General features: G+C 32.2%; 10 protein-coding genes and 1 long non-coding RNA gene across 13 annotated transcripts; 6 read left to right on the top strand and 5 right to left on the bottom strand.

Moving 5' to 3' along the window:
* Positions 1-5,969: 5,969 nt before the first annotated feature.
* On the bottom strand, positions 5,970-9,714 carry LOC133291017 (G-box-binding factor 4-like). The gene is made up of 4 exons (XM_061489189.1): positions 8,971-9,714; positions 8,783-8,854; positions 7,870-7,899; positions 5,970-6,522 (listed from the first exon to the last, which is right to left on the bottom strand). The coding sequence occupies exons 1-4, from the start codon at positions 9,595-9,597 to the stop codon at positions 6,442-6,444; spliced, it is 810 nt and encodes a 269-aa protein (XP_061345173.1). The 5' UTR covers positions 9,598-9,714; the 3' UTR covers positions 5,970-6,441.
* Positions 9,715-16,594: 6,880 nt separating this feature from the next.
* Positions 16,595-29,756, top strand: LOC133290979 (UPF0496 protein At1g20180-like). The gene is made up of 3 exons (XM_061489138.1): positions 16,595-16,808; positions 26,376-27,382; positions 29,634-29,756. The coding sequence occupies exons 1-3, from the start codon at positions 16,595-16,597 to the stop codon at positions 29,754-29,756; spliced, it is 1,344 nt and encodes a 447-aa protein (XP_061345122.1).
* LOC133290970 (sterol 3-beta-glucosyltransferase UGT80B1) lies at positions 29,643-40,224 on the top strand. Its single transcript, XM_061489129.1, has 14 exons — positions 29,643-30,345; positions 31,435-31,583; positions 32,092-32,331; positions 33,074-33,185; positions 33,888-34,058; positions 35,181-35,244; positions 35,485-35,542; positions 35,654-35,831; positions 36,365-36,495; positions 37,874-37,976; positions 38,845-38,921; positions 39,185-39,232; positions 39,378-39,527; positions 39,752-40,224. Exons 1-14 carry the CDS (start codon positions 30,129-30,131, stop codon positions 39,953-39,955), a joined length of 1,902 nt encoding a protein of 633 aa, XP_061345113.1. The 5' UTR covers positions 29,643-30,128; the 3' UTR covers positions 39,956-40,224.
* A 1,583-nt stretch (positions 40,225-41,807) lies between these two features.
* LOC133291015 (protein PHLOEM UNLOADING MODULATOR) lies at positions 41,808-44,913 on the top strand. Its single transcript, XM_061489186.1, has 4 exons — positions 41,808-42,170; positions 43,102-43,496; positions 44,016-44,209; positions 44,324-44,913. The coding sequence occupies exons 1-4, from the start codon at positions 41,872-41,874 to the stop codon at positions 44,720-44,722; spliced, it is 1,287 nt and encodes a 428-aa protein (XP_061345170.1). The 5' UTR covers positions 41,808-41,871; the 3' UTR covers positions 44,723-44,913.
* A 936-nt stretch (positions 44,914-45,849) lies between these two features.
* On the top strand, positions 45,850-48,909 carry LOC133291030 (thioredoxin Y1, chloroplastic). 2 transcript variants are annotated; one of them, XM_061489209.1, is made up of 6 exons: positions 45,850-46,069; positions 46,198-46,414; positions 47,114-47,202; positions 47,353-47,530; positions 48,363-48,433; positions 48,570-48,909. In XM_061489209.1, the coding sequence occupies exons 2-5, from the start codon at positions 46,226-46,228 to the stop codon at positions 48,426-48,428; spliced, it is 522 nt and encodes a 173-aa protein (XP_061345193.1). In that variant the 5' UTR covers positions 45,850-46,069; positions 46,198-46,225; the 3' UTR covers positions 48,429-48,433; positions 48,570-48,909. The 2 variants fall into 2 exon arrangements, with proteins under 2 accessions (XP_061345193.1, XP_061345194.1); XM_061489210.1 differs by lacking the exon at positions 45,850-46,069 and having other exon boundaries at positions 46,079-46,414.
* A 694-nt stretch (positions 48,910-49,603) lies between these two features.
* On the bottom strand, positions 49,604-52,253 carry LOC133291011 (small ribosomal subunit protein uS13z/uS13y/uS13x-like). The gene is made up of 4 exons (XM_061489181.1): positions 52,196-52,253; positions 51,785-51,945; positions 51,467-51,655; positions 49,604-49,815 (listed from the first exon to the last, which is right to left on the bottom strand). The coding sequence occupies exons 1-4, from the start codon at positions 52,196-52,198 to the stop codon at positions 49,710-49,712; spliced, it is 459 nt and encodes a 152-aa protein (XP_061345165.1). The 5' UTR covers positions 52,199-52,253; the 3' UTR covers positions 49,604-49,709.
* A 9,973-nt stretch (positions 52,254-62,226) lies between these two features.
* On the top strand, positions 62,227-63,806 carry LOC133291001 (uncharacterized). Its single transcript, XM_061489163.1, has 2 exons — positions 62,227-62,934; positions 63,428-63,806. The coding sequence occupies exons 1-2, from the start codon at positions 62,362-62,364 to the stop codon at positions 63,611-63,613; spliced, it is 759 nt and encodes a 252-aa protein (XP_061345147.1). The 5' UTR covers positions 62,227-62,361; the 3' UTR covers positions 63,614-63,806.
* Positions 63,807-67,123: 3,317 nt separating this feature from the next.
* LOC133291047 (uncharacterized) lies at positions 67,124-67,979 on the top strand. The gene is made up of 2 exons (XM_061489227.1): positions 67,124-67,403; positions 67,495-67,979. The coding sequence occupies exons 1-2, from the start codon at positions 67,256-67,258 to the stop codon at positions 67,977-67,979; spliced, it is 633 nt and encodes a 210-aa protein (XP_061345211.1). The 5' UTR covers positions 67,124-67,255.
* A 3,480-nt stretch (positions 67,980-71,459) lies between these two features.
* LOC133291024 (protein BYPASS1-LIKE) lies at positions 71,460-73,506 on the bottom strand. Its single transcript, XM_061489197.1, has one exon. The coding sequence runs from the start codon at positions 73,040-73,042 to the stop codon at positions 71,840-71,842; it is 1,203 nt and encodes a 400-aa protein (XP_061345181.1). The 5' UTR covers positions 73,043-73,506; the 3' UTR covers positions 71,460-71,839.
* A 6,656-nt stretch (positions 73,507-80,162) lies between these two features.
* On the bottom strand, positions 80,163-86,537 carry LOC133291033 (uncharacterized). Its single transcript, XR_009748761.1, has 3 exons — positions 86,426-86,537; positions 84,797-85,067; positions 80,163-82,310 (listed from the first exon to the last, which is right to left on the bottom strand). It is a non-coding gene; the product is annotated as an uncharacterized LOC133291033 (long non-coding RNA).
* A 9,792-nt stretch (positions 86,538-96,329) lies between these two features.
* LOC133290996 (tubby-like F-box protein 8) lies at positions 96,330-100,293 on the bottom strand. 2 transcript variants are annotated; one of them, XM_061489157.1, is made up of 6 exons: positions 100,158-100,286; positions 99,547-99,683; positions 98,682-99,152; positions 98,462-98,549; positions 97,560-97,692; positions 96,330-97,334 (listed from the first exon to the last, which is right to left on the bottom strand). In XM_061489157.1, exons 3-6 carry the CDS (start codon positions 99,027-99,029, stop codon positions 96,578-96,580), a joined length of 1,326 nt encoding a protein of 441 aa, XP_061345141.1. In that variant the 5' UTR covers positions 99,030-99,152; positions 99,547-99,683; positions 100,158-100,286; the 3' UTR covers positions 96,330-96,577. The 2 variants fall into 2 exon arrangements, with proteins under 2 accessions (XP_061345141.1, XP_061345142.1); XM_061489158.1 differs by lacking the exon at positions 99,547-99,683 and having other exon boundaries at positions 100,158-100,293.
* Positions 100,294-118,982: the final 18,689 nt, after the last annotated feature.

Below are 118,982 nucleotides of genomic sequence, written 5' to 3'. Positions count from 1 at the left end.
CCACTTAGCAGAAGTTGGGTATGGAAATTTTTCTAAAAATTCTAAGAAAGTGGTGTGGGACAATATTTTTTTTCAACTTTTGGTACGAAAAAATTGAAAATATTTTTAAAAATATTTTTTTTTTCATTATTTCTGTTTTAACTACAGAATCTTAAACGAAAATATCATTTGATATATGGTATTTTTATTTTTCTATAGCATTAATTAACACAATATTTTCAGAAAAATTTTAGACCTACCGAATATTTTTTTATAATTTATTCGGGAAAAATAATTTTTTACTATATTCTCGAAAATAATTTTTTACCGATAAAAAGAATATTTCTTTTACCAAACGTTTCTTAAAAGACACAAAACTTTCCTAAAACTTGTATGCTAACAAGTGTATTTTAATATGACTCCTAAAGGAAAGAAGAAAAAAATCATGAAGAGAAAAATAAAAGAGCTTACCTGGTATTTTTATTTTGGGAAATATTATATTTACAAATTTTTTATTTATAAACTACACTATATTTGATCGATAATACTCTACTCAAGAGTATATTACCGGTCAGAAATAATATAGTTTGTAAGTTTGTAAAAAAAATTTGTCAATATTATCTTACTCTTTTATTTTATATAAATGACGTCCTTTTTTCGGTCAGATATAAATTAATTCTTGGATTACAATAATGCAATTTTTAATTTTTAATTTTATTTCTTTGCGGGGGTTCATATTTAAATTGTTGACAACACTTTTTTGACATGATGTACCGATAATTCAAAAATCTTGACTTATCGTGTTCAATATTTCTTCACATTTTGACACTCTCCGACATTTTAACACATGTTGCAGAGACTCAGAAAAGGATTTAAAATTTGCGTTGCATTTTTAGTTCAAACTATTAGATTAGTTGGATTACGATTACTATTTTATCGAGTTTAATATCTTATGTTTCTTTGCAAAATTAACGAATATTATAAGTTTGTCTTTATTTTTTGTTAAATTATTAAATATTAAATATAATATTTTATAATTTATATTATATAAATTAAAAATATTATTTAATATCAAAATATGTCCACGTGTTAAAGTTTAGTATTTTTAAAAAATAACGTTTCGAAATATTATATCATACTATATCTCGTATACCTTATTGATATCAATGCAACATCGTTTTTCCGTACTACATAAAATTTATATGAAGGTATCACCCGCTGATACGATCGATGTATGGTCAGCTCATATAATTCTCTTCAATCCAGAATACTTTTTTTATCGATACATGTGATTTCATTTCAATTAAAAAGCTAACGGCAAAAGGAAGACCCACATACGACAATTAGTTGGAGAATGAAACGACAAATACAATATTGAATCGATATGCAGGTCATGTAAAGTAACATGCTTTACATTCTTTATCTTCCATCAGTCTTAAACACTTCATTATTGACTTTCTTTTTCTTTTCCAGGGAGAAAACTTAAAACATGACTTCCTTTTTTTTTTTTTTTCCTTTAAACTTTTGTTTGCATAAGATTTATCATGATTTGAATTCGTTTTTGTTTAGATAATCGATCCTCAGCCCATGAGATTTAATAGAGTTGCAACACTACTTAAACTGCAACTATTAACGAAGTTTGAAAGAATTAGAAAATTAGACTATTCCTAAGTATTTCCTTGCTTCAGTTTCTTACAAATTTTAAGATAATAATTTTGCTATAATTTCAAATGTGGCGCAACTTGATTTTTCTTCAAATCTAACAACCCCTCTAAATTGAATAATAAAACTCAACTCCATGGTTCGAAGTGTGAGTATTAAACTTTTATTTTAGTTAAAAATGGATTAAGAGTATATCATATAAGCAAAATGACTCGTAAACATAATATTTTAAGGTTTTGAATTGAGATGTATTCAAACTCACTTATTGTGATAGGGTTGTCGCTTTTCCAATTTGATGGTAGTTATCCCTTACCATGGGCTCTTCCTCTAACTCAATAATAATATTAGAGTCAATGGTTATTTAATCTGTTAACTGAATATTTGGATATGATAATTAGTGTTTAGGTTTGATGGGTTATCCAAACTCATATGATTACTCGAAGAAGGTTTTTGTTGAGGGAAAGAATATAAGTAATTAAGGCCCACATTACTTAAAAATAGTTCGGTGAGAACTCAATAATTAATACCTAAAAATTTTGGGTTAATATATAATATCTGAACCCACTTATATTTATGAGTTTGTCATTTGATCGATTTGATGGTAGTTATGGACTCCCATTGATCGAGAGGTGGACCGACGTTGTTACTTGTGTCTGCACATGCAGACACAAAAATTTGAGAATTTTTTTTTTTTAAGGGATGAGTGATTTAGGTCAAGTAAAAAAAAAATTTAGAAAGATTGAAATGAAAAAATTAAACATAGGCCGAACCCAACTCAACCAACTCATATAATTAAAAGCTTAAACCTTATCTCATTGCTTTGTCTCTTCTTCTTCTTTTGAAACATAAATCTTATTAGCTCCAAACCTTAATAGACATCAATGATTCTTGAAATTCAATCTTCATCAAGTGGAGGAGAATTAAGCAGGATTTTTCACATTTTTTTGTGAAGCAAAAGTGGCAAACTTTGGATCTAATAGACATTGACAGAGGTAGATTTTTGATCAGTTAACCCCTACAATTAATACATTTAAAATTTTTTTTTAAAAAAATCTTCGGAAGTGCTGTCCCCGAACCCTCACCTTTAAGTATGCACACGTAAAAAAAATTCTAAATCCCCACTGATTGATCCAACAGTGAACTCCAAAGTCCTAAACATAAATGTAAGATTAATTTTTAGCCTCCAGAGACATAATATTAGTATTTAACCTTTACACTTGGTGATTAATTTTATTGCTGTAGAATGGTACAATCCTATGGAAGGAGGGGCAGACAGATATAAAGCTCGATGTCTTCCCCTTAGACAGCAGCTCTGCTCTCATTTATTAGACTCAACATGTGGTCCGACTAATGGATAACGAAACCACAAGATCGAAAACGACAAAGAGAACGCATCATATTTTTTTTGTCTTTTGTCTCTCACTTCTCAAGAGCTCTCAATTTATATAAACATTAATATTTAATATTCAGTTTTCTAGAAGGAAAGGGGAATATGGAAATTCAAAAAATAAAAATACATAATAGGAAAACAATAAATTACCCGTAACAAAAAAAACACTAATAGGAGTGTTTGGCACTGCAGAAATTTTGTATGTCTTAGAATCATGATTTTCAGAAATATGATAAGAAAATAAATTTTTTGAGAATGTTATCAAAAAACTGTTTGGTAAGTCAAAATATTACAACAAAAATATTATTAAAAAATTATGTGAATTTTTTTTGAAAAAATCCAGAATATCACCCTCCTCATGGTATTTTCTTGTATAGCATTTTGGTTCAAAAAGCTTCAAAAAAGAGTTTTCCAGAGAATTTGATTGTTTTTGAAAAATATTAACAATCCTTATACCAAACGTGGATAACTAAAATTATCAATGTCAATCTCTTGAGAATTCAAAAAAAAATAAAAAATTGTACCAAACGCCCTCCAAGGGAGGTTTGGTAGTACAAGGGAAAAAATTTAGACTTATGGGAAAATTACATTGACAATCTTATATTCTCACGTTTGGTATAAGGAAGAGAAATTTTTTTCCTACGAATCTGTTATGAACAAAATAAATAAAAATGGGAATTTAGTTTTGTTGAGGAAGTCTGACCTCTTGCACAGAGTATTTTTTTCCAAATAATTTTTCTGATGATCTTTATTCAAATACTTTAAGATTTAAATAGATAATACAAGACAACCTTAAAAATAACTACCCACTAACACAAGATATGCTCAACTAATAACTATGACCTATCCTTTAGGAAAGTTGAAATTCAAATAACTACCCACTACTTAAACAACCCAAAAATTCAGAAAATAATAAACATAAAAATCATAACATTCTCTCCCCCTATAAATAACACATGTCCTCAAGAATAAATTCAACGTCAAGTAATTGAATCATATTCAATATTCGTCTTTCCATCACTTTCGTCCATCATCACTTTGATCGTAAATAACTTCTTGCAACGATGACCACGAGCAAAAACCTTGTTGCAACGAAAACAAAGCCCCTTTCGTCTTCTATTAGAAATTTCCTCAAAAGTCAATCATCGAATTGGATTAGTGTCATTTTTTTTCTTGCCATGATTGGTTAGGGCTATGGAACCTGCTAGTTTAGCATTAAAATTGTTCGCTGAATGATCTCCTCTTTGTCTTGTTAGCGTAGCCACCAAGACGTTCAACCGATTGGAAAATGGGTTGAACATCTCCTTGAATTGCTCCGAAGACTGGACCATGTCTTCCAATTTCTAAACGTGTTTGTTTATACCTGAACTTTGTACCAATTGTTACGAATAATAAAAATGAGAATTTATCTTTATTGAAGAAGCTTGACCTCTTGCAGTACTTTTTTTTCAAAGAATTCTTCTGATGATTTTTATTCAAATACTTCAAGGTTTAAATAGATAATACAAGACAACCTTAAAAATAACTATCCATTAACACTAGATAGGCTCCACTAATTACTATGACCTATCCTTTAGGAAAGTTGAAATTCAAATAACTATCCACTATTTAAACAACTCAACAATTTAGAAAATAATAAAATAAAAAACCGTAACAGAATCTTACTTTCTCGGGATTTTGGTTTACACACGATATTTCCAATCCAAATTACCATCGATAAGGTAGTATTTTAGAAATCTCACACTGTGGGAAAATGGACACATATCTCTCGGACAAAAATACCTTTGTTAAATCCTTTCTCTCTATGACTGTTCTTTGGCGCGGTGAGTATAGGAAAATAGAGAATGGATATTCTCACTATCAAAAATTCACTACCTATCTAATCATCATTAGATTAACATTTTCTCTTTCTTCAATTTTTTTTTAACATTCTCTCTTTGATCCAATGGTGATGTAATGAATAATAAGTTAGTAGTAAAAAATTTTGGTAATTAAAATATCCTCACTCAGAAAAATAATAGCAGAAACAACAAAATACCAAATGTGGAAGTTGCACTTGCCATTCTATTCTATCCACCAAGATCCAAGCCCAAGGTAATAATATCATAAATACATACATACATATAACAAAGAGGGATCGATAACAAAACAAAAGATCCTTCAAAAATTCCGACTCCGATCTATGAACATTGCAGGGAAGCAGCAGGAGCAAATACACATCTGTTTTTCTAAAATTGAAAAATCATCGTAGTTCTGGGTTTTTGGTAGTAGGTGAGGTGGTGCAAAAACGATGGCTTTCATCTGTTTACTCTCTCTCTTGTCTTTTGTTTTCTTTCTCTAATTCTTTGCTAATTCTTATTCTATGCTCCGTGGCACAAAACGCTGCTTTTGGTTAAGACCAAAACTTTGCAATTTCTAGGTAATGTTTTATCTTTCTTTCTTTCTGGGTCTTGGATTGCGTGAATTTTAGAATTCTCAAATCTTGTTTCCGTTTTGGTTTTCAATTCGAGGTTGGGTTTGAGAAAGCAGAGTTTTTGGGATTTGGATCTTGAGATTGGGAATTGTTGGCGATGAAATTAGGAATTGTTTGGGTGTGTTTTCCAGCAAATTTGTCCTCAATTTTTTGGAAATTCCGTTAATTTTGTAAAATAACTCACATTTTCAACAATATTTTACAATCAACCAAACATAACATCAAAAAAATTAACTCAATATTTTTAAAAATATTTTGAATCTTTTTAAAAATATTTTAAATATTTTGACTTACCAAACAATTTTTTAATAACATTCCAAAAAATTTATTTTCTCACCATATTCACGAAAATGGTAATTCCATGATTAAAAAAATATTTCTCCCCTAACAAACACTACCTAGTTGATGTTGTCATAGAAGACCCGGATTGTAAGTCTGAATTACCAACGCCTCCCCACACATCAGTAATTATCTTCCATAATTTCAAGACTAAAACGCATCCGACAGATCATATAAACAATTTCTATACACTTTTTCTCTAAATAAATGTCTGTCTAAACCATGACTATATTATATACTCGACTAAAAATCCCTTTTGCTCTCTACTGGTAATACACATACATATATGCATTCTGCACAGGGGAGAGACCAGGATTCCTACTTTGCATCTAAACTACACCGCCCAACCTAATACTTCTTGCTTTAATCTCCTAAGAATAAGCAAAAAAAATGTTTCTTAAAGTAATAAGGAATTTTCTTTTGCGACTCGGGTTCCAATTCCTTGTATCTCTTCATATCATTAACCACGATGCCCCTTGAGAATAACGGTTAGATTGAGAACTTTAAGAGATGATGATTAATTTGCTCATATTATTATTTCCCCAACTACATCATTGGCGGATCTTCAGTCCCCTCCCACACCACTAGCAAATTTGATCTACCACTCCATGGAGCGAATCCTGCGGAGTAAACGTGGCGGCCTTCGCTTCTCCTCAATAGGGATTACTTTTTCCATAAGCTGCACAAAAAACAACCAGATCAGTTGTGATACTATTACTTTCTATAGCTAACATCTATTCTATAAATCCACATTTTTTAAAGTGATAGGCTGATAGCAAAAAATTCAATGCTGACAAGCTTCATGATACAGAAAAACTTGCTTGAGAATATCATAGTGGCAAAATATATTTTTTTCATCTCTCTTAAATCATTCTGTATGAGAATTGAGAAAACTTGCCTAACTCTTGATATTCCATATCATATACAAGCAACCTTCATGGACCACTAACCCTGCTCTTTTCAGTGGTGACATGAAAGAGGAAATTTCAAGAATAAATAAAACATATGTGAATGCATGATTAATTACCAGCCATGTCTTAATAGCAACAAATCTAGAAGAAGTATTTACTTAATACATATTCCACCAATAGCAAGTAATCTTCGGAAATAGTATTGTTAGATATCAACCATAGAGCAAAGTAGAAATGAAAATGTATGTTTGTATTGAGTATATTGGAATAAACGAGGAAACAGTACAGAAACTGACTTTTGAGAGGTCAGCTCTCGCAATCAGCAAGATGATACCCAAACTATTTCCACAAACAACCTACCTTCCACTGTGATTCCCCCCTCTTTACTATGACATCAGAACAGAATCCCCCAACCTCATCCACCCAAAAAATTGATTCCAACAGAGTTCCTACCACCCACTCTTTCTTCACACGTTTCTGCACCCTCTCGGGTGCTGGATTGTCTGCATCACACCCATCTTTTCTAACATACACCTGAGTTATAGTTGGCCTATCGATACTTCCCCCATTCAGTCGCACCTTGTCCTGGTGGAAATGAGGAAACTGGTTTTGCATCTCTGGCTGCATACAGCTCCCAAGTGTTCTCACAAGCATGAAGGTTTGAGGCACTGAATCAAGACTTCCAATTTGCCTACCTTTGAGTAACTGGTGTCCAGCAACGAAGCCACAGACGTGTGAAGAAAGAGGAAGTGGTAGGAATTCTGTTAGAATCATTTTTTTTTAATTTTTGGGGAGGGGGGGGGGGGGGGGTGGATTCTGTTGCTGATGTCATAATAAAGAGGGGAGAATCACAGTGGAAGGTAAGTTGTTAGTCGAATTAGTTGGGGTAGCACTTGATGATTGGGAGACAGCTGACCTCTCAAAAGTCAGTTTCTGTACTGTTTCTTCATTTGTTCCACTATACTCAACACAAACATAGATTTACATTTTCATTTCCTTTTTGCCGTGGTTATACCTAACAAATATCAACTTGGAAAGAATTTCTTCCAAGTAATATGTTAATAGACGGTCATAAAATTTTTTACCAAAAGATCAACACAAACCAAAATCAGTACCTGCTTGTACCTCTCCTTTTTCCTCTCAGCCTGCACAATAATATGTTCTGTAAGGGCTCGAGAAAAAAAAAAAGCATAATAAAATCTAAATATGGAAAAAGCAGAAGGGCTCCAAGTGCATGAGACAGACAAAATTTGAACTTGTATTACATCACATGGCACACTCAAACCCTTTATGCCCCACAATTGGGCTTGTTCATTCCAAAACCTGGGTCATTTGCAATTCAAAATGCTCAAAGTAACATGCCAAATTTAAAAATGCTAGCAATAAAAAAGCACAGTCCACTGTGTTGAAAGAAAAATATAGGAAGTTCATACCTCAGACATGGATAGAAGATTTAGAGATTGAATTCTTTGAGGGAGTGATAGACATATTTCCCATCCCAAAAAAGGCTTTCTTACTTGGTAGAGTGTGGATCTAATACTATTACTTGAAGAAAGGTTTCAATAATGCAAGGATGGCTGTGATTGAATGAGAATAACATTGTAAAGTGTAAACCCATTAAAAATGACAGCATTAAAAAGAAGACTTGCAAACTTGTTTGTTAAAAGAAAGCCCAGCAATGCATTCCCAGATATTCACGGATTGAAGAAGCCCAACAAGGCCACTAGGCCAGGCCAAAGAATCAACTAATGACCAGCTAAACGGCACAATGAAAGGTTATCTAAGAGAAGTACTAACTTAACTTACATCTCCATGTTACCAAGGACCCAGATTCATTTGACTGAAAGTTGCGACTCTCACAACACAACAAAGCATGAAGCACATGAAAATTGAAAAATCAGCACACAGAGGAATGGTTTAAGTTCAACACAACTCAAGACTTATTGTCTTGTGTCATAATTACATAAAAGAGCAGGAGAACATTGTCTAAGTCGTATTGAAAGTGTGCGAAGGACACAAGTACATCACCTTTTCCTTCTCCAGCTTGTCATTTTCCTCCTCCAGTTTCACCGCCAAGGACTCCAATTCAACTTGGTAAGCCTGAAATTCACAACCAACAAAACAAAACAAATAAACAGTCAAAAACCCACATCACCAAAAAATGCCCATATATTTCCAATTGTCACAACACACACACACACAAATAACATAGATACCTGCTTGCGTTCCCTAGACCTGGCCGCAGATTCTCTGTTCTTGATCATCCTCCTCTGCCTCTGCTGCGCAGCCTTATCCAACTGCTCCGAAACGGAACGCCCCCTCTTCCCCCTCCCTCCACCACCACCGCCACCACCACTTTCAACCACCTCCATCCCATTCCCGAACCCAATCACTGACCCTTCAACGCTCTCCAATCCCTGAAACGGCGTCGTCGGAAGAGGATCGAATGCAAACACGCTGCCACCACTTAACCTCTCGGTGAGGGGCATTGGCATCTTCACCTCATCACCATCGTCGTCGTCGACGGCGCCGGCCTTGGCGAGGAAATCCTCGAGGGTCATCATCTCATCGGGGGCCTCCTCCTTACACTCCCTCCGCTCGCCGGCGACAATCTCCCGCCACACATCGTCGACGGTTTTGGGAGCGGCGGAGGATCCGGCGTCGACGAGGGAGATTTGGGCGTCGATGAGGGTGGAATCGGCGGCGTCACGTAAAATGGCGTGGTCCGGCATGGGCATAGGCATGGGGATGAAATTGGTGGTTGTGAATTGGGGTTTGGAGGAAGGAGAAGAGGAATTCCTTGAATTGGAAGACGCCATCAGCTTCGATGACGCCAATGCCATCAATCAAAATTTCTCTCTTAGGGTTCTTGTTATTGGGATTTGGGAGTGAGACAGACTGAACATACACACCCAATGCCTTGTTGCCTACTGCCTAGTGTAAAATCATTTGGGACTAATGTTTCTCAACATACATGTACCGAAGATGGAACACTGATCATCTTGTCACGCTTAAAAATAATTTATTAAATTGTTATGTCAACCATAAATTTTATCAAAATGTCACGCGACATATTTCGTTACACTGTGTAGCGAATTATGCTTAGATTATGTCTGCTTGACACGTGTCATTTTTTGCTGACTGTGCATCCTGACATGACATGACATATTTAACGTGTTATTTTTTGCTGACTGTGCATCATGACATGGCATATTTTGCTACACTGTGTAGCGAATTATATGCAAACATATTTCACTACACAGTGTAGCGAAATATGCTACGTGGTATTTTGGCAAAATTTACTGTTAGCGTGGCAGTCTGATAAATTTTTTTGTCGAGTGTGACAAAATGGTCACTCTTCCTAAAAAAGGGTCGTGCAAAATGGAGAGAGAGAAAAAAATGTGTATCATTTTAAGAATATAAAGTTGTTCATTTCATTTTAAGTAAGAGAAAGAAATAAATCAAGGATACCAAAATATATATATATATATATATATCATGAAAGAGAAAATGGGTGAAAAAAGTTTTAAATACGTGTGTCTTACCTTTTTGTAAAAGTAAAAGTATATAACATGTATTATTTAAGATGACACGTCTTTTTTTCAAAAAAAACAGACACCGTAGAATATAAAATTATTTTCTAAAAACATATTAATCCCTTATTAGTATTTTATTTTTTCATCAATACCCACTAATCATTTCCTCCTATAAATATATCTTTTATGTTTATCATTTTAATAAGTGAAGAAAACATTCATTATAGGTATAAAAAAAATCATTATAGGAATCTGGAAAATTCATTTCGGCTCCAATTTTTACATGTAATTGTTGGAAAAAAATGTGTTATTTTAAAGGATATAAAGTTGTATCATGAGAGAGAGTGGACAAAAAAATGTCTGGGTCCAATCTCTTTGTAAAAGTAAAATAGCACAAATTATGTCATCTAAAAGGATAAACACTTTTTACTTAATTATTTTATACACATGTTATAATATGACTATCATTATTACGTATTGTTAGGTATTATTATATGTATTTATGATTATAATTTTTAATTTGGTTTATTATTTCTTATGTTGTATGAGATAAATTTATTTTCTCACACATATAAAAATATGTGGGTCTTATATTTTTCTTTCTCTCTCTTCTCCTCATATAGGCCTCACTCACATATTTTTATGTGTGTATCGTAGATAAATTTATCTCTTATAACATGAAAATTATTAAACCATTTTCTTTCTTTCTTTTTTGTTGGTAAAGCAGAGGGCCTAAGCCCACCAAAGAAATAAAAACAAATAAACCAAAAATAATAACTACTGAACAACTAATGTACGAGGTCTACCCAGAGCAACAAAGTTAGCCAGGAACAACAGTTGAATTCCATAATGAGGCTCTGCGCTAACGACATAATCTAAATTCTCATTATTATCTAAGATGAATAATTTATTTTATAATTACATAGTTTGAATACTTTTGTTACCAAGTTATTTTTTTAAAATATTGTAGTTAGATTATTTTATAAATAATAAAAAAATATGTAATTCTTAACTGTATAATTCTGATGTGAACTAACTCACAAAGGTTTGGGATCATATGAGAATATTGTAAGGGACGTCTTACTTGACTTTGAGCTCGGTCACTTAAAACCTATCATATATGCAGAACCCACAGAGTTTTAGACTTTAGTAGTTTCAGTTAAATATTACACATTCTTTTATAAGTTTATTAGTCCTGATATTATTTTCTTGATATGAACATATTTAAGAGAATTATATTTTTTGTTATTGTGGCTGGGACCGGTTATAGTTAAGAAAATCTCAACATTACGAGATTCATCTCAGAATAATTTTTTATGCTAACTTTTTCATAAGGGAACCATGTCAAGTGTTTTTATGATAGAGATGGATGAGGGATGATGTTATTATCCATTGACGAAGAAAAAATTGAATTTCATATTATGGTTGGAACACGAGGAGTAACTGTTATATTTTACTTAAATCGCATAGAAACAGTCCATTTTAATATGGGCGATTAATAGAACTATAACTTGTATTCCTACTTTATGTAATAAATAAATAAAAGTTGGGAGTAGGATTAAATATGTGAATAGTTGGTGTGTTAGTATTTTGGATCGAAAATAGATGTACTTGATGGATTTTTTCATGTATAATTAAGTATGATGAATGCACTATTAGTTTCTCTTATAATTTAAATGGTGTGGAATATTGTTCTACATAGGATGTTACATTATATAAAAAAGTAAACATTATTATCCTTCCTTTCTTTTTGGATTAATATATATATATATATTTATTTATTTTTTTTCCTTTTCGCTTTCTTAGTGTTATTTCCAAGTATTTTCTTACTTGGAGATTCAATTATCAAGTATTATTGATTAGTATATTTTACCTTATATTAAAATTATAATTTTAACCAAATCATGAATAAATTACTATACCAAGATAATGTTATATGTGCAAGCACCGGAAGCCAGTTTACAATTTGCTCATAAAAATGAAGTCATATGTATGCCTGCAATAATCAGAATTCAGTTTACAATTTGCTCATAAAAATGCAAACCATTTACACTCAAAACCCCAAGCCAAATTTCTAAGAGTGTCTTAGATCTTGTGTAACAGTAAATATCAGATATTTAGATCAGTTAAAATAAAAGAAAGGGGAAACTGAGAACGCTGCATAATTGATTCAGTATCAATCACACAACATAAAATACCAGGAGTTCCTAATGATAAAATCTGACACACGAGACAAGACCCTCTAAATTTTACAATTGAACACAGAAACAGAAAAGCTGATAAAGAACACTAAACAACAAAAATATCAGCACTTAGTATATAATTATTTTTCCACTTATAATGATAAAGAAACTAAAATATTCAAATACATGCACTCAAATTCTCGTATTTCAACAAGCTCACTACCACAAGCAACCAGTGGCCCTGGTGAGACATCATGATGTTGGGCAGGGCCTACTTTAAGATGAGATGGAGTGTCAGACCCTGCAGAAGAGCGACCAAAGAAAACGGAGGAAGCGCACCTGCTGGAGAGGCGGTTCTTTGCTGAAGCCAGCTGGAGCTCGTGATCAGATTCTTGGTCTACCAATTGGTACTGGTTCCACGGAAAAACTCTCATGGATTTATCATCATTCCCCTGACCCAATAAGAGAAGGGTAAAGTGGTAAAGCCATTATTATATTTTGAAGCTGAAGAATAGAAGATTCCTCCTCCTTCTACAGCCAATAGCATCAGTTCTGCTCAAGGGATGATGATCTTGGGTTTCAACAGCCATAATTTCTGACCATGGATCAAGGGAAGTCCCATCAATTGCTTTGGAATAGGAACCCATGCTTTCTCACGTTCAAGCTTCGTTCAATGGCGTTCAGTTTCAAAATGATGCCTGGCGAGAACTTTTTGTAAATATGCACCGTGCTTCACGGTTAGGAAGAGGTTTGTTATTTCGATTAAAAAGAAAAGAAAAAGGCCCAAATTATATGGTGTTGAAGTGAAAGGGAAAGAAACGCTGAATTGCTATGGAACTCGTTGGCAATACTCATTGCACCCTTTGTGCTCTGAAGAAAGCGAATTTGGGGAAGAATAAGAAAGAACCTCCAAATTAGACAGAAGTGAGAGAGCGAAGCGTGAACTTAAAAATTTTGCAGTGGAAAAGGGTTTAAAGTTTTTTTTTCAATTATTTTTTTCAATAGTTTTCGACGGAATTCATTTTCCGTTGAAAATGTCACAAAAATATTTTTTTTTTATTTAGTTTTTTTCAAAAGTTTTCGATGAAATTTAAATTTCGTCGAAAAGCTCACAAATATATATATATATATATTTTTTTTTTCAAAAGTTTTCGACGGAATTTAAATTCCGTCGAAAAGCCCACAAATATAATTTATTTTTTATTTATTTTTTTAATAGGTTTTTACGGAATTTATTTTTCGTCAAAAAGCCCATAAATATAATTTCTTTTTCTTTTATTCTTTTTAAAAAAATTTGACGGAATTTATTTTTCGTTGAAAAGTTCATAAATATAATTTTTTTTTCATTTATTTTTTTCAAAAAATTTCGACGGAATTCATTTTCCGTCTAAAAGCCCATAAATATAATTTCTTTTTCATATATTTTTTTCAAAAAAATTCGACAGAATTTATTTTCCGTCGAAAAGTCCACAAATATAATTTCTTTTTCATTTATGTTTTGAAAAGTTTTCGACGGAATTTATATTGCGTCGAAAAGACCACAAATATAATTTATTTTTCATTTATGTTTTTGAAAAGTTTTCGACGGAATTTATTTTCCGTCGAAAAGGCCACAAATATAATTTTTTTTTCATTTTTTTTGAAAAGTTTTCGACGGAATTCATTTTCCGTCGAAAAGGCCACAAATATAATTTCTTTTTCATTTAATTTTTTGAAAAGTTTTCGACGAAATCAGTTTTTCGTCGTAAACTTTCGACGGAATTTAAATTCCGTCGAAAAATTTACGACCGAATACATTTTTTGTCAAAAACTTTTGACAGAATCAGTTTTCCGTCAAAAATTATGTCAGTAATTTCAACGAAATTTTTTTCGTTGAAAAATTCCGTATATAGTAAAGACTTTTCTAGTAGTGGATTTGCAAGATAATCGGCTACCATGTTTCCTTCCCTATACGTATGGCTAAGCTTAGCTGACCATTGTCTCTGCAGCATGTGACTGATCTGGTTTATTAGCAGGACAGTTGGGTGAGACTTCTCGCAGCCTTTGTAAATGAGGTTGATAGCAACCTGTGAGTATCCTTCAATCCAAAGTTTTTTTATCCCAAAATTTCAGGCTACTTGGACACCATTCATAAAACCCCAAACTTCCGCACTCAAAGATAAACTGGTTCCCAAGTTTCTGTTGAATCCTACAATCCACCTACCAGTCGCGTCTCTAATAACTCCTCCGCAACTAGAGTAATCACCTCATTCGCTACTTGAGCTCCATATTAATTTTAACCCAACTATCAGGGGGAAACTGCCAGCATATAAATTTGTTTACTCTCCCCTTACTGCCAGCTCCATAACTACCAATCCGCATCGATGCTCCCTTGTAATTAGAAATGAAAACTTTATCTTCTCTGATTAAAATCTGCAGTTGAAAACAAGATCATTCCAGCCATCTTCTCTGAGTAAGCACCTCCTATGCTACTTGAGCCATCGACACTCCATAACTTCCCGGTTAAGGTTTTTTTTGGTTGAAGACAAGATCATTCCTAGCCTTCCATATCAACCAGATAAGGACACCAAAGAACTGGTTCCAGTCCCAATGAATATCAAAAATTGTGGATGAGTTGAGGTTCAGGTAATCTAGTCCTGTAGTTGGGCTCAAAAAATGAAAGTTGTAAGTCTTGACTAATTAAAAGGTTCCAAATTTCTCTGCTCTAGTTGCACTCCCTCAGGACATGTAATAGATCTTCCGGAACAAGGTTGCAATGGGGACATGTAATACAGGAAATTAAGTTTATTTGAGCCACATTTGTCAACAGGAAGTTTCCTAAGGCTTTCCAGAAAAAAGCTTAATTCAAGCGGGACCCTTCCATCTCCAAGGACTTAGATTCCTCGCCACCCCTTGAACTAACGTTGTTTCTTCCAAAGAATAATATGCAGATTTCACAGAGAAGAGACCATCACTAGTCAACGCCCAAGTCACCAAATCTCCTCCATTCTCCACCATATATTTTATTACTCTTTCTTTTTACCATATAAGTTCAAATTGCTTTATGTATGTGTGTATGTGTGTGAAAAAATAATTCGTCATGTGACTTGATACAAGATTTTGTCTGATAAAAAAATTATAACTATATATTTGGGAAGTACAGTTATAATATTAAAATTAATTTTTTTTTAGAAATTTAATTATGTACACTGGGGAATATTTAATTATAATACTGAAGTTATTTTTTTCTCTTTCCTACGTCCGTTGACAAGTCTTTTAAAAGTTAATGAGGAAAGAAAAAAGTTTTTTAATATTACAACTATGTATTGCCCGTAGTACATAGTTAAATTTTTGATGAGAGAAAAAGAATAACTTTAATATTATAACTATATATTAGAGATAAAATTATCTCTAGTTACCCCAAAATGTTGTTTGGGGTTAAGAGAAAAAAATAATAATGAGAAAAACTAATATAGGCCCAGAATAAATTTGAATTACAAAAATGTATTCCTCCAAATCTCAAAACGATGTTATTTTGAGGTCACTAGAGATTGCTGGAGAAACATTAAATCATATATATATATATATATATATATATATATATATATATATGAGTTTAGTATTTCTCGTTTTAAAAATGATATTATTTTAAAATTTGGGGGAAAATATAGAGAATTTTGAAAGAAAAAAAATCATATTGCAAAAAGATAACTAATTCTCAAACCTCTTAATGTAATTTAGTAACTAGAAATGAGCTTCCTAAAAGAACTTCTTCCCTTTTTCACTCTTAATGTCACCATCAATTAATTTTTCAACATAATATAAATTAAAATTTTGGATATCCATTCAGTTAATATTGGGACTTCAATCAAGATCTCCATTTTATCTTTTAAGTCTTAAATCTAAAGTAAAAATTCAAAACATGCCACCAAAGATGCTAAGGGTGTGCATGACAACCATTCTATTTCCTAGCACTGTTTCTGAAAAGAAACAATTCTTTTTTATTTCTGTGCCATGGAACAGTTTCTGAGAAAAAAATGTGTTTGATAAAATGTTCTATTTTTATTCCGAGAATAAGAATTGTGTTTGATAACACAACAAATAATATAATAAAAAATAATTCTAATTAAATATAAAAAACTATGGATCATCACTTTACTTTCCACATGGTGTGGTTGTGGTGGCGGTGGCGGCGACGGTACGGTATTGGTGGCAACAATGACGTGGTGAAGATAGTGGTGGTGGTTGTGACGATACTGGATGCGACGATGGCGGTGGTAATGGTGGCGACGACGGTGATAGTAGTGGGGATGGTGGTGATCGAGGTGACGGCAATGATTGCGACAATAGTAGTAGGTATGGTGGTTGGTGGCGACAATAATGGTAGCAGTGGCATGGTGGTGGTGGTTGTGAAGGCATCATGGTGGTGGTGGTGGCAGTGACGGTAGTAGGTGACAGTGGTGGTGGCGGTAGTGGTGACAATGGCGTGGTGGTGGTAGTGGCGGGGGTGGTGTAATGGTGGTGATGGTGGTTGTGGTGACGGTAATGGCTGTGACAATTGTGGTGGTGGTTGGTGGCGGCGGCGGCGACGATGGCGGTGGTGACGGTAGTGGCTGTGACAATAATAGTGGTGATTGGTGACGTGGTGGTGATAGTAGTGGTGGCGTCGTGGTGGTGGTAGTGATGGCGATGAGGGTGGTGGCAGTGGCGTGTGATGGGATGGTGGCGGTGACGGCGGCAATGGTTGCGGTGATGGTGGTGGTGGTTGATGGCGATAGTGACGGTGATAGTGGTGGTGGTGGTGGTGGTGGTGGTGGCGACGGTAGTTGTGGTGGTGATAGGTGGAGGTGGTGGTGGCACCGTGGTGGTGACGATGACATCAGTGGTACGATGGTGGAGAGTGATTGAGAGAGATAAGTGTTTCTCATTTTATGTCTGGAAACAAAAAAGCAGAAATTTTGTGATTCTTTTTTTTTTGTTCCCCAGCATAAAAATTAAACCGGTTCATCCCCGGAACAAAAAAATAACCGATTTTTCCAAATGAGTTTCTTATCCATTTCTGTTCTCGGGAACAGAAATTAAAAAAGAATTGATTCTGGGAAGGTTGTCATGCACACCCTAAGCCTGCGCATGACAATCATTCTATTTCCTGGCACTGTTTCTGAAAAGAAATGATTCTTTTTTATTTCTGTGCCTCGAAACAATTATGAGAATCATAATTACGTTTGTTAATATATTTTATTTTTGTTCGAAGAATCAGAATTACGTTTGATAACATTTTTTTCTTTTTCTGTTTTTTTTCTTTCTGTCTTCGTCTTCTTCTTTCAAATTAAAAATCCTATGAAGAATGGATTTAAAATTTGTGAGCTATAAAAAATCATTCTTCTTTCCGTCTGTCTTCGTCTTTCTGTCTTTATGTTTTCATTGGATTTAAAATCATTCTTCTTTCTGTCTTCGTCTTCTTCTTCTTTATTTTTCTTTTTATTTTTGTTCTATAATGGATTTAAAATTTGTGAGCTATAAAAAATAAAAATCCTATGAAGATGGACTGCACTTTTCCAGATCCAAGGTCGAGCTCCCTCCAGATCCAAGGTCGAGCTATAAAATAATTCACTATATTAAATTATTTTTATTTCAACAGACTGCACTTTTCAACGGACTGCAATATAATAAGATGAATAAATTTGTTTTAGACGTGTAATCCTTCAAGAACCCTAACCCCAATTTCAAAAATCCCAAAATTTGCAACTTCTGTGTGAAGGGAGGGATTTGTCGTCCCATGATATGGTTGAAAGCAGTGATGGTTTGGTGTTGGTGTGTGAGCGGGTACAGAGTCGTACGAGTGTGAGAGAAAATTGATTCTCTTTTTGTGGCCGGAAATAGAGAAGCAGAATTTTTTTTTATTTTTTTTTGTTCCCCAGCACAAAAATAAAATCGGTTCATCCCGGGAACAAAAAAATAAACTGGTTTTATCAAACGCAATTCTCATCCTTTTTTGTTCCCGAGAACAAAAATTAAAAAAAAACTCATTCCGGAAAGGTTGTCATGCACACCCTAAGAGTTACAAAGAAAAAAACTACTCTTAAAATTTTGCATGTATCAATCTATGGTTTTATTATTCTCCTTCAACATAAGATATGTATCTTATGTTGTAGAGATAAAATGGGTGAGTCCCACCATTATAAAAAAAAGAAAAAAAAAAGGAAAAAGTGAGGTGCGAAAATCGAAGTGAGAGAGTAGGAGAGAAATATTCTTATGTAAAAGGAGAGTAATATTTCCCATCAATCTATTAGCAAAACAAAATATAATTTTTCAAAATGGAGAATGGAGCAAAATGATTTGTTGGTTGAAAAATATCGTTACTAAATAGTAGATACTAAGAGATTTACCTAGTAGTTTTTAAAGATACCTTAAAATGAATTATTCAAAAAAAAAAGGGAAAAATATTTCTGCAGTTATTGCAGATAAGTTATCTGCATTTATTCCCAAAATGACATCGTTTTGGTATTAAAATCTTTAAATATTATAAATATAAATACTATTATAACTCTGAAATAAATTAAAATTACAAAAATATCATGATTTCCGCTCCAAAACGACGTCGTATTGGGCTTACTGCAGATAATTTATCTGCATTAACTGCAGAAAAAGTGAACCCAAAAAAAAACCATCACATTTAATATTTTTACGTAGTTAAACGTTTTCTATTAGTTAATAAATTATTCAACGAAATTGATTCAAAATGAAATTTATATTTTTGGTTTTTTTTAAATAAAATAATTTAAATTTAATTTAATTGATAAAAAAATCATTTTTATATTTGAAATTCATTGAAGATGATTTAATTTTTTTTATATTAATAATTTGCTTACTTTAAAAAAATTATATTAATTTTGTTGTTGTTTGACTTTTAAAGTTATTTTTAGAAAAAAAATTTAAATGAATTTTTTCTTTTATTTTTAAAAATAATTCTTATAAATTATATTGAAAAATAGTCTTCAAAATGTTAAAAAATAAATAAAATTTTTCCCTTTTTTATAATTATTATTACCATATATTTTTTTTAAAATAATTATTTTTTAGCTCCCTAAGGTGATGTATGACCCGTTCCATTATTATTTTAGTTTCATTTAATATGACATGGACTAAACAATATTTATTGACAAAAATTAACGGTTAGTATTTGGTGTCAAAAAGTTTAACACAAATACCAAAGAATCCTATCCCTATATCTATATATATATATATATATATATATATATATATATATATATATATATATATATAAGGGTTTAGTATTTTTCACGTCACTGGAGATAAAGTTATCTCCAATTATTCCAAAACGTCCACTACTAAAAAATGCATTTTTTTCGACGGAAAAATTCCGTCAAAAATGGTTAAAATTCCGTCGAAAATGTCATTTTCGACGGAATTTTCGACGGAAATTAAGCCGTCGAGTATCTCTTCGTTGCTAACAAATTTTCGACGGAATTAGAGATTCCGTCGAAAATTTTTGATCGAAAATCATTGAAATTCCGTCGAAAATTCCATCGAAAGAGAAAACAAATTTAATGATAAAGATAAGAATTACAAAAAAATATTCCTCCAAACCTTAAAACGACATTGCTTTAGGGTTAGTGGAGATAACATGAGTTTGGGGGAAAATATTGAGAATTTTGAAAAAAATTCATATGGCAAAAAAATAACTAATTCTCAAACCTCTTAATATAGTTTAGTAAGTAGGAACGAACTTCCTAAAAGAAATTATTCTCTTTGTCAATCTTAATGTCACCATCAATTAATTTTTTGAACTTAAGGAATTAAAATTTTGGATATCCATTCAGCTAATATTGGGACTTCAATCGATATCTCTATTTTATCTTTTAAGTCTTAAATCTATAGTAAAAATTCAAAACATGCCACCAGGCACCAACAACGATGCTAAGAGTTACAAAGAAAAAAATTACCCTTAAAATTTAGCATGTATCAATATATTAGTAAAGGAATTGGTGTTTGTACTTTTAAAGGATATAAAATTGTGTTATTTTAGTGAGATAAAGTGATATACAATGAAAATCATAGAGGAAAAATGACCGATTTTTTAATTTAAATTTTAAATAAAAAACACTAATTTTAACTAAAATAATCTTCCTTTTAAAAGAATATATATTTTTTCATTAGCAAAACAGAATATAATTATTCAAAGGAAAAAATGTTTCTGCAGTTACTGCAGAAAAGTTATCTACATTTATTTTCAAAACGACGTCGTTTTGGAATTGAAATCTTAAAAAATTATAAATATAAAGATTATTATAACTCTGAAATAAATTAAAATTACAAAAACATCATAATTCCTGCCCCAAAACGAGGTCATATTGAACTTATTGCAGATAACTTATCTGCATTAATTGCAGAAAAACAAACCCTTGTTCAAAATGGAGAATGATTTGTTGGTTGAAAGACATCGCTACACAATATAAGAGATTTACCTAGTAGTTTCTAGTTTCTAAAGACACCTTAAAATAAATTATTCAAAAAGAAAAGGGTCAAATCTAATATTTTTATGTAGTTAACAGTTTTCTATTAATTAATAAAGTATTCAATGAAATTGATTCAAAATGAAATATATATTTTTGGTATATTTTAAAAAATTAATTAATTTAAATTTAATTTAATTAAATTGACCTAAAAATCATTTTGCTTACTTTAAAAAAAATTTTTTTTTTTGTTGTTTGATTTTTAAAATTATTTCCAGAACAATTTTATCAAATAACTTTTTCTTTTATTTTTAAAAGTGATTCTTATAAACTATTTTAAAAATAGTTTTAAATTAAAAAATAAACCAAACATGTACCTTTTATTATTATTATTATTTAAAAAAATAGAATGATTTTTTTAGCCCCCTAAGCGGATGTAGGACCCATTCCATTATTATTTTAGTTACATTTCTTAGGCCACAATCGCTCGTTCTGTGGCTTCTTTTCTGTCCTGTCACTAAAATGGCAACCACCACTGCAAATTCATATAAGTCATTTTTCTTCTGCAGTTTACTTGATTGCTTCAGTCTCAATGATTATTGCATTGACCCATTCAATTGAAAGCAAAGTTACCCCTTTACCTAGCATGAGTATGCAAAGTACGAAGAAACTAGTGATTAGATATGACACAATAATATTAGTAGTGTATACATTATAGTGCAATGGGCTGGGTTAATCAATGGGTTAGATAAAATTACTCAATTAATATTTTCTTGTACCATTAGAGAACAATTACAATTTTTATGAATGTGCTTAAACTTTTTATATTATACATTTTGTTGATGATAGTTAAAGCTTAATTTCCTGGTAAGATCAATTTGAATAATTGCCAAACTTAATATTTTTTTATTTCTTCACTTTTTAAAGTGCTCAGCTCATGGACAAGTATTGTAGTAAAACGAGAAACTTGACGAAAATACTACGTAATTACAACTAGACAAAATAAAAATAAAAATTGATGCAGTTATTGTCAGCCCAACCAATGAAAATGATGTTACAAAAGAGAAAGAGCCACGCATGTGGATGTGGATAAGGATGCTACACATTTGACACATGGAAAACGAATGGATATTCCAAGCGCATTGAATTAGATATACCGAAAACCCCCCATCACAAATTGACCTCTTCACGAATAAGCAAATCTCAACCCCAGTATGATGCACGTACGTGTAAAGTATTACTCTTCATCAATTTTTTTTATCGAAATGTCACGTGAATAGTCTTATTTTCCAATTTGTCATGGGGGCAAGTTCGCTATCTGGTGTAGCGAACTCGATTTGCTGACGTGTCACATTTCTAGTGAATAACAAGTATCAAATTAAAAAAAAAAAGGTTTGAAGGTCGCTACATAGGGTAAACCAAGTTCGCTACCCCGTGTAGCGAACTTGGTGTCCACTAGAAACGTGACACGTCAGCAAATCGCGTTCTCTACACCGGGTAGCGAACTTGCCCCCGTGGCAGATTGAGAAATAAGACTGTTTGCGTGACATTCATGTAAAAAAATTGATGAACAGTGACATTTTGGTCACTGTTCCCGCATATGTTACGTACACATATTTTTTTAACAAAATAAAGGATTTGAGTTCAAGAACCTACTTCAAACATGCAAATAGGTGTATACAAACAATTCTTCTCTTTTTATTATCTTTATTCAAATATTTCAAGATTTAAATAAATATTACAAAAACAACTTTAAAAAATTGAAATTGAAATAATCATTCACTATTTAAACAGCCCAACAATTCAAAAAGCAATAAAATAATAAAAATAGTAAACCCATACTTGCTTAGGATGCCCTACGAGTGTAAATGAATTAGGTTGGCCTACATAGGTCTATGTCCTAGCCTATATTAGATTAAACTTGACCTATTACAAATAGTCAAATAGAACATGCCTATGCTTTTTAAAAAAATATTTAAAAAGTAGGTCATAAGCTTTTTTGTACATGTCGAATTTATAAGTCTATAGGCCGACCTATGTCATATTATTTATTTTAAATAAAATAAATAAAATTATTATTTTAATAATTTTGAATAATAAAGTAATATTATTTAGTTAATTTTTTTATCATGGAATATTTAATAAGTTTAAATAGGCTAACAGACTTAGGCCAAGATTGTTATTTTATAAATATAGATCAGAGCATACTTATAATTTGGGCTTATACAGGCTAATAGACCAGGTCAGATCGTATATTTTTTTACACAGCTTAACCTATTTAAGTTTAAGTATAGCCCAATTTAACTTATTTACAACGCCCCAAAAGGATGCTTCTAGTTCTATATAATATATATGCATGGCTCACTCTCATGTCGTTTTCTGGTGAGATGGTGAGTTGCCTCCTTGTACGTATAGTGGCACAACACGACCGTGTGATGCGCATATTTTCTTTCTGTTGTCTTATTTTCTATCTCATTTTCTTCTTTTGTTGAAGAAGTTTGACCCAAAACAGAAAGAAAAGAAAATTTTGTACGTGGGTTTAATTTGATATATATTTTGGCAACATTAATGAAACTCTAATCGGTCGTTTTTCTAAATACATTAAAAATTGAATAAAACAATAATTTTGTCTCATTAAAAATCAATTGTTATAGAAAAATATTGTATTCAATTAAGAATGTATAAGAGGATAAATTTCATGCAAAAATAAAATGTTTATGATCTTGTTTTGATATCTGTATTTGCCCTCAATAAATGATTGACAAGTTTTTTTTTTTTTTTTTTTTTTCAATTAGTGATGTAAAGACAGGATATTGGATTTCACTTCCATAATGAAAGAAATGATTAATGGGAAAAGAAAGAGTACTTCAATTATGTAACCCACCACAATGATTAACGGAAAAAAATAGGTTTCCATTATTAAAGTTTCTTAGAGCAGGAAAAAAAGAAAAGAAAAAATATCATGAATTCCCAAATTAAGGAAAAAGCAAGAAGCTTAATTTCATTTAAAAAGGTAGCTTGACATTAATCCCTAGCTATAGCAATATTTGGCTACGTTAGCATAGAATATATTTCAGAATGACAAGATCTCAAGTAACATAATAACATTCTTTCTGTTACTTTTCCATTTTGAGAATGTTGACAATTGACACCTACTCGGCCACGTAGGTAAGACTTGTCGGTTTCTCAAATATAGGTTTATGCTTGCATAACGTGACTCATACTATTTTTACGCGTGTCTTTGTGGATTGTTTCAATTGGCGAATGCGTGACAACATCATATGATTGCCCTCAGTAACGACAATGATTATGAGATGATCAATTCAGAAAAGGGAGATTCAAACTTAAAAGGAATATACCATTGATTGAATATGATGTGATTAATGATGATAATGATAAGTTACTGAACTATCAATTTAATTAAGATTTTTCGTGTCGAAGCCATATGTATATGGACGAACACATGCGCATGCATAATAATAAGAAAATAAACAGATTGTTTGTGAGGTTTGAAAACTCTACTGTTCAGCAATAGAGTTTGAGGAGCAAAATTAACGTGCTCATCAAATTTAATATGAGAAGAGAGAGAAAAAAGAGGGAAACCATTGAATTAATTTCCGAGTTTGAGGCAGAGATTTGCCAAGAGATGTGGCATGCATCAATCAAGAGGGAGACCTTATAATTTTAGGTTCCTTCTCATTTATAGATAGAACAAATCCCAAACATAAACAGATATTTTTACAAAATGATGCGTGCTGTATATATCAATATTAATGCTCATGTAAATATAAGTGCAATCACTATTGTGAATTGTTATTTTTAATTTAATGTTACGGCAGGAAGATATTATGTCCTATATGAAATTCATAGCACTATAGCAATGCACATTTGTTTAGATTGTAATAACAAATCTAATTGATTCACATATAAGGAACTAGGAAGGGTATAATGACAATTTAATCCACATAAAAGTTTTATGGATTTAGTGTGTGTTCTTTTAATTTTTTACTCTATGCATTCCTGGTAGTACATAGTTATAACATGAAAAATTATTATTTTTTTTCATTTTTCACGTTAGTTGATATAACCGAGGAGAGAGAATTTTTTTCCCCATGTTATAACTATACATAGAGTAAAAAAACTAAAAGAACACAACTTGTATCCTTTTAAATGAGAAATAGTTTTCCCAAGTTTTATATATGTTACTTCCTTAGAAGAAGTATCGATCTCAGCATACATGATACATGCACCATGTAGGTTAGCATTGGTGTAAGCTTGCAAAATTATGTAAGTACTAATGAGGACACGACATAAAAAGAATGAAGGGAGCAAATTAAACGAGTCTACTTGATGCAATTGAGTTCTCAGCAGAAAAGGAATCTCTAGCAATTTTAGCCATAAAGCTTGCAAATAATTTGGAAAAGCGATTATGATCTCTACCTCTTGTAGATGAGATTATAGGATTAATTATATCATAGAGAAAGCTTAATTTTGAATCTTTGTAACCGTGAGAGGTTTTATAAGCAAACATGTATCAAATAACAGACTACGTAGCTTGTAGGAAGTTGATTAGCCTTATTATATGTATGGATAACCATTATTTATTAAAAGGGACTACAATTATTTGAGCTCTTGAAATTACGTTATTACTTGGCCTCTCTCTTTCTTTTTCTTTCTTTTTGGATAAACCATATAGGTAACCTCTACCGAAGACAATTCTGTTCGGAGTTGATTTAGCATTAAGGCTTTAAATCCCTCGATGGCTATATCTCCTTCTAAGTGATTAAGAACCAAGTTTGTTCATATAATATTAGTTCCCTTCTTAGCTTTTGCATCATCAAGTTTGCTCATAAGATAAACCAAGATGTTGGCAAAATTAAAAGCTTGGAAGGACAGACAAGGAGGTATGTTCTTATGACTTCATCTTTTTTCATTTGGCTATTATCTTCTCAATACATGCAGATCTAGGCAACTTGATATATTGGTATCAGGTAGCCCCGTTTATTTTGTCATAACAGCGAAAAAAATGAAGGAATTTTTGATAAGATTAACTGTCTGGTATCTTGTTTAGGTAAGGAAAACGAGTCCTAACTCCTAATTATTTGTTTATGACTAACAGAAAATTTCCTAGTAGCACCAAAATGGAAACAGATAGCCTTTGCGCTAGATCAAAATATTTCTGTTTTTTGTAATCAGTACGGTCTTTAAAAGCAAAAGATGACATCGTTTTCAGAAGTAAATTGATTTTGCCTATTTCGAAGTCCAAACCATGTTTATGCTGATCGATTTAATGTCCTGAACTGGTTAGTATTTGTACCTTGAATCATATAGTTTTTAACAATTCTTATCTTATTAGTACCATGCTCCATGCCATTTTATTCAGAAATTAGTTTCTTTATCACATTCTATTTAACATTTTAAGTGACATATTATATTTTCTTTTTAGATGTGAAGGAACGTAGGGATGCCCCAAAAAGCATCAACTTCCATGAGGAGTACTACAGGGCATTAAGAACAAGATCCTATGCTGATTTCTTCAATAAAGCTCAATCACTTTCAAACCAGCCTTCCATTTATTATAACCATAATAAATTTTCAGAAATCCTCCTTGAACCTGACCAAGAAACTATACCTTCCATTATTGATTCAGCAACCCTTTCAAAGACACCAGAACTCAAAAACCTTATGCTGAGTTACTTTGACATTAGTGCTGAAGCTTCACACATTTGCAGTCATCTTCTCAAAAGCATAAAACAGGTTCACTCTAATTATCAGTTCATTCAAAGAGCACTAGACATTATGGATGGTGACTCATCAGAAAATTTTGAGCTAATAATCTTTGAGCTCAACTCATTCATCTTCTCAAATAACCCCTTGTCAAACCTTAAAAAAAATGATTTCAACTTCAAGCTCATCAATGATAAGCACTCATCAGTATTGCACCATCTGAAGTCAATGAGAAAAAAGGTGGGAAGGAAAATTAAGCTAACAAAGTATTTGAAGAAGACATCTGGGATTTGTGTCACAGCATGTTGTGGCATAGTAGCAGTCACAGTCATAGTTATAGCAGCACATACTCTAGTAGCATTAATCATGGGGTCAGCAATTCTCAACTTCCCATTTAAGCATCTTAAGAAGAAGCTTCAAAGCTATAAAATTTCAGGAAGTGGGTCTCTTAGTGAAGTTTATGATCAGCTTGATATAGCAGCCAAGGGAACTTATATATTGAATCGAGACTTTGATACAATGAGTAGACTCATAGCTCGGCTTCATGATGAAATTGAGCATAACAGGGCAATGGTGCAATTCTGTTTGGACAGGAAAGAAGACAAATTCTCTTTGCAAATAGTGAAGGAGCTTAAGAAAAGTGATGTTGGGATCAGGAAACAAGTGGAAGAACTTGAAGAGCATGTGTACTTGTGCCTTGTAACAATAAACCGGGCAAGGGCATTGGTCATCAAAGAAATGAAAAGATCATGTACATAATTAGAGTTAGGAAGGTAGACATGTAAATATGAACCTCGTACAGATTAAGATTGTTTTGTGTAATATGATTATAGATTAGTATTTTTTTTTTAGTTTTATAATTTATCATTTAACCTCCTATGATTTTAAACTTGTCATTTTGGCCCATCATGCTTAAATAATTTATCATTTAATTCCATGTGATTTTAAATTTTCTCTTGCACTCATTGTAGTTATAAAATAAATCACTTAGACTCTTTGTGGTCTTATATATACATAATTTTTTTTATTTTTCTCAAATTTTATATTATATTATTATCATATTATAAATCATATTTTTTTGAGACAAATAAATGCTCACATATAAATTATTATTATTTATCCTTTTATTATTAAATTTTTCTGTTACAAATTATATAAAATGAATTTTCAATACTAATTTAAAATTTTACTTAAATTAAATTTTAATTATTTATTTTATTTTATTGTTTAATATATTATATAATATGAAAACTATACATTTAATTATCACCCAAATATAGTGATACGAATAAACCATTAACCAACACTATTAAAATCACCACCTTTTTCTCTTCAAAGCTAAAAGTGTAGGATTTGGATCCATTTTGGAAAAATGGACAAATCTTTAAGGGGCCATTGCTTATACGGCCAGCTTGGCCCTGGTCCCGTTAGTGCATTAAAGCTTATTAACTTTATGTTTTGTAGTTTTATTTTATTTTTGTGATGGATAATTCAAGAATTTTACAGTACTCACTCATTTATTATTATTTTTTCAATTAATAATAATAAATTATTTTATTAATTTTACAGCTTAATTTAATATATTGTTAAATTGAAATTTTTTAATGGATAATAAGCTAATATATTGTTAATTTTAGTATATTTTTTATGGATTTAATTTATACAACTTTCTACACTAGTTTTTTTTTCGTGTCTTGAGAATTAATCTCAGACTAAAAAAATATGGAAACACTTGAGAAATCAAATTCAAATAAAAAAATATATGAAATACATAGTATAAAAATGCAATTGTTAAAATAATAAATGTAACAACATATAATAATTAATACAAGTTTAAAACAAGAGTTTAATTAGTATGCTGTGTTCATATAAAAAAAATATACTTGTTATCAAAAAAAAAAAAAAAAAAAATACAAATTGTTATTAATATAGTTTAATGAATTATCATATTTTAAAATAAAAATAATAAATAATAATTTTTTGAAATATTAATAAGTATTATTATATGACCAACATATATTAACTAAACTCTTAAATAAATTGCAGCAAGAAACCCAACGACTATAATTCAATTGATAATATAAGTTGAGTAAGTGGGGAGAAAATTAAATTAAAATTTTCATCAAATATATCTTTGATGATCTTTAAGACTTGAGGCCAACTTACCTCTGAAGATAATTACGAGGCCGACTCGCCTAAAACAATAATACCATTACTATTATTATCCGTTGTTTTTTCTTTATAAGCTATGATTATTTATTTATTTTTTTGGATGAAATAAGCTATGAATTATGATTACTCCACCAGGTGTAACTTGCAGAGTGACACGTGAATCTCGAGATACAGCATGAGATATTAGTGGCTCCATCATCATCATTATCATTATTAATTTACTATGCAATCCTGTAATAATAATATTGTCTGCAGTTTAATGGTGTAGCCTTGGAGATTGGATGTTGCAATTTCAGCCGACAAAGCTGTCATCACAAATTGCATTGTAACAGTTTGCGTCCAAAAAATGCATATTTTTCAATACCACATTTTGTGTTATTATTTTATGATTTTTTTTTTTTTTTTTTTTTTTAACTCTGAGAATTTCTTACTATAGTTAAAAGTCAAAACAACTATAGAGAACCTTCATCTCTAGTCAAGTAGACTTTCACTTTACCTTGTTTCAAACGGCCACGTTCCATCCGTGTAATATTTATAAAAATATAAATGATATAAATTTAATTCTTTTAATAATTATAATAATTTAATTTATTAACTTTATAGATCATGAAAAAAATATAAATTAATGTTACTTATCTTTTTCAAGAAGAAAAGAAATGCAAATTCATCCTTTCATTTCATGACAAAAAAAATGCATGTTTCCTTTTATATGTATGAAAAATTAACAGCGGTGGTAAAAATGTCACCCTGTTGCACCGTACGCGATTCTATTGGGTTTTTGTAACTCAATTTTGTTATGTTTCAGACAGGGAAGAAAATCTTGTCCAAAGCAACTACCGTTTCAGACAGTGAAGAAAATCTTGAATTACTTCTTCTTCTTGTGACCAACGTGAACTACACCTTGATTCTTGAATTGAGTTTGGGTTAGAGTTGAAAAAAAGGTTTGAACTTTATGCTTACCAAACGTTCTTTGTGCTTGAATGACTGGTGGGTGGGTGGTTGTTCTTGTTGGTCAATTATATTTAGTTACTAAAGCTTTGGATCATTAAATTTTTGTGATGGTCTTTCAAGGCCCACTTACCATGTGTTTCTGGGTACTTGCGCATATTAGAAAAGTTGAAGGGAATTGCAACTGTTCAGAATCAGATTCCCAAGAACTGTTGTTATTCAAGTCATTCTGAGCTTGCGGATGATTGGGGTTTCTTCTCATTTTTGTGTTCAGATTGTGTTTGTCTATCTATTGTTTGCAAATGTTTCCCAATTAATGGATTGCTGAGAATTGAAAGTTCTGATTCTGGGGATGGGTAGTAATGGGATTGAATATCTGTCCAGAGAAGTATTAGAAGTAGGTTTTGATAGTCAAAAAATAGAGAAAGATCTCAGGAAAATGGATGATGATGAGTTACTGACAGTGGACATCAAGTCTCATGATGAAAAGATTGATTTAAATTCTTCTAAGGATGCTGAGGATTGGATAGGAAATTCGGGACAGAAGTCATCACCTTCTCGGCAAAGAGGTTTGTGCTCATTAGCTCTATCTAAGTCAGTTTCTTCTGTAAGTTTGTTTAGCAGTTGATGACTGTGAAATAGGCATTGCTGTTGTTGTATTGTACTATGTTAATAATGGTGTCTTCAGTAAGTTAAGTAAGTCATTAGGTTCTGTTGTTATCTGATGAATGCTTTATTGATTAAACTTTAGCAATTAATAATTGTGATTTTTGAGAATAAAAACTGAGAAGTAAGAACAGTATACGTTGTTGAAAGGCCAGTTTTGCAGTTAAGTTTACTCTAAATCTCTGATCTCTAGGTTTTATTGCTGTTGTGTACAGTGCAAGAGTAAGGTGGATTAAGAACTAAAACCTTATTGTGTGTCATAGCATAGTCACTAATAACTTCAAATAGTTTTTTTTTTCTTTTTCTTTTTTCTCTTTTGCGCCCGGGGCTTATTTTGCTCAGGGATTTAACTTGAAAGTGGAGTAGTGTCTGATATTGAGAGGAGCCCACATGAAGAGAAACATAGGTTAAAAAGTGGAGAAGGGAAAAATAATCAAAGGGGTAAGGAGGATTCAGGGTGGAAGTGCCCCCTTCTGGCCCCTCCCTAGCTCCACCTCTGACATTTGGAACTTTATCACTCTAGAAGATTCTTCTGGACTTAGTTACCTTGTCCTCTCTAGTGAGAAAGGAAGATATGAAGAATCATATGAAGCTAATAAATATGCCCCAGGTCTATAGGATTAATGCCAAAATTTAGAGAAAAAGAAATGTTGCTACATTGAACCTCTTCTTCGAAAGCCCTTATTCATTTAACGCTGCTTTGTTGAGTCTAAGTTACTTGCCTTTGTGCTTATCCAAATAGGCACTTTCATTTTTACAAAGTATACAGTTTTCATTGTCTGAGGTTCAGAAATTTTAATCTAAAAGCCAAATTTCATCGAAACTATTTCAACCTCGATAGCTTTATTTCCTTTTAGAATTAATTAATTGTGTTCTCAACTCCTACCTTGGTTAAATGCTATTGGTCTTGTTCCCATTGACTGTTGTTTCTAACTTGCTTCTGTTGAAAGATTAATTTGATATCTTTTGTATGTTGAATTCTTTTCGTGAAGGTTTGGAACATTGCATCACAGCACCTGTTGGAACTGAGAGAAACCCACTTATAGCTGACCAGGAGGTTATACTTTATAGATCAATAACAGAGAAAAGGGGGTCCTCAAGGCATGACCTAATATTGGACAGGCTGTCAGAGCAACAAAAGGTATATGCAAGTGTTATTGTATGTGGATGATCTTAAATTTCAAACTTTTGCTTGTGTATTTTCATTCTAATTGGAGTGAGTTATACCCAGAATCCAGATATTAATATATGTTTGGCTGTTATGTTTATTCTTGTATGAAAGATGAAAATGTGGGACAATGCTATTTGTTCTTATGTGTATTGGACATATTCATGTTGAAGTGCTGCCTTGTCATTTTGTTTATTGAGGGTGATGTGGCCTAGTATTTGTATCTATATATGCAAATACTTGATATCTAATATCTTCATCTTGTTTCCCTTCCCTGCCCATAATGAAGTATTTAGAGCTTCTTTACTTCTGAAGAATAACCTTTATATCTTTTGGTTCTTGACATGTTGATGGGTTATTTGAAAAACGTGGTTATGCTGTGCCTTTGTAGCTTTGGCATTGTGGTCTGTATTTGTGATTCATGCATTAGACTTTCCAAATTATTTGCATGTTCACAACACTTTCTTGTTTTGCTTCTCAGCGACAACTGATTGCTAACCTAGTGAAGATACAAAATGATGGGACTGTTGAAGTTGATCTAGAAAAGAGTGCATCTGTTGCTGCAGAATTATTAGAGCTCCAATCTTTTGAAGAGTCAACAGTGAGTGGAAGTCTTATTTCTGAATCTAAAAATTCAGTTCCACGGTTACAAATTGTCATACTTGTTGTTGGAACTAGAGGCGACGTACAACCTTTTCTGGCCATTGCAAAGAGACTTCAGGCATGTTTAAATATTTCATTCAGTTCATCTTGGTGCACATGAGAATTGTTTGATTAAATCGTTGTGATTTTTGTTATTGCTTATTTGCTTGTCTTATGGTGTAGATCTCCCTAATATCTTCATATGTAATTTGCTGTGTACGAGTTAATTTTCCCTAATTAATGGAATCTACTACGTGAACTTGTTTTGAGGTCATAATTTTAGTTATGTTCAATGGTAACATTCATTCCACATTGCTTATCATCTGCACTCTGTTCCTTAAATTAGCGTATCAGGGTTACAAGTTTCTTCTTCTTTCTACTGATAAGGCTACAAGACACCATGCTTATAAAATTAAAGTGAATAAAATTGTTAACTTGTGCTTTACTTTAATATTAGGCTTACATGAGAAATTAGGATAACTTTTTCACATCATATATAGATTTCCTTTTATTTGCTTAGTTCTGAAAAAGCTTTTTACTGTTTGTAATGTATTGGTATCTTGATAGTTTGTCATTGGTGATATAAGTTTCTAATTTTTGGCAAGGACTTATTCTGGTTGTGTGTATTTTTTAGTTAGCTTTATTTGTTTATGTTGAAAATCCATAGGCTTGTCCTAATTGTCTGATTGCTGTCACAAGATTTGTACTGCTGATCTATTTGAAAAAGGATGCAAAGTATTGATTTTAACTACTATTAATGAATTTTATATCCTAGAAGTCAGTTTTGTCGAATTCATATATGAAATAATATTTACTTGCAGGAGTATGGTCATCATGTTAGGCTGGCAACTCATGCTAATTTTGACACATTTGTAAAGTCAGCTGGTGTAGATTTCTATCCTCTGGGTGGTGATCCCCGTGTGTTGGCAGGATGTAAGAGGTTCCTTTGTAATACTTTCATTAATATTTAATAATTCATATTTCAGTCTACTTTTACTTTGTGCTTAACTTGACTAAAGACCCTCTTTTAGCTCCTTTGTATTGGTTCACCTATTAAATTTGGTGTTTGGATCAGAAAATATGCTGGAAGGCACTGATATCTCATGGTGCTCAAATATACTTAATTTCTCCTACTGATTTCTGAAAAGGCCAACTTAAAGATTTTAGGGAAAATTATATAAAACCACCTTCTACTTTCAATTGGAACAATTAACCCTCTTGTATTATTATATTCCAACAATTAACCATATTTACTAATTTTCAGACAAAAATACCCTTATCCCGAACCCACCACCACTAGTTGTGTATATGGAGCAGCTACTCTTAACTTGCTCTCTTTAAAGTGTTAAGCACCCAAACAATTGTTAGTCTGGAGCCAACCTAATGCATTAGCCAATTATTCTTCTAACATGGGAAATGTAGTGTTTTGGTCAATTTGGTGAATAGAAACTTGTTGCCACTGCGAAAGAGCAGCTGGTGATAGGAACTGATTATATCAGCTTTAGAATTATGATTGATTCTAAACATGCTGAAACAATCCTTTATTTTTTTTTGTAGATTTAATAATATTCCATTTTCTCTCCTTTTCATTATATATATTATACTGATATACTAAATGAGTTATTTCAATAATAGATATGGCAAGGAATAAAGGTTTGATCCCTTCTGGTCCCGCTGATATATCTATGCAAATGAAGCAGCTGAAGGCCATCATTGATTCCCTTCTTCCGGCATGCACAGCACCCGATTTGGAAACCGGTGTTCCTTTCAGAGCTCAGGCTATTATTGCCAATCCTCCTGCGTATGGTGAGTGGTTAGAAGATTATTGTATTGTGTATTTCTTCTTTCATACCTTTCTTATGATTGATTTTTTTTTTAATGATTAATTTCAAATAGTTCTTTTATTGTAACGTGATAATAATATCACATGCTTTGCAAGTATGACATTTGATGGTTCTATCATTAACCCTATGACTACTCTATAGTACTTGTGGAGTTGTTAGAGATATATAAAAGTCATTAATGTAGCCTCACCCACTAGCTTAAGCTTTTGAGTTGAATTGGTTCTTTACATAGTATCAGAGCCTCACCCACTCAACAATATACATGTTTTTGAAATAGTAATGGCATATTACCATACCTGTTCAAAGGGTTTACCTTCACATTTGAGTCAGACTTGTCTAGTTGATATTGACAGCATTTTGCACATGTACACACAATTAATTTTTCAATGCTTATAAACATTAATTTGGGATTGGGCTTATATCCTTTGATCAGGAGCATAAACTGTTAAAGTAGAAAATAAAGAAAAATTAAGATATTTCAAGTGATCAATTTGGCTATAGACTGATGGATAAATTATTATCCAGTGCATGAAAATAATTGCTGTTTTATCTTCATCTTATGCTTTATATTGTAATACATATTAGAGATAAATAGAAGTAAAGAGAAGTAGAGTTTACAACAAATAAGTGAAAAGGAAAATGGAGTAAATGTATGAGTCAATATGCAGATCATTAGCTTTTCAGTTTTTTTTTTTTTTTTTTTTTAATTTTTAATTTTTAAATACCCTTTGCATATATATTGCACTCATTTATATTAAACAGAAAGTGTTAACCATGTACTAGAAAAGGAAAAAGGGGAAATTGGGACCCCAAGAGTAACTACGAACTTTGAAATATGAAATTCAGGGGGCTTTCACATTGAAATTTCAAAGCATGAAAAATAATGGATTCTTTTTCCCTAGAATCTGTTTCCGGAATTCATAAGAACATTATTGAATGCAGCTTTTTTTTTTAATGAAAAAAATATTTCCATTTTAGAAGAGTATTTTTGTTTGTTTATTGCATAATTGTTTGTAAATTTGCCTCAGATTTGTTTTTTTAGAATAGAATAGATAGAATTATATCTTGTGATTCTGGCTTGCAGGACATGCGCATGTTGCTGAAGCCCTTGGGGTGCCCCTTCACATCTTCTTCACAATGCCATGGACGTGAGTTCAAATTGTTATAACAGTTGTGTAACTTTTTATATGTTAGGAAGATAAGGTTTCATAACAAGATATGAGTAATGTTCTAATTCTTGAATTGTAATATTCTTATAGTACAGAAATGCTTTAAAAATAAAAATAGTCAAATAGTCAGATAAATGCTACATTCTTTTTATCATCCCTTCTTCAGTGCTTTTTTTAAATCCTTTTTGAGGTCACTTACATATTTTTTTCAATATGCAGGCCAACGTATGAGTTCCCCCACCCTTTGGCACGTGTTCCTCAAAGTGCTGGTTATTGGGTATGTACTTTGCGGAAACAATATTTTATAATCTGATGTTGATAATTTTGTATATAATTGCTGGACTGCCTTAGCAACAAACCTGTTTCAATATTTCCTCGCTGTCTCCAGTTGTCTTACATAATTGTGGATCTACTAACATGGTGGGGAATGCGAGGAATTATCAATGACTTCAGGAAAAGCAAATTGAAGCTTGCTCCTATTGCATATTTTAGTATGTACCGCGGATCAATATCTCATTTACCAACTGGCTATATGTGGAGTCCTCATGTTGTTCCGAAACCAAGTGGTATGGACAAGGATGCAATCATTAGTTACATCATCTGATGTCCTTATTTTACTTCTTTTCAAATGAGTAATCATTTTATCATTTAAGCCAATGAAGTAGGAGATAAATTCAGTAGTTGTTACTGTCTGGAACAGGCTCAGATGCACAGTAACTGTTGAGTTGGATGTATTTGTGAGTATATAACATTATCTGCTGATTAAATAATTAAATGGATTTTATCAAATTAATATATAATTTAATCAAGGAAGGCTTTGTTCAGATCAGATTCCACTCAACTCTTTAAGTTGTTTAAGCTTAAAGAGAGTTCATATGTATTATGCTTGAAGTGCAGCAAGCTTTTTGTGTTGATGATATCACTATTTGTTACTGTTAGATATATAAGATCATTTGTAGTCCTTCACTTAACAGCTTTAAGTGTTTAGAAGAATTGATCCTTGACAGTAAATAGTAGCCACCTTACATGCTTGGTAGACAAGTTTTGCTTAGAGTCTCAAATGTGTTAGTAAAACTAATGACATTTAACTAATTTGCAGACTGGGGCCCTTTAGTTGATGTTGTTGGTTACTGTTTCTTGAGCCTTGCATCAAAGTATCAACCCCGAGAAGATTTTGTCCGATGGATTCAAAATGGACCTCCTCCTTTATATTTTGGGTTTGGAAGCATGGTATGGCTATTTCACTTAAACTACAAATAATTTTTTTTATGAAATTATCTCTGATTAGAATTTTTTCTATAAATTTAATTTTTCTGTTTGGATTTTATGGATTTCATTGCCACTTATAACCTTAGAGTTGATTACATTCTTGGAGGATCAAGCCTTTATTTCAAGCAAATGAAGCATGATGAGATTTTGCATGCAAGATTTTATAGGTTGCTTTTCCCTTTAAAGACCTGGCACATATGATGCCTGAGAATGGTGCAATGTATTTTTGTCCATTGTATGTTTGGACTTTGGATTGTAATACAAGTTTAATTTCACTCTTTCATCTCAATGACTGCTCGATTATTCATCATATAAACTGCAATCAATCATACTTTGGGAAGAGCAAAGGTTACTCAAATTTCCCAATATTCATATTCAATAGAGGCTGAATTCTGGGGTTTTTCACCCTTTTGCCCCTTATTAATTAATTAATAACTATTTTGCCCCTGATTCGAAACTATCTACCAATCTGCCCCTCTTTAATCGACTACCTTGCATTTTTAGTCGATTAAATGGTCAAAACAGGCAAAAATGGCTGTTGGGAGATTTAATCGACTAAATCTCCCTATTTAATCGACTAAATCTCCCAATAGACAACGAAGGAAAACAAGTCAGTACGATTTTTTAATCGATTAAGTAGGGAGATTTAGTCGATTAAATCTCCCAACAACCATTTAGTCGATTAAAAATTCAAGTTAGTCGATTAAAAAGGGACAAATTGGTAGTTTCGAATCAGGGGCAAAATGGTTATTAATTAATTAATGAGGGGCAAAATGGTCAAATAGCCCTGAATTCTGTAATCCCTAAGATAATCTGCCTTATAGGTAACTCAAATAACCATAATTCTACTAAGACAAACAACCTAAACTTGTAACTCAAGAAACCCTAATCTAGAATAGGATTTAAAGTTCTAATCAAGCCTACTGATAAGATATCTCAAGATCCTAATAACCAAATCCTATTCTCAAATTATTGATAGTTAATCCCTAAATCCCCAATAATCCCCTGTTTCTCTTGTTGAAGCAAACTTGTCCTTGATCTTTGAATTTGCATTGGATTAATTTTGTTTTTCTTTCATTGAGATTAATTTATTTGTTGTGTATAGCAAATATGAGAGTACTTATGATGATCAGGATCATTCTTAACTAGTTCATGCACAGATGTGACTACGATCAAGATAATTTCCTTCAGAAGTATTTTTATGACCATTATTAAATTGTGGTAATCTATGATTGTGCACGATTGGCATACTTTTTGTAAGCCTTGACACTATTGGCAATTTTTTAAAAATGAATTTTTGAAGTCCTCTAAATGAAGATGTTGTGTTTTACTATGTTAGCCTCTTGAAGATCCTAAAAGAACAACAGATGTTATATTGGAGGCACTAAAGGATACAGAACAACGGGGAATTATTGACCGGGGCTGGGGCAATCTAGGGAATCGTAAGTATTCTATTTTAAGTTTTTGCACCCATTTGTTTCCTTTTTTTTTTTTGTCAAATACCCATTGCTGCTGAAAAAGTTATAACTTGGTTTCATGTTCTGTTATTTGTTTGTGTGTCAATGTTAATGAATGAGTGAAATATGTATTGTTTATTACGGGGGTTTGACCTTATGACCTCGCCCAAACCCCTCACCAATAGCCCGCTTTTAGTGGCTTTGTGTTTTCTTAGTTCTGATTAGTTTTTATGAATTCGCATACAAGAATGTACCAGACAAATTTACATTTGATAATTATGTCATTAATTTTCTCATTCTGCTATGTCATGCTCTTTTGTTCTTTGAATATTTCAGCTTCTATTCATATACCGTTAGAGAAATATAAAAACTATTAATGTGGCCTCACCTAATAGCTTAAGCTTTTGAATTGAATTGTTCTTTTATATAATATTAGAGCCTTTGTGACTAAGTGATCCAATGGGCTTAATGTGAGGGGGCGTGTTACATAAATATAAAAACCATTAATGTGGCTTGACCTAACAAATTAAGCTTTTAGGTTGAAATGGTTGTTTTACATATGCCTTAACGCCAACCCTATTAAATATGTTTTCTATATGTTGTGTCAGTGCATGCCTGTAAAATCTTCCTTGTTATCACTTGCTAATAAATTACATTCTTTAACATCATCAAAATTTTTTTCCGTTAATAACTCGATTTAGTGAAATTATCTGTTGAATCTTCTGAATTTTGATGATCTTGAAGAATTGATAAACCTTTTTCATAACATGTCTTATGGTATGCATTGAAAAAATTATACGTTTTGATCTATGCATTTTAGGTAATTGACATTAGTTTCACTTGCATTATGTAGTGGAAGAAGTTTCTGACAATGTTTTCCTTCTGGAGGAATGCCCTCATGATTGGCTTTTTCCTCAATGTTCTGCTGTGGTGAGTTTCAATACATGTTTTCTTGTGGGTTTATTTGGGAAAGAAAGAAATTGCTTTGGAATGTGTCAGAGTGGTTTACGTGTTGCTAGTTTAAGCCTTTTTGGCTTTGATTCTTTCTTTCCTAATATCACGACCCAAACTTTAGTTGTGAGAAGTTCTTCCAAGAGAAAGCTAAGAGAAAGAGGGGCAAGGGGTTTGGCGTGGAATGTCCACTCAGATCTGAGCATGAAATAACTGGAAGATATTTTGGCACAAAATTGCAGGTGCATCATGGTGGAGCTGGAACCACGGCTACAGGATTAAAAGCTGGGGTAATTAATGTTCAATAGTATCTTCTCTAAGTTAAATTCTTTTCCATAATCCAAGGATTCGTAATGACATGACTCTGGTGCTTATAAAAATAATGAATTTATTGCTGCTGCTTTTTTTTCCTAATATGAATACCATAACTTGCAGTGTCCAACAACCATAGTTCCATTCTTTGGAGATCAGTTCTTTTGGGGAGATAGAATACATCAGAAAGAGTTGGGACCAGCCCCAATTCCAATATCTCAACTCAGTGTTGAGAATTTATCAAATGCCATAAAATTTATGCTCCAGCCAGAGGTAAACTTAAATTCTATTCATCCCTCTATTTAGATATCCCCTTCCTACCATCCTCTCTTATATATCACAAGAATGAAGATATTAAATTTGTAGTTATCAAAGGCCTTACTCATTCAATCCAGGCCTGCTTTTTTGATTCCTTCTGTATACTTATAATCATAATGATATGTAATATGGTTTAGCCAAAAATTATATTGACAGTTAATGGGATTGTAAATCGTCAGGTGAAATCTCGAGCAATGGAAATAGCAAAGTTGATTGAGAATGAAGACGGTGTTGCTGCTGCAGTTGATGCATTTCATCGCCATCTGCCCGATGAGCTACCACTGCCAACTCCATCTCCAGTGGAGGAGGACAACCCAAGTCCTTTGCAGTGGTTTTTTCTCCAACTTGCACAGTGGTGCTGTGTGCCTTGTGGTGGTGTGTAGAGTAGGTTTTTGGTTTTATAGGAGCCTTCCATATTTTCAGAATGGTAGCATAGTGTTTTGCTTTGGTATTTCATTCATTCTGTCATCTCTCTTATGTGAGGGTTTGACTAACATTAAGATTTTTTTACCCCCACCTTTGTATAGGAGGTTCTGTCATTTGTGATAGATTTAGAGTTGAGGGGTCTTGTGTTATAAAAAGAGCTGGGTAACATCAGTCATATGTGTATGTGTTTGTATTTGATAGCTGATGATATCATAAAAGAATTTTGTGTAGCTTGAGGTTCAAATTGCTTTCTTATTTTTTGTCTCATCTCTCCTATTAATTCATCTTGGTTTTTAAATGGGTGGGAGATATTCTCTGTTTCATAGATATGAAGTTCACATTACTGATCCTTGTGTTTGAATTATGACCCCAAAAGAAAGGTAAACTATGGCAGGGTGATTTACCATATTATTGGTTAGAGAAATATAATATAAAACCATTCAAAATTCATTACTTATTAACTTAAGTTTTTGGATTAAAATAAGGGTTATATATTTCTTCTGTCACTGCAGAGAAGAAAAAGTGCAGCAACACTTATTTTCATCAGGATATGCGTCCGGATCCTGATGTATTTTTTTTTTTTTAGGTCAGGATACGACCCCGTATCCTAGTATTAATAATTTGCTGCAACTTTTCTCATCAGCAGCGAAAGGAGAAGCGACAACCCTTGAAATAATTCTTTAGATTATATTTCAGAGTTTCACTTTGGCTTGAACATTCTGTCATGTTTTGTTTTTTAATCGACAGCATTGCCTGAACATTTAGTATTAAATTAATGCTTCTAATACCTATATCTTCCCATTGCTCCGGTTGCTGTCAAATTGCTGTCAGAATCGTCCCCCTAGGTCCTCAGTTATCACGCTGCAAAGACATTTTCATGCTTTCATGTTTAAGGTTTATTTTTAAATAGGTCAATAAAATAATATTTTTTAATTACATTTTCTAAATGTCAGATTTATAATTTAACCTATATTATATTAACAGTTTAGGTCGACCTGAAAAAGTCCAAAGCTTAGCATGTGACATTTTATTTGATTGCCTTTTACCTCAACAAAATTTATAGTCCATATCAACTTACATAAATATTTTTTCTTTTAATTTTTTTTTATATACTGATTTGACTATTTATTGCATATTTTCTGGAAGCTGATGTTGCTATGAAATACATTAAATCATTATGTTTTTCTGGTGTCAAGTAATAAAAGTAAGAATTTTTTTTTGTCTTTATGGAAATTGTAATTTAAGCTGGAAATTAATAAACCTGAAGATTAACATATCAGATTGTGATATCTTATAATCACAAGTAACACGAAAAAAAAACAACCAATTTCTTGACACAATACTCAAATGTTGTTTTTCTTGTTCTTCAAAATTGCTGATGTGAAAAAATCATTGTAATTGTATATTGAGTTTTCTTTTTAGTGAAAAAATGTTTGGAATAAAAAAATCGTGGCTATTGAAAACTAATGATTTTAGGGAAAAGTTTAAAAATGTATGGTATGTACTTTAGAATCACTTAGCTCTAATCTTTCTTTTTTATCACTTATCTTCATGTTAATTTTTTACTATTCTCATGAATGAAATGAAAAGGTTAACTCAGTTTTTAACCATGATGAAAAAAAAATCACATAAAGGTAAACAACAACAAAATTAATGGATAATAATTATAAATAAAACCGAGGATTTTTAAATTGTTTTTCGTTAAAATTAATTGGAAATTTTTTTTCTCAATAACGGGTAAGAAACACTAAACCCATACTTAACATGGCATTAAAATTATTGTTATTACCGCATTCTACTTGGAATTGTGAAAACCCAACTAACTCCACTTTCAACTTCAACTCTCACTCTAAGATTCTCTTAAGTAGCAGACATGCGGTGGCCGGCGCAGCCGGCGAAGAACGTCGGCTTGGGCGTCGCCGCCATGTCATACGTGGCCATCGACTACCTTCGCCACCTGTCCCCGGCGTGGCACTCGCGGCTGCAACCGGTGCTCTGGTCCCTCCTCGCCCTCACGGCCGTGGCTCGCGTCCCCTCCTACCGGCACTGGTCTGCGGAGTTCCGCGCGGTGGTTCCCTTCGTCGCCTCCATGCTCTTCATGCTTGCCGCTCTCCTCTTCGAAGCCCTCTCCGTTCGCTTCGTCACCGCGGTGCTCGGCCTTGACTGGCACCGGTAACTGTCACCCGAATCAACTTCGTTTCCTTGTTTCTTCTTCTGTTGTTCTGTTTGTTGTGATGTGCGGATCAATATTGTTTCTTATCCTTTTCTTTAGTTCAATCTCGTGATTTTTTTTATTGATCTGAACGAAATTCTGGGAAGCGGATCTTGTTGGAAATGTAGGTTCTTAAGGCGAATCTTGAGCGAGAAAATGAACTATGTTGCTTCTTTGATTTCGAATTATTATTTTTTGGTCATAATTTCTGTGAGGAAATCTGAGCTATTGGATTCGATTAGCACAGTATGTAATAATTCACTTCCTTTAGTTCTCTGAGCTAGTATTTGTTTCTATTTTTTGAATATTTGGTTTTGGATGAGGACTTTTTGAAGTTCTAGATCTGAGCTATTGGATTTGATGGTTGTTTTGGCTGCTTGGATCCACACTGCCAGAATAAACAGAGTTCAAGTATTATTAGCATGATAAGAGTTATAGAAGCGCTTAAATAATCCCATGATATAGAATGGCTGGTGGAGGATACTTCCTGAATTCTCTCTTTGGTTAAAATTGGAATTATCATATTTATGTTCGTGGAGAACTATCTGAAAAACCTGATAGCCCGTTTGTTATATTGTGACTTTAAAATTGAAATGGTCAAAGCTAATCTTTTTTTTTGTGCACATGTTTTAACTAGTGTATAATTACTGCTTGTTACTATCTGTAATATTTTCTTATAACTATGGTTTGCTTCGGCTTATTTGACATAAACCAAACTAAAAAACTGCTACTGTACTTTTTTGGTATACAATGGTGGTATTGAGGTTTGAACTCATAACCTCATGCGAACTACCCAAGCCCTCACCACTAGCCCACTCCTAGTGGCTTAAAACCTGCTCTTGTATTTTCTATTTGAAAGATGAAAACTTGTTTACTTATTTTTTTTGGCAGTAATACACCTCCTCTTCCAGACACTGGTCAATGGTTGCTCCTGGCATTAAATGAGAAACTTCCTAGTGCAATTGTTGAGATATTAAGAGCTCGTATTATTGGATTGCACCATTTCTTGATGTTGTTTATGATGCTGGCATTCTCTGTGCTATTTGATTCCGTAAGAGCTCCAGGCCTCGGACTAGGTGCCAGATACATGTTTACCATGGCAATTGGCCGCCTTCTTCGTGCCATTACTTTTGCATCTACAATTCTGCCATCAGCCCGTCCTTGGTGTGCCAATTCTCGGTTCAGAGTTCCAGCATATCCTCATCATTGGGCTCAGAAATATTATGTTCCCTATGCTTCAGATCATAATACTATCAGCCAGTTGATAAATCTAGATAATGCTTATGGTATGCAGAATATTATTTTGCTGGGTGCTAGTCTTTGCTCATATTAAGTTTTGTTATCAGACTTTATACTGTTTTATTCTGGGGTTGCTTATATTTTGGCCCATAATATTGACAAATTTATTGGACTTGGTAGTGCTCATTAAAAGATCCACTTGAATTTTTTTTTTTTTTTTTTTTCATAAACATTGTTGGCCAGAGAGTAAATTTGAATTGAAGCTGAAAAATATTAGGTTTTGAACACTGGAATTATTTGCATCCACTTGTGGTTTCTCTGGTGTGGTTTTATTAAGAAATCGGATCATGAAATTCTATGTGATTATATGAATTTTAGATTCTATAATTTCATGTATCATCCGTAAATTTAATGTTGAAAGTTTTTAATGATTTGGATCTATAAGCTGGATAATAAATATGTGTATCATTAATCCCTTCCTCTACCTCTATAAGAACCTGTTCACCTTTACTGATATTTTGTTTGTGCGAGAAGGTCCTGCAAATTAACATACTCTTCTTTCTTAGTTGACATTGGAAAACCGGTTGGTGACTACCAGCCATCTTGGGGTTCGATGAGCTTTCTAACTGATTTTCTGCGACCCACTGCCTCCGAAGGACCTTCATGGTACAGTCTGTTAAAGAAAGCTGGAGGTGGCTGTAATGACCTCCTATACAGTGGCCACATGCTTGTTGCTGTACTCACGGCTATGGCTTGGACAGTAAGATTTGAAGTTCATTGCAAACTGCATTGTCTTATCATCTTGTGGTGTTTTGCATTTGATTTTAAAGTAGGAGCTTAATTCTTGACATTTCAATCTTAAAAATGGTTGCAGGAAGCCTATGGAGGTTTCAGTTCCGCTCTTGTATGGCTTCTTGTAATTCACAGTGCCCAAAGAGAAATACGAGAACGCCATCATTACTCTGTAGACTGCATTGTAGCCATCTATGTGGGAATCCTCCTCTGGAAGATGACGGGTTTTATCTGGTCACAAGTTACATCTAGAGATAATAGGAGGCTAACTAAGCTTGAGAAGATTCAAAGTAGACTAAACCAAGCTGCAAAGGACTCAGACATTGATGAAGTGAGGGAGCTTCTCAAAGAGATTGAGTTAAGCAGTGAAGAGAGCAAGAATCCGACTACAATTAAATATGCACGGTTGTTTCGTTGTGCCACTATTGTCTTTGCACTCACCATCGTTGTTCTGGCTTTCATATTGACAAGTGATGGATGATCTTCATGTGACCTGAATTTTTTACAATGCCACACGTGGTTTTAAACTGTTTGTTTGTATTTTTCACGTATTCTGGTGCTATCAGGAGTAGTTTTGGAGTCTTCTAAATACAATTAATGTACATCACGAATTGAGGCTAACTGTGAATCTTTTGTATGAATTTTATGATAAAAAAGAAATCACGGATGAAAAATGGAAACTGCAATATGACATGAGCATGCCAATGTGCACAACGTGTCTAGATTTTCTTGTCTATACCTTTGTGCTTGGGAAGGAAAATTATGTGTTGGTGGTGCAGAGAGGTAAGGGTGCTTCTAATCTAACTGGGAAATAAAAAAATTCTTATATATATATATATATATATACAGGGGAGGGTTCTTTTGACTCCAGAGTAAGACTTTTAAGTCTTACTCACAATCTCAGCCGTTGATGGACGGAAATCAACAGTTGTCATTAATAGTGTAATTAATAATTAATTAATTAATATAACTTCCTAAATTATAACCGTTGGATGGAGAGTAAGACTTATAAGTCTCACTCTAGAGTCAAATGATCTCTCTCCATATATATATATATATATATATGAAATTTTTAGGTTAATTTATTATTTCTATTTATTTGATGATGTTTCTGTTATAATTTTTAGATTAATTTGCTGTTAATTGAGTCTTGAAATGAAGAATAAAATTCTTTATTTTTTTTAAGAAAAAAGTGGATGGCTAAAGATTTATTAGGCTAAATCCAACCAAACTGATGGACAATGATTTGGTTCTCCAATCAAAACTAAATCGATAAATTCTCAACCTTAAAAAGTAAATAAATTTCCTCCGTCCGTGCAGAAGATATAGCTCCTTGTACATTTTTTGGGGACTATTTGATCCAGAATTTAAATCTTTTACTTCACGTGGTGGATCTTATTAATGACAAGGCTCCTCCAAAAATTTTGAAATCCTTTAGACCTCCCTCACCCCATCTTCAAGCAGAAGCTGAGTTTTTTTCTTTTTTTTGCCACCATGGGGACCATGCTCCTAATGTGCCAAAATAAGTGATTCACAGCACAGTTTGAGGGTTTGGCCTTCATAATTACGATGCATAATGGTGACTCTTGCGTTCTTTGACAAGGAGGAGTTCCAAAGTTGTATGAGTTAGGATTACACTACACATGACATGTTTGGATTTTGAAATATTTCCTTTTTTACATTAAATGAATTAAAAGACCTATAATATAATATTCAATGACAAGTGGAAAATATTTATAATTATTATTTATTAATTTAAAAATTTATAAAAGTCGAAGGAGAAGCAAGGGCTTCCGTTCCAGGCTTCAGAGTCAGAGCATCGCAGTTGGTTGGAAAAATCCGTTCTTACTTGATAGTTTTCTTTTCTTCGCCTCTTTTTTTATTTTATTTTTTTCACATTTAAGATATTTTCTTAAACAGATATTTAGCTTTCCCTTATTCTGATTATCCAAACAGAGCCTATCTACTCGTTCGCATCGTTCCCATGGCAGTCTCCGTTTCTGCGTCCTCCGTGATTCCTTCTTTGAATTCCGAACGCTCCACACTTTTGGGAGCTGCATCTGCATCTTCTTCCACGAAGCCATCCTCGCTGCAATTTCTGGTTCGTACTCGCCTTTTTGGGATTGGAACTGCACGCGTTCCCGCTTCCTCGCGTCCTCGAATCCTTCCTCTGGTAACCAATACCACACTTTCTGGTTTCATTTTCTATACCGATTGGATTGTTCAGTGGACTAGGACCTGCTTTCTTCTGCGTTTACTCAATTATGGAAGACCCTATCATTGTTCTACTTTTATTTTATTATTATTATTATTATTGTTATTATTATTAAGTGGTGGTTGTTAGTGGAATATGGAGCCTATTGGAAAATTCGAGTTGTAGATTAAGCTTTTTTCCATTGCTAGCGTCATCTTGGAACCGTTTGCTTTTGAAATATATGAGTTTATAGATTGAGCTCCATTTGGATTCATTTCTTTGTTTGGAGAGTAATATCAAAAAGACCCAAATTTACGTTAACTAGAAAGTTACCGTTCTGCATAAGGAAAGTAGTGTCTTACTTGTTGCATTCCCAGATGTTTGGGTTAGCTCATTATGAGAATGAGATGGCCAGTCTTTCATTCCATCTCCGACTAATGCTTTGACTTGTTATTTCCCTCATTTCTGGATCATATTATCCATTTAATACCGTGGAGGTATGGACTGTATTGGTTTCATGCCCCCTTAATCACCAGAATTTACAGTTGTTCTAAAATGCGTTAAATATTCATGCTTGCAAAGTGTACTTTTGTGCTTCTGCATTTGGTGTGGCGGGGAGTTTCAACTTTTATAGACAGTTAAAGACTGACCACCATTTTCAAATATTATTTTCTGTAGGTTCAAGCAAAGAAACAAACCTTTTCCTCCTTTGATGATTTGCTTGCTAATTCTGAAATGCCTGTATTGGTTGACTTCTATGCAACATGGTAACTTTCTCCTTCTATGCTTTCTCTTTTCTCCTTAACTGCATATTGGGTGTTAAGCCAGTTTGTGTTTGCTGATAATATTTGAGGTTAAAAGTGTTCTAACTATTTATATCGTAACATCTAATGAGTAATCCGAGGCCTGGTTTACAGGTGTGGTCCTTGTCAATTCATGGTTCCCATACTCGATGAAGTAAGCACACGGCTTAAAGATAGGATACAGGTTGTGAAGATTGATACTGAGAAGTATCCCAGCATTGCTGACAAATACAAAATTGAGGCATTGCCAACTTTCATCATGTTTAAGGATGGAAAACCCTATGATCGCTTTGTAAGTTAGATTATATTTCCTTTTACCTGAATTCTGCCTTTCTTGCATCTGATGGTTAACTATGTCTCGCACTTTATAATGAATGGAAGCCTCATCAAGCCTTTGTTTGGCCTAAAATTACTTGACGTGGCATTTAATTTTGAATCATGAAACTGAATTTGATGCTTTCTATTCATAATTGTATTTGCATTAGCAGTGTTGCAATATTCTTAGGACTAACCGTGCTTCTCAATTTTGTTCAAAATTTCATGTTGCATTTATAAATATTTAGTTTTCATGGAAAGCTTGGTACATGAAAAATTGTGATGTAAAGATCACGGACCATCATAATACTGCATTTGATTGCTAAGCCGATAAGGAGTAGAAATCATTTTGGCCACTTGTTGGGGATTGCATCAACTTAGCTCTTGTTGACAACAATTTGTAGAGGACTTTCATGTAGAGGAACCATCTTGTTCTTAATTTTATTAAAACTTGATTTTTGTACTTTCACCTTTTATAGTCACTATGGCTTGTTTGATTTGTGCATAATGAAAATGAGGTTGCTTTGATTAGAATGTAAAGAACCTAATTGGTGCATCAATTAAAGGTTTTTAAAATACTGACTTTTGTCTTTGGTCAACAGCATAAGATTGTGTCATCATCATATTTAAATAAGTGAAGGTATATATAGCTGACATGGTCTGTTGTTAGGTAGTTTGCTGCCTTTTCTTTTATGTTAAAACAATACAAGGATGTTCATTGTTATATCTCAACAACTAACTTCTCCGTATTCTTAACAAATATCTTCATTTTCTAAGTAAGAAATATTTTTGGTCTTTATGATTTTCAGGAGGGAGCATTGAATGCAGATCAGCTCATTGAGCGCATAGAAACGGGTCTCAAAGTTAAGCAATAACCCCAGTAAGTCTTTATTGTTACCCTACTAATGAATTTCCATTGTATTAAAGATACTTGCTTAAGGACATTTTTATGTGACTTGTCTATCTCCGCAACAATCCATGTCCTCTAAATTCCTTATTATTATAACCTTTTTCAGCTATAATGAAGACACAAAGAGGCTTAGCTATTGGAATGTTGGATCCCATATATGATCGGATTGGAGGATCACCCCGTTGATTCAACTTCATTCAAACCTTTTCTAGGATTGTTATTACTGTGTCTCCAATATCTAAGACCCAGTCCTACACAAATTTGATTATTTATTGAACAGTGGCATTTTTTAAATTAACTAGTAAACCTAGTTATGTTTGTGAGTTCCTCAGTGTTTTAATTTTTGTCTCACTTCCCGACTCCATCCACTCGATCTATATTTTACTTTCTGAGGTTTAGAAACACACTGCAAGTGTACGGAGGTTAAAATTGGTTTCTTGTTTACTAAGCACTGATTGAATCGTATGGGAAAAGGATTAACTAGTGCATGGTTGGCGACACACACTGCAAGTGTACGGAGGTTAAACTTGGTTTCTTGTTTACTAAGCACTGATTGAATCGTATGGGAAAAGGATTAACTAGTGCATGGTTGGCGACAACATACGGTCAAATTCCCCAAGATGGCAAACATGATTCTGCCCATAATCAATGCATTGCCTAACATGAGCACTTGTTATTATTAAGGTTTGTGTCATGCATAGTTAGAAGCATGAGCAACAGATGCACTTTCCAGTGTCGTTCTGTGTAGCTCAGTGTGTTGACTATGGTGCTGACAGAAAGATCAGTCAAGCTACCTCAACAACGTTTGCAAGTTATAAGAGGTTTCGCAGACTCGAGCAAAATTTATATAAAAGGTTTCTTTTGTTGTCAATGTTCTCTTTTCATCTTTATTCACTGAAAAAATATGTTTCTTCTAAGACAGATTTCCGGTAATGAAGAGTTGTCTTATGATTCCAAGCTTTATTACCTCTAATTCGGCAGTCCAACAAGGAAAAAAAAATGAAAATTAAACCACTTGCATGATATTTGGTCATATTGAGGGAAATCAATATAGCCTCCAACACAAATTGGACCACTAAAGCATAAGATTTGGAAGTAAAAAATTCCTATCAATTAGCCCGTCCACAAAACACATTCAAATACAACAAAATCCAAATGCATTCTAAAAAAAAAAAAGGTTTATCCAAACAATATATCTCATTCTTCAAAAACAGAGAAAGGAAAAAAAGAGATAGGAAATGTGAACTCAGCGCTTCTTAGATACACCAACAGTTTTACCCCTACGACCAGTAGTCTTGGTATGCTGGCCACGTACACGAAGACCCCAGTAATGTCTCAAACCTCGGTGGTTCCTGCATGGAAGTTACCAATGTTAGGTTGCAAATTATGTTTCACTAGCCAAAATCCTGTTTACAACATTTGTCCAAAATCAAGGTCCATAGATGGTTCCTCTGATCCAGGAAACTGAGGCTTTGTTAATGTTGTCATTTTGACTCTCCCTTATTTGAGATCACATTCACGAAAGAAATAAAAGGTGAAGAATTAGCTTTCCATAGAGCCCATTAAAAATTGCACTATTTGCAATCCTTCCCTCATGGGAAAGATGGGGAGGGAAAAAAAAAGTTCCTGTAGTTCTAATATTTTTCCCCGCTTTACAAATTATATAAAATTTTTAGCAAAACTAATTTTATTAAATGATGGGTAATAAAGTAATTTAACATTTGTTTACATATATTTCTATCCCCTTTTTTAGTTCCTGTTTGGATCCTCTTATTTTTAGCTTCTTTTCTCCTTATAAGTGGAAGTTAGGCCAAATGGATTTTAAGAAAAGTTCTTATATTGAAAAACTCTCTTTTTTATAATGAAGAAAAAAGCCAAAAACTCTTCCTAGGAGCTTTTTTTTTAAGCTCTTATAAGCTTTTTTTAAATTGTGTGCTTTTTTTGAAATGAAGAGCCGCATAGATACAGAGAGAGACTTTTCTTGAAATATGTGTTTTTAAGTAACTTATAAGTAAATTTTTTTTAGCTTTAACTTATAAGTAACTTCTAACTTAAAAAAGAGAGTATTCAAACAGACTCTTAGTAGAACCAAGAGGTATCACTTTTTAACCTTATGTCCTTTTCAGTTTTATTTTTAAAATGCATCAAACATAGAATAGAACCGGTTCCATATCTTGTTGTACAACACATTTATCTTTCTATTGGATGGTACCAAACAAGGGAATGATGACTCCTTTACTTTTCTCTTCTTTTCTTTTATTTTCAATCCTTTTCATTTCGTTTCCTTTCTTCAATGATACCAAACAAACCCTAAGATGCAGACAGAGTGCTGAAGGCATACTAACATCAGGCCCAACGCACAACACTAGCTAAATAACATATCAACAGTTAATTAATACCTTTCCATTGTTTTTACAATCTTTTCAGCAATACAAGTTTTAATTTCTCTGTCTTCAAGCAGAATCTACTCCTAATGACTATCCATTTCACTAAAACTACGTTTTGCAAAAAGTACAGAAGAGAGAATAAAGTTCCATATATTTAATTTCAAACATATCATTTAATACCTTTGCAGCTCATACGACAAATTTTGTATCTGATTACTGACAGCATGACTCTAAAAACTCCTATATATATAAATAAGCTACCCATGCCATATTATGCAATTCTCCTTAAACAAAAGATCTGTTTGAACAGCTGGGCGGCAATGGATTGTTTTACTTACATGGATCTCTTGGTTGTCATTTGGAAACAGTTCCAATATAAGTGTATGCAAAAGTTCTTAAATTCTTCAGAAAATGTAGAGAGAAAGCGGAGACATTCAGTATATTCAATATACTTGGATCAATTAGTGTGTTAGGATCAACGGGCAAAAATTGTTAAGATGAATCACAAGATCACATACACTTTGTAAGATGCAGAAAACAGCTTGATTTGCACAAAACAATCTCAACATTAAACATATTTTTTCCATAAAAATCTACAATCCAAAATGTTAATCACCTGATTTTCTTGAGTCTCTCCAAGTCATCCCTCAACTTCATGTCCAGTGCATTTGACACCACTTGAGAGTATTTGCCATCCTTGTAATCCTTCTTCCTGTTCAAAAACCAGTCAGGTATCTTGAATTGCCGAGGGTTTGCAACCACTGTCATCAGATTATCCAACTCAGCAGCACTCAATTCACCAGCTCTGCCAATCAAAACCCATTTCAATACAAAACATGAAAAAAATCAAATCCAAGTGAATCATAGCATTCTTATTTAACAATAATCAAAGATAACTGGCAATGAGAAAAGAATGGCAATGAAAGTAAAAAACCTTTTGTTCATATCAACATCAGCCTTCTTGCAGACAATATTAGCAAATCGCCTGCCAATACCTTTGATTGAGGTAAGAGCGAACATTATATTCTGCTTCCCATCTACGTTTGTGTTCAGAACACGAAGTATGTGCTGGAACTCCTCATTTGCCACCAGAGACTATAAACCCCCCATTACCAAAAAATCAAACACACAATCAATACACCATATGTAATTATAAACAAGACACGGGTCAGTTTCGAAATTCTTGACATCAAATCACAAGCTACAAAATTTTAATAAAGTTCACATTTTTATGATCATTCGAACAAAAAACTCAAAACTTTGAAACACCAACAACATATAACCCACGTATGAATACAATCAGGGAAAGAAAGAAGGAAGAGAGGGAAACAGCACAACAAAGTACCATGTTGAATGCGGGGATTCTGAAAACTGATGCGGCTCTCAGCAGATGGGCACGGCTCCTAGGCTAAAACCTCGTAGTATCAGAACAGGGTTTCTTTATTTCTACGGGAGTTAATCACGGGCTGGGCTTGGGCTTATTCATGGGCCTGACCCGCCCAACAAATGAATGACTTTTTTTTTTGTGTGTATGTCCTTCAAGTTTTGGAGTTCATGTGTTGCATTGTTGAGTTTGGACCTTATTACTACGTGGTTTCGACTTTTGACCCATGGGCTTCGGTCATATGACATTGATGATTACTTGATTACCAACATATGTCTTGTTTGGACCTTATTTTATAAAACATCCCTTTATGTTGCTAATCATTAATATTTAGTGATAAATTTCACTTAGTAATTAGACGTGTAGCTGATATTAATCACTTTTCTTAATATAATGTAAACAACTTAGCAAAGAACAAAAAAATCAATGTTACTTTATAATATGACCTTATCGATATATGATAAAAGAGCTTAACAGCTTTTTCAAATAAAAAGTTTAATTAGGATGTTAAGTTAATGTAAGGACGTTTTACACTGATAGTTGTTGATATTTTGAAGCATTATTATTTCTTATTATCCTATTATATCAATAGCTAAAATAAAAATAATAAATAAATATATGTTAAAATATTAATAAAAAATAACAAAAATGTGTGGTAACCATGTATATCTATTAATTCTTAAATTTAATAATGTAACAAAATAAAACTCAAGATGAAAAAATAGCTTAAATTAACTTCAAAACGATAGGGATATTCGATTATGATGAGTCACACATTGGTTAGTAATGGATTAAATGAAGTGTATATAAGTGGGGGACCCATGAACCCAATGTCTTAAGGTTTTGGGTTGAGATATGGTGTCCAATACACTTGCTAATGTTGGGCTAGCTTAACCTATTGGCGGTTGTCTTTCGCAATAGGCTCCCCTTGGACCCGCCTAACAGTAGAGCATATAAATCGTTGTTGAGATATTCAAGTGTGATGAGTCTCACATTCGTTGGTAATGGGCTAACCTTAAGGTTTAGCTCATTGGTGGTAGTCTCACCGCCATGGGCTTTTTCTAGACCCGCCCGACAGTGGTATCAGAACCGAGTTGGGCTCAGGCTAGCCTGGTGTTTGGCTAGAGGCAGGTGAAGTACTTTGGGCTTGGGTACTCAGTTGATACCAATGGTATATTTCACCCTTAAGGGGGAGATTGTTGGAATATTCAAGTGTGATGAGTCTCACATTGGTTGATAATGAGCTAAGTGAAGTGCATATAAATGCATGGACCCATGAACCTAATGCCTTAAGGTTTTGGATTAAGATGTGATGTCAGACCCACTTGATATAGTTGGTCTATCTTAGCCCATTGGTGGTGGTGGTCCCCTGCCATGGGCTCCCATTAACTCGCCTAAAAGTGGTATCAGAGTCGGGTTGAGCTCAGAGTAACCTATTGTTTGGCTAGAGGAAGGTGAAGTGCTTTGGACTTGGGTACTCGGTTGAGGGAGAGCATACCAATGTTGTGTTTCACACTTGAAGGAGAGATTGTTTGAATATTCAAGTGTGATGAGTCTTACATTGGTTGGTAATGGATTAAGTGAAATGCATATAAGTGGATGGACTCATGGATCTAATGTCTTAAGATTTTGGATTAAGATGTAGTGTTAGATCCACTTGATATAGTTGGTCTAGCTTAGTCCATTGGTGGTGGTCACCCGCCATGGGCTCCCCCTAACTTGCCTGAAAAATTGATATGTTTCCCCTAACCCGATTACTTAGACCCAAAGTACTTAACATGTTTCCTAGCCAAATACACCTGGCTTGCCCGATCCCAACCCAACTATGATACTACTATCAGGCGAATCCAGAAAAAATCTGTGGCGAAGGGACCACTACCAATACACTAAGGAGCCGTTTGGTTGAGGAGAAATTTTATGAATGATAAGGAAATGTTATTACTAGGAAAATGGTTGGGAAGTGAGTTTGGTAGGAAAATATAAAAAAAGTTGTTTGGTTGAAAAAAAAATTAGAAATTTTATGAATGATAAGGAAATGTTATTACTAGGAAAATGGTTGGGAAGTGAGTTTGGTAGGAAAATATAAAAAAAGTTGTTTGGTTGAAAAAAAATTTACCAGACAAATTAAGTATCTTTTATAAAATATATGTTTGGCTTTAGGTAAAGTATAGATGGGAAAAAAAGTTACTATTACTAAAATAACCTTGTTTTTAAAAATAACCAAGTCCGATCTCTGTTCTTGAGCCTTTTTTTTAACTGAAAGCTGTGAACTTCACTCAGCACAAATGCTGCTAGTGTAGAAGGTAAATGGGAGGCACAACTTTTAGTCTTAAATATTGACAATGAGATCCCTATCGAATTGTGTTTTTCTCATGATTTAGGAGTGCTAAAACTTTACTATATACAGTTTCAGGAACCAACATGATCATATGCTCAAGCTCATAAAGTGTTCATCGTGGCTACTCAAGGAAGCACCATCCTGCAGATACAGATAGAGAGTTGTGTGATTCAGCTTGTTCAGCATCAACTTTGGAGGGTATGCTCGTCATCTAACTCTTGCCCAATGTGACCATTTAGGTAGCTAAGATGCAATACCACATATCAAGGGGGGATATTTGGCTAGCTTTCTTAATCAGATAGACATGCAAATTGTTTTGGTGGCATAATGATTTAGGTAAACATATAAAGAAAACGTTTAAACCAAACAAAGGCACCAAATAATCCCACTTCTCAAATTTCCATCTATCTCATCACGATCCTCCAACTAAATACACCCTAAGTACTTTGAATTTCCAACAAAAACAATATGTTAGAGAACAAAAAAAAAAAACAATATACAGCTAAATAATAAAAGTTCAATTTACAAAAAAAAAAATAATAATAAAAGTTCCGCGGGTGGGACAAGGAGGGCGAGGGACCACACGCTACACCCACGGGATTGTAATTACTTATTAAAGTTCATTTTGGTACGAAGTTTTTAATATGTATTTGCAGATGAAAATTAAATGATTAAAGTTTTAAACGGAAATGCCTTTGTAAATTTAATAATTTTTCCACTCTCGTCTTTTTGAATAGAAAACAAATGAAAAAAGAGGAATATTTTTTTTTTACATATTATATTATATATTTGTATACTTTTTCTCATTAAATGGTACCTTAGAAAGAAAAAAAAAACTCTTTTATTTCTTTATTTTATACATATTTATTATAAAAAATAACTCTTCATATATGTTTTCCTTTCTCTGTACGCTACAAAACAATTAGTGAGACGTGACATGAATGAGGCAGAAAGGTGAGTGAGTCCTTGTTATTTCCACAGAACATTGCCGTTGATGTCAAGTTGTTATTACATTGGTTCAATTTTTATTGGGTAAAGTGTATGTCATTTTAAAGGATGTAAAGTTGTGTCATTTTAAGAGAGAGAAAGAGATAGATAAAGGAGGAGAGAGAGTTGACAAAAAAATTAAAGGTGTGGGTCTCACCTCTTTGTGAGAGTGAAAAAATATAAGTTGTGTCATTTAAAAAGATAAACACGTTTCTCATTTTTATTTTCCCCCTATAATAATGACATTTTATAGTGGCTTGGAATTTAAATCCACGTTTCTTTTAACAATAATACACTACTAAAAAAAATTGATGTATTACTTAATAACGTGATTCAATTCACAAATTGACTTTTATAATGATGAATTTGTGTACGATTCGAATCTCATTGAAAGAATTTATAGATAAAGTCATGTCATTAAGAATTTAAGAGTGCATTTGAATTTTTTTAATTTCTCAAAAGTTACTATTTATAATTAATTTTTTTTTTTTAAGTTTATAATTCTAAAAAGTATTTTTGTAATTATAAAACACATACAAATTAGACCTAAATATTATCTAATGATTAATTCGACACTTAAAAATTAGGATAACACATTGTAAGGAAGAAGAAAAGTGCTTATTATGTTAATCATGTAATTCATTATTATGTTTATTTCTTATCTGTATATGTTATAAATTCTTTTATTATAAATCAAATTTATAATTTAGTTAGAAATATAAGCAAAACGGTGTAATTGAAATTTAAAAACTCTTGTATTCAATTTTTTGATACTAATTATATTTTTAACGTGATTGACTAGAAAGTGGTCCATATAATATAATAGGCAAAGCATAACACGTAGTGTGATACAGGAGTATTGTCCTACACTAAATAATAATTTCTTCCACAATCAATCCACATTATGATAATAGACTACCATAATATCTATTTCTCTCACTCCTTTTGAGTGGTCGATTAATATACGTGGCGACATGACGTGGCTCCATATAGGCCATGGCCCCCGGTCTTACTCTTACCATAATCAATCAATTCACAACCATATACCAAATATCACAAATACGTGTAACACTCGCGTATGCCAAAGCTTCTTTCAAATCCAACACATTTTCACCCTCTCTCTACTTTTTTTTTTATTTTTTTATTTTAATTTTTAATAATAAATGCAATGGTCATAAAAAAGGATGCACCCAGAAGTCACATTCAGGAAGAACCGTTGGAATAATTTGACATTATTGATTCGTTTATAAGCTCTTGCTTGTGTGAAAAAAATTACAAGCAGTATTTCATACTATTTCTTTTTTCCTTTTCTTTTTATTGCTTATTTGATTTATATATAAGCTTTACTCTTTATTTAATCTTAAAAATATTTTGTTTAAAAAATAACAATAAATCATATTGCACCTTGATAACCTGTATTTCTTCGTACACAACATGACAGAAATATTTGTAGGGTAATATTAATATCATGTAAGAAAACAAATTCATTTCCTGCACAAACAATGAAAATGTGAGGTTCACAATTTTTCTTTTTCTTTTTTCTTTTATCAGTTTCTCTCTCTTCACTTTTGTCTCTGTTGGAAAATTATGAACAATTGCTATAACATAATACTTGTATAACCCATATTTGTATTGGCAGAAAGTTTATTTATGGGAGATAATAACATGGATGAAGAAGTGGGGTTCGTTGTTTTTATTTTATTTTATTTTAAATAGTGGATCTCACTGGCTTATTTTTGTTCATGAGATAATTATCTCATGCAACATTAAATAAATAAATTTTTTATTTATTACCATAACTTAGATGATAAGAAGGGAGTTAAGCAGTGAAAAAAAAATGATTTTAGTTCGATCTTTACATATTATTTTTGAGAAAAATTTAAATACCCTTATTTCTGAGTCACTTTACACTCTAAATTAATTTCATAATCAGCTCAAATAATCAAAACTTATCAAAATAACGAGAGTCAAGTTACCGTAAAAAAGTAATTCGAATATCTAGTTTTTTTTTTTCTCTCGAAAAAGGAATATGCTAAAACTGTAAGAATGGAATATACTTTGCTGCCGACACTACCAACAGTTCAACTGGCAAGTGGCAACTGCCATTCAATTGGGTCATAGTCATTGTCACCGTCCATATTATCTGCTCCTCGTCCAAAGCATAAAAAAAAAAAGCCAAAGGGACAATGATTGAAAATGACATTGATGATTTTTCCAATGGATAATACTACTATTCCCAATTTTTAAAATACAAGATTTTTTTGTAAGAGTGTCTCTCATCCAATTCTCTTAAGGATGCAGATGAAACTTTTGCTTATTTGTTTTTTTATTATTAATAATTGGATATTATTTATTTAAAGCAAATAAAGAGAAAAATAGACACAAAAATTTTATATAATCAAATTATATAAAATTTTGATATGAAAGAATTCACTCTCAAAACTTTTACTATTGAGCCCACGTTATTTCACCTAAAAATCGAAATTTGTGAATTCACATTGCCCCCTTATCAACTGTTACACCTATTGAGGTTAAAAAATACAAGTTCTTCCTCCTTATTAAAAAATAAATAAATAAAATACAAGTTCTTAACGTCTAAAATTTGTGAACATTATAATATTAGTATATAACTATATAAGCATGCAAAAATTAAAATAATATACGAACTGAAACACACAATAAAAAACACTTACAACAATGATGCGAAGACTTCAAAAGATTTTAAAATAGTTCGTTATTTATACTTATGAAAAGAGGCAACTCTATATTGTCTTCATTTTCATATTATAAATGTTCATGACTGTCTTTTCAAGTATAGAATTGAAAAAATAAGCTTATGAATTATATTTAATTCTTATTTGTTATTTTTTATATGATTTATTAAAAACTCCCATCTCCATTTACCTTTATTCGTTGAAAATTTTAAGGATGTTATGCAATAAATTTCAGTTTTTAACTAACGATAATTTTTAATGTGTTTAAAGGGATTTTAAAAAAGATTCATTATTTTTTTAGAAGATTTTTGTTATCAAAAGTTAAAATTGTTTTGCATTTAAATACATTTGTATGGCACAATCATATTTAAATAGAAAATACGTTCGAAGGTTAAATTGAAAAAAAAAAAATAAAGTATAAAATTACAAAATGATTTATAAAAGCAAATTCATCCTAATCTTTGATCAACTGCAAATTCTTCATCAATTATCTTTTAAATTGTGCTGGGGGCGAGAGTGATGCTAATAAATGAATGTGGTAGTGATACATGAGTAAATTTTTAGTGTTACCGTTGCACCAAAAATTCAGTGTATTCCATCAATAAAAATATTATATGTAAAATTTAGTATATTCCACCAATGAAAATATTATATGTGTTGAGATATATAGTCTCACATTGGTTGTATGTGCAACTAATGTGGAGTTTATAAGTCCTTAGACACTCCCACCCTTTGAGCTAGCTTTTGGGGTGGTGTATCCCAAGGTTCTTTACATGGTATCAGAGTCTGGTTGCACATATACACCACCCCAAAAGCTAATGTGGGAGTGCCTAAGGACTTATAAACTCCACATTAGTTGCACATACAACTAATGTGGAACTATATATCTCAACAATATGTCAGCCAATTTTTTTCGGGTTTGAAGCGTGGATATTGCTCAGGCCTAGAAAATGGGGGGCAGGATCGAACTCATGACCTTATGGTCACTGAAACTCTGATATCATCTAAAAAATTAACTCAACCCAAAATCTTAAGATGTTGAATGAGAACTTTTTTAATATTTGTATTATTCTCTAATAATATATGTACCCAAAATTTATTCGTGATAAGCAATAACGATGGTGATGGTAATAGTAAATCACAGACGAGGTGATAAAGGCAACGCTAATATTTTAAAGGGAAAAGTTCACCAATACCCCTGTGGTTTACTTCAGAATCACTTATGTCCCTGTGGTTTTTTTCTTATCACATATACTCCTGTGGTTTGTAAAAGGGTATATTTTTTATCACATATACCCCTGTGGTTTCTTATTTTTTACAAAACACAGGGACATATGTGATAGAAAAAAACCACAGGGGCATAAATGATTCTGAAGCAAACCACAGGGACATTGGTGAACTTTTCCCTATTTTAAATTAATGGTGGTGGGATGATGGGATTGAGGCAAAATTAAATTTTGAAGATAATAATTATTTTTGGATTTTTTTTAAGTCATAAATGTTAGGTTTAAAAATATTTTCTAAAAAAAAATAATTTCATTTTTGAACTTTTATTTTTTTAGAATAAAAGCCCAGTTTAACTTTTTTGAACATATTAATAACACTTTTACGACTTTTCTCTCACCTATAAAATATCAACATGCAATCAGTAAAGCATAAGCAAGTTGTATCTTTCTTTATTTTTTGTCGGGGAGCTATGATTACATAGTCAGAACTCAGAGTTTCACAACACGTCCTTACATATTTATATTTCGTTGCCTTCTAGCACAAGACATTCTTAAAAGTCAAAAAAGAAAATAGTTATAATAACAGCACGCACCATAATTTCGATAGTAATAAACTGGAATTAAATATAATTAAAAAATAAATATTTAATATCACAATTAATTACACATTGTAAATCATAATTTTAGTAAAACACTACATATAATTATTCAAAACGTATATTTGTTAAAACAATACTTATTTTTTGATATTGAAATTGTTCACATAATTATTAAGTAATATAAATGTTTTCTAATGCAGAAAATCAGAAAAAGTAAAATAATCAAATGAAAAGTCGACAACGAACATTAACCAACCGACAATTTTGTGGGTCTACCATAAAGATTGGAAGTTATCATCAACTAGAGCTTTGCGCTTTTATGACAAAGAGGAGGGGAAGACGCTTCGCCCATTCCTTCTAGCAATTAATTCAAAATTAATTAGTGAGTATTTTTGTATTGGATATATATTTTGAAAATGGATAAAATTATAAATAAAAAATTATAAAATATGTTTTAAATTGTAATATATATAAAATTAATTAGTGAGTATTTATTATCAAAAGTGATTAGTGTATCTGATCTGGATATTAATATGAGGTACACGTAAAATAAATTCATATTCAAAGTCTTCATCATATTAAGCAAAGTTTTAGTCAGCAAAGGTTGATACCTCTTCTTCATCTCCCAAAGCTCATCTCAGCAAGTTCTTCAACATTAACTATTACAACCATATTAATTTGGCACCAAGACAAGAAAACTTCATCACTAAGCAAAGCTTATCTCAGCCACTTACAGTAACCAATTAGAAGACTTGCTGCCTCACCATTTACAAGCTGATTATCTCTCTATTATAAATACATATGTGTTAACCCAAGGTACACATCTTCTTCTACATAATTAAAACTTGGTTGAACCAAATATGACTTGAGCGTCAGAGTATCTTGCAGGTACATCCCCTCTTTGTTCTATTGAAGACCAATGGGTTAAAGTTACTCCAATTGCCGGCTGCTCTGACTCAAGGCGGTTCCAGACTATTTGTGTAGAGGACTAGAGGTATATTACATATCAGCCCAGTTGTAAAATCGATTCTGATCAGTATTTATTGTATAATGGTAAATAATAGGAAAAAGAAGTGCAGCTTTTTTATAAACAGTAAAATGAAAGATATGCTTTTTTTTTAGCATTGGGAAAATTAAAATCATACTAATAATATTGATATTGTCTCTTTTAAAATGAGAGAAATTTTTCAGAGAGGAGAGGTAATCGTATTTAAATTTCAAAATATACCACTAATCTCAATAATAAAAGCTTATAATAATATTTTCTGATATACCTTTATGGGGTTTGCATTCATCATTTAACATGACACAAAAAAATTTCCTACACACACAACATTTTGTGGGGCCTACACTTTTTGAAGCAAAAAAAAAACGCAAAACGAATCTCTATAACATTACACAATCACTTTTCCTACAACATAACTCTTATAAAACCCTACCTTTATATAAAAAAAAAATATCAAAAGAATAATCTAAAATATTTTTGTCCATATGTGGCTAACTGATTTGCTTCTATATAACCATTTGTTCAAATTTGTGTATTTATTTAATTAGGATTTGTTCTGTTAGATTTTACTACCCAGTATTTATACACTCCACAGTTCCGACGTCGGATGATGTTTTTAATTTTGAGATTAATATCACTACAATTATTTAAATTTTACAGGATGCAATAAAATACTCATGCAACAATATGTCGACAGTCTCAACATTAATAAAGTATTTCCCAGCATTGCCCTTTATGTGATTAAGAGTCAGTTTGTTCAAACTTTTCAAAAGCATGTTTAAAATTCTTAATAATTAATAAAGTATTTTTTCAAAAAAAATAAAAAACTGTTTAGTATTTTAAATTTTTTTAAAAAAAAATCTTACAAAACATTGATCTTCCTAATCATAAAATATCGTTGTTCAGATTAGATTATCCAAAGTTCAGATGTATTATTAGAGAGCTAGATAAATAGAGAAGGAACAACTTACATGTACATGTTATATATTAATAATTGATTTCACTTATATTTAATAACTTATATCAAAAAAGGATTTAGCAAATAGAATTAAATGCATAGGAGAAAAAAGTCATAAAGCATTCCAATCTTGCACAAGATCATTTATGGCCTACCAAGAAAGCAGGAACGTTAACCAGCAAGTGTAACATGATCATGAATCAGTTTATAAATGGGAAACTAGTGCTTCACAATTCTCACATCCAACCTTTAATTAACCACTTTCTTCTTCATCAATTCTATCCCTTGCAACCATCATCATGTCTGAAGAGAAGAAACACCACCATGGCCTCTTCAACCGCCACAAGGACGACGACGAGGATAAGCCTATAGATTCTGACACTGGTTACAACCAGTCATCATACTCTGCTGATCAACCTTCTGGTGGTGGCTATGATTCTGGTTACAACAAGTCATCATACTCCACTGATAATCCATCTGGTGGTGGTGGTGACTCTGGTTACAACAAGTCATCATACTCCACTGATGATCCATCTAGTGGTGGCTATGAAACTGGTTACAATAAGTCTTCATACTCTACTGATGATCAGCCTTCTGGTGGTGGTGCCTATGAATCTGGTTATAACAAGACAAGTTATACTGATGATCAACCTTCTGGTGGCGGCTATGGTACTGGTGGCGGCGGCGGTGGAGGATACTCTGACACCACTACTGGTGGTGGCTATGGTGCCGGTACTGGTGGTGGTGGCGGCTATGGCGATGATACTTCTCGACCTGATGATGAGGTTGACTATAAGAAGGAGGAGAAGCACCACAAGCATCTTGAACAACTTGGTGGGGTTGGTGCTGTAGCTGCTGGTATCTATGCCTTGGTAATTTCCTTTACTGATACTATTTGCTTCTTCTTCTTTTTTGGGTTTAACTTTGCTTATTTAATTTCACTTCAAAGTGAGATAGTGAGGATTAAACTCGCATGATCTTATAGTCATTGAAGTTTCGATACCATATAAAGAATCAATTTAATCCAAAATTTTAAGAAGTTGGGTGAATTTTTTTTTAATGATTTATATTATTCTTTAATTGATTACTCAAAATTATCTTATTTTGGGTTGAAAAAAAATATTTTAAATTTCACAAACTGATGAAATGATGTTATTTTGAGATCACAAGACATAATTTCATCTATTATGAGATTGAAAACTAAAACCTTCCTGTTGTATGATTTTGATATCACATATATTTGTCATTTTAATTTGTGTTTTTATTTTAAAATAATGTTATATACCACTTACATGTTAAATTAGGCCTAGGTTTTTCACCTTAGGGATAATTGATTAATTTTATTTACTGCAATTGATTTGATAGCATGAGAAGAACGAGGCAAAGAAAGATCCAGAGAATGCTCACAGGCACAAGATACAAGAGGAGGTTGCAGCTGCAGCTGCAGTGGGAGCTGGTGGGTTCGCCTTTCATGAGCATCATGAGAAAAAGGAAGCAAAGGAGGAAGACGAGGAAGCTCATGGAAAGAAGCACCACCATCTGTTTGGTTGAACATATATAAAATTAAGCACACAAGGATTTCCAATATTCATTCCTTTGTCTTGTTATGCTTTTGGCTTATATGTGTGTATCTTTATAATTTATCTTCCGGTTTACTTTGAGTGGTTTGGAGAATGCTTCCTTCGTGTTGCTTCATATGTGCTATGTTAAGTACATAATGATATCGTATAATAATTTGAGATGACTTTTTATGATTTTATGTTATATATATATATATACACTATATCCTTGTTTAAATTATAGAGATGTTTACTAAAGGAGAATATAAAGGATGGAAGTGTTTATAATAAAAAAATTATATGAATATTAATGTGAAAGATGCGTTATACAAACACAAGCTAGCACTAATATTGATATATATATATATATATATATATATATATATATATACTCTTCAATCTAATTAAATAAGAAAATAAATTATAATATACGAAAATATAGAAATTCATTTAATAAATTATAATAATTATATTATTATATATTTATTAATTATTAGACGGAAGCAAACTGCATTTAAACTCGTAAGCTTGAATAACCATAAAAAAAGGTCTTAGATCATAAAATCATATATAAAATGTAAATCCCAAAGAAAAATTTGCAACCATGCAAATACCAACAGATTCAAACTAGACATAAAAAATATTCCATTAGATCATTTGCCAATATAAAATGAGTAGGTGAAGATAGAATTTGGATTCGATTCACATCAAATACTCTACTAAGTTTTAACTTAAAATTAGTCTCATAGCCTATTTAAAAAATTAATTTTTTTGAAAATATCAAAACTATTTTCTCTCAAAGAGATAATTAAAGTAGGTATAAAAAAAAAGACGGAAAACATTTTTGAATTTATTTAGTCAAACATTTTCTTTTGTGTTTTGTCCAAACTACTCACCTTAATTAGCTCGTCCACATGCTCTTACTAAATCACCCGATTTTTTCGGATCACGCTACGTTTTAATTGAAATTTAATTTATTCGTGTCCACAAGTACGTAAAATATTAACATTAGAGATCATATTATCAAGCCACAAGTCTTTATATATTTTGATCATTAAATAAAATTATTTCCTTTAATATAAACATTTGTAATATCAAGTACTAATTTTGTTTCTTTAATATATTTTAGGCATTTAAAATGCAAATTTTCTTCAAACAATATAAATTTATCATTTATTTTCTCGTTCATAAGTTCAGTGCTAAAGTTTCAGATCCCAAAATTATCAATTTTATAAAATACAGCCTTATCCATTACATGATTAGATCACTAGAAAGCGATGAAGAAGCCATTGACAATCACTCATATTATATGCAGCAAGTGGTGGACATGTGTGCTGCAATAAGCACCCTGTGGGGCAACATGGATTTTAATGAAAGTTGAATGCATTGTGCACCTTAAAATGGACAACGTAGCCTACAGGAGGCCTTTAGGTCTTGGTTGAGGGAATTAATGATACATCTCACCAACTGATTAGGATGGGGATTGGGATTGACGACTTGCATCTTTCACATTTACATCTAATGGCCATGCTTCTACCAAAGGTGTCTTCCCATGGATAGGGGAAACTTGTGAGTTAAAAGATCCCATGTGACTTCAAAAACACCATAGGTCCCACTTCATTCATTTATAATATTGAAATATAAAGATTTAATTCAATCTAAAAATTTAAATTATTAGATAAATATAATTTAATAATTTTATATATTATTAATCTTTAATACGACCTCTCAAATAAGACATATAGAAATTCTGATATTATGTAAAATAATTAATTTAAACTAAAAATTTAACCTATAAAATGAATGTACATTAATAATTTTATATTTTATATCATTTTTTTCTAACACAAAACATTAACTAAGCAGGTAAGGGTATGTTATAAAAATTATATAAGTAGAGTAGTTTTTTTACTCTCACTATATTTGATAAAAAAAAACTAACCTGATATGTCATACAAATTAACAAAGAATTTTTTTTTTTGTTGATTATATTTAATCACAATTTATAATGCAACCTGAAGCAAACAACCAAAAAGAGAAAATGAAAAATGAAAAAAAAAATTGTTAAGATATATAAAACTATTAACGTAGCCTCACTCAACAGCTTAAACTTTTCGGTAGAATTGGTTCTTTACATGGTATAATGTTCAGAATTGGTTCTTTATAAAAATGATATAATGTTCAGAATTAAAAAGAAAATTCTTGTTCTTGTTTTTATTATAAGGTTACGAACACCGGTACAACTTTTGTGGCAGATGGTCCAAAATCAAGGGCGTTACGTTTCCCTTCCCAAAACTGTATAAACAACCCCTGTACCATTCTGCACTTAATGTTTTACAACCCTGGCCGGTAGCGAGTGCATGGGCAGAACTTCAATGATTCTTGGGGTCATGCACATAAGAAACCCAATCGAATTGGGACATAAGGCTTCATATATCTTGGAATAAAAGTTGAGCTACATTCTGTGCATTGCATTGTTGGTCCTCAAATAAAATCATAATTATCAAAAACCCAATATGTTTTTTTGTATATTTTGGCCCAAAAGCACATGTTTTTGCTAGTTTGGGTTCAAGAAGTTTCTTATAAATAATCTTTTTAACTCAAAATTTTAAGGTAATGGATGAAATTATATTAATAATTTTATATCTCTTTAATATATATCCTCATGTAGAGTATTTTGAGTTTGATGCGTGAATATTACACGTATTTATTCTTGATCTACCTTATGCTGTGTAATTTTTTTTATTTTATTTTATATTTACTTAATTCCATCACAAAATAATCGAACTCATGACCATTTTGTCACTTCAACTCTAATATTATGTTAAAAATTATTTCAACTCAAAGCTTTAATGCGTTGGTGAGGCTAATTTGATAATTTTATATCTAGGTAAGAATCCCTTATTTTCACCTTCAAATGCAGTAAATACCCACAAAGTAAGGGTGGCAATTTGGGTTGACCCGCCCCGCCACCAACCGGCAAAAAACAGGGCAGGGCGGATTGACTTGCCAAAAAATATGGGTTGGAAAAATAAACTCATCCTGTTTTATGGTGGGTTGACGGGTTGACGGGTCAACCCACCAACCCGCTAATTAAAAAAAATTAATTAAAATTCAAAAATAAATTATATTTTATAAATTTTAATATTAAAGACTAATAAAATACTACCTAATTGTAAAATAAATAAATAAAATTATAACCTGGCGGGTCAACCCATCTCACGACGGGTTGAACCCGTTTTGACCCACTTTTAAGTGAGGCGGGTAGAAGTGGGTTGGTGGATTGAAAATCCCAACCCAACCCAACCAGCCCCGTTTTGACGGGTTGACCCGGTTCAACCCACACCCCTGCCCCATAATGGCAATATGAAATAGGAATAGTAACAGAAAAGCAAATGAGCAACGTTTTAGCCGATTTGCGCTTTGCTGCCAATATATACATACTGTATAATGAAGAAACGAATATATGCTTTACTTGCACAGTTTTGTTTTTGGAACTACAAAACTGCACTAGGATACTCTAAAAAAACAAAAAAATGCTCACCGCTATGTCCATTCAAAGAAACACAAAAAACTGAAACATTTCCTTTGATGTGTTTTCTTTAATTTCAGGAACAATTAAGGATCAACAACTATGGAGGTTGAGTTGGGACTCAAGATCACAAGAACCAGAGACGATACCACTTCCATTTCTGATTTTCAGTTTGCCAAAGACAGGGCAGGACCTGTCTTCTTGTCTAAAGAAACTGATTCAATGTTCTTCCTCACTGCACACCTTAAAGGTTTCTTCACTCTCAACTCTTTAGAATAAAGTTTTTGTTTGTTTTCTTCTTCCCTTTCTTTGCTAATTCTAATTTTAATGTGAAAATGCAGGTTATAAGAAAGAGAACATTGACATCTATATTAGTCAAGATGGCACGCAGATTTCAGTGAGTGGGGAGAAGGAGGTGCAAGAAATGCAGATTATACCGTTCAAGAAAGAGATGAAAATCAAAGGGTTTAGAAAGAAGTTTAAAATCCCTGGTGGGGTGGTTTTGGATGGGATCAAGGCTAAATATAACGAAGAGGATGCAATTTTGACAATTGTGATGCCAAAAACGGAAATGGTAAAAGGAGTGTGTGGGGTTGGAATAGAGGAGGTGAAGGAAGAAGAGGTTGTTGATAGCGTGACACCAGAGCCAGAGCAAAGTGTACCAGAAAATGTTCCAGATAAGACTGAAAAGGAAACTGCTCCAGTGAAGAAGCGAGGTCCTAAAAAACCATGGAAACCTTGTCCTCCTTTGTTTCTTGGAGGATCAACTTTGCTTGTATCTCTTATCTTTCTTGTAATGCACTATATTAGAGTGAGAAAGAGTTGATTTTAGTTTATTCAAAGTTTTTTTTTTTAGCCTGTCGTAACCTATAAAAGAATATCTTATGTATCCATATATATACACTTATGGAGAGTACATTACATTTAACCTCTAGCAAAGACAAGGGGTGGTCCACTTAATTATAGTTATAAGATTCTCTCATCAACCATGCATACTGCATATCATTTTCATCCTTAAAGAATGTTTTGTAATCATATTATTAGATGATGAATAGCTGACCACAAGGCAAACTTGAACAGAAATTATTACATTTCACAATATCTTTGTATACAACAGTGACAGTGTGGCTTATCAGTTATGTTAATACAAATAATGGGTAGCCGTATGAGCATACATTTTCATGACAGAGAAGAAAAAAACAGAGGAACTGTTTTCTTGGAAGTTAAAAATGATTTGTCTTCCGTATCGGATAACTTGTCTAGCATTTCTGGAATATATTTAAGTTAAGATGATGAAAAGGATATAAAGATTAATGAAGCAAAAATGTATGTTATGAAGGTTCAAATGCAGTGCTATTTCATATTGAAGAGGACTAAGGTATATCAAAACATCATGTATCCTGTTTCTTTCCTTTTCCCCTACTATGATATTTTACATAGCGAAAGTTCTAGTTTGTACCGTGAGAAAATCAAAGAGTAGAGAAATAAATGATTTGACCATCTCTAAAGCAGATGAAGAGGATCCACTTTGATAATCGCCATGGTTAACTATTCAATCGTAAAGATCAGCTAAATCTGCAACCGGAATTTGGAGCAATTATATGTCCTTTAGGTATGTCATGAAACAAAAACCAAGCCCAAATATGAATCTTTAGATTTATTTTTGCATTGAATATTCTTTCGTGAGCCAAATGCAAACCACAATTTTTTTTAGATAAAACTCTAAGTTTAACTTTAACAACGTACCAAATTATGGTAGTTCAGTTAGCGTAAGCACTAGCAGACCTAGGTGGGGGCACATGTCCACAAGTGCGGACATAAATATTGTGATTTTAGTTTTCTTTTTCTTTGTTGCAGGTTCTTATTTGTATCTTGATTCAATATTTATATTAGGAATAAATATCCTTTTATGTCCTTAATAAAAAATACAGTCTCCACCTTAGTTCCTTATAAAAAAAAAAATAGTCTTGAGGTTCCTAAGAAATTCAAAGTGGACCAATTTAGTTAAAATCGTGATCCCTCACAAATTCAAAATTTAAGGGGGGAATGATTGGTTAAACTATTGTCTGCAGCTTGTTACGGAAACAACTAGATTATGAGCGAGTTCATAACCTTGTACATAAAGCGTTACTCTAAACTCTCTTTACAAAAAACAATTTCGGGGGCGCTGCCCCCGAATCCCACCACTAAATGTGCGGACATAAATAATTTTTCTTAGGTCCGCCATTGGGCGTAAGGGAATTGGATAGATGGGATGAGAGCATGTGTTTAATCCTCTCCAATACCCTTTTAGGGAGGGGTTTAAAGCCTTAAACCTGAGACGAGTCCCGAATCAGACTATAACAATAAAGATGTGATGAATCGATTGGAATATTAAAAAAAAAAAAAAAACTTGAACAATGTACAAACTACAACGAAGACCCCAAAATTTATACTCCAACAATGTAATATTTTATTTAGCTTTAAAACTTGACATGATTTCTGTGCGGCTTCTTGTGTGGGCAAATCCCATAGACTCCCGTGATACATACTTCAACTATTTATACCGAACCTTTCAGTTAATTGTTAGTAACTTTTGGGGATCTTTGAGTCCCTTGACAAGTCCCTAGTTTGTAGGTTTCACAAAGCCACTGAAAATATGCTCTTATGTATGTGGATGATGCAACATCACTCAGTTAATCTAGAAGCTCATTGGACAATTAAATTCCATCTTTGCTTTGTGTTTAACAGAGATAATCTCACATGCGGCCGGATGAGGAGATTTTTAAAATGATCTAGACTTAATCCTGAACACTTAAATTTTAATCGTTGAATTCCTTTCTGATAAAATAGTTTACAAAACTTTTTTGTGTTATCATAATTATATATCGTCGTGTCATTAAAAAATAATTCAAATAATTTTTTAGGTACTTGTGCTATTATTCTCCAATAAAAAATATCATTAAGTAGCACGTATTCAGGTTGAATTGTTTTGGACACTTGGATACAAAAAATAATTGTTGTTGAGTAGATTGTTTCATCAATCAACTTCCAGACTTGAGTGGACCTAGCCCTACCACCATGTGCATAATAAACTCTAACGTGGGCACTTTGCTATTTTCAGAAGCAGCTTGTTATCCTGTTACAACATAACTAGCTAGAAAGAAAGGAAGCTAGGTTTTACATTCAGCTTTTGTCCTTTTCTAGTATCCCATTGAAATTTAGTCCTTTAATATTTTAGACTAAAGGACCAAGAGCAGATCATTTTCTTTCCTAACTTCTTCACATTGTATTGAGCTGAAAAGACAACAGTTTGCTTGTAACAAAAATAATATATTCTCCTAAACTTACGTACAAGTTACAGGAACAACAACATGTGCATACAGATAGATAAAGTGATACTTGTAAAATTTGTCATGAAGGCACTATCCACGTAAAAATTGCATGCCTTACCGCTTCCATAATATTATTTTAGAGATCCTTAAAAGACATCAAAATAGACTACAATTGTTCAGATTTATCGAATTGAATGAGATAAGAGAAAAAAAAAATTGATATTAAATAAAAAAAAAACTTTTGTATGTATAGAATAATAGAACATTATCCGTATAGCTTTACCTTACCCGCTGAATTTTACCGCTGAAAATGAGAGAGACCATCATAAAATTTTGCCAACACTCCTACGTTCTAACACAAATGTTACCCAATAAGGCAACTCAAGATGGCGTTATATATAAGAGATCATAAAGAATAAATGGACATCTGGTCAACAAAGTTTACCTTGACCAGGAACTAACGTCAAACTGCCATGAAAATTCAATTCTGGAGGGCAAGAAGCCAGGTCAAAGTCGACCCACTTCAATGCCTTGACTGAAAATTCAAACTCATTAAAGATTAATCTATAACACTGCACAGTTGCTGTAAAATTTTCAATTCTCAATTACGTAAGACTGCAATCTTAACAAGGGAACAACGGGCTAAATAAGACAGAAATAACTTAATAACTTGTGATATACCCAATTCGGCAGAGTAAAAGAGAATGAAAGGGTCAAGGGTGAGACACTGGTTTATTTTTTACGGTGAAACTTTGATTTTGATTACATTGAATGAATTTTTTAAAGCCCAAATGCTAAAGCAAAATCTTCGTTAGACTAAGACCATATTTTCCTAACACCAATTGTAGGGCTGGAGCTGAACAAAATACTTTACCGTCGTCAATGCCATTCACATTTCAAGTCCAGAAATAATAATGGAAAAGAGAAACAGAACAAAGGCTGTGGAAGACAGGCAGATATTCCTCAGAAATTTGATTAACTTTAATGCCTTTCTACAATTAGTCCAAAGAGTTTAATGAAAAAGGAAGAGTAGATTTTATAACAATCTGCTCTTCCAAATACAATTGTTAAGTATATGAACCAAAAGGAGATGTATCTAATACATACCCATAAACAAATTGAGCTACAATGAGGATGCAGCAGGTTACAGAAAATTGATTATACAATAGCAACATCAAAAGACAAAAACGATAGGGGAGAAAAACAAACACCAAGGACCACAAGAATCCCCTTCAAATATCCTAAATTCTATACATTTTTAGTCTCTTGCTTCTTCATTTCCTAGTAGTCTTCTATTTATATGGAAGCAAAATAAGTCTATTATATCATCTCAACTTCTATTTTCATATTTCGCAATGAAGGGTGCAACAAGTTACTCAGTATAGTTTGACCTGCCAAGAGAGTCAAGCCCTTCTGTTCTGCTGCGAACAATTCTATGGAACACCTCCCTCACTTGGCGCTCCAAAGGGTCTAGTCCATCCTTCAAAGCATCACAAACATGTGAAACCTCCTGCACTCTCTGTCTAACCTCCCCTTCTTTATCCTCCGTCAATGGGAAGTGCACAGAATCAGCCAATTCATTCATCACTCTAGCACATTTCTCAATCTGATGAATCTCTTTGAGCAAGCCACAAGCATTCTTCCGCTCCCTTTTCTTCGACTCCTCCATGATCCTTTCATGAAGCGAGAGCATTGGAGCAGCCCATAAGAAATTCCTCGGAATGGTAAAATGGACATGTAATCCACGGTCCTGGCATGGAATTGCAGCTACAAGACTCCACATCACAAACAACAGGATCGAATTCATGATAAACACGGGCATTGCAAGGCCATTAGATGCCACAAGATCATTTGCTTTAGGGGGATACACGTTGTTTCCAATTGCTTGGAGCTGCCTTGCAGCAGACCAAGTACGAGAAACACTCCATGAAAGTGATCGAAAATGCACCAAAGACCGATGGTGATGGTTGCTGTTATTATTATGGTTATGGTTATGGTCTCTGCTACCAGTGTTGCGGCCAAAAGATCGGTTTCGATGTGCAATAGAAGGATTGGAATCCTTATCATCCATCATCCCAATTGTCAAATCAATGAGGGCCTTCTTGGCTCTACGAAATTGACCCTCACCAATGCTCCTCTGATGCCCCAATGCATAAAGCACAATCTCCAACAGCTTCTGCCATTGGCGAATCTGCTCAATCCCATCGCGAATAGCGTTACAAACATCCAATGCCTTCACACTGCGTTCAAAGTAATCAGAGACCATGCGATCCAAAGGGGGTTTCAACACCTGTGCCCTGTGAGAATGGAGAATGGCCCTGAATTCCTCTTGGCAACGGAGGAAGCAATCAAGGAGCTTCCCAACCCACGAGAGTGAAAGCAATTCATCCTGACCAACTGAAGAGAGTTCAAGGAACTGGTCAGTGACGTGTTGCTGAAAGGACTCCATCTCAACCTCCAAGCTTGAACCTTCCATGGAGTGAACCTGAACCTGATCACGACGGAGACTCAGAATTGAACGGCCAAAATGGGCTAACGACGAAGGAGACGAACCTTGATAGTCCGTCGCGCGCATTCTCAAATAAAACTCCCAGTTACAGAAGCTCACACTCTCTTCCCTCAAAATCTCACAGACCCAGTTGCCAAAAATAAGGAAACAAAAAATTTCTCTCCAATTTGAAAACTTTCTGTCTTAGATTTCAAAATCCGGAAATGGAAAAACCAAATTTCACATACCCATTTCTTAAAATCCAATTTTTGAAACCTGAAACCCAAAAAAGTTATCTCCAATTTGAAAACTGAGGAATCAAGAACCCAAAATTTACCCAAAAATCCAAAATTGAACTCCCCTTAACAAAAAATTCCCCTACAATTTGAAAACTTTATCTCTTGAATTGGAAAGCCCAGAAGTGAAAACCAAAATTGAGTTTGAACCCAGGAAAAAAGGAAACCGACAATGAACAAACCAAAGTCAGAAACTTTCAAACGGTTAGAGAGAGAATCAGACAAGGGAGTGAGAGAAGGAGGAGAAAAATGCGGGGAGAAGTGAGGCATGGAATCCTAGTAGGAAGGAGAGGGATTATATTGGGGAAAATTGGACCGCGTTTTTTGGTAGTTGGAAAAAAAAAAGAGAAAAAGAAAGAAAACAGTTAAATACGCCAAAACAAAAAATGAATAAAAAAATATGTATTGGAAAGTCATTTTCTATAATTAGAAGCAATCAAGAATTTTAACTTTTAATCCTTAGTTAATGAGTGAATAAAATACATTAAGGTTAAGCGAGGAGTTTGAACTTTGAACACGCACCGCATACGTTTCGGACACGGTGGCAAGAACAAAGATTCTGACTTAGCGGTATAGATCATATGAAATCGTACGGATGATATCTGAACCGTCGATTTTTGGGACAGAGACATTTTTATAATTCTATTGTTCCCCCTGTAGAATACCACCTGACTGCGAGGGGAATCTAAAAGTTACCAGTCTATGCACTAAGGAGTTATGGAACTGCGATACATGGCGCACCACGTGGTGCAATGCCATGAATCAAATGTTTAACAATATTTATTTATTTATTGAAAATATAGATAACGTTATCCGTTAATGTTAATGGTATAGTCAGATGACTACCCAATATTAAAAGGGGTTTTATGAATAAAAAAGAAGTTTTTGAAATATTGTTTTAACTTTTAAATTCCTGTAAATTTTGTTTTGTATAATTAATTTAAAACAAAAAAACAAAAAAAAAAAGTAATGAGTTGAGAAAGAGTCTTTATCGGTTGGTATACTTGGTACACGTCGCGGATACAACTGAGTCTACGTTGGCGCGTGAGAGGGATTTGGATCTGTTCATTTTACTCGATGCTCGCTTTCTAGAAAGAAAAAGGTGACATGTGAATATGTGTTGTTATTTCGGTATATTGACGGATATATCCCTGCGCAAAAACATGGGCTCGTCAATAATTCAAGGTGCAAAAGTGCCATATTATATCTATCCGTTTGGACTGCCCAAGCTACCAATTGGACCATTTCATTCATAAACATTTTTTTTATCATTATTGCTTCTATTGATAGATGTGACGTGACACTCAACTCTCATCGATCATGACATTTTTTTTTATATATTTTTATTTCACTTTTTCTTATAGATAATATGTTTGAAGTGATGACTTAGGTATCGACACGTTACATCAACTTTAAATAAAATTATGTTTTATCATGAAATTGCAATAACTTTTAGAAAAGTTATCACAATATATTGAAGTTAAAAACATTATACTATGCCGATAAGAAATTATAAGTGTTTTAAAACAGAAATTTGTTTCGGCTTTTATTATAAAAACAGTTTTCTGTGAGTCCCAGTTTTTTTTTAAAAAAAAACTTGTGACAGAAATATTTTATCTGCCGCCGTGATAGAAAATTAAAGCCCGTTTTAAAATTATAATAACTTTAACTTCTATACATTTATAATTTGTTTTGTCATTTTATTCAGAAAAGTTATATTTTTCTTCATAATTATTGTAACATGATGTGAGGTACGTAACTTTTGAATGATGTGTCCGAGTAAACCTCACTATTTAGTAATGAAATTGAAATATTCTTCAGGAACTTTAATTTTATTGTGGTAATTAATTATAAATTGTATTTTCAAAAATTATTAATTATAAAATTTGATATTAAAATTTATAATTTTTATATTCTAGGTGGACCGAGTCTATTAAAGATTTATAATCAACGATTTGATATGGTCTGAGTAGTAGACTCTAAAATTTATTTCCAACTATAAATAGCAAATCTGGACCCTTGAGTTATATATTTTGAGTAGATTAAGCATTGTTAATAAAAGTTATAACGATATTATTCATGTGTTGCTCGTAATAGTTTGAGCTTTGGTGGAGTTATTGCTGAGTTGGTATATTGTCCATATTTCAAAGATTATCTTCAAATAAGTTGGGGTCTTTTTCCATCCAAATGAGACAATGACATCTAACTTCACCTAAATTTTACATACATAAAAAATGATTATCTATATTTCAAATTCAATATAAAAATAACTTGTTGGTAAGAGGAAGTGTTAAAAGATATAATAAAAGGTGCTTGTATTTATTATTTAACATGACACAACAAAGTTTCCTACACACACAATATTTTGTGGAGCCCACACTTTTTGAAACAAAAAAAAACTACAGCACGCAAAACGAATCTCTATAACATTACACAATCACTTTTTCTACAACATAACTCTTATAAAACCCATAATAAAATCATTCATATGTCTTCTCATAATAATTTATTTATTTTTAATAAATTAATGACTTAAACTTTAGAGTTAATTGTGTGTCAAGTATAAGGAATAAAATTTCAGTGCATCGGAATCACCGGAAAAAAAGTAAGACTTAAAAAAAAAAAGGATAAAAAAGACAAAAAAAAATCCCCCTTTTTAATAAAAGAGACCACTGAATTGAGTGATCCAAGTGTATTGAAATTTTTCTCAAGTACAAGAAAGAACTTTACTAAATTATGTGTGATTATAAATAAGAATTAGGTCTAGCCCAGCAGCATCCAGTTGAAGGGATTTTGGCCCAAATATATAGTATTCTTGTATTTTGTTTGTTTTTTGGTACAAGAAATAGGTAAGCAGGGATGACAACTAAGATACTTGTTAGCGAGCTTCCGGACCAACATTACCCACCCAACTTGTTAGAAGAAACTATGATTAAAACAAACCAAATGTTAAACTTTTTTCTTAAAGTTATCTCTTCCACTAATATTCTTAAATGAGAGAATTTAATGTAACTTTAGGCTCCTTTCAGTGACGTCTCAAGAAGTGAAGTCCACCAAAATGGACAATGTCGATGCAGACAAACCAGGATCTAACTAAAATATGGGACTATATGAATAGCTTTAATTTGAAGAAATAAAAGGCTTTATCCTATTCAATGGATATTTTCAACATACAAGGGGTTGGCTGGCAGCCTGCTCTTTAGGTTTTGATCAATTGAATGGGACAGCCCAGACATTAATTAATTTCTGGAATTCATTTAACCTGAGAAGGGGTTGATGCAATGGATTTAATCTTTATTTAGTGTAGTATAATTTTTTTTTTTACACTATTATTTCATTAGTTTAGCTATAAATTAAAATAGACTTAATCTTTCATGCTATTGATGTAATATAGTTATTTAGTGATGTGAAAAGATATTATTTGATATGATTGTTAAAAAAAATTGTACTTACGCTAAATTAAACCCGTATATGTTTCCGGAAAAAAAAATAAAAATTGAACCCGTATATAATACATACCTAATTATACTGCTAATGTGTTTATTCAAGTATTAATGTGCATTTCAAGCTTAATTGCATTTGACTTTCTTATTAAAAGAGAAAGTGGATGAACAAGTAGAAAATTGAAGTCAAAGCACAAAAATTTCTTTAAATGATAAAATTATTAAGATTTTGGATTGAAATAGTTCTTTAAATGATATCTAAACTGGAGTGACAAAATATTCAATATCTAAAGACTACATTAATAATTTTATATTTCTTCAATATTGGGTTCGTCAATTTAATTTTCGGATAGTGACATTGATCTATGACAAGTGACTATTGCATCTTCTAGCAAGCCATTAGTTGATGCTAAATGGTACCTTATCTTCATATTTATTTATGCTACATAGAAGAGAAGAAATAAAATATAAAAATATGTAAAAGGATTAATGAACGAAATAGAACCCCACAATTATTAGATGGAAAAACAAATTAGAGCATTAATTTCAAAAGGGAACCTTATGTTGAAGAATTCAAGTGTGAATGATTGAGTGAAAAAGTCTCGTATTGGTTAAGAATGGACTAAGTGAGTATCATATAAATGGAATGACCCATGCACCTAATGCAAGTTTTGGATTTGATTGTGATGTTCTGAGCCCACTTAATATTGTTATTCACTTGGCTCGTAATTAATGGTTTCTCCTTGCCATGAGCTCTCCGTACACAGTCCAACACCTCCGTCTTTGTTTTTCTTTTCTTGGTCGAACAAGAAAACCTTATTTAGATTATTAAACAATCTCACTTGTGGTGGGTTGCTCTTCCTTAGGTTATGGAATTGATTAACATCGATTGGTCCTTGTACTAGATGTTTCTGTTCTTGTTCAAGCTATGAACAAATAGCACTCAAGTGCCGTATGATTACCAAATATTAGTTAAGAAAAAATTTAACAATTCTCATCTCAAGGCAACGAAGGCATGTATAGAAGGTAGGTTCACTGGCTTTAAGGCTGTCCATCATCCTACACATAACAAGTTCATCCCATCTTGTTAGACACCAAAGTAAATCTCCATGCCCCAAAATTTATGTTTTTGCATATGTATAGACAAACAGGTTGAGAAAAATCAAACTAGTCTGGATGAACCAGTTAAGGAGACTTAAAAAAAAAAAAAAAAGGTTGACTCCCCAAGTAATTGCTTGACATATGTAATATATTCTATATGTCAATTTATCGAGTATTTTACATACTAATTAGATACTGAAGATCCTTCATCAAACATTACCTTTAATTAATTATATGCGGATGTAATGCATACTGGAATAAGTGACTCTAATACACTTGATGAGATGTATACATGTGCTTGGCTCTTTTTTATCTTTCAATACTTTATATCTTTTAAGAAAAAAAAAAGGTATAAAGAAAAAAAAAACATCATTATTTTCACAATAATTAGAACTTAAATAAAAAATTTATTTTAATTTTAATGTTCGTAAATGTATCTGTTTTATATTGTAACGTTTAAAATTTAATTGTACACGCTTCAATTTTAACTACTATTTTAACTTTTTCCTACGAACGAATTCTTTCTTCTTTGTTTGTTAGTTTTTGATAAACAAATTCTTTGTAGTTTGCACATTCTTTTTTTTTTTTTTTGGAGAACAGTTTGCACGTTCTTTTCAACGACAAAATCAAGCATGCGCAAAAGGGGAAAATATTGCTTATATTCTTCAACAAAAAAGTTTGAAAAGAATGCCTCTAGAGCAGTCGGTGGTTGTCGAGAAATGAAGATTCGCCTAGTATTTTATGTATTATATAATATGTTAAAAATCAAATATCCTTCTCGCTTGATCCATAGCCATTTGAACTTTTCAAGATGCTGGACAATAATTGCACTGCAATTAAATCGATGTCGAGTGTAGCCCTACTTCCTCAGCCAAAGTCACATAGGTCGTCCTGGTAAAATTTCAATGTTCCTATTCATCATATAATATTCACTTTATAGTTTCCATTTTTTAAAAGGAAGTTATGGTTATCGTTAATTTTGATTAGAGATGTAAATGAACTTAACTTTTCAAAGATTATTTGGGATAAAAGATATGCAAAGTTGAAGTTTGATCTATATGATTAAATTATCTTATTTACAAAAAATAATATTTTTTAAAGTTAAAATTTGATCAATATGATTGTAACTTTTCACAGCTTTGAAGTTGTTGTGATCGAGGTCACATATTTGAGTCTACTAAATAATTTCTTTATAAAAATGCAAGAATAAAACTGTTACAAACTTACAATCGACAATTCTAATCTCTACCCTCACAAAATCAAGGAGCTTTATACATAGAAATCTGCCCTTATCTGTATAATTAATTTTCAAAATTAAAATATCCAAAAAAAAAAATCCAATATTTTTTTCAAATTTAATCTTTTCATGAACATGAATATATTATAGAGAGCATATTTTAGAAAAGGTCATATTTTATTTTATTTTTTGGTGGTTGAAAGGGTCATTAAATTATGAGGGACATGCGAAAGGCCATTAATGAAACTATTTAACCAAATAAATTTGCTTTACTTTTTTTGACTGAGGATATTCTTACTACTAAAAAAATTTACTACCAATCCACTACCTTCATGATCAGCATTGGATCAAGATTTTCAGTATTACCTCTTTTTGATCCAATGGTAATTGTGGAGGTAATGAGTTGGTAGTAGATATTTTTGATAGTTAGAATATCTCCCCACTACTTTTTTTTGGGTAAATAAATTTGCATGACTTAATTAACCACTCATTATGTTTCAACATAATTTTACAATTGTTTAACGCAAGTCGACTTTAAGAATTTGAAAGTGAAACTCAACTAGAATTTAACCCAAATAACATGGTTAGAAAATTCATAGCAGCATCGACAAATCAGAGACATTCACTCCGCTTAATCAAGTCGAGGAAACTATTCAAGATTTGCTCAGCCTTTTCGAAAGCCTTACAAAGGATAAAATACTACTCTGTAATTCTATCTTGCGCCTAACATATATTCTTAGGGGTTTATTAGTATCAAGTAACTGTAAAACAAAAATTGGTTCTGCCCTCACATGCAAAAGCGGGACCCACTAGGTGAAACAAAAAAAACAAAAGAAGAAAGAATAGCGCACTTACAGATGTGAGAGCAGGAAACAAAATGACTTTGTTGTTACTTGATACAAATAAAACCCATATTCTTGTCCACGATTAATTTTGTTAATCAAAAAAGCTACGTTGTGAAAAGGCTTGTGACCACGTTCAATCTGTACTAAGCTATTTAAGGCTTGCAACAGTCAGTTGTATAAAAATAATCTGCCACTAATAAAATTCTTATTGTTTAAACATATATTGAATGGTAATTTTACAGTAAATGTTTACAATTGCATTGAAAAAGATTAGATAAAATACAGCGGTATCAATGGTGGGACCTTTGTTTATCTCCTACCTCACCTCATTCCTATAGCTCCCCAGCAAGACAACATCATTCAATTTTACCATCCCTTTAATAGCAAGCATCCTTGACCTTGACCATGACCTTGGAAGGATTCCAGGAATTAAAGCACTCAACAGCGGACCAAACACATGCAGGAGTCATTGATTACAATGTTCACTTCACAGTTTTGAATTTATCAGCTTAAATCAAGGAGAATTATGTCCATGAAAAGGGAAAAAAAAATGTAAAAGGAGAGATTGAAATTTGGAATCTCATCCATCATAACAACTCCAAAATAATGACCCGCTTCCTTTCCCAAAGGAATCAAACAGAAGCACGGGGAGACAAAATCCTAAATTATAGAGACAGAAGTAAGAATCTCCATGATATGCGCCGATAACAAAATATGATAAAGGTAAAACATGATGCTGAAAGTTTAAACAGGTACAACATAAAAAGGAAAGTCAAGAAAAGATTAGATTCAGTCTCAATCTCCGTAGAAAATAATAGTGCTTGTCGGCCCATAATTAGGATTTAGTGATTGTCCTATTAAAGAATATACAACTATATCATTTTAAGTAAGAAAAGGACACAAATAATAAAAATATGAGAGAAACTGAGTATTTTTTTTTAAACTTAAATTTTAAATAAAAAAATATTAATTTATGTCTTTATCTCTCTTAAAATGACACTAACTATATATTCTTTAAAGGGACAAACATTTTTCCATTCACTAAAAGTATAATCTGTTAACCCCCAAGGGTAGCTCAGTTGGCAGCTGAGCTCCCAAGGGATTGTTTGGTGCAGGGATCAAACCCTGCCTCAAGCATTTTCTTGAAAAATCTTTGGGGGCCAGAGGATAAGCCAAAAAAATTTCGGTTGAGGGATTAGTCTCGTCCTTTCTCCGGTTGCGAAGCTTAGTGCACCCACTGTTACAATGAGGGGCTAGCCCAAACGGGCCGTACCCCGAGGGCATGGTGCCCGGAGAAGGTTGAATGGAGATACCTCCTGGTAATGTACCAAAAAAAAATATATATAATCTGTTCAATAGTATAATGGTAATTTATTTATGGAAAAAGTGTGTATCATTTTAAAGAATGTAAAATTGTGTCATTTTAAGTGAGAAAAAGATATAGATAAAGGAGGAGAGAGAGTGAACAGAAAAATATAAAAGTGAGTCTCACCTCTTTGTGAGAGTGAAAGGATATAAGTTGTGTCATTTAAAAGGACAAACATTTTTCCCTTTATTTATTATAGTTTTGATTATAGTTCTTCACAAGTATCCAAAATGTCAGAACCCAAAATCAACAAAATATCACACGTCATTTCTCATTACTCCCTCAATGGAATAATACAAAAAACAAGAAGTCTCCTGCTTAAACTCTCGAAGAATATTTTCTTGCCTTCGTATCCCAATAAACAAGAAGTCTCCTGCTAAAAACTGTATCTGAATGCAGGCAAAAGAAGAAGAAAAAAATTATAGATCAAGAATATCTCCGGGACATACCTTTGGCCCACAGTAAGCAATAATCTGATCCGTTGTTGAAATTTGAGCGGATAATGATAACCTTTCTCTATCCATCACAACCAATAGATCTTTAAAGGGTTAAAAAGTTTTTAGGACTAAATGTATATGCAGCAGAATGAATCATGTTGCCTCCGGATAGAGGATTGCAAAATGAAATTAAAAAAAGAATCCATAACAGAATAACAAGGATAGAGCACAGTGTCGGGTAAACCAACATCCATAAAGAACATTAAAAAAGTCAAACAAAATGCTGAGGATGGGGGAGACAACAGAAGAACCCCATAGCCAATCAACCTTCACCGGCAGCACCAAAGCCAAATGTTGGTTTTGGAAAAGCATGAAAACAGATAAAGAACAGTACAACTATTTTGGAAAGGTTAATTCACCAAAAAATAATGTTGTCCAGTTATACATAAATCAACAGAAGATGACATCAAGAAACCCATGAACAGTAAAGCTAGCAAAAAGTTGAGACAAAAGAAGTGTAAATCAAAGACCTCAAATTCCCATAGTTGAGTATAAGTCATCTGCAATTATCAAAAGTGGCTATTCACTTAAACTTCTGATCACCTCTTTCCATCTCATGCACAGACACACCTAGAAGCAAAAAACAAATAGATAGAATGGTAGATAGAGGAAGGGAGCGAGACAGGGAGGAAGAGAGATGTCTAGTCATGAAATAAGTCATGGAACTTCTCAATGATCTAATCATCTATCAACGGGCTAAATTTTACGAATGACACTGAAGTACACTAAGAATGCAAAAAATGTAAAAGTAATCGCTCCAAGAACATTATGACAAAATTATTCGAATTCAAGATACTGACTGTGCCCTCAGATATCAGCATATTAGTACTTTCTCAACATCCATAAAAGACTCTCAACATCCATGAAGGCAGTGCACACAAGACACAACCCCACAACCTCCACCATCTCTACCCACTGCCGGTAAAAATAAAAATAATAATAATAATAATAATAATAATAAGAAGAAGAAGAAGAAGAAGAGGTAGGGCAGCAGCAGCAGCGTGATGGCAGTGGCAAGAAAGGCAGAAGGGATGAAAAGGCTTTTGCATAATATTCAGAATTTCAAAGTACCATATCTTAAGATGAGAATTCATCATTGGGCATATCAAGATAAAATATATAACAGTGAATTCATCCACAGGAAATTCAAAAAATTACCATGCCAAAGCATATCTGCTAGAAATGAAAAGTGAAAAGTGAAATCCAGCAACATATAATTAAAGAACAACTCTGAGTTTGTGACAAAGGAAAAAACAAGGTAAATTTGCTCGTGAAAATAATATATTGGATAGAAAAGTAACTTACAAAATACGAGTGCCAAAACACAACATAATTAAAACGTCATCTAATTTAACCAGTCAAATAAAATCTGTAAGCTATTGAATGTGAGAAAATTTAAATTTTCCAGAAAGACCTTATGTAGTCATGTCATAGTCAATGCATTGATCTCGATCATATCCAAATAGATGATAAATGGCTAATGGAGAGATACAGAAAAGCTTACATTATAGAATGATACTTATGACCACAAACATCAACCGAGGTAAGTAAGGGTGTTCATCAACCGATCCAAACCGATTCAAACCGCAGTAACCGAACCGAAAAACCGAAAATCGAATAAATCGAAAATTGAAAAATCGAAAACCGAAAAAAAACAATAAATTTTAATTGGATTGGATCGGTTTTCGGATTGATTGATGAAAACCGATCCAATCCAAACCAAACCAATCCAATATATTAATTTCTCTCTACCTACTTGGGTCTAAACCCAAGATCTTTTAATCCATTAACTAAACCCAAGAAAAAACCTAGTCACATCTCATTAACAAAATTTCATTTGTGAAGAGCTTCATATCTCATTTGTGTAGAGTCAATACATACAAAAGATGTTATTTGCACAATAATCATGAAAGAAATTTTAGGATTTTCAAAAATCCGAAAACCGATCCAATCCAAACCGAAAAAAATTGAATTAGACCGGATCGGATTTGAAAAAAAATCCAAACCGAATAGATGATTACATGATCACACGAAGGGATTGGATCGGATGATTTTTGCTTCTAAAACCGATCCAATCCAGACCGCGAACACCCCTAAACCGAGGTTCCAAGAGGGTTGAATTATTCTGAAAATTGCAAAGGCAGACACAATCTGGAGATATTGTGTTTGTCTGAAACAGGAAGCTTTTATATTTTTTTCAAAGAAAAAAAAATCCACCAGTGCCCAAAAGAACTCAAGATTTATATAATATGCCTCTCTTTCCAATTACAAAAAAAAATTAGTGTGTTTGGATGTACTTTCTGAAAAAAAGCTGAAGCACTAAAAAGAGCACAAAAATGTGTCTAGCTAGATTTTTGTGCTTACGAAAAAAAGACCTTTTTATAACCAAAGGATACAGGTCAAACATTTGAAAAAAGGCACATATCAAAAATTATATCCAAACATAAAATATCTTCTATTTTTTAACAACAAAAAACAAAAAACATTTTAAAAAAATAAATTAAAAATTATTTTTTAGAAGTTAATTCAAACTGCCATAGTGATAGCTCTGATTGCTATAGCGACAAGAGATAGCACACATGATATCAAAATACATACTTCACACAGTTCAAAAATGAAAATAACATGCAAATAAAACCACAAATGAACATGACACTAAATTCAAATTAAAAAAACTATAACTCATTAAGTCAATAATCTAAGTTTGACCGAAATCAACTGTAAAACACATTAATTACTTAAACCACAAATATGTCAACATTGAAGGAGTTTTTAGCTGTTTGAAGGGACATGCGCAGCAAAAGTACTTAAATGTTAGTTCTGAACTTCAACTAGAAGAACTCCTTTGCAAGTGAAAATAGGATAAATAATTGCCAAAAACGTAGGACAGGAGGAATTAGAGAAATGCATTGACAGAGAAGCTGAGAAGGACAAATCAAGTGGGATGAGAAGTGGGAGATCAGTGTGTGTGTGTGTGTGTGTGTGTGTGTGAGAGAGAGAGAGAGAGGGAGATGACAAAAGGAAAAGAAGGGAAGCTGAGAACAGAGAGTCATTACCTAAAGGAATGGTGGAAAACCCCGAGGCTCCCCCCAGAGAGCGCAGAGGCTGCTAGTGAAATCAGATTTTGCAGATAACCACTTAGAGTGCCAATATCCTCATATGAGATGTATTGCCAAAAGGAACAAGCTTAGATTTAGAGCTGTCTTGGCCAATGACACTAGGGATTTTGAGCTTCTGCAATAGCATGTTGTTGTTACGCAATATGGATTTCGCAAGCACAGCACAAACCCCTCTGTAATCCATTACCACTTTAGCAAACCCAAGTTCCTGTTATAATGGAAATTTAAGTCTTGGAAGACACTTTGACCAAATAAAAATTGATTTTGTACCTAAATCCATTGTTTGGGACAGGGGAAGAGGAATGCATGGCCCTCAGATCTCATAGCTAAATAAAAATCATTTACGGATTTTGCAATGGCTTCATTCACATCCACCATGCACCATCTATACACACACACACACACACATAGATAGATAGAAAGAGAGAGAAAGAGAGAGGTGATGGAGCATGACTGGTCGGGAACAAAACCATGCAGCCGCTCATTAGTCGATTTGTCCATCATTGGGCAGGATAGAGGATTATAATGCATGCAGATTGGCAAGAGATAAATTTTATGGTGAACATGACATGATGGTAAAATGCTTACTAACATGTTCCAAGTACAAGTTTAAGAAATTAAAATATGAACATGAAAGCAAGGAAACAAGCAAACAGCTCAACACCATGCATGCTATCGGAAATATCATTTTGCATCAATAAATATTAAAGAAAAGTGATTATATATATATATATATATATATATATATATATATATATATTATGGACGTCCAGTAGAGGTAGCATCAACAGTAGTTAGGGCTTTTAGAGCATCAAATATATAAAGCCATACAGTTTTCACAGAGGTTAATAAAAAGTATGTATCAAACTGTATGACTCTGATTAAGTAACATGTAATGTAAACATATTTGTATATCTAAGAACGTGTTTATAGCCCTAAAAAAATAAATAAAGATATTGCTGTAAAAAAGGAATGCAAAGCCCTCAGATCTCATAGCTAAATATAAATCATTCACGGCTTTTGTCACTGGCCTCATTCACAGCCTTCTTGCACCATCTAGGACATGCATATATATATATATAGAGACACACACACACACACACACACACATAGAGAGAGAGAGAGAGAGAAAGAGAATGGTGCAGATCCAGTTATGAACAAAACCAGTGTAGCCGCTCAATAGTCTATTTTTCCATCATTGGGCAGCATAGAAAACAACTTGCTACATTTTCGTTATTTCAGTAAAGAGTAAAAACATGTGTTTTCAGCTCTGAGTTATCTATTTCAACTTCTGACGTTTTAAATCAAGGGGGAACGTGAAAAATCTCCTAAAGAAAACAACAAATTTGTAAAACAGTTGATAAACCACTACTTATAGAACATATATAAATCAGGGAACTAGAGCAAAATTTTAATTACTCCGAGCATCATAACAACCACCAGCATGCGTTGGTCCAAGTGAAAGGGGATCAGGTCCCTTGAGCATATGGTCGTGGATTTGATCTCGGGATTCAAGTATAAGTGAAAAAAAATACCTTAACCACAGCATATAAGTCAGTCACCTACCTGTTGATAGCAGGGGCGGAAATCATATCTCCCAAACAATACCCCTAAAATTTCACCATCTCACAGATTTCTAAGGTCATTGTCATTTTAACCGTCAAAGTATCACTGTCTCTGCACATGAAACAATTGTGAAAAAAAAATGATAAAAAAACCAACAGGGAACAATGAAGATGACGGAGTCTGATGATGCTAAAGGCTCTATGAAAATCCATGAAACAGCCTAAACAAGATTATTCAACAATGGGAAAATAGGAAAATGCAAACACACAAAAAAAAAAAAAAAAACTACTTTAGTTGTTTAACATCAACGCAGCACGGAGGACTTCTTATTAAAAAAAGAAGAGACAGAGTACCAATTCCATCGTTATGAGTTCAACATTCAACAACGAGTGTCAACAACACATTCAAGTAACATGCATTTACATGAATCATATATTCATGTAGCCCCTTCCCCTCCCCCAAAAAAGAAGAAACACAAACACACACACACAAACCCTGACTTATGGGCTCAGACGAAGACTTCAGGGGTGTTCATTTCCATCAATAGTTCAGTAAAACTAAAAACTTTCAGTGCCCAGTGCATGCAACATCATTAACAAAAAAAATAAAAATAAAAATCCCAGTTTTCAGTCAGAAAAACCAGACCCAAAACAACAAATAAAGCACTGAATCAAACCAACCACAAAATTGAGTTAAAAAACAGTGAACTGATATAAATACCCAGAAAATGCCCTCAGATCTCATAGCTTAGAACCAATCACACAGTTTAAAGCCAATGGCGTTCATCAAATGCCTTCACAAACCACCACCACATATTAAATCTATATATATGTGTGTGTGTGTGTATGCATCTGGGGAAAGAGAGAGAGAGAGAGAGAGAGAGAGAGTGGTGTGGGTAAGGAAAAGCAAATGATAAACTAAGAACCATGGAAAAACTGCTCATTGCATTTAGAGTTGTGCATCATTGGGCATCATAATCATGTTGGAACCAAAAAAAATATGTATATATATTAAGCCAAAGAAAAAAATTAAACGTGAACTGGTAAACTTAATTAAAAAGACAGAGAGAGAGAGAGAGAGATTGAGTGTCACCACAGAAGGCGAAGAAAGAGTGCAGAAAGAACAAAGCTGGAAGACAAAGGGTTTGACGGAGGCATCTTTTGATAAACAATGGTCGTGGACTTTAACTGGGCCAATTTGGGCCGGGCCACGGTTGCTGTTTTTGAGTGGCAAACAATGGCTTTGGGCCTCCGTGAGTCTAGGTTAATACAACAAATTAAAATTAGTAATATTTTGTCAGAATTCTTTTCAAAGATAAATACAATCAATTTATTTAAAATTTAATAATAGAGGTCCATTATATTGTCTACCTATTTAATCTTTCTACTCTTCTTATCATTGATTTGAATCCAATCCAATGATAATAAAAAAATCGTAAAGGTAAGTTGATTAAATAAATAGACAATATAATCATCCCAAAATATAATTATTATTTTTCATTGAATTATACTTCTTACATGTCTTCATTTCTTTTTAATATATATTACCTCACACATGAGGTGGTCAAATTGAATTCTATGCATATAGAAACTTTGGTAGATCCAATTATAATTAAATAATTATTATTATTATGCAATCATGAAGTAATATGTATAAAAGCGTTTACCTTACATTATTCTTTTCCATTTTAGAATATTATTATAAATTGTTTCATATTATTTAAATCTACTTTGTTCTCTGGTGATCATATCTGCTATTTAATGAGCTGCCTCCATGGCTTTAACATATTATTCAAGGGATTTATATTTTTGCAGCTGTTGTACGTGTAGTAATCAAATACTTGTCATATATATATACTTGAAAACATTAAATGCGGGGAATCATAATCATACAAATGATGAATGCATTAAATGTGGAGAATCATAACCATACACCTGTCGTTGCTATACGTAAAACGGCTGCAGAAATAATTTTACCTTATTCAAATCTACTTTTTTTCTTTTGGTAGATAATCTATTTTTTTTCAAATAATGGAGCATTGAAATAGTGTAGCTCACATATCTAAAAAATACATTAACTAAGGCTTTTTAGTTAATAAAAAAGTAAGCTATTTTTTAAATTAATAAATAAAAGTTATTTTCTTAATATATAAATCTCTAGTCATCAAAGGTGCAATATACCTCTCTTAACGTTTGAAAATTGACATGGTGCACTTGGTGTTTTTCACTATTAAGTTCATGCAATGAGTGAAATACACTTCAATGTAGATCACATTTTTAATTGGGTCCATTTTGGTGCTTCGTATTAGTGGAACTGGAAAGTGTCAACTAAGTATTAGCATTATCTACCACTGTCTGGGTCCATATTCAATGCAATTCAGTGTTGAACTCAATCTAATGGCACTTCCTTCATATATAAACATGCGAAATTATCCTCGTCCGTGTCGTCGTCGTCATCATCACATACACACACATATATATTACAATCTGCTCTCAGATTAGTGCTCCACCAACCAATACCATAACATAAAGAAAATTATTTCTTTTTTCCTTGATATATGCATTTGTGTGCGCATGCGGCACGACACTCATTAGGGACCACAAATTATTTAACGATCCACTAAAATATTGTCTGCAAGATTCACTTTTTTGTGATTTAGTTGAATGGCAAACTTGGCCTTTGCGACAAGTTTGGATTCGTTATTATGTCATTGATTCCATCGATGTGGTAATTCTATCTTGTAGATTCATATAATTTTCTTGGCACATATGTCCGTGAAACTTTATTTTTATTGTTTTTCATATTAAAAGTACAAGTATTTGACTAAAGATAAGGTACTTGCAAAGTTAATGGTCAAAGTTAACTTCCTGTATTTTTGTTACATATTGGTCTTAGCTCCCTATTTCAATAAGGAGTTAACCTCTAAGGCCGTGGTTTGATGACAAAGTCGTAAGACGATATTGAATGAGAAATTGAGAATATCAGATATTATAAAAAAAAACTAGTATTGATTGAGCTTAATATTTTTAATCTTTGTTGGTTCAAATAATATAGAGTATAGAGAATTACGATTTACGAGTCCAAAACAATTATAGTCAATGTAGATAATGTTTAAAAGTTCAAATAATCTTTGTTGGTTCAAATAAATATAATCAAAACAATTATAAAAATCGTGGTCTTAAAAATATTTAAAAGTTCTATAATAATGAGATAATGTTTCAGAAATATAACATAAAATTTATAAACTTATATATATATATATGAGTTCGCTTTTTCTATAGTCAATGTAGATAACTTATTTACATTGAGTCCAAAACGACGTCGTTTTGAGCCAGAAATCAAGGTATTTTTATAATTATAATTTATTTCAATATTATAATAGCTTTTTTATTATAATTTTTTAACTCAAAACGATGTCGTTTTGAGAACGAATGTAGATAACTTATCTACATTCACTTTAGAAACATTAAAGCATATATATATATAAGAAAAACATTTCTGCAGCCACTTTAGATAAAATTGTCTACAGCTATCCCATTTTAACTAAGTATGACCGGTCATACATTAAAATTGAATTTTCTCTCTCTGCCACGTCAGCCGACAGTGTCTGAGGAAAGAGAAAAAAATAACAGCTTTATTGTTATAACTAAGTATGACCGATCATACTTAGTTAAAAAAGGGTAGCTGTAAATAACCTTATATAAAGTGGCTGTAGAAATACTTTTTCATATATATATATAACGAATAAGATTAAGAGTGTAACTTATACTGGTGTAAGATGATCCTGACCCACACATATATATAGAGAGAGAGAGAATCATTTGACACCTGTGTCAAACTTTAAAATTCGACACTAAATCCTAACCGTTGATTTCTGTCAATCAACTATTATTATTTATTAGAAATCAAACTTATTAATAATTATTAATTCTCAATAAATGATAACCGTTGATAGGAGGAAATTAATGGTTATAATTTGATGTTAAATTTTAAAGTTTGATAACGGTATCAAAAAGAATCTTGTCCCGTACGAAATATATAAATAGATGTACTTTTTTATATGGTTTTAACATTTAACCAAATTTAACTAAATTTAATAGAAAAAAATTGAATCATTTCAACCAAATTCATCAAGTGATCAAATAATTTTATTTTTGTTTGTTTGTTTAGGTGACAGAGTGGAAGGGAAATGTGATTTAGCAAACCAGCTCAAATTATTTTCATTTCAAAAGAACAAAATTACCAAATTGCATCATCTGATTTTGCGATTTGGTTAGCTGGTTCAATAATCACTAAATTGATTATTATTAATTTTATTCTTAAATGTTTATTTTCTCTGAAACTTTTCCATTTTCTATCTCTAAATCGTTTTCATTACCGATTTCATCTTCAATCCTGAAAATTCTATTTCAGCTAACTGGAGAGGACGAGATTTGCTTGAGTGAGGTATAATAGCATAATTATGTACTAATGTTATTATTTTAAGGGTTGTCGATATTCTATTACATGATACTACATAATTATATGTGTTAAAGGTAGTACATGTTTATAATATTAAAATTATTTTTCTCTCCTTCACGTTAGCAACTTTTATATTTTAATTATATACTATTCTTAAGTACACAGTTAAAAAAATGTTACAAGACAAAAAAAAACTCATTCTTACAACATAATAATTATATTTCCCTTCTCTTAAATTGTTTAAATCATTTCATTCGATGTTTAACAAATTGCACCCAACTACCGAGGAAGTGCAACAACAAATAGAAACTTGAAATTTGCTTTTGTTTATAAGAAGATGTTATACTTACTACTAATTTTTTTAAAGACTTTTACTATTAATTTAATCATCATTAATTTTCGTCAATCTAATGAGTATAATTTATTGAAAATTAATAATTAATTAATAAGTGTACCCAATAAATTATAATAGTGACAAAAAATATTAATTTAATAGTAAAAATTATAAAACTTTTCAATAATAAATGTAACCGTCTCTTGTTTGCATTAGGGAAGTATATGTTTCAGTTTGGTTAACGAAATTATTTCTACCAATGATTCAGTGATGTTTTAAAAACTAAATCTTACATTAAACGGGAAAAAAATTTAGGTTATGATTCAATTAATTTAATTAAAAACATAACCGATTCACTACAAATTTTCTATTTACTATAAGCTCCCAAACCGAATCATAGGATAATATGACGTCCAACCAGAAACTCCAGAAGCCGCCGGACCCATAGTGTTATTGTAAGTTGTTTAATGCATATTTATTTCTTCAAAACAATTTTTTATTTCCTTTTTTTATGTAAAATGATAACATACCAACAATATTATATTTAATAAAAAATATCCATTTAAAAAACTAGTTTTCCTTGGGATTATATACATAATAAAAAAATGGAGCATAATAATATTATATGAAAACTATTAATAAAATAAAGAAATGAATAATTAAAATATCATTATTTTTTGGGAAGCATATTTTCTTATGCAACAGAATATATTATTCTTGTGTCTAGGCACACAAACATTTTGGACCTCACTATATAGAAAAAAAGCAAAATTAAAATAAAATAGATCACACACCATTTTGAGTCATCTAAAAGGTGGAGGCTTCTCCCGTTAAGATTTAGGGTTTTATAAAAGTTAGTCGTAGGAAAAGTAATTGTGTAATGTTATAGAGATTCGTTTTGCGTGCCGTAATTTCTTTTTTCTTTTTTCTTCAAAAAATGTGAGTCTCATAAAATGTTGTGTGTATAGAAAAATTTGTTGTATACGTTAAATGAGAAACCTAAATCCCTAAGATTTATATTTGCCCATTTTTTATGCTTGTCTCTATTTATTGTGTAACTCCAGTTGCGGGCCGCCACCTAATTATTAAACCAAGACAACAAACAATTTGTGGGCCGGATATACATTATACCTGCTTTCACTAATGTCTAATATTTTCGCTTAATTTTTAAAAATGTTATAATTTAATTTTTATTATAAATGATAAAACAAAAAGTGTCACTTAAAAAATTTATAAAGTCCTATCACTTATGTTTATTTCCTATTTTTTTTTTCATTTTTACTGTTTTAAGAAGAAAAAAAATTCTAATTTATATTATCTTGGGACAAGATATTCTTATATTAGTCCAAATATATGAAATTTATATCAAATATTGATCATTGATTTACACTTATTTATCGACTTAAATATCTAATAAATCAGAATCATTAGAAAAAAATAAGATCAACGATCAAGATTAAAAATAGGGTTATATTTATCTACTTTTACATAAGATAGCTACATTTCCTACACACACAAAAGCTAGGTGGGTCCCATTTCTTTTTTTTCTCTCTCCTCTTACCTATGGGTCCCACTTGCAATCTTGTTTCTACAATATAAGATAAGCATTTTCCTACAACATAAGAAAATTATTTCCCTTAAAAATATGATGTAAAATGACCCTAATCTTTTAATTTTTATGTAAAGAAAAAGAAAAAAATCATACTTATGCGTAAAAAAATTCTTATAAAAATTAATATGCACAATTTAATGAGTTCATAATTAATTTTAAAGTACATGAAAAATTTCCGCACGTCACTCAAGCGATTCTTTATATTTGGGCCTAATTTTAAAGTTCGTTTTCATATGCTTTTTGTTGAATTGATTAACAGAGTTTTTAGACCCATAAAAAAGAGGAGGCTCTTTTTAGGCTCTAGCTAGTACATAGCCTTTCACTATCGGCATATTTTAATATTATATGTACTTTTTTATTAAAAATAAAAAAATATGAGATATTAGAGGAAAAATAACAATAAAAAGATAGGTAAAATACGAAAATTAAATATATATAAATATATATATATATATATATTTACTTTCAATAAAGGATATATTGAGTCTTTCTACATATATTTATGGGAAAAAGAAATATTATTTTAAAGGACACAATTGTGTCTTTTTAGATGATTTACACAAAGTATGACCGGTTATATTATATGTAAATTTGAAAAAAAAAAACTCTCTCTCTAGTCACATTGCTTATATGTAAAGTGAAAAAAAAAACTTTTTAGATTTATACAAAGTATGACCAATTATATTTTGTATAAATCACTAAAAGACACAACTTGTATCCTTTTAAATGACTCACGATAAACTCTATATTTATATATCATGTTCTCCCGTGTTATCGAAGATATTTTCCTTCCCTGCATATATTTATATGTCATGTACTTTGCACCTACCGAGACCAAAAGGGGTGGTGGTGGAATGGATATGCGTTAGAAATTGATGCTCATTCTTTCTCCCTCACTCCTATCTATAACTCCAAAAATAGAGTAAAAATCATGAGAGTTCTGACAACTCTTGGTGTTCTGACTTCAATTTGTTTAAAGAGGATCTTCAAGTCCAGAATGATTGATGACAGGGATGCATATCAGCCTCCATGATCCTCTGCACTCAGATCAATATTACTAATATAGGGGGTAGGATGCAAAGCAGTGCTCACTTCTCGTAAGTCTGTCAGGGCCAGGGGGGTTTGAACCCCATGGATCAACCTACGTTGTTCTCTCTGCAACACCTGTAATATAGTCTATGTTTCTTAGTAAATTGATATGTGTGTATATATATATATATATATATGATATCAGACTACTTGGACATGTATATTCTCTTCCTATACCATTTTAATGCGTTAATCAATTATTTGCTGCATCTAGGGTATAATGCTATGTCTTGATGCTTCAACAGATTTTGGGCATGCTCTGATTTTAGCTCTTCAATTAATTATATGAATAATCTGTAAACAATTAATTCAAACACATCTTCTAAGGCAAGAGTCTTTTGTTTTGAGGCGTGGATGATTCACAAAAACCTTCGCATTAATAATTTTATATTTTTCTAACAAAATCATTATGCTATCCTGCACTCAAATGCACATGTGACATGTTCTTCCTATATTGTAGGTTTTACACAAAAATGTGTGAGCGAAATAGGGTTCTTTTCTTTCATACAGTTTGCATAAAGAAGGGAAGGATAAGAAGATTTTCCATGGTCGAAAACTAGAAGTTTGTTGGTAGGTGTATAATAACTAAGGTGTAATTGATTAATTGGGCTAGTTAATACTCTTACACATAACCCTTTTTATTTAATTTTTAATAATGAAAAGAGATTAATACATGTGGGTAACTCAAATGGGAGATCATCTTCTGTGTACCAGGAGCAGATGCTCCTTCCATTGAGAGTAAGATATTTGGACAAAAAAATTTATTTTTTCTCTCCTCAATACTCAGATGTCAAAAAATATCTTATTTTAATGGGTTTTATAAGAGTTATGTTGTAGGAAAAGTGATTGTGTAATGTTATAGAGATTCGTTTTGTGTGCCTTAATTTTTTATTTATTTTTTTGTTTTAAAAAATGTGAGCCCCACAAAATATTATGAAAGTAAGAAAATTTGTTGTGTTATGTTAAAGGATAAAATGGCCTGAAACCATTAAATCAAGTGAGGCCTAAACCATTAAATCAAGTGATAAGTCGGTATCATATTAAATATTTTCTGGATCAGAACATAGAACATCAGAGGTCTCTTCAAACACGTTAGTTATTTTCCCTTTTTCTTTTACTATTTATCTTCCATGGACCTCATGTTATTTGTAAGGATATATTTTGGCAATATGTAGGCAAAAACTTGACCACTTTAGGGATACGTGGCGGTGAACTTTCCCAGCCATTAATACATTCAACGAAGTAATTATGAGCTATATTAATATTGGACCAATATTTCCACATAGTTGGCGTCAAATTATTTGACAAAATTTATTGAGTAACAACTTTCCCATAGATCTCTGGTTGGATATGGCTCGGATAGGATAAGAGTCACTGTATACTATATTAAAGATAAACTGTCAACTTGATAAATATATATTATCTTGTGTTTATTAATGACTATAAATTAGATAGGGTAAATTCGTTAACTACTTTTTTTTGGTATAATATTTAAAAGAATATTTAGATCCTTAATTGTTAACAAATCTCGTAATCATGTCAATACTTAAAGAATTAATTACACAACAATACATGTCAAGTCCCGTATACTTTAATGAATAATCGGATGTGATGCAGACATTTTTTTATGCTAGTATGGTACGCTTTATTTGTGGTGTCTTGTTATGATTGCATACTCCAACTGATGCAAAATTGTAATTATTATAACTAGCCTTGTTTTGTTTGGGAATTTAATTAAAAAATATTTATGTAAACAGTATAAAAATTCAATAATCATTTTAGAGTGTATGAACTTGAACGACTAAAAATGAGTAAAGCATAAAGCTTGAACATAGTTAGTTATCCTGCACGAAATGGTGATCTTTTATAAAATAGAGCACGTTATTTTATATTCGTGTCGAATCAGAGTTTAATTACGGGACAAATAAGATAACATGAACTGTAATCAGATAATTTAACCGTATAAATGCATAGTGTAATGCGTGTTAAATAACATTATTTTAGAAAATAACTTTCACATGAACCCTTTAAAAGTGAAAATCTCAATTAAAATATAAAATAATACTACAGTCGCATTTCATTTTTATCTTTCATAAATAACCTCCATTTACTCTTGTTTCTAGTTTGGGCAAAAACCACATCAACTCTTGTTTCTAGTACTTTCATTACTAACACACTTCCATGGCTTTAGATTTTTTTTTAGTCCACCCACATTAAGCTAAGTAGATTAAACATATTCATGTTAAAGTTTAGTTGTGTATCTGTACTGCCCAATTCTCGATATACTGCATACCTAAACTAAAGCCATTTTTCAGAATTTGGCGTGTTACGTTAGTACCCATCCAACATTCCAAAATGCAATTAAGATTCTTAGCATTAGAGCAAACAGAAATTGAATGCTACTACATTTTCATTACATCTTTAACATACAAAGTATGAAACTCTACATCAATAAAGTTTGATAAAGACTGTTTAAATTTCAAATCATAGGGTTCAAAAGAAAAAGGAAATGGCCAAAAAAAGAAAAAGAAAGAGAGAACATTGAGCACAGATTGTTTTGTACTTTACAGTTTAACTATGAGAAGTACAATGACTTAATGCAGCTTTACCAACCTATAAATAATCCTATTTTTCTTACCACATGTATCTCCTGTCACTATTCACATGCCAGTTTTGTGTCAAAGCTAGTCAAACATATGGCAAAAGCCTGAAATGCAGAGAGGGGATATCGATAGTCCATTGTAAACATATCCTTGCCAACCTTGCCAAACTGAAGGATAATCTTGTCATGATCAGATTGTGTTGGCTGAGCTTGTGTAGGTCCTGTAACTCCTGTTCCTGTTCCTGTTCCAGTTCCGGTTCCTGTAGAAGCACCAGCTGTAGGTTGTGTTGCAGCAATCAGCTGAAAATTCTTGACAGAGGCAACGGTCACCCTTCCCCTAAAGTTGAGGCACCAACATTGCAGCTGTTCATGCCATCTTGGAGATTTGTTCTTAAGAACTAGTGGTCTCTCCTTTCCCACCTCCTCCTCCTCATTGCCAGCTCCTACTATGTCTGAGAACCTAGAGCTGCTAAACTCAGTTGAATTGTCAATTGATTTTGAGAAGGATATACTCCTGAATGAATCCTCAAGGGGGCGGGGAAGGAGCTCTGGCTGGCCCGGGACAGTACCACCAGGCTCAAGGGATGATGAAGGGATTGAGTACATGGTGCAGTGCATCCTTCTTGGGCCCCTTGTACCAAGAACATTCAACTCATATGTGACCTGGGCAATATTGTAGCTGCCGCTAGGGACCTTTGGAGAAACCTTTTTCGAATAAAACCTACGGCTGCGGCCTGGTGGAGACAGCTGAGCATTATTATATGGAGGCTGTGTATCATAAATTATAAACTTGGTGCCAAGAAAATTTGATCTGAAACAAGGGGAAATTAACACAGAATGAGTAAATAATGACAGGAAAGTACTGAAACAATGGTTTCTAGTGCACTACTTCTTCAAAGATGACACAGAAGAAAATTATGCATAACTTTAGATCTTTTACAATTCAATCAAAACAGAAATTTATCACACAACATGAGTAATAGCACCAAATGAATGTCAAGCAGACACAAACTAGAGTACCCCAAAAAAGTCATACCTCATTTTTCCAATGTATGTGCTACTAGATCTTGATATATTATCTGCATTCGTTGATATAATATACTCCGTGCAAGTCGTTCTTCTGGTACGTTTTGCAGAAAGAAGAAACTTTCCATTTTCAACAAGCAATGCTGCAGGAACAGAGTTAAGTTCAGAACATGTCCCAGAGATAATGACAGCCAGGACCATAAAATGCATATATATAGTCTATTATAACAGCAACAAAATTGTCAGCTCAAAATAAGGAACTACTTATGCCAGATTGCCAGCAAAGCAAACGGTTGAACCACTACACTAGGTAGGATAGCCCATGGAGCATGGACTATTTGCTCATAATTACATTGAACCTAGGCACAGACATTACCAAATTCTCATTTTTGCCTAAAAGAAATGAAGGTCATACGCAATTTAGCAGAATTAAAAATCAAGGAAACATGAAAAAAATTCTATATTGAAAATCCCCAGCTTGGATTGACAAGGGGAAAAGTAAATACATACATCAAGGGCCATAAATTACGTATTTAGAAAAATTCAAATAAAGGACAAAGCAAGATGATCAGATAAACACATATAATATATATTTGGTGTCAACAAAGTAAAGCATACCAAGACCCATAAACTACGTAGTTAAAAAGTTCAAATAAATGACAAAACAAGATGATCAGATAAACTCATATTTTAGGTGTCAACAAAGTAAAGCTTACCGGGACCAATAAATTACAGAGTTAAAAAGTTCAAATAAAGGACAAAACAAGCTGATCAGATAAACTCATATATAATAGGTGTTGACAAAGTAAAGCTTACCAGGACCCATAAACTACGTAGTTAAAAAGTTTAAAGGACAAAACAAAATGAACAGATAAACTCATACATATTAGGTGTCAACGAAGTAAAGCTTACCAGGACTAAGGCAAAGGAAGAGGTGGTACGTCAGCTTAGATTTGTCTCTCTTGATGAAACACTGGATGGTTCCATCCCTATGGCCTGGCTGTAAAGCAAAAATCAACCAAGCATACAAATGCAAAATTCGGTTATTTCCCAAATTTCATTACTTTTTATACATGAAGCAGTTATTTTAAATATATTTCACAAGGAAGATTGAAAAACAGGAATATCTCACCTGCTTCAGGGAAACCGGGAAAGTAATCTTCCCACAGAATTCAGGACTGCTTACAATTTCTTTGCACATTTCTCTCCAGGACTTGCACACGGCGGCACAAGCAACCACATGCTTACGTCCAGGCCACGTGCTCTCACTTGCTTCCAATCTCTTAATAACATCACGAAGAAGCTCCGGCGGAAGGCTTGCCCATCGGCTGTTCTGTGTAACCGGAGGCTGTTCATGCAATTCGTGGACTGAACTACGTGACTTGTCCCTGTGATGACCAGGAAGCCTTATCTCAAAACTCCGTCTTGATAAGCTTCCAAATCCATCCCTTACATCACGAACTATACTGCGGAAGGACATCTGCTCCAATGCACTAAACAACCCTAGAACTTAATATGTCATCAAAGCCACTTAAAGGATAAACGTTCCACTCTAGTCACTTGAAGATGTTACAACTCACAAGACTTGGGAGATAGTGAAGTGCTGCAAATAAACCAAACTTTAATTTAAATTCCATCTTACAATGCTTAGTGATCAAGAAATAAAAGAGAAGGAGCATATATGGGGTAAAGCACAAAGTGAGAGGAAAAAAAAGATTCTCATAAAAGAAAGCCCCACATGGACTTAAAGGCTAAAGTAGCCTAAAATACCATACTTTCGTCAGAAACAATTTTTGGCGGGTTTTAAATCTGGCTTCTAAATCTAACTTCTCATAGGAGCAATCAAATCAAAATAAAAAAACTTAACAAAGGTTCGATTATGAATTAAATATATGTGATTGTAGAAGTGAATCTGATTGCTGTATTTTTAGTTCATCTTTCTCTCTTTCCTTTTATTTTGTTCGGGAAGTTACGAGGCCAGGAATAGAATGAAATACCTCTCAAACGCACCCCGAGCACATAAGAAGAGAAGACATGAAAGGTGAAGGTGAGGCAACAAACATCAAACAACGAACTTCAGTGATAAATAAGGTGTCCTCTCTTTAAAACGCTGAGATCATAACACATAAGAGATCTGTAAAGAGCACAAGAATAGATCAGAGCTCTCCACTACAACCCTCCTAATATAAGAGCTTCAACCAAAAAAAGAAGACTTTTAAAATATTAAAACAATTTTTTTATTAAAAAAAAAAGGATTTTTTTTGTTTTTTGCAAATACCCAAAATTACACACCAAAAATTGCAGAAACCAGAGATTGCCCAAATGTAAATTCCAACAAAACCCAGAGTCCTAGACTACAAAATTGGATACTTCCGAAAGCTACGAATAGAACCAAAAAAAAAAAAAACTAAAAAAAGAAAACCTGGTCTAGAAGTTTCCCACATCCCAATCTCGGTGAAGAATTACAACAGGAAAAAAAAAAAAGACACAATAAATAGAGGAAAATTTTGCAAAAAATATTAGAAATCTAGTAGAACAAAGTTGCATTTAAAAACAGAATCACGAGGCATCAGAAAGTGTAGATTAGATTTAGAAGTAGCTGACTCACCGGCATGTTTCAAAGTCTTAACAGAGAACACGCTTTAGATCCCGTCGTTCACAAATCGCAACTCTCTTTCTCTCTCTAGCTTCTCTCTCTCTCTCTCTCTCTGACAAACACAGAGGCTGACTCTCGAGGAGACACGGACTCGATGCATTCATTAAATCCAACCCAGAAGCCGATACAAAAGAAAAAAGAAAAAAGAAAAACTGCTTAATTATTAATTACCCGAAATTTTAATTACCTTAACTACATTATTATTATTATTATAATCTTTAAATCTTAATAAAATAATATAATATTATTCACTTAAAGTCTTGAACTAATAGTTTTTTCTACCTTTTTAATTCTCCGTGAGGGATGAAATTACGGTTTTAACCTTGACGGTTGACCTGTTACAAGTTACTAGGAAGGTGCCATAGAATACCAAAGTTACGTTACCGACCAACTATGTGTGAGAGTGTTTCTGTGTTCGCACGCTTTGCCCGCACAGGGGTCGGAAAGCGTGCGAAGTGGCGCACGGAGGTTTGAGATAATGACGCGACCGTTTCGGTTCGGTACGGGTAGTGGGATTTGGTGCAACGGTTGTTTGAGAGAAGTATTTTTAATTATTCATTTTTAATTTTATGTAATAGTATATTCATTACTATAGTATTATAATTTATTCATTTTTAATTTACTTTTAACATAACAATGTATAATTGATTATATGATGTCACGTCTTACATATTTAATAAAATGGTGCAATACTTTAAGCGTAAGTAAAAATTCCTTTAGCAGTTGGGGCTCACGTGATTAGTACTGTGCCATTGATTTTATTTTCAAGAAAATAAATATAATTAGATAATATTCTTTATGACATACATTATGAGTTTGTTATTTATATAAACCTAAGAAAAACAAAATATATAATAAGCATTTTTCATATTAATCACTACGACATCTATATATTCATGTCAATAGACTTTAACAATTAATATTATAATAAAGCACAATTTGTATCGCCAAGTGCCTATGAATTTGAAAAATTCATTCAATTGATACTGGTTTGCACGCGTCAAATGTTAATATAAAAAATTCTATTATTCAATGTAATAAAAAAGGCACAATTTTGGTTTGTTGATATTGTCATGTTTCCAGGTTTTTGTAAAATAATTTATTTCTGAAATCCTACTTTTTTTATGAATATAACTTTATATATGCCAAGAAAAAAAATATAACATGTTAATAAAATAACCTTTTTACAAAATAAATAATATGGTGCATATATATGTATAACATTTTTACTTAGATAAAGAGAGTATGGTCGGTGAAATAGTGATTAATCGATTCGCAATATATTTTATTGTACATTAGTCTTAGATATTAATGTTACAAACTTCTTGATGTACCAAAAAAGGAAAAAGAAAAAAAAGAGAGTACAAACTTCTTGATAAAATCCACCTAAACGCCATTAACCAAAAAAATAAAAAAAAAATCCACCTAAAGAAAGGCTTATATCCTATTCCCCCGTTTTTCTTTTTCAATTACCGCCAGCACATATCTTCCACTATTACTATCTTTATAAATTTTTAAGTTAATCTCACTTTTTTTCAAAAAAATAAATAAATAATGTAATCTTAGATTATAATATATTTTTATTCTATTGAGCTTCAATCCCATTTTTCTCACATTATTTTAACAAATTTCTCTTCATTTTGTATTTTTAATTGTATATCTCGTCTTCTTGATTATGTAATACAATTGTTAAGTGCATGTTTGGACTATTTTTTTTTAAATTAAAAATTACTTATAAGTATAAGTTAAGTCAAACAGATTTTGAGAAAAAAATTTATGATGAATTGTTTTTTTTATAACGAAGAAAAAAACTAAAACCTAAAAATTCCAAGGAAGAGTTTTTTTTTAAACTTTTATCTGTTTTTTTTTTAATTGTGTACTTTTAATAAAATGAAGAACTATAAAGATAAAAATAAAGACAATTTTTTTCCAGATATGTATTTTTAAGTATTTTTCAAGCTAAATTTTTTATGTAATTATTAAATAGCTTTTAGTTTTTTTTAACTTTAATTTATAAATAACTTTTAACTTAAAAAAAAATCCAAACTCTAAATATAATTAAAAGAAGTCACAATGTCACATTGATAAGAGTTGGAATCGGAAGGGGTTAGGGTGTCCTCTAAAATTTGAAGAAAAAAAATTATATATGAAAATAGCATTTTGGGTGATGAAAATTACAAATTGCGTGTGAGTGGATAAATTTTCTCAAAGTTTACTGACATGCGTGAAGAGGAAGGCAACCGAAGAGAAATGCAGGCCACAAAACCTCAACGGTTCATCTACCTCAATGGCTCAATCCAATCCTCTCTCTTTCTATGCTTCTTCATTATCTATCTACCTATGCTCTCACTCCTCTGCATCAGGTACCACTCCGTCATTTCCTATTCATATTCAACTAAACTCTCACATCCTTGTTTCAGACTTGGAACCCTAAGCCTCAATTAAACGGTGAGCCTTCTAATTTCTCTCTCCCCATTTTCTTCTTCCTCTCTTGATCTCCGCATAATCAGAAATATACTTGTTGCTCATTACTTTTTGAATGCAAGGTCTGAACTTGTTGCTTCACTCTGTTTTCATTAAAAAAATAATCTGTTTTCATTTTTGGGCTTCACTGTAGCTTGCTAGATCACTAAGCTCATATTCCTGCTACTTGTTACTTGTCAGTGGATTAATTTAGTTTTCTGATTGGTAAGTGATTGCATTTTGGCTTATATTCAACATTACATATTAAAATATACTTACTTTTAATAAAGTATATAATAATATAATTTAAATTTTTAAAAAAATAAATTATTTACAAAGATAATGTATTATTTTGTAATACAAAAATAATGTTTCAAATGATCTTTTTTAGTCATTCTCCTCTTCAATCTCTCTTTTTTTTTCTTTTTCCTTTCTTGTCTTTTATATTATTTTCCTTATTTTATTTGTTTATTTATTTATTTATTATTTATTTTTATTTTATTTTTTATGGACCAGGATATATTTATCATCGAAAAAATTAATCACATTTACAATCAATCTAATTATCAATTTAACAGTTATAATTTATTAGATTTATTAAGAATTAATTAATAAATAATATCCAATAATTTTTAATATATTATAATCGTTAAAGTGATGGAAATCAAGAGTAATTAGGTTTGTTGTAAATGTGATAGATTTTTTTGGTGTTAAATATATTTTTTTCATTTTTTAATCTCTTTATTTATCATTGAGTTCATTTACTATCGATCCTAAGGTATTCTTAGTGTTGACCTTGAATATTTACAAAAATAATAACAATAATAAGACATATGTTTTTTATATATTTTACTAGAAATATAATCATGTTACATGATACAAGTTAGATCATGTCGTAGAGATAAAGTTAGTGTTGTTCACTGTTTAATTTATTTTTTATTTAAATAGTGGACTCTACCAATTTTATCAGTACAATATGATGTAATATATTACGTAATATGAACAAATACAATCCCATATTTTACACATATAATTGTTTTTAAAAACTTTATCCTGACCTAAAGTTCTGACACCATGAAAACGCTGAGCTCATGCGGGGCCCGACACGTAGAAGGATGAACAATGGTGACAAAAAAGTGTGACGAGTATTTTACTTTGCATTGATCATAAAGAAATCTTCATTGATCTCATCGGATATATCATAGGTGATTACTGATTGTTTTTCTTGGGAATTTTTATTTTTATTTTGGCAAATAAAGATTCAATCTGTGTTTATTTACCAATTATTTTTTTCTTTTCCATGTTTTTCTATTTTTATTAGAAGTATGCTGACATGCATTTTTATTAAATTATATTGAAAAGCATGAATCAAATTAACGGAACAGCATTTATTAGTTTGAGAATATAAAATTATTTGTTGAATGGGATAATTTTTATCTCATGTACGTACAAAAGGTGGATGAGATCTTGGTGCAGACAAGTTTATCTTTATCCTAATTGTTTGTTATTAGTTATATTATCTCCAGACTAATTTATTTTTGTCTTAATTGTTTAAAATTAGTTATATTGTCTTATTAATAAGAGACATGTCATATTTACAAATCTTTTTATTTACAAACTCTTATAAATTACACTATTTTTTTTCGAAATAACATTAGTTACATTATGTTTTTCTCGAGAGAAGATAGTGTAATATGTAAAAATTTATAAAAAAATCTATAAACAGATTTTTTTTTCTGTATTAATAATTATCTCAAGAGTGTTATTAGTTTTCAATTTTTTTATCTCCGTTGAAGTTGTAATTCTATAATTTATTAGTTCAATGAGTACGTAAAAAGAGAAAAAGAAAATATTCAAGTCTCTTTCTAATGTCTCCATGACTCCATATCCTCGATAATCTTTCTATCTCCAATCTATTTTTTCTCTATTTTTTTTTTTTAATTTTATTCCCAACATTGATGCTTTTATTTTATCAACATCCATGGCGGAAAACACCCGCCTCCGCAATCATTAATAACATATTCAAAATCTCCAAACCGATAATGAGCAATGGACCTTCCAGATTCACGGATTGCAAGATTCGTTAATGTTGCAGGCAAATTAGTTATCTTTATCTTAATTGTTTAAAATTAGTTATATTTTCTTATTAGTAACTATCTTAAGAATGTTATTAGTTTTCAGTTTAAATTAGGATTTCCTTATCTTTATTGAAGCTGTAATTTTATAAATTGTTAGCTTATTGAGCACATAAAAAGAGAAGAAGAAAATAATTCAAGTTTTTCCCTAACGAGTAATGTCTCAATATCCTCCCTAATCTCTCTATTTCCAATCTCTCTTTTCTCTATTTTTTTAATTTTATTCTCAACAGACTTGTTAAGAAAAAGAGAGGGGGAAAAAAAAAGTGAATTTCGTTTATACCAACGGGGATAAAAATACTATCCTCCTTTTGTTTAAGAACGTTTATTCTTTTGTAGACGAATAACAGCACTCCAATTATTTATAAAACTCTCCACTAGTCCACGTATATTAGCACTCCATCTAATCATTATTTTTATCAAGTGATGCACTTCTAAGGTATGCAGTAGACTTATCCAATTATTTATAATATCCCACTTGTGGAATCTTAATATACTATTGATTTTACTTTAAGACAGCAGTTAAGCTACTACGGATTTGAAATATCCTAGTCATAAATGCACACCTTACTATACTACCCCAAAAACTAAAAGACATGAAATCTAAATCTGGAGCTTTTAATATCACCTCATCGATAATACTTTTGATTTTATTTATTTATTTTTGCAATAATCCGAATGACGTTATTTATTTCATGCCCTGCAACAATTCGGATTTTACTTGTTTTTTTGTGGGTTAGATAAAATAAAATTATCTAATGTAATATGAGAAACATATTTTCTTAGATATAAATATGTTTTTTATTTTCAGGATCTTTACTATTTTTTTTATATCAACTATTATTTATATTTCTAAATAAGTCATATACAGAAGAAGTCTAACCTAGATTTATTAACTTATTTAAGCCTAACAAACTTTCAATATTTATTAAAAATTAAAATTAAAATAATAATAATATTTTAGTAATTGAAATTATTTAAATAATTTATTTATTTTATTTCGATTAAATTAAAAATATAGTATAGGCCCACCTATAAATTTATAAGCTAGGTTTTATTAAAATAATTTTATGAATCATTTTCTAAATGATTCATCCTATAATAGATCGACTTAGCCATGTTCACCCCGATTTATACCTGCTAATTATACTTTTTACATATTATGATCTCTAGAGAAATCGACAACAGTTGACATGGGAGAAGAAATTAAAGAGAGGAAAAGAAGAAGAAGGAAGGATCAATTCAACTTGGTGTATGATGGGAGTATAAACTAATATTTCCATGAATTGAATCAATCCATTTTGTAGATAGAAGTCAACTGAATACTGGTCAAATTCAAACATACAAAACAACAATTCATGTTGCAACAATTGGCGCTTGAAAGGAACTCGTTAACGGAGTGATTCAAACTAAAAAAATTAGGTTAAATCAAGGCAATAGTGACTTTATAATCGAATTTGAATTAAATATTTAATATTCTGCAGTTGTCAATTATGTAAATTTTTTTTAATGGAGTATTACCATATGAAAAAATATACGGATAAACCAATCATCCGATTGGAGTGGGTTGAAGATAAGCATGGAATTCTTTATGGGCTATATTTTACACTTGTAGAGAAAGGTGGGTCAAACTTGGTTTCAGGTTTCAACTTACAACACATGTGCGGTGCGTAAAGAGGCGTTTTTCACAACGAGAGAAATTTCAGTGGGAGCAGTTTATTAATGCAGTGGCCCGTTGTTTTGTTTCATTCATCAATAATTTAAAAGAATATAAAATGGATTAAAAGCAACGAAGCAATTATCATGCTTGGTACAAAAAATTACTACAAAAATTGTTCTTCTAAATGATATAACTAAATTAGTGCCGATAATGATATTATATTAGTGTTTAAAATTCAGAGCAGTTAGATGGTAGTTTAAGTTAATATAGTGATCAATATGATATAAAAATCATATAGAATAAGATTAATGACTTTATCAACTAATTTAAAATTGGCTAAGTTCGATCGGGACGCAATAATTTCAGAAAACTCTTATGATTAGGGATGATGACTTTTAATATGATACAAATTTTTCGTATTCGTGTCAATTAATATTTATATTTTTGTCGACCAAAAAAAGCGATCCAAAATAAATCGTGTTTTGTTCATTATATGCCAAGATGGCAAAGTGGGTGATCCGCCCCGCCCCGCCCGTGCCCGTCATAAGTATGCCAAAAAGAGGGCTGGCCCACCCCACCCCGCCTATGAAAGTGGACAAGAAAACTCAGCCCGTCCCGCCGCGTTTGGACGGGCGGGACGGGCTGCCCGCCAAGCCTGTAAGATTTTACACTAAAAAAAGAAAAGAAAAAATTAAAAAATCCAGCCCGGGCAGGCTGGAGAGCTTGACGGGCGGGGCGGGCCGGCCCGACGGGCTGAGCCCGTTTTGCCATCTCTAATATGGCTACTCATTGTATCGATCCGTTTAAATTACATAATTATATATTCATTAATTTGAGGTTATTTAAATAATTTTTATTCGAAAAAAAAAAACACCCAAATTGTTATCTCCAATGTTGTCAAACTCGAGTTTCTACGTAGAAACGGAAAGGGGTAGTAGAAACGTAAAACGTAGAAACGACACGAAACGTAAAGTTTATACTTTCTAATACTTAAGGTCAAGATACAAAATTATATATATGCATGTAAAAAAAATATCACATAATGAATATATGTGTTGGGCCACTTATCTATCTAAAAAGGGAAATTATTTTTGATAACTAAGTATCAAAATTATAAACAGTGATAACTAACAATTTGGATAACAAATCTGCTCTAACTGCTTCATACACTCTGCAGATTTTGGATCACCGCTCATCATGATATAATTTCACTTTTTTCAATGTACACAATGATCCAAAAACACAAAACGATTCTCATAGCATAACTTATAATAGAATTGCAGCTTCATAAGACATAATTATAAAATACATATATCCAAACAAAAAGATATTAAGATAATGTGCATATGATTTGAGGAAAACAAAAATTGGGTTTTTTTTAAGGGAGAGGTTATAGTTACTACCTTTTTTTCTTATTATTTGTTACTACCAAATCTTAACCGTTGATTTCCGTCAATCTAACGGTTATAATTTATTAGAATTAATAATTAATTAATAAGTGTGACCTAATAAATTATAACCGTTACATTGACGAAAATCAACGATTAAGATTTGGTAGTAAAAAGTAGTAAGAAAAAAAGGGTGTAGCCATAACCTTTCCCTATTTTAATTTATTTTTTTGTAATTTTTTTTTTTTAATTTCGTTTTAAGTAAAAACGGTAAAAACGTAAGTTTTTATCGCTTTTACGTTTTTAAGCGGCGCTTTTACTAGTTTTTACCAAGGACCGTTTTTACTTGCGTTTTAACACGTACCACTATAGTAAAAACGTAAAAACGTAAGTTTTTACATTTTTACACTAGTTTTTGACAATAATAGTCATCTCTATCTTTGATAAAATAAATAATTTAATATAATTATGGTGGACGAAGATTGATTCTATCTTATTTATTTATTTTAATATAATGGGAGCACTGGGATTTGAACTTATATCTCATGCAAATTATCCAAATCCCTTACCATTTAACCAATTTTAGTGGCTATACCTTATTCATTAACTTACTAAGATAATGTACTCATCACAAAGTTATTATATTTTCTACCAAAAAATAACACGACACTCTTTACACTTTTAAATCTAGGGAAAAATGTTTGTTATTTTTATTTTTATTTTGGTAAAAAAGTGTTTGTGATTTTAGATGATATTACTTTGTGTTATTTTAGATAAAACAACATCACTTTGATGTATAATTGAATATTTTTTATATTCTCTCTCTTCATAATTTTGCGGAGAAAAATATATATACAAAAATCACTAAATACACACCAAAAAGACGTCATTTCATGTAAATGACACAAAATTATGTCATTAAAATAATAAATATTTTTTTCCTTAAATCCAAACTTAAAAAGATGAGTAATAAGAAAAAAATATAAATTAAATTACTAACGGATACTAATTATCTATCATATTAATATTAATAGATTAGGTATTAACAAATTCATGGTAGGCTTAATGCGACATCTAAATTCAAAATCGTAAGACATTAATTTTATAGGTCATTCCACATTTTTAAGTCTAGGATACAATGGTTAATTTCTTAGCTTCACCACATGATGAGATAACAAACTCGAACTGTACCCACCACAATATCCAAGTACTTTGTCTAGCCAAACCATTGGCAAGTAAGTCCATTGAGAATAAACAATGATAAATTGATTAAGCGACACTTCAATCATAATAAATGAGCTCAACAACACACCCTAAAAACAAATTTTTAAGAGGTTGAATTCATGAGTGATTACACTAATAAGATTGTCATTCAGTCTATTTCTAATCAATATAAAATTGTACCGCTCACACTTAGATTTTCAATTTTTTTTGTCATTTTTATTATAACAACATTGTAGATAAGCTATTTCATCAATGAAGTAGTTCTTAAATATCAACACAATCAAGCAGACCTAATTTTTCTAATCATACCCAAAGGGCTAAGTTCCCACATTTGTAAAATGGACAGTGCACCTAACTATGAATGCGCGTGAATGCTGAGGTGATTATAAGTCATCGTTGGTTTGATATTTTGTGGGTTTGAATAGTCCCTTTGTCCGAGATAACTGTTAAGAGTGTTAGTGTTAATAGTGTAGAAGTCCCACATCGAGTGTGTCTCTTTGTATTCTTCAATTGTCTTTGCCGATGATAATTCCGGCACAGTTTAGAAGTTCCTCTTGAGGGGGAGCACCGTCCATGTTGCTGATGGTCATTCCAGCACAATTGTCTTAATTCCGGCACTGTTTAGAAGTTCCTCTTGAGGGGGAGCACTGTTCATGTTGCTGATGGTCATTCCAGCACAATTGTCTTTGTCGATGATAATTCTGGCACTGTTTAGAAGTTCCTCTTGAGGGGGAGCACCGTCCATGTTGCTGATGGTCATTCCAGCACAATTGTCTTTGCCGATGATCATTCCGGCATCTTCCATGTTGATGTTCATTTCGACGCCATTTTTAGCACATTGTTGATTTTTGGTTTCTCATTTAGGAGATTTATTTTGATGTTATGTTACTTGGTCTTTCTTGTAATAAGCTTGTAGCATAGTCAAGGGTAAACCACGGCTTCTCACCAACTGTTAAATGAAATGTCTGAGAGGGATCTTGATGCTGATGTCCTGGTCAGCTCAGTTGTCTTTGCCGATGATAATTCCGGCACCATCCATGCTCTGATGTCCATTCCAGCACTGTCTCTTTATCAGCTCTTCAGACTGATGATCATTCCAGTTGATTTGTTGTACTTGGTCATTTCATTTCGTTGATGTAGCATTGTTGTTTTTGGTTCCTAATGGGAGTATTATTTATGTATCAAGCTTGTAGCATATGATCTATATGCTACAGCTTGAGGGGGAGTGTTAAGAGTGTTAGTGTTAATAGTGTAGAAGTCCCACATCGAGTGTGTCTCTTTGTATTCTTCAATTGGTTTGCTATATAATAGCACCAATGTTGTGTAGTTTAATATAACAAGGATTACTATCATTTCCTCTTGTATCTATAATATTTAACAATAACAGTTCTGTACGTTGTTATTATTATTATTATTTTTATAGAAATAAAATTATCTAAACATGATTAACAGGATCACCGGTTAAAAATCACACCCAAATATATGCCACTAAACTATATATTTCGTCAACGAATACAAAATTGTTATATTACAAAGACTAGGTAATATAATTTCAGATTTTATATTACAGTGTGAAGTTTATATGTTATTATGCAAGAGTACTAGCTAATAATAATTATGTCTTCCGAAACTATGACATCTTCTGGGGAGATTTAAACCATTACATGTACACAGCTTTGCGTACGAGTTATGTCTCTTGTAAATTGTCCGAAAGAAAAAAAAAATCAAGATCTTCCTTTTGAGTTTAAGAGCTTACTCCAAAAGTGGGGGACAAATATAATCTGAAATGGGCATCTTGATGCACCTAACGGATCCTGTGACGAATCTGAACTTCTGAGTCCAACACTACAAATTCAATTTTTTTAATACAAGCTTTGTTTTGGATTGTCCCACTTTTTATTCTCTGGCCCAAAAGTTGGAGAAAAGACCATTGGAAGGCTCAATTAGCATATTTGTATTTATTGGGCTTCAATTTTGAAACACGAATCAATCTCTGAAACATCCACAACCACGGCTCACATTATGACCCATTCTTGTAGAGTTTAGCCTTTATCTCCTTAGGCCTATGCATATAATTCATTCGTGGTTTAGTTTGTAATGGATTTGTTTGTGGTTCATATTTTGCAATAATTTATTTAAAGAAAAAATGTTTATCTTTTTAAATGACACAATTTATGTCATTTCATTCTCATAAAGAGGTAGGACCTACACCTTTATTTTTTTTGTCCACTCTCTCTCTCTCTCTCCCCCCCCTTTATCTATCTCTTTCTCTATCTTAAAATGACATAAATTTACATCCTTTAAAATGACACACATTTTTTCCAACATATATATATATATGCAAAAATTAAGTTTAAGAGTTATTGGTCCAGTGATATTCCAATTAAACCTTAAGGTGGTGTTTGGTTGATGATTTTTTAAGATTTTCCTATGCAAATGAAGCAAGCAATCCACTTTGCACTTATTTGGTTCAACAGATTCACTCAGATTCCCCAGCCATGCTATTTGCATAGCATTTTCAATATTGTCCTCGAATGCTAGCTTTTTTCACTATTTAGAAAGAGATGTTGGAGGTGGTTTTTTGTGGATAGCCGGGTAAACCACTTTTTGACAAAATATTCTAGACCATTATACCCTCTGAAAGCAACCAAATATATATGGGTTCTCAACCAGAAAAGAAGCCAACTGATGCGACCATAAACTCCTCATAGCTGATGCCACCATCCTGGAGAAGGTCATCAATTTTCTCACTCAAGTTGTTGCCTTGACACGTGGAAACTATGTAGTCCTTGCGGTCACTGAACAACTTTGAGAAGTCACTGTTTCTAGACAGCACAGGTTCAACAATTGCAAATCCTAAACCAAGCTATACAATTAAGACCAACGCTTATGATTAGAAAGGCACAAAAAAGGAATAACCAAATCAATGGAAAACAAGGATATTTTCGTAATTGTCACTTATTTCTCCATCTATATTTTACCTTAAACCAAACATAGACTTTATAAATCTTATCTAATTTGTCCGGTAATTTTTTTTCCAACCAAACAACTTTTTTTACATTTTCTTACCAAACTCACTTTCCAACCATTTCCCTATCAATTATATTTTTCTAGTATTCAAAAAATTTCTCCTCAACCAAACGCCCCATAAGATTTAACCTTCATAAAGATAAGTGACGTTGATTCTTGAAAGTCGTAACTCCTCTAAGGTTGGAGAGACTCAAACTCATAACTGGATTTGTTGAGCTTGTTAGGACTTTCAAAAGAAATTAATTTCTTCAAAAAAAGATTCTCATGGAAAGGTGGAAAAACTTAAATCCGAAACTGAATTAATTGAGTCTGGTAGATTCAGACATCGGTCGATATAAATAAAATAAAAATTTAATTTAGAAGCCACATTAAATAAAACCTTGTATGATGAAAGTTTAATTCATTCCTAGTTTTTCATTTGAAACTTTAAAGTAATTGAAATTTATACAAGGGTTTTGTATCTATAATTTAACATGACCACAACAATTTTCCTACACACACAACATTTTGTGGGACCCACAATTTTTGAAACCAAAAAAAAAAAAAAAAAACTCTGGCACGCAAAACGAATCTCTATAACATAACACAATCACTTTTCCTACAACATAACTCTTATTAAACCCTTTATACAAATACCTATATATGTGAATAAAATTTACCGTACATGCATTTAGTTCATGCGAGTGATTATATATCCAAACGAAAGCCAAGCTAGAAAGCGTCATTTTCTCTTACAAGTTATCAAGCTACATGTAAATTAAAGCATTAAATTCCGTATCTTTGTGAGTGAATGCATGTGTGGGGTGTGCTTGCAGAGGCCTGCTATCTAAGGTAGCTGAAAACTACTTGTTCAAGTTGGCATGAAATTCCACTATATATATTTGTGGCTGTAGAGGCACATCATCACCACAATATATATGTACCAGAGTTTCATCATGTGGATGGGTCCTAGCCTTGACCTACCCCTGGTTTGGCTTCAAATGGTAACGATACAGTAACATGGTCCCCTTCAAGCTTTTAATTTCTCCACGCTGCCCTTGATCTACCACAAGCATCCAATTCCATTAGCTGAGAATGCGACCCCCTGTGATTTATGTGAATGGAGGAAAATAGTAACATGCATTAGAGGTCCTTAAATTATGTAAACACTAGCTAGAAAAGTAATGCTATCTTAATAGCATAATCAAAATGCCGTAACCATTTGTGTGTATAATTAATTTTCATCTGCATAAGCGTGCTATTGAAAGTACAAATAAATGATGCAGGGCTTGTGTTGTTGAAAATTACAAGGTAGATAGATATCTACATGCGTGTATTCACTTGTTTATGACAGTTGGTGGGTGCAAGGGAGACGCATGTGCACCATATGAACAACTTTATTCTTTGAAAGAATAGTTTAATTTTTCAACTATATAAAAAAATAACCTATTGATTCAATAACACAATACGAAAATTCTGCTTTTTGTTTACCAAAAAGTTGTGGCACTAATTAATTAACCTTTTTTTATTAATTACTTCGTTCCCCCTATTTTTATTTTTTAAATAATAAGAATATTTTCAAGTGAATTCAAGATTAAGTTAATTTTTGGACAATTTTAAAATTCACCTCATAAATCAGCTTTATGTAGTTGTAGAATTCATTCCTTTGTGAAGGTTGGAGTAATAGCATGTGTTCGATCCTCTCCAGTATTATATTTGGAAGGAGTTTAAAGCCTTAGTCCTAGACACACCCAGAACATGATTGCTTCTCCTAGAGCATACCTGTGATTTATCCTAAAAAAAATAAATAAATTAATTCCTTTGCGTGCTTATTCAAGACTCGAACCAGAACAATTGAGATGTAAATTAATCACATATTCTGAATCAATAAATCTACTCTCTTGGGTTATTCCCTCCTTTCTCTATTGAAGTTTACAGTATACTCACCATTTTTTGAAACCTGGACGAGGAAAATGAACTTTTTCAGTTTTCTATTTACATCTAATTTGCAGTTATTAATAACTTTAATAATAGCTAAGTGACAGTGTTTGTATAACTGAAGGAATTAATTAGCTAATCCACCGCTAACAAATATCTGTCAATGATTAATGAGCTCGAAATTAAATTTTGCTTTTGAAGACGAGGAAAAGTATGAAAGCGAATAGTTACTCCGATATTGTCTAAAGTCTTAATTAAACCATGTTTCATAACTACACTTTGATCTACTTAACTCATCGTTTATTCTTATTAAATAAAAGTTAAAACGTAATTGAATGTTCTTTATTAAATATTTGAAATTAATCGGCTAATATATCTCGTAAATTGCAAAACAATTTAAGGGAATTTATTTCATCTCTTTATTTAGTTTTTGTCAATATAACATTTTAAATCTTGCCTGCGCCGTTCACATGATTTGATATTTGAACCATTACAGACTGGGACTATATCCCTCCCTTTCGGGAATTTTTCAACTTCATAATGGCTAATTAATCAGTTTTTTTTTCAAATTATCAAAAAAAAAAATTTGGATAAAAGAAAAATGTTAGGCATTATGAATGCATTTTTTCTCTCAAAGGATTCACATATACAAAAAAGGTATAAAAAGTTTGTTGAGTTTGTGAGTTCCCTGTTTATTTTTTTTCAATTTTATTTTTCTCTCTGAACAATGATTAGTTATTAGATATTCGTAATAACTTCTGGGAAAAACTTCACTAATGCAATATATCTTTTCTTTCAACGTACTTGATTTCTTCCAAATATAAACCATAGACCCCCAAAGAAATAAGGAATTTCATTAATGAAAACCTTCTTTCCTTCATATATATGAATTGATAATCACTTATGTATCTGCATGTAATCATCACTCATAAAAATGGATACTGAGAGAGAATAAGTACCGGAAGAGTAGGGACCGCTCACAAGTCACAACACCTGAAACCATGAGAGAAAGTCTCTGCATAAATCACGCAAATATCTCATAGTAGAGTTTGATGTGTTGTTCAATTAATCTCCATGAGAGAATGAGTGCTTATATTATTTTAATACACGTAAATGAATAATTACGTAATTGTAATTTTGGTTCATCAGCCTTCTAATTAAGGTAACATATGAGGAGGAGTCTAAATCTAAATATTTTTGCGCATTTATTTATAATACTAAGTTTAGATCAGCATATAAGAAAACTAATTTAATTTTTTTAAGTGGATATGCTCGATACAAAGGATATGGTCTTTAAGATAGCTTGGGATTGGACTTAATTTGAGTTGACGCAAAACCGTCCCTAAACACATAAACATTCCTACTAGCTAGCCAAGACCACCTCTCTTGAATGTGAAGGTGAGCTATAGAAAGATTAAGCTATGGGAATTATTGGATATTGCTGCTGAGTGGTGCCCTGTATAATGTCGTAATGATTTAACTTACCGGTGACGTTTCGAATTACTTCAAAAGGGAGGGAACTATATCTCATCAAATAATATTTAATATCCACGAGTTCATTTTTTTTTTTGGAATAAACATAATAAATAACAGTAAACGATTAAGGAAAAAATATTTGTCCTTTTTTTTTTTTTAAGAATATTTGTCCTTTTGAATGACATATAATTATGATTTTTTTCATTTTAAAAGAGAGAAAGATATAACTTAATATTTTTTTATTTAAAATTTAAAAATCAAAAAAAAAAACATTCACTTTATTTCTCATGATTTTCATTGCTTGTTTATTTCTTTCACTTAAAATGATATAACTCCGTGTCTTGTAAAAAGATAAACACTAAATCCATTAAGAAAAAATATATGTAAGTGATTTCTTATTAGAGAGACTATTTATTTTTCCTTATAGTAGTCTTAATTAGCAGACGATGGACTATTCACTCACAATATTCAAATTTTCAGAAATTCATGTTTTTTTTAATTTATGTTGATTGAAATTTATTGGTCCTTAATGATCACTTAAAAATCAAACAATAAATTTCCAATTATTTTGTCTGTATATTGATACTATTTATAAAATTTCAATATGTAGCAAATGAGGGTTGAAACAACTTCCTCCCATGCTAGTTGTAATTTAGGTTTGATTTTCAGATTTTCTCTTTGATAAGCAATATATAATCCCACCGTAAACCCTCATTAAGTTTGGTAAATATGTCTTCTTCTAATATAAACTGTTATTTAATTTATTTTAAGAAATGTGTGAATGTTAAACTTTTGGGGCGTTTGGTTCAGGTTTTTGTAGAATTTACCTATGCATCTGAGTGTGGCTTTTTTGGACTTCCTTGTTTGGTTGAAGTTTTTGAAAATTTTCCCCATGCATCTGTGTTGCCCAGCCGTTTGCATTTGTGTGTAAAACTGGGGGGAAAACACTGTTGAGAAAGACCTTATGCAGTGTGGTATTTCAAGTTCCCTATGCAAATGGGAGAAAGAGAAGCGTTTCACTGCCAAAAATACCCTCTGCTATGGCGTGAAAGTGAGACCCGAGTACGTATGTGGAAAAGGTCATTTGTAATTTGTGGGTAGCAGAATAGATCTTGAAACGGCGAATGAGATCTTGAGATCTTGGTTTTGCATGTGGCAAATAACACACTCTTCATCTATCTGCTTTGTAACCCAAATCAAAGCATCAGTGAACACTTGATTTCAGTTGTGAGGTAGAGGTAATGAAACTCAAACTCAGTTGACATCAGTGGAGGCTTTATTTATGATAATCACTATTATAGCAAACCCTTTTTATTTTTGAAGTAAATGACATATTAGAGGGGTTGGTAAATACAGCAAACCCCTTTTATTTCCCATTTGAGTTCCTTAGTTGTTCTTGTTGCTGCTCCTGAATTGGTACAAACCTATGATTCCCATTTGGATGCATTTGTGGTTGCTCTTGAATTGGTCCCAGTTTTTGCCCATTTGATTGCTTTTGTTGAGGCTGTATTGGGGCAAAAAATGTTGCTCTTGAATTGGTACGAACCTGTGCTAAAAAAAAAGGTAAAAGGTAGGTGATTCAAAAAATTTTAAAAACAGGGATATTTTCGTAATTGCTACTTATTTCCCCATGTATATTTTACCTCAAATCAAACATAGACTTTATAAATCTTACCTAATTTTCCCGGTAAATTTTTTTCCAACCAAACAACTTTTTTTACATTTTCCTACCAAACTCACTTTCCAACCATTTTCCTATTAATTACATTTCCCTAGTATTCAAAAAATTTCTCCTCAACTAAACGTCTCCTAAGGAGTGATCGTAAAAGTTAGACATCTTTAATAATTTGACAATAAATATTAAATAAATTTACATTGATATATATATATATATATATATATATATATATATATATATATATATATAGGGTCAAGATCATTTTACACCAGTGTAAGTTACACCAATTCGATTGAAGGGAAGAGAATCTTTTCTATGATCAGACTCGATCCTATCCTGGCTTCGTAAGATCCAGTAAAATAAGTGATGTGGTATGATCAAAATGAAGTCTTTAGCTATTTCACTTAACTCATATAGTATGGAAATGCATTTATTTCCTATGCATTGATTCTTTCCTCAAGAGAAGCTCCTATTGAAGTTCATTACGAATCTTTAGACCATTGATCCCACTTATATCTAAGGGCTCTAATTTTTTAGTAATGTGAGCCATTGGATAGAAGTGGATCAATGATCAAGATTGAGTGTAAGACTTCTAACTTTTACACTGGTGTAAGAATATCCTGCCCCCCCCACACACACATATATATATAAAAGGTAGGATATTCATACTACCACTTTTTTCTACTACCTCTACTATAACTATGTACCCAGGAGAGAGTACATAGTTATAATATTAAAGTTGTTCTTTTTTCTCTCTTCAGAAAGTTTTCAGAGAAAAAATGTTGATCCAATGATAATTACAAAGGTAGTGAATAAATGGTAGTATGAATATCCTTCATATATATATATATATATATATATATATATATATATATAGGGCAGCATATTCGTACACCAAATCTTGATCATTAATTTGTTTGCATCTAGCGGCTCAAATATCTAATAAATCAGAACTATTAGATATAAATAGGATCAACGATTAAGATTAAGAATGTAACTTAAACTGGTGTAAAATCATCCTGACACACACACACACATGTTATACTTGCACCGAGTAAGTTTATCAACTCTTAATACCCCTCTTATAATGTCGGATGAAATTAAATCAACAATTATAAATTTTCTCTTTTTCTTTAATCATTTCTTCCACTCTCTCTCACATTCCTCTTTCCATCATGTTTTACTGATAACTAACTAACGGTTATAAAATGGTGGTAAGAAGTGATAAATTAGTTGATGGTAAGTACAACCTTATATATGTATATATATGCATATAAAGAGAAATATAATTATGTATGTTTATATAATTTTTTATTGGGCTAACTATTTAGTTTGCTCAAAACATAAAATAGATGACATATTTTTTTGGATATAACTTGTAGGTATCCCCATTCAACCTTCTCCGGTCACCTGTCCTCAGAGTACGGCTCTGAAGGTTACCTCTCATTAGAACAACGGGTGTAGTGAGCTTCGCCATTGAATGAATGATTAGTCTAATCCCATATTCGAGGAGAGAGGCACGCCCTTTGATCTCCAAAGATCGTACCTTTGATCCCAAAGATTTTCTAAGAATTTGCTTGAGACAAAGTTAAACCGTGACTCAAGCAAACCCTTGAGAGTTCAATTGCCAGTAGCTCAATTGTCAACTGAGTTATCCTTGGAAGATAAATATATGACATATTTACTTAGTGTATAAGTTAAAAATTATTTATTCGATATTTTCGCCCCAAAATTTTAGGTCAAATTTCGTCATTAAGTGAGAGCAATAGTTTATTATGAGAATAAGCTCAACAAATTTTGATTGTT

The sequence above is a fragment of the Gastrolobium bilobum genome, unplaced genomic scaffold (genome assembly GCF_033153095.1).
Source record: "Gastrolobium bilobum isolate Gb01-03AN ecotype WA unplaced genomic scaffold, APGP_CSIRO_Gbil_v1 utg8260, whole genome shotgun sequence".
Taxonomy (NCBI): Eukaryota; Viridiplantae; Streptophyta; class Magnoliopsida; order Fabales; family Fabaceae; genus Gastrolobium; species Gastrolobium bilobum.
The sequence above is the reverse complement of the archived record's forward strand: the minus strand, read 5'-3'. Positions and strand labels throughout refer to the sequence as shown.

Coding starts and splice junctions, on each gene's coding strand:
- LOC133290996 (XM_061489158.1), bottom strand. CDS start 99,029: ATGTCCTTCCGCAGTATAGTTCGTGATGTAAGGGATGGATTTGGAAGC. Junction 98,550..98,681: donor TCCCGGTTTCCCTGAAGCAG/GTGAGATATTCC, acceptor TTTGCTTTACAG/CCAGGCCATAGGGATGGAAC. Junction 97,335..97,559: donor ACATACATTGGAAAAATGAG/GTATGACTTTTT, acceptor CCCTTGTTTCAG/ATCAAATTTTCTTGGCACCA.
- LOC133291030 (XM_061489209.1), top strand. CDS start 46,226: ATGGCAGTCTCCGTTTCTGCGTCCTCCGTGATTCCTTCTTTGAATTCC. Junction 46,415..47,113: donor GTCCTCGAATCCTTCCTCTG/GTAACCAATACC, acceptor TATTTTCTGTAG/GTTCAAGCAAAGAAACAAAC. Junction 47,531..48,362: donor GAAAACCCTATGATCGCTTT/GTAAGTTAGATT, acceptor TATGATTTTCAG/GAGGGAGCATTGAATGCAGA.
- LOC133291047 (XM_061489227.1), top strand. CDS start 67,256: ATGGAGGTTGAGTTGGGACTCAAGATCACAAGAACCAGAGACGATACC. Junction 67,404..67,494: donor CCTCACTGCACACCTTAAAG/GTTTCTTCACTC, acceptor GTGAAAATGCAG/GTTATAAGAAAGAGAACATT.
- LOC133290979 (XM_061489138.1), top strand. CDS start 16,595: ATGGATCATCACTTTACTTTCCACATGGTGTGGTTGTGGTGGCGGTGG. Junction 16,809..26,375: donor GATTGCGACAATAGTAGTAG/GTATGGTGGTTG, acceptor TTTTCTTTTTAG/ATGTGAAGGAACGTAGGGAT. Junction 27,383..29,633: donor TAAACCGGGCAAGGGCATTG/GTCATCAAAGAA, acceptor GTTATGTTTCAG/ACAGGGAAGAAAATCTTGTC.
- LOC133291011 (XM_061489181.1), bottom strand. Junction 51,656..51,784: donor GATGTTGATATGAACAAAAG/GTTTTTTACTTT, acceptor TTTGATTGGCAG/AGCTGGTGAATTGAGTGCTG. Junction 49,816..51,466: donor GAGAGACTCAAGAAAATCAG/GTGATTAACATT, acceptor ACTTCCATGCAG/GAACCACCGAGGTTTGAGAC.
- LOC133290970 (XM_061489129.1), top strand. CDS start 30,129: ATGGGTAGTAATGGGATTGAATATCTGTCCAGAGAAGTATTAGAAGTA. Junction 36,496..37,873: donor ATTTTGGGTTTGGAAGCATG/GTATGGCTATTT, acceptor TTACTATGTTAG/CCTCTTGAAGATCCTAAAAG. Junction 38,922..39,184: donor TTCCTCAATGTTCTGCTGTG/GTGAGTTTCAAT, acceptor ACAAAATTGCAG/GTGCATCATGGTGGAGCTGG.
- LOC133291024 (XM_061489197.1), bottom strand. CDS start 73,042: ATGCGCGCGACGGACTATCAAGGTTCGTCTCCTTCGTCGTTAGCCCAT.
- LOC133291001 (XM_061489163.1), top strand. CDS start 62,362: ATGTCTGAAGAGAAGAAACACCACCATGGCCTCTTCAACCGCCACAAG. Junction 62,935..63,427: donor CTGCTGGTATCTATGCCTTG/GTAATTTCCTTT, acceptor TTGATTTGATAG/CATGAGAAGAACGAGGCAAA.
- LOC133291015 (XM_061489186.1), top strand. CDS start 41,872: ATGCGGTGGCCGGCGCAGCCGGCGAAGAACGTCGGCTTGGGCGTCGCC. Junction 42,171..43,101: donor CTCGGCCTTGACTGGCACCG/GTAACTGTCACC, acceptor TTTTTTTGGCAG/TAATACACCTCCTCTTCCAG. Junction 44,210..44,323: donor TCACGGCTATGGCTTGGACA/GTAAGATTTGAA, acceptor AAATGGTTGCAG/GAAGCCTATGGAGGTTTCAG.
- LOC133291017 (XM_061489189.1), bottom strand. CDS start 9,597: ATGGCATTGGCGTCATCGAAGCTGATGGCGTCTTCCAATTCAAGGAAT. Junction 8,855..8,970: donor GGTCTAGGGAACGCAAGCAG/GTATCTATGTTA, acceptor TGTGAATTTCAG/GCTTACCAAGTTGAATTGGA. Junction 6,523..7,869: donor AAAAGGAGAGGTACAAGCAG/GTACTGATTTTG, acceptor TTTTTTGTGCAG/CTTATGGAAAAAGTAATCCC.